The sequence below is a fragment of the Acomys russatus genome, chromosome X (genome assembly GCF_903995435.1).
Source record: "Acomys russatus chromosome X, mAcoRus1.1, whole genome shotgun sequence".
Lineage (NCBI taxonomy): Eukaryota > Metazoa > Chordata > Mammalia > Rodentia > Muridae > Acomys > Acomys russatus.
The window spans coordinates 61,506,789-61,650,967 of NC_067169.1; the positions used below are offsets into that span (position 1 = coordinate 61,506,789).

At 36.8% G+C, this 144,179-nt stretch overlaps 2 protein-coding genes and 1 pseudogene across 2 annotated transcripts; 1 reads left to right on the plus strand and 2 right to left on the minus strand.

Annotated features, from left to right (window-relative positions):
• Window positions 1–25,729: 25,729 nt before the first annotated feature.
• LOC127185860 (40S ribosomal protein S15a-like) lies at window positions 25,730–26,122 on the minus strand (annotated as a pseudogene).
• A 24,126-nt stretch (window positions 26,123–50,248) lies between these two features.
• Apool (apolipoprotein O like) lies at window positions 50,249–106,453 on the plus strand. Its single transcript, XM_051141292.1, has 9 exons — window positions 50,249–50,345; window positions 74,726–74,830; window positions 81,895–82,014; window positions 85,561–85,615; window positions 87,102–87,200; window positions 92,290–92,381; window positions 99,825–99,938; window positions 100,130–100,238; window positions 106,101–106,453. Exons 1-9 carry the CDS (start codon window positions 50,331–50,333, stop codon window positions 106,187–106,189), a joined length of 798 nt encoding a protein of 265 aa, XP_050997249.1. The 5' UTR covers window positions 50,249–50,330; the 3' UTR covers window positions 106,190–106,453.
• Window positions 106,454–115,491: 9,038 nt separating this feature from the next.
• On the minus strand, window positions 115,492–140,405 carry Satl1 (spermidine/spermine N1-acetyl transferase like 1). Its single transcript, XM_051141820.1, has 7 exons — window positions 139,583–140,405; window positions 139,203–139,528; window positions 134,445–134,496; window positions 118,221–118,301; window positions 117,614–117,715; window positions 116,421–116,461; window positions 115,492–115,662 (listed from the first exon to the last, which is right to left on the minus strand). The coding sequence occupies exons 1-7, from the start codon at window positions 140,403–140,405 to the stop codon at window positions 115,492–115,494; spliced, it is 1,596 nt and encodes a 531-aa protein (XP_050997777.1).
• Between the last annotated feature and the right edge of the window lie 3,774 nt (window positions 140,406–144,179).

Below are 144,179 nucleotides of genomic sequence, written 5' to 3' on the forward strand. Positions count from 1 at the left end.
AATTTTTTTTATCTTTCCCAACAATTTTACTGATTTGTAGAAGATGATTCAGCATAGAAGAGAGAAATTCTTGAAATACATTATGAGATGAATCAATATGATCCTCTTCCCTGAAAAATGAAGATACCATTCATTTGATTGGCCCAGTTAATTTGCCCAGCACTAAAATTACCCAACCCGACTTATCTATAAAATATGGCTTTCTGGAAACATTTATTTCACAAATTGTGTAAGACAGATAAAATATTACTAGAAGGTAATGAAGTATTAACTGATTAATTATCTAAGAAGGTAGTCTCATTACAGCAAAACCCTGCTATTGTATTTGTATTCATACCTAATATAAATTTTGTGCTGTGTTTTAGGGCACATGGGCCACTATTAAATTTGTACATTTAAATTTTCGACTTTCCTGAATAATGGTTGCTGTTGTTTTTACAAAACCAAGGGCAATGTAAATAATAGATTACCACCTAACCCCTAATTATGTGCCTTAACACATAGTGCAAGGGGTGGTAATCTTTGGCCTGAAGGCAAACTCATGCCTTTTTGGATTTATTTGGCCTTTGAGGAAGGAGGTAAAGAGGCTAGCTAGCCTCCCTCCATTCACTCCCCATGGTTCAGCATGTGCTTTATGAACCAGGGTTTTGGCCTCAGAAAATAAGGAAAGGTAGTGAGATTTTTTTCTCCTACTTCTTACCATCCCAGAAGATGGGATACCATTGCAGTCCTGAGTAACCCGAGTTTTACATAAAGTTGCAAACCCACAGACTTAATCGAAGGATACAGGCTACCGTACTTGAGTTACTGCCAATACTTGACTGAGAATAAAAAAACCAAACTGACAGATCACCTTGTTTAACGGATAGTCTATTCTATATGCTCTCTTGTCACATTGACTTTAGGAAATAGAACTATTGCATTCTAATTTTCAAAGGAAACCACCTTGTGAGTGAAAAAAAAAAAACCTACTAAGTCAATAGAAACTGAGAAATGACTTACCAATAACTAATATTTATCATAAACAAGCAGAAAGAAACACAGTAAACAAAATTTGGCTCAATTATATATGACACTAGTATATAATTGAAGACAGTCACAAAAACACCAACTTCATCATCAACAAAACCCTGCTATGTGAAGTGTTATTCCTCATGATCCATATGATTTTGGATATTGTGTTTAGTGGCTTAAAATTTAAATATAAAATATATGTAAAGTGGCCAGCTGCTTCTCCGTAAATTTCAAGAAATTAAATGAAACTGTCAAGTAAGAATCAAACATGAAGATGGTCTAAGAAGATGATTCTCAATCTTGTAACAGAAGTTCTTTATAGCCTTGTTTTTATTTTTCTAAACACTGTTAGTATTTCTTGAACTGAGCAATGCAAATGTTCAGTAACATCATTATTTATTTTCAAAGATTATCCCCTATCTTCTTAGGGTTCTCCATATCAAATTAGTTCTCTAAGTCACTCAATAATATCAGAATTCTACAAAAAAGAGTGAAGACTATACTTTTTCAATAAAAAACCTTCATAACGAAAATTTGTATAACTGTCAGGAAAGCTTTATTAACTACATACAATATTTCCATTTAACCATGTTTTAAGTATGTTTTAGAAGTAAAATTCCAAAATATAGCAAAGTGCTTTTAAGATGTCACAGGTTACAAAGTACATGTGCCTTTTTCAGTAAAGATTTTGAGAGCAGAGGGCCTCACTGATATGGAAGACAATTTTGTGGAAAATGAGAGGAAATCCAAGAAGAAAACATAAATTAGAATAAAACTCTAGCTTTAAAGTAAATGAAGTTCTGACTTATTATTTTAAAGAGAATATTTTCTATTTCTTGCTATTTTGAAACTCTTTATTTCATTAGTTAATGAGCAAATAACCACAAAGTTTATACTGTCCTCAGAGACACTAATCCAACTCCTCTACATCCTTTACCTTACTTATTCCCCAGCCCACTTCCCCATACCCTCCATAACTCACCCTCATTTTAGCCCTTTGCCCACTCCTACACTAGTTTGAGTATCTTCTTTCCTTTCTTCCTTTCCCAATCTTAATTCCACAATGGTAGACCCCATGTTCACTTTACCCTACTTATTGTCATTTCCCTCAGCCTATTCCCAAGATTCATTTCAACTCCTACTCTCCCTTGTCTCAAGTCTCCCCAACCTAGACCCTTAAACTCCACTCCAGGACTAATCATAAATTCTCCCCACATTTTGACTTTGAGGAATCAGAATGGAACAAATATGAAGGTACAGACCATGAATGGTGAGATTTTTCCATTTGATACCTTTGTTGATTTACAAAAATAAAAATCCAAAAGTTGTATATTTTCCTTATTATGTGACAATATCCCAAATTGCAACATCCATAGGATTAAAACAGCCAGGTGGGGATGATGATGTGAAAATGTAGGGGCCAGAATGCCATATACTCCCCAAACCCAAATTCTTTGATATTTAAAATAAACTGGCTTATACTAGCCTTTCATACATTATGAAAGCATATACAACATAGAATTTAAAGTGTTGTTTAGTTTGAAATTTTGTTTTGCATGACTTTTAAAGATTCCAATTTTTCCTTTTATTACATATTTTAAAACCATTCTTTTTTTAGGCTCTTTAAAAAAAATAAATGGACATATAATACCAATATCTTCATCTAAATTGTAAAATATGTTGATGAAAAACAATAAAATACGCACTTTGTGAATTTACCTAGAGCATATTTTTGCTATTAAAATAATATTTTAAGAGTTTATTTTTAAAATGACTCGCCTTTAGTAGATTTCCATTATCTTAAGCAACTAATATTCACCTACAAACCAACTTCTTTATTCTTATACATATATTAGAATAAGATAAAAGATCATCTTCAAAATAAAATTCACTATAAAATGCAGTGACATTTAACTTACAGTTAATTCTAAATTATGATAAAAATATCAACAGTTACTAATACCCAGATGCTCAATGTTTTTGAAGATCCTCATGATGATATTAACTAATATTCATAGTTTCTCCATAAATATACCTAGTCATTCAAAAATAAATACAAATATATTTGAGAGTTTTAAAGTTATAGAATAATAGTTTCAAAAGTTTCTTTCTTAAACCCTAACATTTCAGTACAACAAAATGCTAATACATGTGCAGTTCTGACTGAGATTCAAAAACAAGAAAAATTTCATAAAGTAGTAACAATTTGGAAACACCCACTATAATCAAACTTCAGTAAAAGAAAATCAAACCACCTCTACACATTATACCTCCCCAGCCTTTACACTCATTAGGCACTCAAAGTGTTTCAATTTGTTCTTAGTACACTCATTATGTTTCAAGTTAATGACTCCGTATTTCTCATTTTCTACACCTATCACCAGTGACTAGAGAACAAATCTGTCTAAAATCAGCAAAAGCTGGTATGATGCTTATGACTTTAATAAATATTGTGAATGTAAACTTCCACCTTTTGAAAGTGAAGGAAACAACTGGATTTTATTTTCAAAGAAAAGCAGGACAGTGAAGTGCACTAGTATGGTGAAACATTGTCCATTTTACACTGATGCTGTATTTGATTTTGTGAAAAGTGTACTGCCATTACTTGCTGGCCATTTTTGACTTCTCTCTTGTTTACTAAATATTTATTGTGATATGTTTAAACGAAGTACCATTCAAGGTGATATCGTAATATATATGTGATGTGTGTGAATTGGCCTGTATTGTATCTTTAAAAAAATGTGGTGTAGATAGATGTGATGTTTTTATTTATTCAGGGGTTGAATTATTACAGCACTAGAGTATAGAACTCCTGGTGCTCATTCTATAAGATTATGCTAACCTTGTAAAATTCACAACAGGTATTTTAATATCTTACTAATTTAAAATTCAAATAAAAAATATTACAAAGGGGTTGTATCGATTTAAAAACTAAATTGCCAAATCAATCTTATTTCTGTAGCAGAACTCAACAAACATTTATTAGGAGTATGTTCACAACTAAAAACAAAATTAATTCTGTATCTTTGAAGTAACTGATACTTTTGTCCAAATATAGTGACACGGTGTGGGCACTTTTTTATTTGTTTGTTTGTTTTGCTTATACTCCTCTGTATGTATTTGAAACCCAGAGAACATCTGGAAACAAATCTATACAGCAGCAGCAGCACTTTTATTTAATCATTGACAGTTTTTGCTACCACAGTGTATTTTTTTCCTTAGCTACACAGAGGATGATTTTACATCTTATTTCAATTTTAATACTACTTAATCTATACCTATCAAATAAACCAAATCTTGCCCAGATAGGTTGGTAAACACAAATAAGGAGATTTCAAGCAATGACTTTAATGTCTAAATTAGTTGTGAATAAAACAAAACAGGTAATCTTCTACTTTACACAGTGAAAACCTTAGTTTGTTTAAATATTTTGCCTGTTTCATTTATGTACAAAATCTCATCAAAATTCAGTTTGTCTTCATTCAAATACAAATTCTTCACAAATCTTATTAACTAGAATACCAGAACTGTTTGATGCTACAGAAATAAAAATATCAATCCTCCCCTTCTTACATATTGAAAACTAAATTTCAACTCTTGGATAATGGTGTTTTGCCTAAGTATTTTCAATTTTGTATTGTATCTTGTTGAGACTTGTACTCTAAATTATGTAATCTATAAGTGTCGGGTGTTTCTCTTTCTTCTCAAGTAAATTGTGATACTAATTGTGATTGATGTCATTTTCTTATACTATATTTCTGCCAGTTAACCTTGTTAATATTTTGTGTCTGGTAAAATTTATTGATGGTTAATGCCATTGTGTTGTCTTCACTATTTTCCAATACATAATAATGATGTGTAAGGTGCATTGCAAAAATGTTTAAATTTTCTCTTCTTTCTAGCACGTGAATCTGCTAGAAAAATAAATATTTGACACAATAGTGAAAGTAATATATTTCTTCCTGGATTGAAATTGTCTTTTGCTTTAACTACTTCATATGTAAATTTATATTCCAATAAATGGTGTCATCTGCATTCAAATAATGTTGTCTGGTTTTTTTCTTTTAAAATATTTCCTATAGAAGCATGCCTAAAACAGAAATTCAAAAGTAAATAAAGATGAAGCTGAGCATTGTGGTGTATGCTTTTAATCCCAACACTTGGGAGAGAGAAGCAGGAGGATCTCTGTGAATTTGAGGTCAGCTTGGTATACACTGAATCTCAGACCACCCAGGACTACATAGGAAGATCCTGTATCAATAGTATGTTATTAGAAACAAATAGAAAAATTAATAAAGAAAACTTGAGAAATTACTCCATACCCCACAAAACATAGAAAATAAAAGCAATGACAAGCATATTTGATGGAGTACTTTATATCTCAAGTAACCTATTACTCAACCTATTTATGTTTAAACTAAACCAGAGAAACTCAAACTTCTATCATATGCATGATTTTAGCTATAACTGTGCTACAGTTCTTTATTCCCTGCTCACCAACTTCAAAATAATCCTGTTGAAGTTCTTGTTTTAGGACACTTCGAGCACATCAGAGACGACACTATGTTTAACAATAACCCTAAAATCACACTGGTTACTTTAATATATGTTGAGAAAATATTTGTATGCTGACTTATGTATATGTGTCAAACAATTTTAAGTTTAAACTATATTATGATGATGAAGCATTGATGATAAATAAGGCAAAATCAAACTATCTTCTAATTTTAGTCTAACAGTATATTTTTGCAATTTATGAGACATTATTTATGTGGGATAAACTCAGTCTAACGAACCAACAAATGAGCATCAGTGTTCATTTAGTAATGTTTCATTGAGCAAAAAATGACTTCAGAAAACTTAAGTAGGGATGTCTGTGACATACATTAATTTTATTGAATATGCAGTTAAGCAATAATCATGTAGCATGCACTACACAAAATAGACACTGGATAATATAATGGTAAAAAAAAAAAAAAGAACAAATCTATCCATAAACTTGTGCACAGTGTTGTTGGAAAATGAAATAAGACAAGTAATAAAAAGCTACTATATCAGTAATTAGTGATCGTGATTTCTTCATTTTTAGAAAATGTCACTCTCAAAATTACCTATAAATAAAGTATTGACACAGAAAGACCCGTTAATACAAGAGATCCCGAAGAATATTTTCTTCCAGAAAAACAAAATTCCTTAGAATAAAATCCTTATATAAAATCAGAGAAGAAATCAAGTCACAGTTTTGTTTCTATTTAACCTTTTGAAAAGGCAGTCTTTTTTCTGGTACAGGGAATCTCGTATTTAATATGAATCTAAGTACAATTTTTAAATCAAGACCTATGTGACTTTTTATGGATTTTAGTGGAGTTATTTTTTTTCTACCTTGACATTTATATTATTTTAAAAGAAATAAAGGGAATAGGGTGAAAGTGGGAAGCAGGGAGAAATGGATGGATATAAGTGAGGGGAAAACAATTGAGATGTAATCTGAATAAATTAAATAATAAAAAATTTAAAAAGAAGTGCATACAGGCAAAATACTCATACAATAGAATAAAATAGACCCATATAAAATTTAAAAAAGAAAAGAGATAACCACAGGGCAGAAAAGCTGTGTATCTCAGCAGCTTCCCTGAGTCTGAGGATTAAGAAGTAAACGGAAAAAGCCATTTGACACACCACCATGGAGGTACATCATAAAGCACCAGAGAACCACATGGTGGGAAGAGTGAGCTTAAGAGAAAGAGTAAGGAATCCCAAAGCATAAAAAAGTAATTAAATTTAATTTTAAAAACTTGGTGAGTGTCCTAGTTAGGGTTACTATTACAGTGTTGAAACACTGTTGCTGTGATGTTTTTGTGGACTGAATACAGTTTCCCCTTGTTTATTCAAATGCTGACTTCTCTACCTCACTATCTGGTTTTAATCCAGACATTGCATTGTGATGTTTATTATGAGTATCTCCAATCTCAAGTTTATGTAAACATGCTCACCATTTGTTCTCTGTATTGCTAATAAAAAAGCCAACCAGCCAATGCTGAGCAATACAGAGAATAGGGTGGGAAGTCCAGGTTCAGTGAGGGGAGGAGAAAGAGAGAGGAAGTGAGATGGAGCCATGAGGAGAGGACCAGGAAGCACCAGAAGAAATGAACTGGACCGGACCTAGGATGTAATTAAAAGGCAAGTATAATGTGGGAAATCTGAATGGGAGGAAGCTATTCTAGCTTGGAGGTTTAGGATGGAGCAATTTTTTAAAAATATCTTGTGTATTACTTTAATTGAATCATTGACAGTTTATAATTGTTTAGTTGACTTCATTGAACTGTATTTTCTTTTTTAATTAGTTTATTCATATTACGTCTCAATTGTTATCCCATCCCTTGTATCCTCCCATTCCTCCCTCCCTCCCACTTTCAATTATTTATCAGTATTACTCTCTAGGTTAATTAAATAAATCCTAGTCTCTCTGTGGTTATTTGGGTATATAGCTAGTTAGGGAGTACCACTGCTTTACTAATAATATAAATCATTATTAACTATTAATAGTCATTCTACAAAACACTATGACCAAAGCAACTTGAGGAAGAAAGGGTATATTTGGCTTATGCTTTCATATCACTGTTCATCATTGGAAGAAATCAGGACAGGAATCCAAAAGGGCAGGAACCTGGAGGCAGGAGCTGATGCAGAGAACATTGTGGAGTGCTTCTCACTGCCTTGCTCTCTATAGTTTATTCAACTTTTTCTTTCTTTCTTTCTTTCTTTCTTTCTTTCTTTCTTTCTTTCTTTCTTCCTTCCTTTCTTTTTTAGGTTTTTCCAGACAGTTTCTCTGTGTATTCTTGGCTTTCCTGAAGTCACTTTGTAGACCAGGCTGGCCTTCAACTTGCTTTCTTACAAAACTCAAGACCAGGGATGGGTCCACAATGGGATGGGCTTTTCCTCATCAATTAGTAATTGAGAAAATACTCTACAGGCTTGCCTACACCTATAGTTTGTGTTAAGTTTACATAAAACCAGCCAGTACAATGCCCAATGTCACATGTTCAGTTTCTACTGAGATCTAATAGCAGGCCAAGAGCTACATCTCCAAGGAGGGTAGTTGTCTGCAGATGATGGTAGAGCCTCGGTTCAAGGTTCCAACGGTCTCCTCTATGATTCATCTATGGGGGTATGTGAAAGGCAACAAACAGCATCCCTATCTGCCACTGACACTTCAAGTACTATCAGGTGTATTGGATCATATGTTCCAAGTAGTAGAGCATCCTTCATAGTGGCTTGGACCTGTTGAAAAGTCCTCTATTCTAGGCCCCATTCAAAGTTAGCAGCTTTCCTAGTTGCTTGTTATATAGGCAAGAGTATAAAGAGCAATGTACTGTCTTCAGAATCCAAATAGCCCCAGAAAATGTTGTCCTTCTTTCTTAGTCATTAGAAGAGCCAAAGTCAATAACTCATCCTTTGCCTTAAATATTTCAGATGTCCCACACCACAAGACTTCTAAAAATTTCAGTGAAGTAGAAGGCCCTTAAATTTTGTTTGGTTTTATTTCCCATCCTCTAATACACACGTGTCAGCAACAAGTTCAAAGTGGTTGTTGCTACCTTCTGTTGATTTGTTCTAATCAGCATAATGTTGCTAATATAGTGGAACCGATGTGCTAACTCATCCTTGAAGTAAAAATCTAAAGGCAAGCTTCTGGCTTTGCCAACTGAAAACAAATTGCTTCTGGTGGCCCTCATGGATAGATACAAGGAACAGGACATTTAATAGATCAATAGTTTCATACCAGGTACCAGGAGATATGTTAATTTTTGCAAGAAAGGACACCACACCAGGTACAAAAGATGTTATCAGAGTCACTATATGATCAAGTTTTCAATAGTCTGTTGTTCTCCACAACCCATCTGTCTTCTGCTCTGGCCAGATAAGAGAGTAAAAGGGACATTTGGGAACTACCACCCCTGCATATCTCAAGTCCTTGATAATGGTACTAATTCTTGAAATTTCTCTAGGGATGTAATACTGTTTTTTGGTTCACTATTTTCTCTAGTAGAAGCAAGTCCAATGGCTTCCATTTGGCCTTTTCAACCTTCACTGTATGGGTAAAGGACATGTGTGTGTGTGTGTGTGTGTGTGTATATATATATAATCTCCCAATTAAACATTCTGGAACTGAGAAAATAACCACAAGATGAAACTGAAGACCCACTGGACCTACTGGGAGTTGGATTTCAGTCAAAACTCAATTAATCACCTGACCTCTCTAAGCCCCTACTTTAACTAGAGGACCACAGTATTTCTTGTGTGAATTCAGAACCAGTATCATTAGACCCCAGAAACTCTGATTGTTCCTTTCCTCCAGTGTACAGTTACCCTTGTAAAAGGCCATAGGTAACTCTGGGAAAGGACTGAAGAAAGCTAACAGTAAAACTCCTAAGTATTTATTTTATCAAAGTCCTTCCTCATGTGCCCCTCGCTTTTCCAGAATGGAGATTTCCAGGGAGGGGATTGGTGGGATTTCAGGTCCTGTTCTTGGAGAGAGCTCAGGAATTGGTGAGTTTTTGTGCTCTAAAGTGGTTTTCTCTTTTTACTCTGTAGGAAGGAGCAATGGGAGCTGGCCATTTTGGCTTTAGAGTGGGATGTGTGTGTGTGTGTGTGTGTGTGTGTGTGTGTGTGTGTGTGTGTGTGGCAATTGGAGGTCATCAGGGGTGGTGCCTAGCCACTCACATGCCTCAAGGGTCTTACATTCATGTCTTAAGCTTTATGTACATATGAGATTGAATTATCACCAGGAAACTTATCAACAAGTATTTGTTCTTGTATATGCCTAAACTAAACTACTCGGGGTTAGACTCCAAATGTTTGAACCAACAATGGTACAAAATCTTGTTGAAATAAATTACCTTCTTGCCTCCCATGAATTGTTACTCTGTTGGTCATGGTGTTCTCAGATATACCCTGCTTCTTCTCGAGCATGAAACCCTTGATCCATTCTATTGGCTAAGCTTCCTACAGAAATTTTTATTCAAGTTGTATTTTCCATTTGTAGTATTTCAGTCTAGTTTTCTTTCAGTGTTTTCATTTATTGACTTCCTTTTGCATATCTCATATTGACTCCTTTTCTCATTCTTGAATTCAGCAATTGATTTCTATGTTCTTTGATTCCTTTTTAAAATTAAAATAATTATTTTGAATTCTTTGTCTGGGGTTTAATCTCTTTTTCACTGGCAGCTATTACTGTGAGATTAGTAATTTTTGGAGGAGTTAGGTTGACTTGATTTTTTTAAAGCATGTTTCTTCTTTTTTTTTTTTTACATTATGAGAACAATACAGTGAGGATATTGACTGAAGTTATTTATCGTTACTCTTTCAGAAGGACAGTTTGCAATATTCAAGAAGGACCTGATTTAGATGTTGTTTTACTCTACTAGACTGGTGATGATGTTACCAAGATGAATAATGCTCCCCTGAAATTAGATTACTGTCTTAAAAATAATCATTATCAAAACATTGTCCTACTATGAAGGTACAATAATAGTCAAATTAAAACCAATCACCTCATAAGCACCAATTATTAAAAAAATACTACTAATACATTAACATATTTGTTAATGCATGAGTAGAAGAGAACAGAGACATAAATGGTAAAATAATTACAATAAACTAGGGTTGATAGATAAGGCAGTTTTACATAAAACTTGAATGAAAAGAAAGAAGTAAATGAATACAATTAGAGAATCATAACCATCCCAAGCCACAGGGCTGAGGTTTTATAAATGAGACTAGTCAAAGTTCTTTGGGAAAACATACATAATGGAGAACAGGGGGGAAAAGAGCCAAAAAGAAAAAAAGAGATAAAGAGAGGACAAGAACATAGAAGAACAGAGTTGGTCTGCTAAATTGACCCAGGCAGGGGGAGGGGGTTGGGGGGGGGGGAAAGGAAGGGATGTTAAAGAGAAATAAATATGATAAAAGAGAGAAATGGGAATAAAAGTATGAATATTGCTTGACCTGTTTCCAGGCTTCAGCTTGAGGTCATTTGGAGTTCCAACGCTAGTCACAATGTGGGCAGTGCTTTAGGATGGCAATGGTGAGTGCAGAGCCTGTCACAAGGCAATACTATGTAAGGTATGACCTATCTTCATGGATTGGGTTAAAAAATGTCTCCTTTCCAGTGGAATTCTTCCTGTAAGTCTGGCACACAATTGGAACATTTGATTTTTCCTGCTAATTATTGCATGATTCTGATTCAAATGGTCTTTCTTGGGGCCTAGCAGTATTCTGCTGGCCATGTTTGAATGTCTTCTATATTTTTAAAATGGTACTCTGCCGCTGCTTTTATGAATACTAAGAACAAAGGATTTTCCTGGCACCATTCCTTCCTTCTCTAGTGCTGCTTTTGCATGCTTTGAGTTGATTCCCTCTCTATGTTATGTAAAATCTCCAGAACTGAAAATACAATGAGGTTTTTCTGAGCATGTGTACCTCAATCCATAGCTTTCATTGGTCTGTATCAGCATACACTTTCTCTCTAAGTAAGAATGGAAAGCTCTCCAAATCCTCTGGGATTGATTAAGGACTTTCTATTTTGCTTTGTAAAATCTCATACATTATTTTTCTATTAAACCCAAAGATATTCAGGAATCAATCACCTTTTCTACTATTTCTTATCCAACTTTCTTCCATTTATTCCCTGGATGTTGTAGCAGATGATGCATATATGTCATCTGCCATCTTATTTCATATATGTGTGTGTGTGTGTGTGTGTGTGTGTGTGTGTGTGTGTGTGTGTGTGTGTGTGTGTATTCTGGTTCTGCACACTAAATGCCTGTAGATTAATTAAAAGATGGTGTATTAGTTGGAGACTTCTGAGGAGCATAGGCCAAAGTGTACTTAAATTTACAAGGATTTTTATTATGAGCAACATCTATGAGAGAAAATAGAAGGGGATTGGGAATACCTGAGTCATCAGACCTCAAATTGATGTAGAAGAAACTCAAAGGGATAAAAATTGATACTGTAAAATTTTAGATTTGATTAGAAGACATTAAGTCACAAATATAGACTTTAGTTTAGGGAGTACCACCTCCAAAAATAACCCAAATGTAAGTAGTTGCTAACCACACCAATCACATATAAGAGAAATTTAGGATGCTAGAATGTAAATGTTTGTTCACCAGGATTGACCAGCCATTAGGTCCATTTCCATAAAAAAGGAGACAACCCTGGCTTACCAACAGCCATTAGGGCTCATTTCTCTGTCAGAAAGTATGCATCTAACAGGCAACTCAAAGGGGGCAACACAGTGTGACAGTCATCCTAAAGTCTTCCCTGCCAGAAAGCTCTCAGGTTTCTTCTTAAGCAAAGCATAACTCTTCCAGGTGAGCAAGATGACCCTGGGTAACAACTATTGGAAATAGAACACTGATATACTTAAAATAATTCTGACAATATTAATTATCTTTGTGGTGTAAACCTCCCATCTGCCAAAGTGGCCAGACTTTTCTTCTTGACTCTATTTAAATTACTCAAAGTGTAACCTGGGTCAGAGACCTGAAATACACTTACTGATGATAGTGTTTTTGTTGAATGTGTAAACCTATGGTATACATAATGAAGGGACTCTGGCCAGCCTGTTAAGGCGAGATTACCTAGATCACGAGACCACCCCAAAAAGACCACCAGGACTCGATATACCAATGCAACAAACACAGGGTCCTGTATTAGGGGTTCAGAGCTTCTGATCACAATCCTTCGTGACAGAGCAGAATAGAGGAATGATACCAGAGCTTCAAGGGTAACGGCTTTATAAGAAAAAACTGTAATTAGAGGTTGGGGTTACAGGGAAGTAAGGAAAAACCTTAAGCGGGGTTCCTGAATCTCAGGAATGTAGACCTTCAGGCAGGATCGGTGGAGACTGGATCTCAAGGGAAAGCTGTGAGTCTCAGGAATGTTGGCCTTCAGGCAGGTTGAGTCCAGGAGGCTGAATCTCCAGGGAAGTCGTTTTATCTCAGAGGATCATTGGATGTTAATTGTATCTAATTGTTCTGGTGCAATTTCTGGAGAGTGCTGACAGAGTGCTGGCAGGCACAGTTTATGACAGTATGTGATCATTCCCAAACTGTAGGGAGGAATAAAGTCACCTGGAACACAGCTTCTCACAGACCATGGCATTAATTGTAGACTATACATTACATATAGGATATGGCATTAATTTTGCCCCTCCACTACCAAGAAGAAACTTGATACCCTAGCATCATATTCAAGGGGAGGAGTTCCCCATCAGTCACAGTCATAGGGAAGGGGAATGGGGTGAAAGTGGGAGGGAGGGAGGACTGGGAGGATGCACAGGATGGGATAGCAATTGAGATGTAATATGAATGATTTTATTTTTCAATAAAAAAAATTTGCCCCTCCAAGCCCTGCCTAGCAAGCATGCCTATGGCAGGCCTTATTCTTCTCCTCCATTCCCTCTGCTCTTCTAGAAACCATTAGATTACATTGCTAAAGTTAGTCACCAAGATCTATTCCTTATTTGGCCACTTACTACCTTCTCCTGAGGCTGATTACAAAGGTCCAGCTATCAAAGTATTAATGTCCATCCATCAAAAGGCCCCTTTGGTTCACCTAATTAAAGTACCCAATCAAAATAAACCACTGCATCCTAGCCCATTCTAACACCGTTCTCCTTCTTTTCTCTTCTTAAATATTACACCTGCCATGTCATTTGCTACTGTTTTTTTGTTTGTTTGTTTTTGTGTTTTTGTTTTGCTTTTTTTTTTTTTTTTTTTTTTTTGCCTGAGTCAGAAAACAACCACTTTAACTTGCCTCCCCAGCTTAGTAAAGGATCTCTCTATAAAAACAGGTGTTTGGGGTATGGTTTGAGCTTAGTCAGTGGTCTGGGAGGGAACACACACGCCTCCCACCCCACCACACCCCGGTGCTGTGTGGGTGTCTCCTTCATATAAGGTAAGTTAATAAAATCTTCTGTTTGAGTCTGGCTCCTCAAAGCATTAGCCAGAGGTGGACAGGTACTGTCAGTAAAGGGCTTTCCCCTTATGTTGTTGAGTATATGATTTCTCACTGATGGGGACCATATTTCTACTACAAAGTAAAAGAAGCAGGGAAGGAAGGATGATCTCTTAGCTCCCTTCTTGTTGCTGTGATAAAATACCCTGATAAAAGCAACTTTACAGAAAAAGGGTTTATTTTGAAAGGAAAATTACCCCCAAACAAAGGCCCAAAAATTTACATGAGGTTCAGGAAGTACACCATTTATAGAATTTCTGGAAGGCAGCTAACCTTTCCACAGGCCCTCAAACCCAGAAGTGGCAGAAACAGGCAGCTTAACTTATCCCCAGCCCATGGTTTCAAAAAGCAATTTAGCCAGAAAAACAGTTTCTAGGTCTGCCACAACCATACCACCCTCTCCCTACCAAAACAAAACACAACAAAGCAAAAACAACAACAAAAAACTCCTCTGTGTGAGGATTTCTTGGATACAGAAAATGGCAGAGAAGTCATGGTAGCAGAAAGCTAGCTGGTCCCTTTGTGTCTGTACTCAGGAAGCAGAGAGTAAACAGGAAGTGGGGCAAGGCTATTGTGGCAGTTTGAATGAGAATGTCTCCCATAGGATCCTGTTTGAATCCTTGGTACCCATTAAGTCAAACTGATGACTAGGAGGTTAAGCTGCCACCTTAGAATAGAGCCTGCCTTCTTTGCCTTGCATTGCATGAGCTTCTGTGTGCTGACCATGGGGAAACAATTCTGCAGGAAGTTGTTTTCCAGAAGTAGGAAAACTTTTCAGCATTCTGATTCTGGGTTCTCTCCTTTTATCAGATTTTGCATTTTTACAGGTTGCAGCATTTAATAGGAGAGGAGAGTCTTGCCCTGGGATACCTTCAGTATTGATCTATTGCTGAGCACTGTTTCTCTTTATTTAGAGCCTGTTTTTTCAGCCCAAACTTGGGCATCAATTTTGAATTTGTTGGGGCTCTTTACCTGAATAAACTGTACATTTTTAAAAAATATCCTTTTGCCCCAACATTACAGTAACCTTGTAAGCCATTGAGATTTTGAACTTCACCTTCTGGTTCCCTGATAACCCTTAAAAGATAAATATCACTAGTACCACTCTTTACAATTCTGAAGCCTACTAAGGCAACATTACTTCCTCCTGTTTAAAATAATACAATTTAAGTCCTACCTATTGGTCCTAGAGACCCAAAACATTATGTACTAATATCTTCTCATTTTAAGAGTTAATTCAAGGCAAGCAAATTATCACCAGGGCAAGCTCCCAGGCCCACCGTGTCACCAGGAAACCTGAATTATTGGAAGCCAGGCATTTCTCTTCAGCATTTCTCTTCAAGGTGAAACCTTTTCTGCAAGAAGGAAGTCAAGGCTAATGAGCCTCCTGAGGTAAACAAAAGGTCATAGGTCTGGGGAAAAAGAAACTTAGAAGAGTTTTGAGGGCTTCTAACCCAACAATATAAAACCCACTGAAAGGCTCAGTACTTGTTCAGTCCACTTTGAGTCCCGGGAATGCCCTGGACTACAGACTACTGCAGCTTTTTTCCTTCTCCCTTATCCCTCTCATCCACGGGGAATGGTGTCTTCCAGACCCTCTCAATTCCCATTGGGATGTTTTTTAGAAAAACTGCAGCCTCTCAACTTGGCACCCACCCTGAAGGACCCTAAACTTGTCTGACTCTGCAATCAAAGTTGCCATCAGTACCCCTTAGATAATCCAAATGGCCAGCAACCTAACAGCACTCTAAATCCCTGTATCATTCGGGGCCTTTACAAATATTGTAACCAAATGGAAAATGGAAAGATCTTCCCCATTCCATATATTCAAGTTTTCTCTTTTCTCTGCTCCAAGTCCTGTTTGTTTTCGTCGAGTCTGACCCTGCTTGTCAACACATACACACACATACTGTGTAAAAAAGTACTGTCTTTCAAGTTGCTGTTGATGTATCTCTATATTTGCTGCAAATTGGGAGCCAGATCCCCATCTAACAGGAGAGAAAGCAAAGGATTAAGGATTAGGTGCCTGGAGTATTCACCCCTTAACTCTCCAAACTCCCCCACTCTTACCCCTACACACACAGGCCTCCCTGGGTGGTGCATTTCTCAGGGCCCTCCAGCAGCATCCTCTGTCTACAACCAGGATTCAAAACTTTCCTGTTTCTAAGCCTTCTTTGTTCTCAGCTTACTGGATTCAGTTTGATGAATATTCAGGTATCTTTTAGGTGTGTTTTTAGGTATGAGTGGCATTTAACTGCTGTTTTATGTGTCCTTCTTCAAGTAAAAGCTGGCTCTGGATTTGGGGTATGACTCCTGAAGCATGTGTATTTAAAGGTTTCTTCCAAAATCTATGCCTCATATCAGGCAATCCACCTGGCTGTGTGACAGAGAAAGAACAAAATAAAGAGACAGACTATTTCCAATGGGGAGTACTGCTACTCATCTCATATTCTTTTGGTTTTGGTTTACCTCTCTAAAATTTGGTAATGTGTAAATATTTTTCTTTTCTTTCTTTTTTTTTTGTTTTTTGTTTTTTGTTTGTTTGTTTGTTTGTTTGTTTTTAGAGTTTCCTTGTGTTGCCTTGGCTATCCTGGATGTGCTTTGTAGTCCAGACTGGCCTGGAATTCACAGAGATCCACTCATCTTTGCCTCCCTGAGAGCTGGGATTAAAGGCATGCACCATCATATCCAGCTTAATGCATAAATTTTATCTCAAGATTTACAAGACTAATGGGTAAACTTTCTGTACCTCAATATTTGTAAGCATACTGAGTATGATTAAAAATCTGTAAAATCTTTAACTTAGATTTAATTTTTTTTTAATTTATTATAAATTCAGATTTCATCCTGAATGTTATCACCTTGCTTGTATCTTCAGGTTCCCACCCTCCCTCCCTTTTCTTCCCTATTCCCCTCCCCTAGACCTCTGACAGAAAAGGACTTCCTCTCCGAACATATGGCCACAGGATATCAGGTCTCATCTGGATAGCCTGCTTTCCCTTTCTCTGTATGCTGCCAGGCCTCCGCACCAAGAGGAAGTGATCAAATTGGGGGCACCAGAGTTCATGTCAGAGGCAGTCTCTGTTCTTCCCACAACCAAGGAGAATAAGCCAAGCTGTCCATCGGTCTGATCTAAATGGGGGTGGGGGCATGTAGCTTTATTGCATGCATTGTCCTTGGTTGGTGCAACAGTTTGTGCAGGCCTTCCTGTGTACAGGTCAGCCAGCCTTGATGGTCTCCCTGTGTGGCTCCTGAACCCTCTGGGTCCATCAATCCCCCCAATATTTCATACCACTCAGCACTCTACCCAGAGTCCAGCAGAGAGTCCTCATCTGTCCCATTCCCCCTCTGGGTGGAGTCTCTCAGAGGGTATCTATGTTGGGCTAATAGCGACTTATAGGTGAGTATATACCGTGTCTGTATTAGGTTAACTTAACTTAAAACTTGTAACACCAGTGTTGATAGTTAAAAATCTATATATAGGTAATCTTAAAGGAACGTTGTGGTTTGACACCATCTTAACTGCTATCCCACACTAGGATGGAGGTAGCCATATGGCTGACAGCCATCTTTGCTAGGTTGGAAAAGGTGGGCTTTGCCATGTGACCTCACTCCCATCTTGATTAAAAGTGACCACATGGCATAAGCCAAGTAAGGAAAAAGGAGCTCCTCCTAGCTGCTGCAAGGCCCAAACCAGGTGATTGCTCCACTATTTTCAATCATGCTAACAAGCCTCCTCCTTTCGGGTCTCAACCTTCGGTCCCTTCTTTCCCTCTCCAGCCTCTTTGGTGTACCTTTCTCCTGCCTCTGCAATAGGCTGTGCAAATCAACTCTCTTGTGTGGCCACTTTCAGCCTACTGGCATCCCTTAGTCCTCCCACTACTCCCACTTCGCCATGGGACCCCATTTACATTCCCCTACTCTGCCTAAACCAGCTTTTGTGAGAGGTTTCTGGGGTGGACAGCTTGGCCAGGGTATACATCCCCATATCATTAAGCAAACTTTCAAACTGAAAAGAGATTGTGGTCCTACATTATTATTTCTTCCATCTTTATTACAGAATTCCAGTATGTTATCCAATCTTACATCCTTACCTTTCATGATGTTTATATGATTTTCATCAACAATCTGCTCCCCAAGGAATCCAGGTGAGTCTGGGACCAGGCTAGAGCACAACCAGATGAAATCTACCAAATTAATGCTCCCCACCTAGCTGGGGCTGAGGCAGTCCCAGACCTGGACCCAGTACGGAATTACAATATCCTAGGTGGTGTCCTAGCTTAGATTCAATTTAGAACTTGCTTCTTGGCCGGTCTCTGCAAGGCCTCCCTTAAAGTGGTAATTTTGACAAAATTGAAGAGTTCATCTAGCACAAATACAAAAACTGCCTTACAAAGGTCCTCTTACAATATACCAATCTAGATCCTGAGACCCCAGATGGAAAACAGCTCCTTAAGATTCACTTCTCCCAGGTTCCCTGATATTAGGGCTAAACTTAAATGTCTAGAAAAAGGACCCCTGACTCCACAGGCAGGAGTCTTAGCCATAGTCTTCAAGGTATACCATGGAGGAAATGAAAAAGCCTGAAAAAAAATAACACCTAATGCTGGCTAAAGTCTTTTAGCTGCCCATAACAGCTGTCTAGGCTCCAAAGCTCAAGAACCTCGTGGTCCCTGCCTCAACTGACATCAGGAAGCTCACTGGGCCCAGGTCTATCCAAACCTTAGCAAACAATTCTGACCACACCTATGGTACTATCAAGAGGGACATTGGGCTGCTGACTGTCTTCATGTCCCTCATGGCATGGAGACTTTAAATACTGGTAACCTTTCAGCTGACCTCCTAGGTCTGGCCATGGACTACTAAGGGGGCCCAGGCTCCTTTAACTCAACCATTGCCATCTCCACCAGGGAGCACTGGGTACCCATCTCCTTCCTTCTGGACACTGAGGCCACCTACTGTGTCCTGGTAGAGTTTTGTAGACCCACGTCTCCTTCTTGTTCATCTATTGTTGGAAGAGGGGGACAGCCTTATGAGCCTCACCAAACCACACCACTTAGCTATATCTTTAGGGGTATTCCCTTACCCTCTCCTTCTAGTCTTACGGATCTGTCCCATCCCCTTGGTAGGATGGGACCTCCTAGCCAAAGTGAGATCCTCTATTATTTTGTTACCTTCATCTACTTGACCCCAGGCTCACCAAACATCCCCCTTCTCCTCCTCCAAACCACACAATCTGACATTCCTTTTCCCTTACCAGCTTCCTAGTTGTATCCCCAAGAGTATGGGACACCTCAAACTCCTCTATACCTAAACGTCACCTCTATCTCATCATTCAATTACAAAACCCCACCAAATATATAACTCAGGATCAATACCCACTCTCTGTCCAAAGTCCCAGAGGACTTAAGCCTCTTATCTCTGACCTTTAACAAAAAGTCTTCTATGACACACATCTTCCCACTTTAACACTCCCATATTCAAGTTTTAAAAACCCAATTGAACATACTGCTTGGTTCAGGATCTCTGACATCAACTCAGAAGTGATTCCCTTCACCTCATAGTACTAAATCCCTATATCATCCTCTCCATCATCCCATCAGAGACCTCTCATTTTTCACAAAATATCTTTGCCTTTACTAAGACCGACCAAGACACTCACCTTTCTACTCCAGCTCACTAGGACTGTGAGGTTCTGTGATAGTGGCAGCACTTACATTGAGGAACCTTTACTTCTAAGAGCTGTACCACTTCCCTTGGGGAAACTTTTCTGCTCAGAGCTGCAATACTTCTATTGGGAAAATTGATTAGAACCAACTTCTGGGTTCTAACTAAGGCTGAATGAAGACTAGAAGCTCTCTAGAAATTTTGCAGTGACAGATTGGGAGTGCAGAGACATCCAGCATGATGGACTAAGCAGCTACCAAACTCTTAGCCTCTCAAGTTTTAGGCAACTATACTAGTTACTTTAGTGTTGTTGTAACAGATCACCATTACCAAAGCAACTTGGGAAGAAAAGGGTTTATTTCATCTTACATCACAGGTCACACTCTGTCACTGAGAGAAGTCAGGGCAGGATTTCAAGGCAGGAATCTGGAATCGATAACTGGTGCAGAAATCACAGAGTAATGCCAGTTACTGGCTGACTCCCCTTGGTTTGCTGAGGCTGCTTTCTATTTTTTTAAATTATTTTTAATTTGTTCACTTTACATCCCAATTGTAGCCCCTCCCTTGTTGCCTCTGGGTTCCACCCTCTCTCCCTAATATCCTCTCCCTCCCCTAGTTCTCAGAAAGGGGGAGCCCTCCTCCCTCATCATCTGACCTCAGGCTATCAAGTCTCATCTCGACTGCCTGCATCCTATTCCTCTGTGGCCTGGCAAGGCTGCCCCACCAGGGGGAAGTGATCAACAAGTGGACAGCAGAGTCCATGTCAGAAGCAGTCCCTACTCCCCATATTATGGGACCCACAAGGATGCTGTGCTGCCTATCTACTACATCTGAGCAGAGGGTGTAGCTTCTCCTCATGCATGGTCCTTGGTTGGTACATCAGTTTCTATAGCATCCCCATCCTTCATCCAGATTTGTTGGCTCTGTTGGTCTCCTTGTGGAGCTCCTATCCCCTCCAGGTCCTTCTATTCCCCAACTCATTCATAAGACTTCCTGTATTCCACCCCAAAGTTTGGCTGAGAGTCTCAACATCTTCTTGGATACCCCGCGGGGTGAAGTCTTTCAGAGGACCTCTATGGTAAACTCCCTTCTTGTTCCTTCTCTTCAACCTCTTCCAGTGCCTATTCTATTTGCACTTCTGAATGGGAATTAAGCATCCTCCCTAAGATCCTTCTTGTTATTTATCTTTTTTAGGTCTGTGTATTGTAATGTGGTTATCCTGTATCATTTGGCTAATATCCGCTAATAAGTGAGTATATACTATGCTTTTGTTTCTGGGTCTGGGTTACCTCACTCAAGATGATCATTCATAGTTCTATCAATTTGCCTACAAATTTCAAGATTTCCTTGTTTTTAATAGCTTTATACCATCCAGGACTCTTTGCCCAGTGTTAGTACTGCCCACAATGAATTGGGCTCTCCCTCATCAATCATTATTAAAGAAAATGATTCAGACTTGCCTACATAATATCTTATGGAAATTTTTTCACAATTAAAATTCCATCCTCCGATACATATCTGGGCTCTGTGTCCAGCTGAGAAACAAAACAAAACAAAATGAAACAAAAACTAGTATACAGCAGCCACTGTTGGGTTATTCAGACTGCATCCTCTATGTCAAGCTAATAAACTGTGTGTGTGTGTGTGTGTGTGTGTGTGTGTTCATTCTATCAGTTCAATTCCTTTAGAGATCTCTGATTAATACAGACTGAATATTAATCTTACATGGATATTTCCTACAGCAAACACATGAGTTCTTTACCTTTAATTCAGCCTCACACACGTTTTCAGAGCATAGGCAGAATGCAGATCACCTGAATGGTCTTTAGTCTAGTTCCTATTAATCTCCTATTAAAAATTTATGGGATGAAGAGCCCCATGTATCTTTTCTTTGCCTTCTAGTCCTCCAAGTTCTCACGAGAGCAGCCTATTACATTCTGCCCATAGCATGCTAGGGCTTTTCTAGTCCCAAGTTACAAACTCGTTCATATTCATCCCAAATCCACTGCCAAAGAATTAAAGCCACACACACAGTCAAGTTTATCAGAGGAATAGACTCACTTCTCAGTATTATTTTTTGTCTTGGTTTCTTTTCCTATTGCATTGATAGAATATACTGCGACAGGGGGTTTCTTTCAACTTACAGCTCCAGAGGGATACAACTAATGGTGGTGAGGAACACATGGTTGCAGATGAAGCAGGTATGGTCACAGGTGCATGATGCTGGCCAATCACAAGAGACAGTCCAGTAAGTAGAGCAAGGCTGCTAGGCTTCAAGGCCCCCTCCAGTGATCTACTTTCCCCTGTGAGGTTTAACCCTCTAAATATTCCATAACCTTCTTAAACAGAGTATTGACCTGGGAAACATGTCTTTAAAGAGATGAGCTGATGATTACATCCTGTTCCCACCCACCGTCCTTCTTCTGCTCTATTCTCCTCTCCTAGACCTCTGATGGTGGAGGGCTCCTACACCACTGTCTGATCACAGCCAACCAAGTCTCATCTAGATAGCCTGCATCTCCTCTCTTTGTGTTCCCACAGGTCCTCTCCACCAAGGGGCAATGATCAAATCTCGGGTACCAGTTTATGTCAGAGGCATTCCTCCACTCTCCTCTCTCCTTCCCCACATGGATAATGAGCAGTCGATCAGCTACACCTGAACAAGAGGTCTAGGTTCTCTACTTGCAATGTCAGCTATAGTCATAGCAGCTTTATTCATAATAGCCAGAATCTGGAAACAACCTAGATGTCTTTCATCTGAAGAATGGATAAAGAAACTGTGGTATATTTACACAGTGGAATACTACTCAGCTATTAAAACAGGGAAATATTGAAATTTGCAGGCAAATGGAAGGAACTAGAAAAGATCATCCTGAGTCAGGCAACACAGACCCAGAAAGACATGCATGGCATATACTCACTTATAAGTCAATATTAGTCCAACATAGATGTCCTCTGAAAGACTCCATCCAGCAAGGGATAGAAACAGATACTGGGACTGGCACTCCAAACTCTGGGCAAAGCTCTGTATGAAAGAGTTGGGGGATGGAAAGGCCTGGGGGATGGGCTTGTCAGGAACTCCACAAGGAGACTATCAAGGCTGGTGGATCTGGACCCAGGGAGCCCTGTACAAACTGATGGACCAACCAAGGACATTGCAAGCAGGTACATCTTATATGCAAAACAGAATTGCCTTAGCTCAGGCTTTTATAGGCATTCAAGCACAACTGCCCTTGTAAAATTATGAGGGCCAGTGACTAGAGAATTTTGGACCTCCTCCTGGATTAGCTCAAAAATTTCCTCTTACTCTTATTCTCACATGAAGAAACTTATTTTTCCATTGTTCAGTAACTAAACAGAAAAATGTTTGTGTAAATTTCAAATTGATCCTCAAATGGAGAGACATTTTGTCATAATTTATCTTGTTCTTAGCGATAGGGAATTCAAGCTGCAGAAGTTTATTTTTCACATTTTATGGAAATGCCATACAGATCTTACCATAGTATCTGCTAGTGGAATAGCCTACTGAAAAAGCAAGTAAAAGTGTGTGCCAGGTGTATAAGGACAATTAACACACTTTATCTTTATATATGCCATACAAATTGTAGTGCACTGAGTGATGACTTGGATGATAATAAGATTGTCAGTGTTTTAACAGAGTAATCCAGTGTCTTGGAGAAATAATTTGTGTCTCAAAGCAAAATAATTGGTCTACTCCATGGGCAAAATAGAGAAGATGCACTATAAGCACTGTTAAGTGAAGATGAATTGCTTCCGAAGATAATGTAGTGGGTAAAGACAGGGAAAAATGAATTATCTAGATTAATAGCTGCATTTTAAATTCAAGACATCATATTAATCTTGTTCAGAAATAAAATCACATCCAAAATAGGAAATACAATCAGAACCACCCCTGGGGTATGTTCTTAACATTCGTTTTTTAATGCTTGAATTAGAAAACTGAATGGGAAACCTTACACAATGTGATAATGGATCGCCCTTAGAAAGACGCTATTACTAGCTTTGCCTTAGTAGTTTTAAAGTCATTTAAATTCAATTTATTTTAACATAAATAAAACAGACCTCAATGCCCCCTGTGTTTTCCATAAGGACTTTCTTTTCTCTTCAACCTTCTCCTCTCTCTTTATTCACTCTATTTCACATACAAATGTGATGAAAGATTTCCCATCTTAGGGGAAAATTTAAATTTACTTGAATTGACAAATTCATTTTAATGTTATCTTCTTTCTTTTTTAAAGTCCAACAACATGAAGAGGCAATCCATAGTCAATTTTTATCTTCTAGCTTCTTACTTGCTCTTAAAACCATCTATTTCTGTCCCTTCAATGTTAGATAAATATTGTCACCAATGGTCACTTATTAAGTGACCCAATGTTTATTGTCTGCTATTGACATACTCTTTATTTCTCTTGTCTATCAACTTGTCTTTTGTCACTTTTTAATTGCCCCGTATGCTTGAGAAATTTTAATGTAATTGTGAAAACACCACAGCATTCTCTTTTACTATTTCACAGTGCTCAGGTTTTCAGCCTGTTAAGATATCTTAGTAGAATATCCTTCCACAAATAGATAGCAAATTTTCAGTGAAGATGTTTTAAAAACAAAAATGCACCTCAGTTATAGATGGCATTTTACCTCATTTTTCTTTATCACAGTGAGGTTTACTTTTTTATTTCCACTTCATGGTTACCCAAATTAGTATATGCAAATCTCAGCTACAGAAGGAGTAGAATTGGTGGAGATATTCTGTGTTTCTTTGCCTTTTCTCCTATATATGAAATAATGCTGAATGTATATTGTAAAATACATAATTTCCATTCAATTATATCTTAGAGATCTTTTAAATTTGTATGTGCAGAAAAAGAGCATTATTATTAAATATTTTATGATGTGTCACAATAAAACCCAAACAAAATAGGGTAGCAAATCATCTACATTTATGTTGATTTTTCTTCTCTACCTTATCACAAAAAGATGCTATAAGAAGCATCTTCATGTATATCATCTTCTACATTGTGAAGAACATCTGTGAAAAAATAAACAAAACTCTAGTGTTGGCTAGCCTCAAATTTATTTTCAGCAAAAATAAATACCCCAAATTGGTGATGTGGTATACTAGCAAAATGCAGCATGAATAACAGGCTCATTATCAACACTTACTCTAATATTTTGACAAAAATTAAAAAAAAAACACTTCAAACAAATCAAAATAAGATTCAGAATACATTGATGTTATTAGATATAAAGCAATTAGATATTTCTACCCTATGGAATGAGAGTCTCTTAGTAAAGATGACTACAAATACTATGACTAGAAAAGACATTGGGAAAAGAATTGTTCTGCATTAACTAAAAAGCCAAAGAGGCAGGTACTAGGGTGCACACCTTTAAGCCCAGTACTTGAGAAACAGAGGCAGAATATTGCTGTGAGTTTAAGGCCAGCTTGTTTTATATAGTATGTTCCAGACTAGCCAGGACTACATAATTAGACTGTCTCAAAATAGAAATCAGAAAAAAAAAACCCTCCCAGCACACACACACAAAACAAAAATCAACAGTGAACAAACAACAGGAAAAAAAAAAGTCAAATGATCAGTGAGTGTGCTCTAAGAGGGAGTTAAAATAACCAATCTTCCATTTTATCCATTTCTGAGATATAATTTTCCATGGCATTTCTATGTCTTTGAAAGCCTTTTCATGTATGTATATATATATATATACACACACACACATGTATGTATATATGTATGTATATATATGTGTGATGTTTTCAATATTTATGCCAACCCTCACAGCTGAGTACCACTGGACACCAACCCAGATATAACAATCCTGGGCTGGACACAGCACACCAGACAAGTGATCATGTGGTCACAGGACTATCTTAGTATCTTCAAGAGAAGTATCACCAGTCAGCATAACCAGCTACTGTGCTGGGAAGGTTCAAAAGGACTGACCCTAAGCACAGTCCACAGAGGTTTTTTATTTATGTTTTACACCTCTAGAAAAAGAATCTCAGGATTTTCCCTCTTGTATGTTTTCATCTTGCTTCTTCATGGTCCATGACACCAGCTGAGGTTGTCAGTAAAATGAAGCCAAACTGATGGGATGGGAACAGATTGTTTCGCCAGTTTTCTAGGTTCTTAAGTTGCATATCAAATGTAAGGCTGGTCACCCCACACTTGTTCAGCCTGCCTGTGAGGTTCACAGAGATTTTCCCGGATCTATGGTCATCAATGATCTCAAATTCACCAATGTAGCCATGCTTCACCATCACAGGTGGGAATCAGATGATGACTTTGGAGCATAGCCTGATGAGGACCTGGTGTTTGCCTCTCTTCTCAGCATTGTTGATGCTCTTGAGAGCATCTGACAGGACATTCATGCACACCATGGTGATGGTGAGAAAAAATGGCTATACTCCATTCATGTCTAGAATTACTGTCCAACTTCCAGTAATCAAACACAGCAAATGTGATGTGATCTCACTCTGAAAGTCAGACATAATCCATCTTGTTTCTTGCTTCCCCCTTTGTCTTCCTCCTTCTCCTCTTCTTCATCTTCTTCCTCCTTCGTCTCTTCTCTGGCCTCTCTTCTCTCCCCACCTCTCAGCAGAGTTTTACTTTTTCTACCAACAATGAGTAACTGAGACCCTTGGGTAACAGTTCACAAGTAACTAACTTTGGCAGCAGCCATCTACACAATTTTAGAGGGGATCTCTTCCTTCAAGTCTTGATATGGCTATAGCCTTGGATAACAGTGTCATGAAAGCCTTATATGGGACATTAATACAGAAAACATGGCTATAGAAACAGTGTTACAGCATATGTTACTATTTTTATCTGCTTAAGCCATATGTTATAAAGCAATAAATAACTAACATGATTTTCTCAAGATTCTTGGAAGATTTCAGCATAGTCATCCAAATACTCTGTGCTGTTTTCTCTGTTAATGTTCATCTTATCTTCTTTTTAAAAAATGATTTTATTTTGTACATGTACATTTATATTATTACACATATATACAATAGATTACCTATGGCAAGAAGAACCATGACACAATCAGGAATTATATAAATGTTACATTCTTAGTGTTTTGGCTATTTGTATTTGACAGCCTTGAAGAAAACATCTTTCCTATCTTAGTGCATCTAAATTTCTGAATGTAAATCAATCTCTATCACATCTTGTCATTATCAACTTAGAACACCTATCTTGACTTAAAACCATCTTAACCCCTAAACAACTAAGCTTCATTGTAAAACTAAGCTACCTGGTCTTCAGCTCCCTCAGAGACTTAAGAAGGAGTAAACTTGATTACCTGAGTATGCCAGGAGTGCAGGTTAGTATCTTTCCAAATGAGAGTATGATAGAGACAGTTGCTACCTGAGTGTCGACCAAAACTCTCTATAACGTTGGAGCATCATCTTCAGCCTTCTGGCCCAATATATCTGACAGACATATCTGTGATAAAAGAACTATTGAGAACTGGCTTACCCTGTCTTGCCAAAGTTTGGCTAGTGACTTTGCCTGCATCCAAGCTTGCCCTTTTTTAGGCAGAATTCTCTCTGTGGTCGAGATGAGGACATTTTTCCCAGTGACTTGTTTGCCACATTTGAAGCCAATGCCAGAAAGAGGTTCTTTGATGATCATCATCTTCTTTGAGGTAGGCTGGGTTTCAACCAAAACTAATCCTATATTATGTTTACAGGGATAAATGTTTATAGCAAATATTCTTAGATATTATCATTTGTGGAAAATGAAAGCTATTTTTCTTTCTTGATGAGGCTACTAAAGATAATGACAACAACCATGAAAGATTTAACCAATTCTTTTTTTTGGGGGGGCCTCATTTTGTTTTGGTTGTTGGTTGGTTTGTATGTGGGGGGGTGTTGTTGTTGTTTTGTTTAAGACACATTCTCACTGTGTAACCCAGGCCGGTCAAGAAATCTCTTTGTAAACCAGGCTGGCCTTGAGTTCACAGAGATCCACCTACCTGCTGGAATTAAATGCATGCCACCATGCTAAACTGGTACATCATTTTAAGATTACAGGTCTCTTCAACCATGACACAGATCCACTAAGTGCATAATATCTACCTAGGTTTACCTCTGCATCTTAATGGGACCAGGGGACAATAAGAACTAGATGAGAACATGAACTTCAATCGCCTGCTGTAGCATGAGTAATACATTCTTTTTCCTCTGAAATAGGAATCTCATATTTTCTCCCAACATCTATGAAATTATAGCAAGCTCACTTATTAAGTGATAAGTATGGTGTAATTTCAGACTCTTCACTGCTCTTGAAAGTTTTAGCAGCAAGGATGCGTTGCTGACAAGGAAATGTCATACTGCTGTAGACAAGTATAAGAGCTCTCCAGTCATTTGTGAACTGAGATTGAAGATTAGACCTAACAGTATTCAGAACAGAATGATTTTTCTCAAATTGCAGCAGTGGCTATGAATTAAAACTCTCTGCTGGCCTTGTTTCTGTACTCACGAGGCTGTGAATAATGTGGTAGGGTGGAAACAAGAAACCTGAAAAATCCTTTTATTTGTTCTTCAATCTCTTCCTGTAGGAGCACCAAAAGCCAACAAACACCTAGAATCTATCTAGAGTGTGAAGCTGGTCAGAACATTTGAGATTAATAAGTGGAGAGTGTGAGCAGTTGTTAAACCATGTTAAAAATTTTGGGTGAGGCCATCTGGAACCAAGCAGATCAAATCACTCATGCTAAAAAAAACCATACAGATTCACAAACAAACCAGTGTTTTTCTGACAGGAGATTATGCTATACCTTTATAATAAAGAGGATCATAATATTCATAAACTCTTACAGAAGTAGCTTAAAGTACACTGACATTAATCAATCAGCTTTGTTCTGTTTGGCTTCTTTATAAAATCCACTGTTCTGCTCTTGCTCAGTGAAAATTTCATTCTATTTTGTATACTTGAGCTGGCCTACATCCACAAATTATAACTCAGAATCAAGTATATTTCTAAATTTATTCTAGTTTTGTATTTTGACAACTGCTAGAAATAGAATGTATGTGTGCCTTGATTACGTCTGCCAAAACACATTCTTTGCTCTCTCTGATCCATTGGCCCACCTTTGATATTCATCACATTCAGGGAAAAATGAGAATATTGGAGCATTGTAAGGAGGATTAGGGCTGTTTTTTTTTTTTATAGCTTTGTTCAATACAAACACAAAACTACTGTACTAGCAGATGTACTGATGGAAAAGTACACCTGAAATTCGGTTGCTAGGGTTTGATCAGGGTTCATAGTAGGTGGCAGAATCAAAGTAAACATATTCATGACCCTCTGGACTAATTCAATGTTATATTTTTGTGTCCTACATGAATGTATGGTATAGGTAGTGCTTTGATCCACTGAGCCATTGTCCCAGACACTAATCTAAAAAATAAATTGAGTTATGTTTTTCATTGTCCTATTCCTAATACCAAGAGAGATACTTTTGAAAGGTGTGTGTATGTGTGTGTGTTTGTGTAATTTGCTAATGGTTAATCTAGGTTTTTAGCATAGTAAACATCACTTTACCTATACCCCTTGTGCAGAAAAGGAATGCTCTGTATCAGGGGAGCCCTGTGCTTATCCAGCAAAAGCTCCTATTTGTCACCGGTGGGTAAGTATTCAGCATTATTTGCTCTACCCCATGAAGTTTAAGGATTTTAGGCCAGCCTTGAAAGCATTCCTGAAACATATTGGCATTTTTGTCTCTTTATTAAAGAAAGGTTCATAATTTTTTGGTTTTTCAAGACAGAGTGTCTCTGTGTAGCCTTGGCTGTCCTGTAACTCACTCTGTAGAGCAGGCTGGCCTCAAACTCACAGAGATCCACCTGCCTCTGTCTCTCTGCGTGCTGGGATTACAGGCATGCACCACTGCACCTGACTTGGGTTCACAATCTTGATAGACTGATTAGTTATTGAAACCAATCTCTGTGACTATTGATTATAAATATCAGAAACTCTGGCCAAGGAATGCAGCCTCCAGTAAGAAGCCACCTATAGTTTCAGGAGCCTTTTCTAACTCTATGGTCTAACAGTCTCAATTTTTAATAGTTCAACAACTAAAGGCCAGATGGGAAGGTTATAAAAAGGCTTGTTTATTAAATGAAAGTGATATATTTAAAATGCTAGCTTAGCTTTAGCAATATCTTGATCATAAATAAAAAGAGGACACCTACCCCTGTAGAGGAGAGGTTCTCAACCTGTGAGTTACAACTGACAAAAGCCCTCAGAAAGCACAGATATGTATATTACTTTTTTTTCCAAGACAGGGTATATCTATGTAGCCTTGGCTGTCCTAGACTCACTTTGTAGAGCAGGCTGGCCACCTGCCTCTGTCTCCCCAAGCACTGGAATTAAAGGAACGCACTACCATGCCCAGTTTATATTACAATTTATAACTATAGTGCAGTTGTAGTTATGAAGTAACAATGAAAATAACTTTATGGTTGGAGGTCACCACAATATGAATAACTGCATTAAAGGGTGGCAGAATTAGGGAGCTTAGAAGCCACTGCCCTAGAAAAGGCTTTATCACTCAGTCTGCTTGCTGGAGCAAAGCCACCAAATTCAATGTTTCTAAATGTATGTATTTGGTTTATAGACAATTTAACTGTACTGAAATCCAATATCTACATGGATTCTGTTGGGATCCACCCTCAACACTGGGCATGTAAAACCAAAACCAAATGCAGCTGTTCCACTCAATAGGCAAAATTTAGACTGTTGGCCTATTGCCAACAAACAGTTCAGGCGTTTCACTTTTCACTCCAGAAGCCAGTGTTAGATTTCAAGCACACCCCCTGTGGACTTTGAAGTGTGAGAATGAGTTGAGCTTCTAGTCAAACTGAGTTACTTCTGTAGATGTTCCCTGGAGCAGTCTATCATGTTTTGAGACTGAATCAAGCTGCGTATAAAGCATGCTTCTGTTTCGAATGGAGATTTGACCATTGCATGGTCTTTCTTTTAAGACCTAAGAGGATTGTCCATATCATCTCACCTGCTCCTGACAGACAGATTACATTACAGCAGTGATTCTCAATCCATAAGCCATGACAATATGGGGGGGGGGTCAAATTACCCTTTCCCAGGGTCACAAATCAGACATCATGCATATCAGATATTTATATTAAGATTTATAACAGTAAGAAAATTACAACCATGAAGTAGCAATGAAATAAATTTACTGTTTGGGGTCACCACAACACAAGGAGCTGTATTAGGGTAACAGAATTAGGAAGGTTGAGAACCACTGCATTAGATACTAGTTCATTTCTCAAGAACATCAGTAGTTCCTCTCACTGCTGTCACTTTTTGAAGTTCAGATCACTTGACTGCATCACAATACTGTGGTCCTTGAAATTCATACCTGCATTTATTTCAAGTCTCTACATCATTTCCAGTGTGAAAATTGTACCTTTTATTGAAAATACCACTTTCCTCAATTATGATCTGCTACTTTGACTCTACCTCTGGCAGCCTGTGATGTACTCACTCTAGAAAAAAATAGAGGAAGTTAACAGCACATCAAGAGTTTACTGAGGCATAACTCAAATTTTTGTATGATTCTCAAGAACTTTAAATACTTGTATAAATCTTCCAATCGTGTGGTCTTGGTCTTCTCTTATGCTTAAAAAAATGAGGTACACTTGAAAAGTGATTTCATGTACCTATTCAGCATTTTAGCTCAGATAGGTCTCCCAATGAGAAGTTAGAATTCTGACAGCAGATAATGTATTTAGTCTAAGGAGACAAAGCCATTATGTATAGCAGACTTCAGAGAATGAAAACAGGAAAAATATTTTCAAGCCAAAAACAGACAATTAAGAGGATTCCTGGGTCCCATTGACCATTTCAAATAGTGAGAAAACAAGTTTTTGAAACAACCAAACTTCTGTGGCCTAGCCACATTTTAAGTTACTAAATATATTCCCAGAAAACATAAACAAAGGCTGGGGCCAACCAGCCTTGTTGATTAGGTGATCTTCATATTCAGTGATAGACTCTGTCTTTAAAAATGAGGCAGAGGACTGGTAAGATGATTCAGCGAGTGAAGACACTTGCTGCCAAATGGATGACCTGAGTTCGATCCGCAGGACACATATACTGAAAGAACAGATTTGGTGCCTACAAGTCATCACTTGACCTCCACATGCATGTTGTGGCAATCATGTACACATGTGCACGAGAATACACATGCAGGAAAAAAAAAACCACACAAACCCGACAAACAATCATACTTTTAGCAACGTAAAATTATCCCTTTAAGGGCTTCTAGCTCTAGACAGTCTTAATTGCCACAAATCTTCATGCTTAATATATGAGATACATGCATATTAACATCTGAATTAACTTTATGGAATAATCAAAGATCTGGAGGGAAGGGCGAGGGACAATGAAAGCATATTACCACACATCTTGTACTTAATCTAGTTTCCTCTATAGGATATTAGCTAAAAGAGTAGTGGTATCTGCCAACATATTTTAGAGTACTCTTTAAATAAGAATGTCATCACTGATGTCCAATCTTTGTTGTACACACACACACACACACACACACACACACACATGCATGTATGCACACATGCACATGCATACACACACACACACATCAGTAAGCACCTTTACCACTTATAAAATTCTAGGTTTTCATCTTTTTCATGCTATCATGCTACATTTATCACAGTAACTTAATCGTGGTACTCCTCTAGAACCTGAAGACATTCATTACTATTTACACTCTATCTAGATTTACTAGATGCCTTCTTAGGAAATTAATTCTTTCTTGCCAATGAGGTATACCTTAAACCTGAAAGAGGAAAACATCACTCATGATATATATGCTAACTATCTCATGTTTTGTCTTGATTTTGATCCCTTGCTAATAAGAAAAGTTTCCTATGTGGCAGAACTCAGGCAGGTCAGTTTGTTAGCAAAAGTTAAAAGTATTAGCATATGTATTGATAGTAGATAGGTGTGGGAGTTGTTTTTCTTTTCGGAATACTTAAAAAAACAGGTTTTTTTTTTCCCTCAACCAAAGTTCTATTTAAAATTTTTGATGGCCAGCAGGATGGATGGCTCATTTGGTAGTGGTATAGAATGAGAGAACCAACTCCACAAAATTGTCCTCTGACCTCCACATGTGCACCATGATACAAGTACTCCTGCACACATTATTCACGTATATACCCAATGAGAAACCAAGTAATGAAAAAATAATTTTGAGAACTTCTGAGGAAATTGCTATTAAGAGCATAGGAGCAATTGTCCTGACTTGTCTTTCTACGAAATAGCCTATACTAAGCTCCTGGTCCTTAGAAAGCTAAGTCTTTGAAGAAGAACAAAGATACTATTCTAGAATCCCTTAAATCTTCAGAGTAAGAAAAAGAACAACACAGAGTTCTGCTGTTTTATTTTGTGGCAGGGTGAATATAAATAACAAAACAGTATTTTATGTTTTAAAAAATAGAAAGAATTAGAATTTAGGTTTTCACTGTAAAGAAATGATTGAGGTTTGAGTATAAAGGTCTATGATGGCATAGGGTTATTGAGTAATTCAAATGCTGATTTCTATACCCTTTCCCCATATGTGGTTGCAAGCTTTGTTCTGAGAATTTCCTGTCTAAATGTATAAACTCTGCTCCCCAATTGTTCCCTTGATATGTCAATAAAGCAGCTTATAGCCAATTGATGAGCAGAGGAGAAAATAGGGCTAGACTTCCTGCCAGCCAGAGGAGAAGTTAGAAGAGGAAGTTGGGGATTGAGCCAGGACTCAGCCACAGGAAGAGGTGCAGGAGAGATGATAAAAATTCATCTGGAGCAACAAAAGAACTAAAAAGCAACTAACTTGGGAATTGTGGCAAAGATGGAGTCAGGATAACATACAGGGTTAGGAACAGATTCAAATTGCTCACAATTATGTTGTGAAGCTTATTTTTAAACACATATAAAAGAGTCTGAATTACTTGTATGATAGCCATATAAAGAGAGAAACTAACAGAAACAATTTTATAAAAATAACTTCAAGAGGTTTACCCCAATTTAAGCATCATGCCATGCACAAAGCACTGAAATGTCATATGTTATCCAATTGCCGTGAACAATGAAAAAAATTGAGGGGTGGGTATCTCTATTGTTTAGCTCTGAATGTCCTACAAGTTGTTCCATAGCCCAGGCTGCCCTTGAACTCAAAAAGATCCACCTGCTTCTACCTCTCAAGTGCTGGGATTAAAGAAATGAGCCACCATGCCAACCTTACAAATAATGTTTTATAATGTGGTGGTTTGAGTGAGAATGACCCCATAGGCTCATAGATTTGAATACTTGGTCACCCCAGGGAGTGGCACTATTTAAAAAGATTAGGGTGGTCTTGTTAGAAGAAGTGCTTCACTAGGAACACACTTTGGTGTTTCAAAAAGCCCATTCCAAGCCAGAGTCTCTCTCTTCCTGATGTCTGCAGATTGGATATAGAACTCTCACCTACCTCCCCAGCACAAAGTCTGCCTGCATGCCACCATGCACCCCACCATGATGACAGTGGACTAAAGCTCTGAAACTTTAAGCTAGTCCCAATAAATGCTTTCCTTTATAAGAGTTGCACCAGCCAAGGACAATACAGGAGGTAAACTTTAAACCCCTTCCCAGATCTAGCCAATGGTCAGAATATTCTCCACAGTTGAGTGGAGAGTGTGATATGACTTTCTCACGTACTATGGTGCCTCACATTTGACCATGTCCCCTGGAGGTGGAGACCTGGTGGCACTCAGAGGAAGGACAGCAGGTAGCCAAGAAGAGACTTGATACCCTATGAGAATATGTAGGGAGAGGTAATCCCCCTCAGGAACAGTCATAGGGGAGGGGAATAATGGGAAAATGGGGGGGGGGGAGGAATGGGAGGATACAAGGGATGGGATAAACATTGAGATGTAACAAGAATAAATTAATAAAAAAAATGAAAAAAAAAAGAGTTGCCATGGCTGGTGTCTCTTCACAGCAATAGAACACTGAGTAAGACATATATGTACATTAAAATTAAAACTTGAATAAGAGTGGTTTGTGATATAGTTCAGTGGTAGTTATATTTGTCTAGCATGCATCAGGCCCTAGGTTCAGTGACAAGGACAACATAAATAAATAAATAAATAATATTAAATATTAAATAAGATTATCTTAGGTCACATTTAACCTTAAAGATTGGGGGTCTGCTCAAGCTTATTTGAGTGTATGTGTGTGTGTTTAACTCTTTAAAGTTAGTAGAAGGGCATATCCCACTCTCCTTCTCACATTTGACCATGTTCCCTGGAGGGGGAGACCTGGTGGCACTCAGAGGAAGGACAGCAGGTTGCCAAGAAGAGACTTGATGCCCTATGAGCATATACAGGTGGAGGTAATCCCCCTCAGGAACAGTCATAGGGGAGGGGAATAACGGGAAAATGGGAGGGAGGGAAGAATGGGAGGATACAAGGGATGGGATAAACATTGAGATGTAACAAGAATAAATTAATAAAAGAAATTCTAAAAATAAATAAATAAATAAAGTTAGTAGAAGGGTTCATGAGGAAGAAGATATTATGTAGAATGTCCAAACTGAAATGAGCAAAATGACTGTGAAAGAACTTCAAAAGCCAATTTTTCTTTCTATGATAACAGTACCATTTTCCCAATGTGTTGCTGCTCATAATGTAGACTTAAGTTCCTAGCTTCCCTTGCTGTTAATTATAGCCATGGACATAATATATGAATAATAAAATCTAAGCAGAAACAGTATGATTTATATATATCTAAGTTATGTTCTTGAGGTAAGAGGATGCCCTCTACTTTTCCTCCTTTTCTACTTGTTGTTAAGAAGCCATGTATAATGGCTGAAAGTGGAAAAGCTATTTTGAAGGAGAAAATAGAATTGTATTTTGGGATGCTTAAACAACAGGTTAAAATGGGCCTTGGTTCCTGAAAATAACGTAGCTTCATAACAGGCTTGAGCTGAGTGTGTTTGTATAAGACGGAAGTAAACTATTCATTATTATTGATATGAAATATTTTCTGTTATGAGAGAGGCTAAATATTTGAGTTTATTGCAAATAAAGTTTTTGAAGATGTATAACATGGAATTTATGCTACTTTGAAAATAAAATTAGATTGGTATTGCTAAGAGATAGTGAAAAAAAAAAGATACTTTGGTGCCCTTTAAATACACATAAAGTATTTTTACTCTTCAAAAGATAGAATATGATTTCCCTAACCTAGTGTAGGTGTTTTACTTAGTGACTCACTTCTAATAAATAAAAGAATGTCATTGAAGTGACAGAGAGTGACATCCAAGATTTAGACATAAAAAGCACTATAGCTTCCTCCGTGCTTTTCTCTTGTATCACTTATTCTGAGAGAAGCTAGTTGTCATGACATGAGAATACTCTACAGCTTGATGGAGAAATTGACATGGCAAGTAATTCACATCACCTCACCACCATCTGGTGACTCATCAGACTCTACAGCCTTCCTCAAAGCTTTTGATAACCACAGCTTTACCTAGTGCCTTGATCATGAGGCACCAGGAGGTAATATGAACCTGCTAAGTGATTTCAAGTTTCTGACACATGGAAAGTATAAGATAACAAAGTTTTCTTTTTCAAATTGCTCTATTTGTGATGAAATCTGTGCCTATAATTAACCAGTATAAATATTAAGGCCTAAAAATCTTGAGAGTCCAATGGAAGTATATGAATCCAAGCATTTAAAGAATAACTATTGATGTCACAGAACAGTATTATAATTTAAATTTTTAATAATGAGTTCTCCTAACCCTCATCTCTATTGACTCCTTACTCCAGGTTTACTTCAGCCATCCACAGCAAAAGTTATACCCTGAGCTGTTTTTTCTCTCTCTCTTCTAGTTTATTTTTCTTTTTATTAAATATTTTTACATACACATTTACATTATTATATATGTATACAATAAACTACTTACAGCAAGAAGAACCATGAAACAATCAAGAATTATATAAATGTTACATTCTTAGTGTTTTGGCTATTTGTATTTGGCAGCCTTGAAGAAAACATCTTTCCTATCTTGGTACGTCTAAAATTCTGAATGTAAATCAATCTCTATCATATCTCATATTTATCAAATTAAAACATGTATTTAGAACTAAAAACATCTTAACCCCTAAACAACTAAGCTTCATTGTAAAACTAAGCTACCTGGTCTTCAATCTGATCAGAGACTTCAGAAGAAATTAACTTGATTACCTGAGTATGCCAGGAGTACAGGTTAGTAGCTTTCCAAATGAGAAGATGACAGAGACCAATTTGATACCTGAATAGTCCCACAAAACTCTCCATAATGTTGGAGCATCTTCTTCAGCCTTCTGGCCCAGTATATCCGACAGACATATTTGTGAGGCAGGAAATATTGAGGACTTGCTTACACTGTCTTGGCAGAGTTTGGCTGTCCACTCTGCCTGCATCCAAGCTTGCTCATTTTCAGGCAGAATTCTGTCTGTGGTATAAAGGAGGACATTTTGCCCAGTGGTTGATTGCCCCATTTGAAGCCATCTCCATAAGGAGATTCTTTGATGCTCATCATCCTCTTGGAGGTAGGGTGGGTGTTACCAGGAGTTAACCTGTCTCATTGTCAGTGAATCTTTAAAATAACAAAAACATTTTAAATGCCATATTCTGCATGTCTCTGAGGTTTTTGAAGACTTTATCTAGCTAACATACCTTGTTTTTCTATAGAATATGTATATTATTGTGATAAAAGTAGACTAGTAATTGACATGATCATGATTTGATCAACTAACAATTAACTTGTATAACTTATTTATCCTAAACAGCCTACAATAGCACTTGCAATGTATTGGAAGTAAACATTGTATTATAATTGAGTTTTGTGGGTATAATACCTCATATTAGAGTAATGTGTGTGAAGAATAATCTTAAATTTGAATTCTATATCACCATATCTGAAATTAAACTTATTTTGCATCTATATATAAAAATCTGTACCAGTGAATTAAAAATAACCTTGTGTGTGACAATTGAGGCATTAAGTCAAGGAATAGATTCACTAATCTACTTTTTGTTCTTTCTTCCCTATATATTTCTATATTCCCTCTTCTTTCTTTTCAGCCCCATTTCCCCTGAGCTGATTTTTACACGATATTATAGTACTCCAGTTTTCTACAAAGCAAGTTCACTTGTGATAAAAAAAATGTAGATACTAGCAAACTGGCCCAACTAATACTTTTCTAATACAATCTGTTTTAATATGGACTTTATGTCATGCTAGGTCTACTTCAGGGAGAAAACTTCTATCACACATTTGTATACTCTCAGAAGCAGGATATTGTATTTTAGGAGGCATAGACAATAAATAGGGACATGATTCTGCCAGAGAGCCAGGAAGGCTGACAGCAATATCTTCACCTCTCCCTCAGTTCTTACAGATTCAGTCTCCTGATCTCATCCTCATTTTTGCAGCAAAACACCTGTGGGAGCCTCTTTCTATCCCATCTCCAATAGATCCACAAATCTTTCCCTCCTAATCACCCTCTCTCCACTAGATGCTTTATCCCATCAGCATCCAACTCCAACACGTATTCCTTGCTAACCCACAAGCCACTTCTGTCAAGGAAGCAGGTAGGCTGGCTGTCTTTTACCTCTCTACCTCCAGACTCTATTCCCCACCTTCATCCCCAGCTCTGCAACAGAAAACTTGCCACAGCCTTCCATGCCTTCCTGGCCCCATCACCTGTGGATCCCATCGATATTCTCCTTCTAACCTCCCTCCCCCAGCTCTTTGCTTTACCCCAGGTCCCAACCCCAGCAGGCACTCCCTGCTGACCCAAAGGCTACTGGAGCCTGGGGAGTAGGGAGGCTGGTGGCAGATCTTCATCTTCTGCTCCTTCATATCCACAGCCTATCCCCAATTGCATCCACAGAAAATTTACCACTAGACAAAAAACAGCATACACACAATCCTAAACTATAGAGAGGAAAAGGAAACCATGAAAAAAAACCTAACAAGCTAACAAACAAAAATACTACCCACCCAACAAAGACAAAACCAGATATTAGCACCTAGACTAATGATTATCCCAATCCCAAGTTCCTTAGACACCAGCATAAAAACACAATAAACAACATCCAGGAGAATATATCTCCACTAGACCTCAGCAACTCCAGTATAGAACGCTCTGCATATTCCAACAAAGCTAAAGCACAAGAAAAAGAACTTAAAACAGCATGCATGAAAATGATAGACATTATTAAAGAAGGAATGAATATGTCTCATAAAGAAATTCACAAAAGAACACTAACAAAGTAAGAATATGAACAGAATTTTTCAAGACCTGAAAATCTAACTAGAATCTGTAAAGAAAAATCAAACTGAGGGAATTCTGGCAATGAAAAATTAAGGAATTTAACAGGAACTACAGAGGCAAGCTTCACAAGAGATGGAAGACAGAATCTCAGATGTTGGAGATATGATAGAAGAAATGGGTACAATAGCCAAATAAAATGTTAAATCTAAAAATCTTCTGACACAAAACATTTGGGAAATCTGGGACACCATAAAAAGACCAATTACATTTTTAAAAAATTTTTATTAATTTATTCAGATTACCTCTCAATTGTTTTAAAAATATATTTTATTAATTTATTCATATTACATCTCAATTGTTATCCCATCCCTTGTATCCTCCAATTCCTCCCTCCATCCCACTTTCCTCCTACACCCCTCCCCTATGACTGTGACTGAGGAGGACCTCCTCCCCCTGTATATGCTCATAGGGTATCAAGCCTCTTCTTGGTAGGTAGCCTGCTATCCTTCCTCTGAGTGCCACCAGGTCTCCCCATCTAGAGGACGTGGTCCAATATGGGGCACCAGAGTTCGTGACTTTCATACCTCTCAATTGTTATCCCCTTACTTGTCTCCTCCTATTCCTCTCTCCCTCCCTCTTTCACTCCATTCCCATCCCCTAGGTCTGTGATAGAAGGGGACCTCCTCCCCCACCATATGGTCACAGCTTAACAACTCTTATCTTGGTAACCTTCCTATTCTTTTTCTGAGTGCTACCAGGCCTCCCCACCAAGGGGAAGTAGTCAAATATGGGGCACCAGAGTTCATGTCATAGTCAGTCTGCACTCTCCACACAACTGTGGATAATGTCTTGTCCCTTGGCTAGATCTGAGTAGGGGTTTAATATTCATTGTTTATATTGTCCTTGGTTGGTGCAGTAGTTTAAGCAGACCCCCCTGGGTCCAGATCTGCCAGCCTGAATGGTCTTCTTGTAGGTTTTTAGGACCCTCTGGATTCTTCTATTTCCCCATTCTCCAGTACTTCTCTCCCCCTAGAGTCCCATTAGGAGGTCCCCACATCTATCCCAATCTCCTGGTAAGTGAAACTTTACGGGACATCCCTGTTGGGCTAGTGTCCAATTATAAGTGAGTATATACCATGTGAATCTTTCTGAGTCTGGGTTAACTAATTCAGTATGATCATTTCTAATTCCTTCCACTTGCCCACACATTTTAGGATTATCTTGTTTTTAATAGCTGAGTAGTATTCCATAGTGTAAATGTACCACAGTTTCTTTATCCAGTCTTTGACTGTGGGACATTTAGGTTGTTTCCAGGTTCTGGCTATTATGAATAAGGCTGCTATGAACATGGTTGAGCATATGTCCTGTTGTGTGCTGGAGAAACTTCTGGGTATATTCCAAGGAGCAGGATAGCTGGGTCTTGAGGTAGCCCTATTCCTAGTATTCTGAGAAAGCGTCATATTGATTTCCAAAGTGGTTGTACAAGTTTCCACTCCCACCAGCAATGGAAGGACTGTTTCCCTTTCTCCACATCCTTGCTAACATGTGCTATCACTTGAATTTTTGATCTTGGCCATTCCGATGGGTATAAGATGGAATCTTATAGTTGTTTTGATTTGCATTTCTCTGATGACTAAAAAATGTTGAGCATTTCTTTAAGTGTTTCTCAGCCATTTGATATTCCTCTGTTGAGAATTATCTTTTTAATTCTGAGCTCCATTTCTTAATTGGGTTACGTGGTTTGTCAGATGTAGGGTTGGTGAAGATCTTTTTCCAGTCTGTAGGCTGTTGATTTGTTCTGTTGACAGTGTCTTCCGCCTTACAGAAGCTTCTCAGCCTCATGAGGTCCCATTTATTAATTGTTGACCTTAAGGTCTGGGCTGTTGGAGTTCTGCTCAGGAAGTTGTCTCCTGTGCCAACGAGTCCCAGGCTCTTCCCTACTTTTTCTTCTAACAGATTTAGTGTGTCTGGGTTTTCTGTTGAGGCCTTTAATCCACTTGGGCATGAGTTTTGTGCATGGTGATAAATGTGGGTCTTCTTGCATTTTTCTACATTTAGCCATCCAGTTAGACCAGCACCATTTGTTGAAGATGCTATCCTTTTCTAAGTGAGTAGATTTGGCTTATTTGTCAAAAATCAAGTGAGCAAATGTGTGTGGATTCATCTCTGGGTCTTCCATTCTATTCCATTGATCAACCAGCCTGTTGCTGTGCCAATACCATGCTGTTTTAATTACTGTTGCTCAGAGTATAGCTTGAGATCAGGTATGGAGATTCCTCTGGAGGATCTTTTGTTGCACAAGATTGTTTTAGCTATTCTGGGTTTTTTGTTTTTCCACATGAATTTGAGAATTGATCTTGCAATGTCTTTAAAGAATTGTATAGGTATTTTGATATGGATTGCATTGGTTCTGTAAATTGCTTTTGGTAAGATGCCCATTTTTACTATGCTAATTCTTGCCATCCACAAACAAAGGAGATCTTTCAATCTTCTAATGTCATCTTTAATCTCCTTCTTCAGAGATTTGAAGATTTTTTTCAAACAAGTCTTTCACTTGCTTCATTAGAGTTACTCCTAGATATTTTATATTGTTTGTGGCTATCGTGAAGGGTGTAGTTTCCCTAATTTCTTCTTCTGTACCATTGTCCTTTGTATATAAGAAGGCTACTGACTTTTCTGAGTTCATTTTGTATCCAGCCAATTTGCTGAAGGTGTTTATCAGTTGTAGAAGTTCTGTGGTGGAATTTTGGGGGTCACTTATGTACACTATCATATCATCTGCAAATAGTGATAATTTGACTTCCTCCTTTCCCATTTGGATTCTCTTGATCTCCTTTTGATGTCTTATTGCTCTAGCTAGAACTTAAAGAACTATATTGAAGAGATATGGAGAAAGTGGGCAGCCTTGCCTGGTCCCCAATTTTAGAGGAATTTCCTTGAGTATCTCTCCACTTAATTTGATGTTGGGTATTGGCTTGATGTATGTAATCTTTATTATGTTTAGGTATGTGCCTTGTATCCTTGATCTCTCCAAAACTTTAAACATAAATGGGTGTTGGATTTTGTCAAATGCTTTTTCTGCATCTAAGGAGATGATCGTATTTTTTTCTTTCAGTTTGTTTATATGGTGGATTACATTGATGGATTTTCATATATTAAACCTTTCCTGCTTACCTGTAATGAAGCCAACTTTGTCATGGTGAATATCTTTAATGTGTTCTTGTATTTGGTTTGTGAGTATTTTATTGAGTGTTTTTGAATCAATGTTCATAGGAGAAATTGGTCTGAAATGCTCTTTCTTTTTTGGGTCTTTTTGTGATTTAGGTATCAAAGTGACTGTGGCCTCATATAATGAGTTTGGTAATGTTCCATCCATTTCTATCTTTTGGAGTAGTTTGAAGAGTATCATTGTTATCGCTTCTTTGAAGGTCTGGTAGAATTCTGTGCTGAAACCATCTGGCCCTGGGCTTTTTTTTTTTTTGGTTGGGAGACAAATCTTAAAGAACAAACAAACAAACAAACAAACAGAAAAGAAAGAAAAAGAAAAAGAAATAGAGCAAAAAGAAGAAAATCAGCTCACAGGCCCAGAAAATATTTTCAACAAAATCATAGAAGAAAAAATTTCATAATGTAAAGGAGATGCCTCTAAAAGTACAAGAAGCACACAGAACACCAAATTGATTGGGCAAGAAAAGAATGTCAGCTCAGTACATAAAAATTAAAACACTAAACATACAGAATATCAAGTAACATATGAAGGCAGACCTATTATAATTAACCTAAGTTCTCAAGGGAGACTAAAAACCAGAAGGGCCTGGGCAGATGTGCTCCAGACTCTGAGAGACCAAAAATGCCAGCATAGACCACTATACCAAGAAAAATGTTCAATCACAATAGATGGGGAAAATATATTCCAAGACAAAGTCAAATTTAAATAGAATCTATCGACAAATTCATTCCTATAGAAGGTATTAAGAAAAAAAATGGAAGGTAGTTAACAACACATGTGAAAACATGGGGACTAAATAACTTCAAATCAGCAAAATCCAAAGAATGGAAGCACACACACACACATACACACACACACACACACACACACACACACACACACACACCACCACCACCACCACCATCACTACTGTCATCACCATCACTACTACCACCACCACCAAAATAACAGGAATAAGCAGGCATTGGTTATTGATATCTCTCAATATCAATGGTCTCAATTCCCCAGTTAAAAAAAAAATACAGTTACAGAATGGACATGAAAACAGAATCCGTCCTTCTGCCACATCCAAGAAATAGGCCTTGACATCAAGGATAGAAATCACCTGGATAAAGGGTTAGATATTCCAAGCAAACAGACTTAAGAGGCAAGCTGATGTAGCCATTTTAATACCTAACAAAATAGACTTCAAAACTAATCAAAAGAGATAGTGAAGGACTACATACTTATCAAAGGAAAATTCCACCAGGATGATACCTCGATTCTAAACATCTATACCCCAAACACAAGGGCACCCACATTTGGAAAAGAAACAACTACTATAGCTTAAATCATATAATGATCCTCACATACTCTTAGTGGGAGACATCAATACCCCGCTCTCATCAATGGATTGATCATCCAGACAAAATCTAAAGAGTTAGAAATGCTAGAGCTAACAGACAGTTTAAACCAAATGGAACTAACATATCTACAGAACATCTCACCCAAACACAAAAGAATATATCACAACTCACAGAACTTTCTCCAAAATTGACCACATACTGGGTCACAAAGCAGATCTCAATAGATAGAAGAATACTGAAAAACATGGCATCCTATCAGACCACCACTAATTAAAGCTGGGTATCATCAACAACAAAAACAGCAGAAAGCTTACAGACTCATGGAAACAGAACAATTCTCTACTGAATGAAAAATAAGTCAAGACATAAAATAAAAAATAAAGACTTTCTACAATTGAATGAAAATAAGTACACAATATACTTAAACTTATGAGACACAATGAAAGTGTTTCTAAGAGGCAACATTAGCATTGTGTCTACATAAAGAAACAAACAAAACTGGAGAGATCCTATCCAAACAACTTTACAATACACCTGAAAGTCCTAGAATAATAACAAAAATCACACCCAAAAGGAGTAGATGGCAAGAAATAATCAAACTCGGAGCTGAAATCAATAAAATAGAAAGAGAACAATGCAAAAAAAAAAACAAAAACAAAAAAAAAAAAAAACAAACAAAACAAAACAACAACAACAACAACAAAACAATGAAACAAACAGCTTTTTCTTGGAGCAAATCAATAAGATTGACAGATGCTTATACAAATTAATTAAAGGGCAGAAAGAATATTCAAATGAACAAAATCAAATATAAAAAGGGGGACAAAACAAATGCCAAGGCAATCAAGAGAATCACAAGGACATACTTTAAAATCCTATACTCTACCAAATGGGAAAATCTATAAAGGAGTGGATAAATTTCTCAGTAGGTACCAGTTACCAATCATAAGTCAAAATCATATAAGCAATTTAAATATACCTATAATCCATAGAAAAAATAAAAGCAGTTATTAAAAGTCTCCTCTGCCTAGAAAAAGCCCAGGGCCACATTGTTTGAGCACAGATTTCTACCAGACTTCCAAAGGAGAATTAATGCCAATACTATTCAAAGTATACCACAAAACAGAAACAGAAGGAACATTGCCTATATTGATTTTATGAGGGCTCAGTTACCCTGGTATTCAGACCACATAAAGACCTAACAAAGAAAAAAAAATACAGGACAATTACCCTTATGAATATTGATGCAAAAATACTGAACAAAATACTTGCAAACTGAATCCAAGAACACATCAAAAAGATCATATACCATGAGAAGTAGATTTCATTCCAGTGATGCAGAGATAGTTCCATATATGAAAATGAGTAAATGTGGTCCACCATATAAAAAAACCAAAGGAAATATACCATATGATCATCTCATTGGATGCAGAAAGGACACTTGACAAAATCCAACTCTCCTTCATGATAAAAGTCTTGGATAGATTATGGATCCAAAGAACATACCTAAGCATATAAAGGCAATTTGCAGCAAACCCATCGCCAGTATCAACATAAATGGAAAGAAACTTAAAGCAATTCTATTAAAATCAGAAGCAAGACAAAGCTGTTCACTCTCTCCATAACAAGTCAATATAGTATTTGAAATCTTAGCTGGACAACTGTAGGGGACCAAGTGTGTATAAAGGTTGGAAATGAAGAAGTCAAAGTATCTTGATTTGGAGATGATATAATAGTATACATAAATAATCATAAAATTCCACTGGGGAATTCCTACACCTTTTAAACACTTTTTAAAAAAAGTAGCTGTATACAAAACTAATTCACAAAAATCAGTACCTCTTTTATATACAAGTGTCAAGTGGACTGAGATTGAAATAAGAGAAACAACATGTTTTACAATAGCCTCAAATATAAAATATCTTGGCGGTAACTCTAACTATGCAATTGAAAACTTGCATGATTCAAAACTCAAGTCTTTGAAGAAAGAAATTGGAAAAGATATCAGAAGATGGAAAGATCTCCCATGCTCATGGATTATCAGAGTAAAAATGGCCATCTTACCAAAAGCAATCTACAAATTCAACACAAGTCCAACACAATTCTTCACTGATCTCAAAAGGATAGTTTTCAGCTTTAGATGGAAGCAGGCGCGCACGCACGCGCGAGCACACACACACACACACACACACACACACACACACACACACACACAAACACACACACACTCTCTGAAGAATAAAAGATCTTCTGGATCCCTCATTTGAAATTCTACTACAGAGCTATAGAAATAAAGCATGGAATTGGCATACAGATTCTTGATAAATGTTTTTAAATTGGAGGCCCAGACATAAATCCACATACCTATGGACACTTGCTTTTTGAAAAGCATAAGTACAAGAAATACAAAAATACAGAAGCCAGAAATCCAAGACAGCATGTTCAACAAAAGCTTCTGGTAAAACAGGATGGTTTCATGAAGAGGAATGTAACTGGATCTGTATTCATCACCCTGCACAAAACTCAACTCTAAATGGATCAAAGATCTCAATGTAAAGTGAGACACAACAAACCTAATGATGGGAACAGTGGGAAATACCTTTAAACTCATTGGAACAATAGAAGACTATCTGTACAGAAGAGCATTAGTACAGGCACTAAGATCAACAATTAATAAATGAGACTTCATGAACCTGAAAAGCTTCTATAAGGCAAAGGACACCATCATATGAGAGACAGAGAGAGTGAAAATGAAGAGTGGGGTATGACTTTCACACGAACTCTGGTGCCTCATATTTGACCATGTCCCCTGGAGGGGGAGACCTGGTGGCACTCAGAGGAAGGATAGCAGGCTACCAAGAAGAGACTTGATACCCTATGAGCATATACAGGGGGAGGAAGTCCCCCTCAGGAACATTCATAGGGGAGGGGAATAAGGGGAAAATGGGAGGGAGGGAAGAATGAGAGGATACAAGGGATGGGATAACCATTGAGATGTAACATGAATAAATTAATAAAAAATTTTTTAAAAGTGAAAAAAAAAGCGAGTGAGTGAGAGAACCCCTTCCCCAAGCTCAGGGAACACCTAAGAAGAGGTTACATAAGTCAGGGTAAGCAAGTCCTCAATAGTTCCTGCCCTGCGAACAAGTCTGGCAGAAATATTAGGCCAGAAAGCTGAAGATGAGGCTCCAACGTTATACAGTGTATTGGGGGACTGGTCAGGAGGTAAACTGTCTTAAGTCAATTTGTACATTTTGGAAACTGCTAACCCACACTGCTGGTTCACTCAGGAATTTGAGTTTTATTCCTTCTCAAGTCTCTTAGGGGCATTGAAGACAAGATAGTATAGTTTTACAACCAAGTTTAGTTGGTTAGGGGACAAGATCATTTTAGATCAAGATAAAGAAGTTAAGCTATTAGAGTTGAGATAAGATAGATATTGAATCGCATTCGGAGATCTAGACCCAACAAGACAGGAAAAACACTTACTTCAAAGGAGACGAATGCAGATGGCCAAGTCACTATGAATGTAACATGTATAGAACTTAGTACTCTCATGATTGTCACATGGTTCTCCCTGCTGTATGTAGTTTGTTTTACACATGTGTAATAAAATAAAAGTATGTATTTAAAAAATTGAAAAAAAAAAAAAAAAACAAAAAACAAAAAAGAGTGTAAGAGACAGAGGGGGTGGAGGACACCAGAATAAAAAATTCTTGTAAATCAGCCAAGCAAGTAAGGCATATATGAACTCACAGAGACTTAAGCAACAAGAACAGGACCTACAAGGGTCTGAATCATGTCCTCTCTATACATACATATATACACCAATATAAATACACGTATATATGTGTATATATAAATATATATATCATACCCTTCAGTTTAATATTTTTATGGTACTCCTGAATGTATGAGTTGTTGAGTCTCTGATTATTGTGCCTTCTCTTGGGGCTTTTTTCCTTTTGTTGGTTTGCTCTGTTCTACATGGTATGGTAGATTTGTTTTATCTTATTACATTTTATTTGGTAAGCTCAAAATCATTTATTACTATCCCCAAGGGATGCATCTTGTACATCTTTTAGACAAACATTTATAATTATTTAACATCCACAGTCTATGAAAAATGATGCTTATAAAAATAAAACAAATACGGGTAAGAGAGAAAACAAAAGCAGAATACAAAGTAACCCTTATAGGAAGCCAGCAACTACTAAAATATTTGTATTTTCCTACTTTATATGGGAAAATATTTCAATGTTACTGAGTGTGAAATTGTTAATGAGCTTTAGCACATGGAAAAATATATGGAAAAACCAAAGTCTGCCTTGAAATACTAAGCTGCAGATTGGTCTTTGAAGATTAAGTAATTTATGGAGAAATTCAATTACTTGTCAATAGCTATGTAAGGAAATGTGATTTTTAAAATCAAAATTGAAAGTGAAATCATAGCATAAACACAAAAAGATGATTACATAGCAGTGGTAGAAATAAAACAGGCAGTAATGGAGTGTCTAGGTGATTTCCACACAATATACCCTAGTGACTAGGCAATTAATCAAAGGATTCTAGTGTTTTGCTCAGACAATTGCCACTCATTTTTAAAGAAGAGAAAGTTCCAAAGTTGTAACCAATGTGATAAAAGTTTAAGATTAATTTTCTGGAGAAGTTTTTTTTTTTTGGCTGAAAATGATCAATTATGGAAAGTTTTAATACCTTACTAATCAATTTTGAAGAAACAGAGACATGGATAGTATCTTAATTCCTGAAATTTTGAGTAAATAAGATTTCTCTTATTCTATACGTGCCTATTATGTTTTTGTATTTGCATATTTACTAATTTTGAAAGAAATTTTATTAAAATTAATGACAAGTGCACCTCAATCAAAATGTACCCCAAATCACACATCAAATATTCAGAAATATTAGATTTTGATAATGTAATTAAAAATCTGGAAAGGTTAAACCTCAAAACCAGAAAATGAAATATTTGCTAGTTCGCATTGTGGCTAACTAAAATGTAGATAGTTTTATTCCCATCAGAAAAATAAATTCATTAAAAATTTAAATATTGTCTATTTTTCTTTTATAGTTTGTGAAATAACATTTACTTGATTTTGTATTTTGTTTTCATGTGGATATTTTATTATGTATGCTATATAAGCTTAAAAACATAGTTATTTTATTCATGACAATTGTTATTTGTTTCATTTAATCATTTAATAATATATTTTCATGCATACTCACTAAAAAGAATCTACTTCAAGTATCATATATTCTTAGCATAGCATTACTGCTTAGTATATAGTTTACAATTAAGCAATATTTGTTGAGTGAATGAGTAAATGCTGTTAACTAATATTGAAAAGTTAATGGGAACATTATGAACATTCTTTTTCTCAGAATTATTCATATAGGCCTCAGGGAGCCTGTGCTCTTATAGTATCCCTCCTCACAATATATTCTCCTGAGACCATTATAATCATTATTTTATAATGTATTTTAGATCAAGTCACACCATTGCTGAAGCCTCTCCAATTACTTTCCATTTTTCCTTTTACAGTTTCCCCCTCTCATCTTCTCCCAGATCCTCCCCACGCCCCTACTCCGTACCTTCTTTGTCTCTTACTTTAGAAAACAAACCAGCAAATTAAAAAAAACAGCATAAACAAAACAAAACAAACAATTGAAATTAATTGTAGTGATACACAAAGCCCATTTTGCACTGTTTTTTTCCACTGCTGTGGATCCTACTACTTTAAGCCTTTTTTTGATACTACTCTTACATGGAATACTTGCCTACATTTCTTATGACTTCTCAAATCACTTTATCAGTACCTTTAATCTTTACGAACTACTAAACTCCATTTCATCTTGACAGATACCTTGTATTTTTCAAGCTTCTAATACATTGTGCGTGCGTGCCTGCCTGCGTGCGTGCGTGTGTGTGTGTGTGTGTGTGTGCCTAATTCACGTCAAGTTTGGTAGCATGTACCTTTTACACATTGAACCTTCTTGCCAGTTCTTGTTCTATTTCCTTGAATAGCATTTAGGCCTTTCTAATATTTGTCACTTTTTTTTCTGGTGGTTTATGATATTCCCCTAGAGTTTGTAGTGTACTCTGAAATACAGCCTGACCGAATTGGCGCTCAGTGACAGTTTTAGAAGGAATGTAATTGCCTCAGGGTTAGCATAAGTGACCAGCTCTTGTAACTGTAAGGTTGTTGTTGGTTTTTTGTTTTGTTTTGTGTTTTTTTAAGGTAGTTGAACTTAGTTTTAGGTTCTCATTTTTGTTTTGTGTTTGTTTGTTAGTTTTTTTAAGGCAGTGGAACTTAGTTTTAGGTTCTTATGTAGGCAAATCACATAAACAGACAAAAAAGTCATTCACCCGAGAAAACAACTTCTAACTGGAGTGTGGAGAATGTTCTGAGAGATTGTATCTATCAAGGACTGGAGTGTCAATCACAACTATAAGCCCCTTTCTCTGAGGGACTGCTAACTAGTCTATTAACTTCAGCTGCTGACAAAGCAGCGGCAGGAGGGCGGGGAAAGAGTAAGAGCAGGCAGCAACCAACGTAAAGGGGAGGAGCTGTGATGACGCAAGTCAAATTGAACTATTTTGTCCCTCTGAGCGCTCCGTCGGAAAATTTGAGCGGAGAGGGTCATAGGTATGGCGTCCTTTAGGGTAAGTGAAAAGAAACTTAGTTTTCCACTCCCCACTTGCTCTGAGCCCACATTTCAGTAATTGTGGAGGGGACCATCCATCGTAGCTCATCCAGCGAGCCACTCAGCAAGTGGCGGCCTGGAGGTGCTACTGTGAGAATCGGAACCTTTATTATTTGTAGCCTCCTCCTTAATCCCCTGGAGTTAATTGATAGTACCACGGAGGGGGGCTTTAATCCAGTAAAGCGCTTGGTGACGAAAAGGCAGGGGCTACTAGCCGCTCTGACAAAGGAAAAAAAATCTTTGGCATCCGTTTTAGTGCTCAGGGCGGGGCCCCATGACCAGAACGTAGGACTTCCTTCAGAAATTATCTGCGAGCAAAACAGAGTAGAGACGTCCCGGAGTTTGTATTGTTGGTGGGGTTATATAGTGTTGTTATTCCCAGTCGAATAACCAGTTTCTTTGGAGTTTAATGGGAAAAGGTGCTATTGTGCAGGAATCTGGGTAGAGAAAGCAAGCCAGCTGACTCAGGTTTCAACATGAGTTTACAAATACTTATCCACGTAATTAAATAAAAAAAAAGGTATATAATGACTTTTAGGCTAGACTGTTAGAAGAGTGTGAGTACTTCAGTCAGCAGCCGTTTTTAAGCTAGCTTGGTGTTCTTTATTTTACATTCTTACTGCATTTCTGCAGTTTGGGACTTCATTCTTTTGAACCGTGACCCACTCTCCTAACTGTACTCTACTCCCTCCATTCCTCCGATGGAATCCATTTTCTCCTGTGCTGCCATAGTACTTACACCAAAATGAGAGTGCGTCCCTCTATTTTTAAGCCTTTATAGACATTCCATTATCAGCTCTCAGGGGTCAGGTTGCACTTGTAGATAACAAGACATAACTTCTACTCTCCAGCTTCCTCTCCTGTCACCTAAGAATCCTCGACTCAGTACTTAAAGTCTTACTTTAGTTCTCCAAGCCGCTTTTACCTGCTCTTTCTGCAATTACTAAAGTGCCCATACCCGTTCTTATTTAATTTCTAGCAGGCATGTCCAACCAACCTTTTGATAATGTGACCCCACATTGTGATCTACAAAGTTCGAACTGGAGAATCACAATCAAATTATAAAACAAAAACCAAAAAGTTACAATATTTAAATTGGTTTATGATTTTGTGCTGGGTAGGATATGGTCTATAGGCCACAGGTAGCACAGGCTTGCTCCCTTTGCTAAACACAGAATGCCTCTTCTAAGGGAGTGTCCTTAACAGCTGTAATGATCCCCATGAATAGTTATTGGCAACCATACTGATAAGTTAGCTAAAAGTTTTAAGTCCATTTCTGATGGACGAACCAAGAGTGGACTTGTGACCAAAAAGTTACTTGGTGCCCAAGTTCAGGGATGCAGAGTTTTTAAAGACACAAACCACAAAGATATATCAGAGTTAGATGAGGGTCAGAGTAACCTTGAAGCACTTATTCCTGGCAGATATAGTGATTATTTTACATACAACTTGCGAATTATTAATTGTCAAGATGGTTAATACATCTGAACCATGATCAAAGCCATAGCAGTTTCAAATGTGTTGCCAAGGCAGACATGACCATTGTGGGGAGGAGGTAAAGAGCTGAGAACTATCTAAGCAAACAGAAAATGGAGTCAGACAGGATGATGTTACCTTAGTCATTTCATTTCCCCATTCTTAAACATTATTATTATATTTTTGGTCTTGGCTAAGGGGTATATACTTATTTCTAAGGATTGATTTGTGCGTGTGCATATGTGTGTGTGTGCGTGTGTAATGAAGTTTAAAAGATAATTTATTATATAAGGCCCAGAGAAAGTCTTATAAAAAGGGGGAGTAAGGGACCAGTCTTATAAAAAGGGGGAATAAGAGACCAGCCAGGGCAGTGAAAAGTGTTGTGTGAGCTATGGATTTTATTCATTTTATGGTAACATGAGTTATTTCATTTATATTTTTGTTCTAAATTATTTTTATCTCTTTGTAAAGTTTTCTTTTTTATGATAATTTTTGATTTGCTAGCATAGAAGCAGCAAGTCTCTCCTAGTGTCACACAGTCTTCCCTGGAACATGAAAATTAAGTTGAAACCTCACTTGTTTTGGAGAACTGCTTCTGTCAGAGATATTTGGGTATGATGTGTATCAAAGATAACCGAAGGTGTATGAACATGTTTGATTAAGTATCTGTTGTAGGCTCTTCCCCGCCCACACCCGAGTAGAGCCTCAGAGTTCAAGGAAGCAGCTTTTTATCACCATTTCTGACATTATTGGAACAAGGAGTGGTTAGCCCACCTGTGGATGTTTTCTAGTAGTGCTCACAACCAAAGAGAGGACTTGAGACAGTGGATGCTCAAGTGCTATTAGCACTGTGGGAGTCATACATTGTCTAGGAGATTTCTCCAAATTTAAGTGTTTAGATTTCATAAGGAAATTGACCTAGGGGGAATAAGGGACCAGCCAGGGCAGTGAAAAGTGTTGTGTGAGCTATGGATTTTATTCACCCGTTCCAACCTGATGTGGCTTCCTTTGTGGTCTCAGGTCAGTTCTTAAAGGCCCTCTCACCCAGCATCTTAGAATTTGCTTATTGACCTCTGAAAGGTGTATTACCTTAATCTGCTGCTTGTTGTATGGCCTGGTCTCCGTGGTAGTTTTCCTCAGCTGTTTGAAGACTAAATATTTTGCGGTGTTAGTGCCAAATCCAGGCTATGAATGCTTCTGCAGTCACTTCTGCAAACATGGAACCGCCTCTGTGTTTGTGCCAAACAGCTCTGCCAGCACCAGCAGCAGTCAGGCCAGATATTGAAGATCCGTACCAACTAGGGTCCAATGTCTAAGTCACCAGAGGTCCAGAGTCATTCTGAGCTGAGGCTCAGCCACTAGACAAAAGAGGTCTGTCTCTTTTGGTTATCCCTGCATCCGCGGTGATCTGCGTTGGACCGCGGTGGACCATGGTGGTTTGGTGCCCCGCAGCGGTAGTCTGTGGTACTCTAGTAAGCCTGCTCTGGTATGCAGTAATTAGGTTATGTTCCAGAAAATTTTTATTTTCTGATATTCTGCTACTGTCCAGTAAAAGCTAATAGAAGACTTCTCTAGCAATGACATGAATCAGTTGCTTTTTTTCTTTTGCTAAGAAAAAATTTCTCTGAGGAAACCCCTTGTCAGCTTTATAGTCGTCAGCCCTCCTCTCTTATGCTGTCTTCTTTCATACATTATCCTTCAGGCAGGAAGCTAGAAATTTGAATACAGATGTTTTGACAGAGAATCTCTGTCAAGTATATAGTAGTTATCACAGATTTTAAAAAGCTGCCCCAGCCACACATGACTGTATACCTCTTTTATCCTAGCACTTGGGAGACAGAGACAGGTGGATCTCTGAGTTCTAGACCTGCCTAGTCTATAGAACGAGTTTCTCTATTTAGAGAGAAAGAAAAAAAGAAAAGAAAAGAAATTGTCTTTCCTCCCCTGCAGTGTATAAGGGTCCTTCCCCCTCATGTCCACACCAGCATTTACTGTCATTCCTGGATCATGGCCATTCTGACTAGTGTGATATAGAATTATGGAGTGGTTTAAATCTGCATTTCCCTGATGGCTAAAGGTGTGCAACATTTAAAAATGCTTTCTGGATATCTGTATTTCTTTTGAGAACTCTCTGTTCTAGGGGTCATCTTTTAAATGGATTAAATTGGTTTATTTGTACACTTCAGCCTCCCAGAAGTGCTTCAGTTGACAATTTACATGTACATTGGCCTGGTAGGTTGAATACACATAGCAAAAGTCATAACAAACACCCTGACTCCATCTGCCCAGGTCTTGTCTGGAAAACACATGCAGTATGAAAACTTACACCCCAGAGCTTATTCCCATGGTTTCTTCACAGGCATTTAGTTTTAGTTTCAACAAGTTGGCTATTTGAAGGGCTGATGAGCAAGGACCAAATTGTACAAATACATTTTGGATGTTTATTCTCGCATTTGCATTGTTTTGTTGTTGTTGTGTTCGGTTATCACAATTTTTTCTCAAGAGTTTTGCAAGAAAATGCAAGTGTGTGTGTGTGTGTGTGTGTGTGTTAAAGTTTCCTTTTTCAGTAAAGTACCTGTTTTTCATTTTCTACTACAATAAATGATACTATGGCTTAAAGACTTTATATTCTTAGTAGACTTAAGGACATTTTATTCTTTTAGAGATGATTCACTTACCCACTATTTCCAGAAGAAAATAAGCACACTGATATATACAGGGCCTCTGTCCGTGACTCACTGGTGATTACTGTAAAGCAGGGCACTCTTGTCTAAGACTTTTATGTTGCTGCCAAGAAATAGCTCCTAGGCTGTGTCTCTGAGATGAAGCAGTACTATCTTTTTTTTTTTTTTTTTCTTTTCAGTTTCAGCTAGAGAAAATACAAGTATATCTGTTAAAGTATAAGGTGAGTTTACTGGTACCTGTTATTATCACAGACTTTAATATCCTTGGAAAATAGTCTAGCATATATAGGGGTATAGTCCAGAATTCAGAAAAAGGAAGTAAGATGAACTTTCACAGATAGGAAAAATAGGCTGAGCTTCTTCTTTATGATTCAAAAGAGTACACATAGATCAGTGAAAATTATATGGTCATTAACTCAGCCCAATGAAGAACTTTCTCACAAAGACATCATAAAAAAAAGTTTTGTGGGAATGATGCTATATTGGCATTGTTTCATTTTACTGCAGATACAAATACACTGCGGTTTCTTAGGAATATGTTTTAAAAAGGATTTTAGCTATAGCAGTGGCTGAGCCAGAGGATGTATTGTGGAAGTCTTATATTTTGAGATATAAATTCTCATACTTAAAAAGATGATATATCCGTTATATGTACATTGCATGTAAGACTAATCTCTTATTATTTTACATTTTATCTAATAATTATTTGTTTCTTCTAGAGCAGTTCTTGATCTTTCAATTCAACTTCTGTTCCACCTCCTGCCTGTTATTTTGTCAGTCGTGTATGTATGCCTCTGTGTTTCCCTCTGGTATGTACATACTAGTGCTGTAGGGGAATTACCTAGAAAAAAACACCACTGCTGTATTTAGTCATAGTTCTCCCTTCACTACTGAAAAGATAAATATTGGGAAATAAAGAACTAGTAAATAGAGGTTTAAATACAACTTCCATTGTTTTCTACTCAGATCTAGTGATCCAGAGTTTACACATAGCTTTGTGGTGATATATTTTTCTCAAATAAATGGAAACATAAAAATGAGTCAAAGAGGTAGAGTCGATGGCTAAGACAGAGTAAACAAGTCCTTAATAGTTCCTGCCTCACAAATATGTCTGCCAGATATACTAGGCCAGAAAGCTGAAGAAGATGCTCTAACATTAGAGAGAGTCTTGTATGACTGCTCAGGTAACAAACTGTCTCTGTCATCTTCTCATTTGGAAAGCTACTAACCTGCACCCCCTGTAATAGTTTTATTCCTTCTTAAGTCTCTGATGGGATTGAAGACAAGATAGTTTAGCTATACAATTAAGCTTAGTTGATTAGGGGTTAAGATGTTTTTAGGTCTAGATAGATGTTTTAAGTTGATATCGACAATATGTGATGGAGATTGATTTACGTTCAGAATTTTAGACACACTAAGATAGGAAGTATATACAATAAACTACTTATAGCAAGAAAAGCCATGACATAATCAGGAATTAAATAAATGTTACATTCTTAGTATTTTGGCTATTTATATTTGACAGCCTAGAAGAAAACATCTTTCCTATCTTTTAATTTGTTCACTTTACATCCAGATTGTATCTGCCTTCCTTATCCCCTCTTCCTTCCTTCCCTTGCCCTCAGAAAGGTGAGCCCACCTCCCCTAACATCTGACCTCACCCTATCAAGTCTCATATACTACCTGTATCCTCTTCCTCTGTGGCCTAGTGAGGCTGCCCTGCCAGGGGGAAATGATTAACATCAGGGGGCAAAGTCCATGTCAGAAGTAGTCTCTACTTCTCATATTGTGGGGCCCATAGGAGACTGTTCTGCCTATCTACTATATCTAAACAGAGGATCTAGGCCCACATCATACATAGTCCTTGGTTGGTGCATCAGTCTCTGTATTATAGTGTGGTTATCCTGTATTATGTGGCTAATATCTGCTTATAAGTGAGTATATACTATACATGTCTTTCTGGACCTGGGTTACATCATTTAGGATGATCTTTTGTAGTTCCATCCATTTGCTTGCAAATTACAAGATTCCTTGTTTTTAATAGCTGAGTAGTATTCGATTGTGTATATGTACCACAGTTTCTTTATCCATTCTTTGGTTGAGGGACATCTAGGTTGTTTCCAGATTCTGGCTATTACGAATAAAGCTGCTATGAACATAGTTGAGCTAATGTGCTTGTTGTATGGTGGAACATCTTTCGCTGTTTTTGAGTGCCTGCTATTTGCCAGGTTAGCTGCAGGATTTGGGAGGTCATTCTAGTGGGGATGGAGAAGGGAGTCCAGGCACTGAGAAAAGGATATGCTTTACAGTACATGTTTGAGGCCTGGAAATATTCATATAGCTAGAGTCAAAGGGTATATCGGCAGAGATGAGTAAAGATGGTTGTTGCGATGGGAGAACAAAGCAGTAATTTAGAAAGACTATTTAGCAATCCTATATAGCTTATTTAATTTTTTTGAAATTTTGTAACATATAAATCCTAAACTGGAAACAACTTGAGTGCTTTCAGTGTTCCTTCTCTACATCTCTGCCAGCTATGCAGAACCTACATTTTTCATATGTGCATGAAACATGGCTTCAAGTCTTTAAAATAAAGTTGCTGTTTTTGACAGTATATATAGTATTTGTCTGACCTTTATAACCATAAACTGAATAAAATTGAGTTATGGCATTCCTGTGCCATTTCTAAAGAATTCTAATTGTATGGACTATGTATATTTTTATTTTTATTTTTCTATTGGATCTTTATGTATCTCAGATGTTTTCAACTGCCACTCAGTAATTACTGCACTACCATTTACAGTCATAAAAATGTTTAGAAATTCTAAAATAATTTAGTATTTTCATATAATTTTTAATTAGAATATTCAGTGTTTAAAATACATTATCATTCTGGTTCTATTATTGAATTATACAGCCACATTAGGCTGTGCTGTTTGTTCTGGTTATCTTATGTTCGGCCTTTTAAGTGCTAGAGCTTTAATTTTTATGCAAATTACATCTCACATGTACCATGCAATTCTCATCCATCTTAGACTAGGGAGTTAAACCCATTCTTCATCACTCACTCTCTTCTATTTTTCAGTTTTACTAATTGGCCTATGTTATAGATGTTATAATATTTAAATGAAGTAGACCTGAATGGATAATTGAGCTCAGAAAGAACCTCAGAAATTGCTATCTTTAAAAGTGTTTTTATAGTTGTTTGCTTTTTCCTCCATAAATGTGAAATGAATGTATATAACTTGTTGGCTTTATGTGCAGGCTGGGGGATGTGCTTAGAGAATAAAACACAGCCTTTTCACCAGTGTCTTTTCAGTCCTTAAAGGACCTTATAGAGTGCTTGTGTCTATTATACTTATCTGACCTTTTCAAAATATTATGTTTACTTTCTGCATTATTAACATATATTCTGATGCAGATTAGTCATTCAAAAATGTTAATTATCTACCACTTTCCATCACAGCATTATTATAGCACAATTACTATTTTGTAAGCACATTCATCTTAAGATGTGGCACATATCAGTACTTGCTGTTAGTGTCCCCTAGTATTTATATCTCAAGAAAATACCAGCTCCTGTGCACATTCTAAATGACATTTGAATGTGGGCAACAGAGCAGAGAGATAAAAGAATCTATGTGTGCTCTGTCTCTGTCTGTCTGTCTCTATCCCCCTGCCCCACCTCTGTAGTTGAAAGCAGAAAAAGGATTTATTTAATGTGGTCACATCAGGAAAAAGGACAAAGAAATTATCTTCAGAAATCCCCAAGGTCTGTCTTGGGGGCCTGAAGTAAGATATTAAAGTTTTAATAGAAGGCCAAGGATTTGCACAACTAAGAAATTCCATATAAGCTGTGGTCCTCCCCACCACTGACCATTCCTTGCCTGGGATTCAGTCTCATCATTTAAGGTATTTGTTACAAAGTTGTTACAACTGTGTGAAATCTCTTTCAAAGACACAACAAAGACACAAGTTCTCCCTGACTGTGGCCTCTTCCTTTTTGTAGCATGAGATTCCCAGGGAAATTCCTATCACTTTGGGGTTCATTGCTTCAGTTTTCTGAAAGTCAGATTGAGAAACACAAGGGTCTCTTAGACTGTCTCCATTTTCTGCCATGCCAGGTACAATTCTTCACTGTTTTAACACCTCAGTCTTGAGCTGGAATTATTTTTTGTTTTTTGTTTTTGTTTTTTTTTAACAAGTGTAATAAGTAGAATGCAAGTAAGGACCAAATATATTTAGTTAGTGCCAGGCAAGTAGCAGTGTATAAGAATTTTTTTAACCTTTTGGCTTTTAGTTACTTTTAAAAGACTGACAAAGCAACTTCATTTTCTTCATTAAAGATAGGGTGTCATCACATTTGACCATGTCCCCTGGAGGGGGAGACCTGGTGGCACTCAGAGGAAGTACAGCAGGTAGCCAAGAAGAGACTTGATACCATATGAGAATATATAGGGGGAGGTAATCCCCCTCAGGAACAGTCATAGGGGAGGGGAATAATGGGAGAATGGGGGGGGGAGGAATGGGAGGATACAAGGGATGGGATAAACATTGAGATGTAACAAGAATAAATTAATAAAAAAAAAGAAAAAATAAATAAAGAAAAAATCATAAAAAAAACCAAAAAAAAAAAAACAAAAACAAAACAACAACAACAACAACAAAAAGATAGGGTGTCATCATGAAGCTTAGGTCAACTTAAATTTAAGGTCCTCCTGTTTGTTTCCCAAATGGTGGGATTATGGGGAAATGCTACCATGACCAGTGTGACTTTATTTCACTTTTGGCAGCTTCCCCTTTGTCTCTGAACAATATTTTCTGAAGACATTGCTGACTGACCATCTGGTGGTTTGTTCTCCTTTGTCCTGTAAAGTCAGAGAAGATTTGTCCTGCTTTGTCTGAATTGATGGCATATCAGTTGTAAGTGACAGATGGCAAAGAATTAGTGCTAATAACCATTTAGGCTCAATTTTAAGTACCTGAAGTATAGAAGAAGGAGCTCCACTTCCTGGCATACCTGAAGCTCATTCTGCTTATTCAAAACTGTTGAGGATCATTTGTACGAGCTGTACTTCTGTAGTGTTGACAGTTTAGTTATAAGGCTTTTCAGAAACATCTATCAAGTCACCATCCCTAATTAGCTATAAGGTTTTACAAAAACATACCCATCAAGACTAAAAGTATTTTGAAAATTAATTGTAAACATATTTATAAATGCCCAGTACTTGTTAATCTTTACAAGATTACATAGTTTGAAGCATTTATACACATAAAACACCAAGCGATAATTAGTATAATTATACAGAGGTACTAAATGGAAGTGATTTCTAAAGCTAAATATAGACTCTTTGGATTAGTAGAATAAGACGATAGCACGGACAATCAAAATCTCTTACAAATTTGGGAAAGAGTGCTAGTTATTACAAATAGGTTATATACAAGTATATTTATACACACTACCAACATACTTATCAGAGTGTGTGTGTGTGTGTGTGTGTGTGTACAATCTCCAGGTTTTAATTAGCAAGTGTCTACAATGACTGTTTTAATGTCTTTTTAAGTTTGTAAGAAGTAAGAGGTCAGCATTACACCATACACAAAAGGAAAGCATTGTATCCAGAGAGTGAGTCTCTGAAGGCCCATCATTATCTGTTTTAAGGAAGTGCCAGTTGGTGTCAGGAGTCAGCAACTAAAGGGACAAAAAGTAAAAAGAAAATGTTACAAGGTCCAATATGGTATGAAAAGATTCTGTCATTTATATAAGGTTGTTACTTTATTTATTCATTTATTTATTTTTAATTATTTTATTTTGTACATATATATTTATATTATTATACATATATACAATAGATTACCTATGGCAAGAAGAACCGTGACACAATCAGGAATTATATAAATGTTACATTCTTAGTGTTTTGGCTATTTGTATTTGACAGCCTTGGAGAAGACATCTTTCCTATCTTGGTACATCTAAATTTCTGAATATAAATCAATCTTCATCACATATTATAATTACCAACTTAGAACATCTATCTAGACCTAAAAACATCTTAACCCCTAACCAATTAAGCTTCATTGTAAAACTAAGCTACCTGGTCTTCAACTCCCTCAGAGACTTCAGAAGGAGTAAACTTGGTTACCTGAGTATGCCGGGGGTACAGCTTAGTAGCTTTCCAAATGAAAAGATGACAGAGACAATTTGCTACCTGAACAGTCACCCAAAACTCTCTATAACGTTGGAGCATCTTCTTCAGCCTTCTGGCCCAGGATATCTGACAGACATATTTGTGAGGCAGGAACTATTGAGGACTTGCTTACCCTGTCTTGGCAGAGTTTGGCCATTGACTCTGCCTGAATCCAAGCTTGGCCTTTTTTAAGGCAGAATTCTGTCTGTGATAGAAATGAGGACCTTTTGCCCAGTGTCTAGTTTGCCATATTTGAAGCCATCTCCATAAGGACGTTCTTTGATGCTCATCATCTTCTTTGAGGTAGGCTGGGTATTGCCAGGAGTTAACTTGTCTCATTGGCAATAAATCTTTAATAAAAACATTTTAAAAGTGCCATATCCCACATGTGTCTGGGGTTTTTGAAGATCTTGTCTTTCTCTAAAGTCGTATCTATCTGCTGCAACTAAGATGTATATTCTTGTGATAAGAGTAGACTTGCAATTGGCATGACCATGATTTAATCTACTAACGTTTAATTTGAATAACTTATTTCTTCTAAGCAGCTTGATAGCACTCTCAAAGCATTGGAAGTAAACCTTGTATTATAATTGAGTTATATGGGTACAATAATTCCTATATGTGTGTGTGTGTGTGTGTGTGTGTGCGTGTGTGTGTGTATGTGTGTGTATGTATGTATGTGTATAAAGTGTGTGAAGAATAATCTTAAATTTGAATTTTATACCACTGTATCAAGAACTTATTTTGCATCAACATACAAAATTCTATATCAGTGAATTGAAAATACCTTGTAAATGACAACTAAGGCATTAAGTTGAGGAGTAGATTCACTAATCTACTTTTTGTTCTATCTTCCCTGTACATTTCCATGTTTCCCCTTCTTTCTTTTCAACCATTTTCTCCAAACAGGATGTCAATGTCCAGTATGCCGCGAGGAATACATCTTGTCAGATCTGATCCAATGTCAGTGTCTGGTTCTTTTGTTCTGAAAGCATATAATTTCTCAGGAGTATTATACAGTCCTAAAATTAAAAGTGTATAAAAGATGTGTGTGTGATACATAGAACAATTAAATCTAGATTTCTGCTCTTTGTGTGAGCAGGAAAAAAAAAATCTGTAAATCTTCATTCATGCCATATGAAGAATGCCGTCTAATAGTAATTCTTAGGGGTTCTGTAGTCAACAAGAAGCATTGTCTATGCCTGGATATGCACATTTCAGCCAGAGCTAGTCTCTTATGGTTGGATTAACAATATAAGTTACCTGCTTGTTCTGCAGTTTAAATTCTTCCCATCCTGATTGTAGCCCCCTCCCTCCCTCATCCCCTCTCCCTCCCTCCCTTAGTACTCAGACAGGGGAGCCCTCTTCCCCTAATATCTGACCTCAGCCTATCAAGTCTCATCTGTATTAGTTGTAACCTCTTCCTCTGTAGCCTGGCATGGCCGTCTTGTCAGGGGGAAGTGATCTAAGTTTGGTGGCCAGAGTGCATGCCTGAAGTAGTCCCTACTCTCCAGACATGGGATCCACAAGCAGACTGTGCTACTACATCCAAGCAGTGGGTCTAAGTCCACATCATACATGGCCCTTGGTTGATGTTTCTGACTGTTTTGTAGTGTAGTTATCCTGTATTATGTGGCTAATGTCTGGTTATGAGTGAGTATATACCATGTGTGTCTTTCTGGGTCTGAATAAATTATTTGATTGGTAGGTAATGGCTATTCCAAAAGCTAAAAAATTTTTTTTCTTCCCATCCACATAGCTTCACCCAACTTTGTTCTTTTAAAGTAACAACCTTCTTAGACTAGGACACTATAAAAAGGCCAAATCTAAGAAGGTTGTTACTTTAAAAGAACAAAGTTGGGTGAAGTTATGTGGACGGGAAGAAATTTTTTTTTTTTTTTTGGCTTTTGGAATAGCTATCACCTACCAATCAAATAATTTATTCATATTTATTAAATACATTATGCTTGTTGCTGCATGTACCAGGGGTCAAGACAAATATAAGCTTTATAAGTTAGTTATTGGAGAGAAAGGATGTTTCTCTGAGTTGAAAAATGCAGGGTGTATAGAGGACTTATTTTAGAGTTCTGTTGTTCAGTCAGGGGAGTTTTTGTGGATGAAAGAAAGCATTGAGAATATTTTTGCTTGTCCTCCATAAGCTCTATGAGTTGTCTCTCATTCTTATCCAGAATTATGTCTGGCCCATGGCCAAGGAAAAGCTGTGCATGTTCTGGCCTGCTAGGCCCATTGCTCAAACTGGCTCTGGCTGGCTGCAGCTGTTACTGTCTCTCCTTCCACACTTGGCTGCTTAGAAGGCACTGTGCTGAGCAATAACACTCATTGGTTATTTTGTTTGTATGAACCTTACATGCTTTGAGTTTGTAAACTTTATGTAATATAAAGCTTAGGTATATAATATATGCACTCCTATTCACAGATTAGGCATCAATTGTAGTGGGGTCAGTTTAAATTAGTTGCTTACAAAGTGTCATTTGCAACACAAAACTGGTTCTGAAATGAACTTTGACTTTCTTTTTTTTTTTTTTAACTTTTATTAAATGTCTATGATTTACATGTCATGTACCAAAATCCCTCTCCTCCCCCCAGTAAAATAAAACAAACGGAAAAACAGAAAATCTTGTTACAGAAGCTGTAGTGTATCACACAGTATAGCCTTTTGTCCACATATGTTTACTTTCAAATGTTCATTGCTACGAGTCATGAGTCTGGTTGGAGGCCTACACTGTCATTACCGGATCTTCACTGGGACTGCTGTCGTATATCTTATTGTTGCTGTGTGTCAAGGAGATTCTAAATCTTTGAGTCTATAGGTCTGGTCCCTTCATGTGTTCCAGCAGGTCTTAAATGGGGTAGATGTTGGAGTGAGGTCCACATAGAGCCCTGGATAAGGTCCCACTCCCTTGTCCTCAGAGCAGGGCCTGCTCTCTTGCTCCCCTGTCATCATTGGCAAGGCCAGCTCTCCTGCTTCCGTGTCCTCGGGACAGGGGAACTTTGACCTTCTTAAGACACTTTTCTAAGTAGGCACAAGTTTGAAACACAAACAGCGGAAAACAAAACATTTTTTAACAAAACATAAAACTTTTGCTGTAAGTTCATCACAAAGAGCAAAACAATGTAACAACGTTTTGTAGACTTAGACATAAGAATTAGGTTCTAGTTATACCTTTGTATTTTTACGTTAGAACATTAACAGTTTTGAAAGAGACAAATCTTACTGGTTTTCAAACTGGATTTTTATAATTGCAATGAAATATCATTTTTTGGTAGTTTTTTAGCTTTGTTATGAATCTGTATTGAAAACAGACTAGATTTTCAGAATAAATACAAATTTCTAACACTATCAAACAAGTTTTAAATTGTCAGGAATTATAAAAAATTATGTGTGTGTATGTGCCTTCTGTGTAGGTTGTCTGTGGAGACTAGAAGGCATCAGGTTCCTTGGAGCTAGAAGTGTAGGCCGTTTTGAGCTATCTGATATAGGAACATAACTCTGGAAGAGCAGGAGTTTAAACTACTGAGCCATTGTTCCAGCCCAAACATGGTTTTCTGCCTTACCAAGTAGACATCAAAAGCAGCTGCTACTGGCTGAACTGTAAAGATAGGAAACTGTCCCTAGAGTAAAATGACTCCAACCAACTGCTAGGAATACCTATATTTCCTCTCCACTCAGGGTCAGCTAACTGCAGTGGCAGACACCCCAAAATGTCTTCATTCTACTTGAATTGCCATTTTTTATTGAACTTGGGAAGTCACAGCCTTCCCCAGGTTCAGTTACCTGTCCTCAATAAGCTAGAAGAGTCAAATTAATAGTGGAAAGTAGAAAAGGGAGATTTATTCAGTGTGGCCACACTGGGGAGAGGGACAAAGAGATCCTGTGAACTCACCCAAGTCCATAACCTAAATCTGAGTTTTTGCTAAGACACTGAATCAATGATTTATAAATCTGACTATTTCTACACTCCCTGTTGTTGTTAAGTCAGTTTTAACTGTAGATTCCAAACCTTTTATCAACACCACCTGAAATGATACTGTGTTGGATTATCATGAAGATTTACAAACTCAATGTGTGTAAACTTCCTGGAACATGGCTAAGTGCTCCTCAAACACAGAACACAGTGTCTTTAGGGAACTTTTATGTGACTAGAGGCATCACAGTAAAGTATGGCAGAATACCATAGTTTTACCAGAGAGTAGAGCCATTCCATAGTTGATTGTACCACACTGCTATGTTTTCTTTCCTTACCATTGTGTGCCTCTACTACCATCATTTGCTCAGCATCCGTTCTTTCTTATTTCTTCTATTTCTTGTTATTTATTTCACTTCTTAACTAATACATTATTTAGTGTAGCTTTTTATAAAGACAGCTACTGGAATACCCTTGCCTCAGCCTTTTGACTCTTTCTTTTAGTTAGGTATTGGATGTTCAAGGAACAGTTTTTGGGCAGGATATTTTAAGTTATTTAGTCTTGTTTCTTTTCTGCTTCTCATGATTTTAGGACTTCCCTGATGCCTAGAAGTTCTAGATAGCTGCTATTTTCTGAATATTTTACTTTCACAGATGTGTCCTGTGTCACTACTTGCTGTTACTGTTACTTAATACTTTGCTTAAATGGAATTTGTAAAGAGGACATTTTCCAAGGTGTGTGAACAGGAAAATGACTCTCCTATGTAATTATACTATGTGGTTTTTATTTTTAAAAATCAAACAAATGTATTAGTCAAATTTTATATCAGTAAAGGAATTGTTTTTTCCTGAGACAGGATTTCTCTGTGTAGCCTTGGTTGTCCTAGACTCACTTTGTAGACCAGGCTGGCCTCAAACTCACACAGATCTGTCTGTCTCTGTTTCCCTGAGTGCTGGGATTACAGGCATGTATCACTACTGAAAATATTTTTTTCCTGAAGAATTGTTTTTCCCCCTTCCTTATTTCAGATGATTGGGTTTGTACTTGACTATGTGTCCCCATAGCATTGTTAGACTAGAAATACAAAATTGGTATTCATATGTCTTCTAAAAGTAGTTTGGAAAATGCCAGGTAATAGAAAACTACATTTATTATACAAATCAAAAGAATGTATAAAGATGATATAATTAATTTAAATTTTAAATGTTGGTTCTTGAGTTTATATAAAATATATTAATGATTTGCTATTATTAATTTATACTAAAACATGTGCCTGATATAAACCGAGGGATAAATTGTCAATAAAGCTTCTAAGCTTTATTTACTTCAATGTAAGAAGAAGATAATGAGGTTCAAAGTAGCAAGAGAAAACAAATCCAATTAAAGGGCTATGGAAAACATCACTGTGAGTCCTTATCTAGCAGTTATTGAGCCTGTTGATTGATTTATCTGGTAAAAGATCTTCTAGAGCTAGTCTGCTGACCCGAGTTTCATCCCAGATCCCACGTAGGTGGAAGAAGAGAACAGACTGCAGACTTGTCCCCTGACCACAGCATGTGCCCTGTGGCACCCGCACTACTCTTTTCCTCTTTCTCAAGTTAAAATAAAAACAAAGAATGATCTGTTCTCAAAAATGATATTTTGTGGGGCAATGATGCAGAGGTTAGTCAGAAGAACCCTGAAGGAAAGTACTGAAGGAGACACAAAGCTGGGAAAATAATAGATGGCATGTTTGCTCAGAGATGGAATGAGGGAGCAGGAAACAGTTCATTTTTTATGTTTATATCCACAAAACAGCATCCAAGTTTTTTTTAAGACTGAGAAAAGGTAAATATAATATATACTTGTCTTTTATGATCACCATTCTCTGAATTAATAATATAGGACATCTTTCTAGAAAACCCCTCCTGTATAAGGATAAAATTTCTCATTTTAAATATTTCCCTTTATCCTTTTTAAAAGACTAACACCATTGTATTTCTTTACAATGACCAGGACTAGCTTTTCTCCGTCTTTTCAAGGTGTGTGTGTGTGTGTGTGTGTGTGTGTGTGTGTGTGTGTGTGTGTGTGTGTGTGTGTATTCTGGATATAGAGTATTGATACGGAAGTAGTTTAATCTCTTTTTGAAAGAATCACAAGTTATTAAATGTTGCAGCTCCAAAACTGTATGGTTTAATAAAATTGTCTTCAATAACAGAAACTATCTAAACCTATGATGCCTAGTAGAATAGCACGAAGCACACATTTTAACCTATGGAGGCCTTAAAATGTGCTTAGTGGCATGGAGGAGCTGGTTTTTAAATTAGTTTTATTTTTAAGTGATTGTCATGTAATAGGACATGTGATCAGGGCCCTAAATATGTGCTCTAGATACTTCTTTTTAAAATAAGATATGACTAGTTTTTTTCATATTCGCTTAGGCGATCTGGTATTAAAATAGTCATGTTGTAAGTACTAGCTAGTGCTACTGTTAGATTTGAATGCTTCTAAACTTTTACATTGCTGATCAAATTATGATGAGTATTTCTACTCCATTGCTGATGTTTAATAATACTTTGTATTGCTTCTTTTCTTACCACACAAACTCTACTATCCTTATCAAAACAGAAAATAGAAGGTAAGGAAGGCAAGGTAGCTCATTGGCGTTAAGCACTTGCCCTTCATACCTGCAGATTTAAGTTTAAACCCTGGGCTCACATGGTAAGAGAGGACTGATTACCACAAGTTATCCTCTGACCTTCACATATATTCATGGCATGTCCCTATCCCCACAACACACAAAACAAATACATGTAATTTTAAAAGAAAGTAGGTCTTCAGAATGAAGTTTTCAAAATTCCAGGGAATAGTTCTTAATTCTGTGTATACTTAATTTAGTATTAGTGTTCTTTATTTTATATAAATGTATATTTTGCTTGTGTGTGTGTATGTGGTGCCCACAGAGGCCGGAAGAGAATGTGGAACTGGGTATACAAGTGGTTGTAAGCTATCATGTCTGTGCTGGGAATTCAACCCTGATCCTTGGGAAGAGCAGCTAATGCTTTCAACCCCTGAACTATCTTTTCAGCCCTTAATTTAAATTTTAAATTAGCATACAAGTATTAACTATCATAATGTTTTTTAAAAATAAAGTATGTTATAGTTGATTCCTCCCTCATTTCTCCATTCCCCTTTCCTTCCATGCTGTTCCTTTGTATTCTGAGTCTTCTGTTTTTCCTCCCCCTATTTCCAGGGCACCTTTTTAATAGTAACCTTTACTCCTAGATTATTAAAATTCCCCTGTAGTTTTTATAATCACAATATTTGATGTGAGTAAAACTTATGGTATACTTCGTGCAACATCGCTAAATATAATTAGTTTCCAGTGACTTCCTTTTTTTTTGAGGATACAGGTGGCAATATCTTATCTGCTGCAAAATTATATACTTGAAAATTATCACTATCATTTACCATCATACATTGTCATAATTAGAAGAAACTCTGGAGTTCTGTAGTGCAGCCTTCTTTCAAAAGTGAGGAATCTAAGGCACAAAAGGTCACATAGTGAATTAGCAGCTGGGTTGAGGCTAGAACACACTTTTTCTATTTCACAGCAGTGTATTCCTTCAATGATGCCATTTTTACCTTTGCCTTTTAGACCTTCACAAGTGAACCAGCCCCAGGGCACTGTAAAGTACAAAATTCTATTTAGCTGCTAATGGCTGTCCTGTATTTTGATGACTAATCTAACTTGTCACAGCTCATTAAATACTGGAAATAGACTCTCTAAATTCTTGAGCCAAATATTTAAAAGCATTTTATACCTGCAATATTGCAAGCACTATTGAATTTTACAAATCTAAATTTGAAGGTCCAGCTGGCTGTTTGCATGAGGAACTTGTTGCATAGCTTTATCGTAGGGTGCCAGCAGTTAGTGGGGCATGTTACTACAGGTGTCTAAAATATGATTTCTCTTTCTTTGTGCAAGGAGGAGAAAGCACAATCACTTTTCTGAATTATATTGTTCAAAAGGCTAAATATTGTGGTTGTAATTCTGTGAGACAGATTATAATGCAGGCCAGCTTCACTTTTCTCCAACAGTGAAACTATTCTAACCTGCCCACAGCATTTGCTGCTGCTATTAGATCTGACATTTTAAAATGTCATGGTGGATTTCATGAGCAAAATTCTCCAGAAGTGAAAGATACACTTGATTTTAGCCAAAAGGCCGAAAAGCATTCAAAAGTAAATGATAAACAATTAATCCACAGATTTCCTGGGCCCACATCTTTTCTACTCGAATTTCCATATCTATCTAGCTAAAGCTGTCGTCACTCTCTAAAGAGTTAATAGTCTTCTTGGGGAGTAAATGATTGCATCAGTGACACATGAAATAAAAGCTCAGGATAAGAGTTAGGGAGAAAGAAGAATACCTGTATAGATTGGAACTAGATTACAGAGAACATGAAAGGTAAAAAAAAAAAAAAATGGTTTTAAGCAGTATGTTAGGAAAGAGGAAGCCAATTTATTTTCTTGAAGCAGCATAGTGATCTGATTGACAATAAAATTATCTTGACTTGACAGAGGCAATTACACTTGGCTGGAGTTAGATGAGCTGATAGAGTCATGGCCATGGGCTATGAGACTAAGGATGACAGCAATGATGATGACGATGATGCTAATAGCTAATATATACTGAACCCTTTCTCTGTGTTAGTTTCTTTGTGATAGGTGACATTAGACATATGGACATTGACGCATGGATTCACTTTCTCAGAGCCACATCATGAATAAACAGTAGAGCCATAATTTACATTCAAATTTTACGCTAAAAATCTGTCCTCTTTGTATTACTTTACCAACTAGATGCTAAGGGCCTGGTCTACGTTGGTGGTTCCTATAGTCACTTGTGTATACCTATATTATAATGCTCATTTGACATAAGTTATATTATATATTGTCTCTCCTTTTATTAGACTGAGACTCTGAGAATGAGGATTATACCTTATAACGACAGTACATTTTCATTACAATGTCTAGTTGATGTTTGCCTCTTCCTCATCCTCTTTTTCTGCTTCCTCCTCCTCCTTGTATGTTAATTACCTTTATCCAAGCATGAGTTACAGTGTTGTTGGCCATGAGGTCAATGTTAATGAATCAATAAAATATATTAATAAAATGTCTTGAGTTACAAATGAATGTGAAACCAGGTTATATATTGATGAAAATGAAACTGGTGAATCATGGGAAGCTAACCCTGGATTTTCCCCTGGAACAGTGGTTCCCAGCTACTTTATAAAACAGAACAAACACAAATAACAGTAATCAATAATTTCCATTGTAAAAATGCTGGTAAGGAATGAATTATACCAGATTTAGGGAGTTATATACTATTTGTCCTTTTTGTTTTGGCTATATATAATCTTTAGGTTACAGAATGCTCTTCCTAAGACCTGTTATCTTTTAGGAGGAACCAGTTTTCATTCTCATTGGCTTTTAAAAAATCATTTATATGTCCTTGGCAAATTGTTATTTTTTCAGATACAGTTTTTAAATTTTTATTTATTTATTTATTCACTTTACATCTTTTTTATAGCCCCATTCCTCATCACCTCCCAGTCCCACTCTCCCTCCCTCTCCTAGTCCTCAGAAATGGGGAGCCCCACTTTCCATCCACCCCAACTCATCAAGTCATATCTGGACTGAGTGTGTCCTCTTCCGCTGTGGCCTTGGCAAGGCAGTCCCTCCAGGGGGAAGTGACTCAAAAGCACTTTTTAAAAATGTTTTTTTAATTGAAAAATAAAATCATTCATACTACATTTCAATTGTTATCCCATCCTGAGCATCCTCCCATTCCTCCCTCCCTCCTGCTTTTACCCCATTCCCCTTTCCTATGACTGTGACTGATGGGGACCTCCTCCTCTTGAATATGATGCTAGGGTATCAAGTTTCTTCTTGGTAGTCTGCTATCCTTCCTCCAAGTGCCATCGGGCCTCCCCATCAAGGTGACATGGCCAAATATGGGGCACCAGAGTTCGTGTGAAAGTCAGTCCACAGTCTCCACTTAACTGTGGAGAATGTTCTGTCCCTTGGCTAGATCTGGGTAGGGGTTTGATGATGACTGCACATATTGTCCTTGGTTGGTGCCATAGATCGAGCAGAACCCCTGGGTCCAGATATGCCCATCATAGTGTTCTTCTTGTAGGTTTCTAGGACCCTCTGGATCCATCTATTTCCCTATCTCCTATATTTCTCCCACCTTAGGATGTTTTCACCACTATCCCATTTTCCTCGTAAGTGAAGGCTTTCATGAGACATACCGCTTGGCCTAGTGTCCAGATATAAGTGAGTGTATACTATTTGAGTCTCTCTGCTTCTGGGTTAGCTCACTCATTATGATCATTTCTAGTTCACTCCATATGTCCACAAATTTTGGAAATTCCTTGTTTTTAATAGCTGAGTAGTATTCCATAGTGTAAATGTACCACAGTTTCTTTATCCATTCTTCTACTGAGGAACATTTAGGCTGTTTTCATGTTCTGGCTATTATGAGTAAGGCTGCTATGAACATGGTTGAACAAATGTCCCTGTTGTATGCTGGAGCATCTTCTGGGTATATTCCAAGGAGTGGAATAGCTGGGTCTTGAGGAAGCCCTATTAAGTGTTTCTCAGCCATTTGATATTCCTCTGTTGAGAATTCTCTGTTTAATTCTGAGCCCCATTTCTCAATTGGATTATCAAAAGCACTTTTTGCCACTCAAAGGTGGCAAAAAAAATCCAAGTCAGAGAGAGCCCCTGCTCCCCTTACTAGAGGATTCACATGAGTCCTGAGGTTCCCATCAGATGTAAATAGTTTTAACTCATTATTTTTTTAAATTCTTGTGAAAGCCAGAGCAACTCTTCCTAGTTTTAATGCTATTTGAATAATGACAGACTTATTTGATAAGATTTTATAATATTCTTAAATTCCTTTGGTACTTAAAAACTGTTTTTTTTTTAAATCAGGAATTGACAATGTTTGTGGTTACAGTAGTATTTCTGTTAATGGTTAGACAATACTTTTGGCTTTGTGAAATGTGTAAGGTCTCTAGTCATGTCTGCTTCTTTACTCTTCCCTTTATAAACCTTAAAGTATGCTTTACACTCATTTTTAGTTCAGAGCTCAGTACAGAATTGGCCCTGTATTGTAGGTTGCCAACCCTTACTCTAGTGTTTCAGTGTGCCACTCCTTTTTATAGAGTAACATCTATTTCCCTGTTTTCACTTGTTCTTGAAAGGGATTAATCTGGTTTTGTATTAGATCATAATTATTGACCAATTCGTGTGAATTTATTTTAAAGTCTAGATGACATTGTTGCATTGCATAAGTTAATGCAACTACTATAAGAACACTAGGTTGTAGAAAAGTGTTTGTGTAGTATAATGCTTTGAAAGTGTTTTTCTTTACACCCAGGGATTAGTATTTTAGGAAAAATGTGTATATTGGTAGGTATTTAAAAATATTTTTTAATATTAAATTTAAATACAATATAAAGTTGATCATGAAATGCATTGTTCATCTAGGAAAAACAGAAGCTCTTAGCAAGAGCAGACATGAGTCTGCAGGTTCTTGTTATATAACCAGACCTGATCTAGAACGTGGCTTCCCACCTTGGCTTCCCCAGTGCTGGGGTCATAACTGTTTGCTACCTTAGAAGTAGTGGCATTAAACTCACTCTCTCTCTCTCTCTCTCTCTCTCTCTCTCTCTCTCTCTCTCTCTCTCTCTCTCTCCCTCCCTCCCTCCTTCCTTCCTTCCTTTCTCTCTCCTCTCTCTTCTCTCTCTCTCTCTTCTCTCTTCTCTCTCTCTTCTCTCATCTCTTTTCTCTCTCCTCTCTCTCTCTCTCTCTCTCTCTCTCTCTCTCTCTCTCTCTCTCTCTTGTGTGTGTGTGTGTGGTATATGTGCCTGTGTATGCATGTTTATTTGTGTGAGAGTGCACATGTATGCGAGTGTACTTGTTGGTGTGTGTTTATGTATAGACCAGAGGTTGATATTAAGTATCTTCCTTGATCACTTTTCAAGTTTAATTCACTGAGGTAAAATCTCTTACTGAACCCAGAATCCAGAGCTCACTATTTTGGCTAATCTACTTAGGTAGCTTGTCTCTAGGAGTCCTGACTTTATCTCCTGAGTGCTCTCAGGCTCTTGCAGCTATTTGATGTGTCTGACAGGGATCTGAACATATACATATTCATATACATAATATGGAAACTGCTTTATACACTGCGCTATTTCCTAACCAGCCATTAAATCTTTACTAAAAATGTTTTATTATTTATAAAACCTATGCTAAAAACAGAAATCAAATTAATTACACTTGTTAATTTTCTTTCATATCAAAACAACTAATATTCTTTTTATTTTCTTTAAATTATACTTAATATATTAAAATATATATTATTTGCTGCTCTGTTTTGAAGTAAAAACTAGTTTTGCAGCCTCCCTGGAGTGAGTGAAATTTTGGTTCTTCAATTAAAATTTCAATTTCAGAAGGCAGGGCCGGGGTATGTGTACCAATGCAGGTCTTCAAGGCAGCATGAAGCATTGGATCCCATGGATCTGAATTTCAGGAAGTTGTGAGCTTCTTGCCGTGGATGCTGGGAACTGAACTCATATCTTTTGCAAGAGCAGTATGTACTCTTGACTGCTGAACCATCTTTCTACACCCAACATTTATGTTTTAAATTTTCTTTTAAATTACCATACAGGGTATTAGATTCCATGACACTTTTAAACAGCATGTTGTTTAGTAGATTTTCTGCTCCCTCCATCTTCTCCACTGCCCTCCCCTGCTTTCCAATCCTTTCCTGTATCCAGTTATGTTTTTCCAAATCACACATGTGCCTTTGCCCACCCTTGTCCTTCTTTGGTGTCTGTTTTTACCTTTCTTGATCTCTTTCTAGTTTTTTAGGCTTTGCTCACACTCATAGCCGTATGAAATTTACAAGAAAGTGGAAGATTCCGGAAAGCATAATATTAACAAGGTAGCCCAAAGTCTTCCATGTTTTTAAGTTATATTTTTATTTATTTATTTTGCATGCATCAGAGAATACTTGTGTCGCTGTGTTCATGTGGAAGTCAGAGGAAAAGCTGTACGAAGTTGTTCTTTTCTGTGTCCTGGGGATTGAATGCAGCTTGTCAGGCTTGGTGGAAGGCATGCTGAGCCATTTCATCTATACTTTTAGTTTTGATTTCATGTGTGCTTGTGTGATATGTGTGTGTTAGTGTAGGCATCTGTGTATCATGGCATGCGTGTGCCATGGTGTAATTGTGGAAGTCAGAGGAGGACAATTCTTGGACCTTGGTTTGCTCCTTTACCTTTTCCAGGTAGGGTTTCTCTTTTGTTTCTGAGACATGGCATACTGCAAGTTAACTGGTCCAAGAGCTTCTGGACAGCTTTCCTGTCACCACCTTCCATTTCCACATAGGCTGGATTTCAGGGTGTGCTGCTGCGTCTGGCTTTTTATGTGAGTAGCAGGAATTGAACTCAGGTCATCAGACTTGTACCTGTTTTTATCTGATGAGCCATCTCAATTGTGTTTTGTTTCTGTATTTCTGTGTTTGTGTGTTTGTGTGTGTGTGTGTGTGTGTGTGTGTGACAAAGAGAGACAGAAACAGAGTGTGAATGAGTTAGCTTCATGTTGCCCAGGCTAGCCTCAGACTTGTTATGTAGCCAGGGATCACCTTGAGCTCTGGATTTTTCTTCTCTACCTCCGGAGTACTAGTATTCAAGCATGTGCTACCTACCACATTAGGTTTATATAGTATAGAAATGGACTCCAGGGCTTTGTGCACACTAGCCAAGTTATGCTCACACTTCTTGGAGACTGTAGTAAAGATAGAATTTGTATGTTCATTTAAAATTAGACTTTGAAGAAGACAACAATATTTTTTTTTGCTTTGTACAATAGTTACAGCAGCACAAGGTACTTACGTGCTTTATGTATAAAGTAATTTGAAATAGTTCAATATTTAACATATTTCCCAAAATCTACCAGTATTTATCAGGAATTGTAATCAGAGCATCTTTTCACTTGTCTTTTTCAGATGAGAAAGTTGATAACCATGCCTGCAGGTCTGATATATGCATCTATAAATGTACATCTGGCCAAAGAAGAAGAACCCAAAAAGAAGCTACTGAGACCAGAACAGGTAATTGGCCTATAAAATTTATGAATTTTGCATGATATGAAGTTAATGGAAAAACTCTGTAGGTGCTTTTGCTTCATCTATCATAAATATTTTTGAGGTCATATATTTTATGTGTAAAGAAATAGTTATGAGATATCTAAAATACACAATATATTTAGTAGAAATACAAAATTGTTACTTCAAAAGCAGTGATTTTTAATGGCAAATCATTAAGTATGGGGGCTTAAAAATGGGAAGCATATCGGAAAATAGCATTTAAGTGTTGGAGCACCTTTTTTTCTAGTATCCTCCAAATTGGATATTACTGGTTATGTGTATTAGGGGTGGGTGAGGCACTTGAACTGGCACAATTTTTTTAAATAATTATTTTTGTACATATACATTTATATTATTACACACACACACACACACACACACACACACACACACACACACACACACTAAACTACCTATAGGAAGAAGAAACACAAAACAATCAGGAATTATATAAATTTTACATTCATAGTGTTTTGGCTATTTGCATTTGGCAGCCTTGAAGAAAACATCTTTCCTATCTTGGTGCATCTAAAATTCTGAATGTAAATCAATCTCCATCACATCTTGTCATTATCAATTTAAAACAACTATCTAGATCTAAAAACATCTTAACCCCTAAACAACTAAGCTTCACTGTAAAATTAAGCTACCTGGTCTTCAACCCCATCAGAGACTTAAAAAGGAATAAAACTGATTACCTGAGTATACAGGGAGTGCAGGTTAGTAGCTTTCCAAATGAGAAGGTGACAGAGACAGTTTTCTGCCTGAAGAGTCATCCAAATCTCTCTATAACATTGGAGCATCTTTTTCAGCCTTCTGGCCCAATATATCTGACAGACATATCTGTGAGGAAGGAACTATTGAGGACTTGCTTACCCTGTCTTGGTAGAGTTTGCCGTCCACTCTGCCTGTACCCAGGCTTACCCTTTTTTAGGCAGAATTCTGTCTGTGGCCAAAACGAGAGTGCTCTGCTGTCCACATTTACCTTTGCATTCTGCATGCTGTACAGGTTTTTCCCTGACCTCCCTACCCAGATTGTACCCTGTGTGGTGGCTCATTTTCTAGTTATGTGGTATCTCCCAGTTATATTGGGATAATGAGAAGCAAGCATACTACTGTGATTTGTACAGAGGGCCTGTTTTTGTTCATTCAAGTTCTTCTGAATATTAATTACTCTGATGGAAGGATGCAGGTCACTGCAGCATCAATTCTTGGTGTCTGTAGCAGAGCATGCTGGCTCCAGAGCTATCAAACTCCAGTGTTAGTCTCAGTTGATAAGCTATGTTTCCAGCAACTGGTGGTTGGTTTACCTCTATTGGTAAACCTGGCCTGAGTTTCCTGTCACCTATATTCTTCTGCTGGCTAGTGTCTGGTCTTACCCCTTTCTCTCTAAAAGTGCTTCCCAGGGCTACTTCTCATTCTTGGCCTATGGCAGATGGAAATTAAGCTTCTTAACTTAATGATTGTTTCTTTTTTTTTTTCAGGTCCTAAGGTCAATTTTAAATAATGAATTATTTATCATGAGATTTGCTGACATATGGGATTCTTCTCTAGCGCTGCATTGTCCAATGGAGGAATCACTTTCTCATCAACACCTATAACTGGTGTTAGAGACTTACGAGGGTTTTGGGATTATCCTAGAAGTATAGCATTCCTTTTCTTTCACCTGGACTTACTTTTTGGAGTCATCTTTTGCTTCCCATCCCCCAACAGTGAACCATGTACATGGAGCTGTATTCAAGTTGATTTCTTTTCCATGAGTCTTTTTCTCCATACTTTTCTTGTATCTTCTCACTCACTGGCCTATTTTGCTTTCCCTTTTGCTGTGATAAACACAATGACCAAAAGCCACTTGGGGAGGAAAGAGCTTATTTATCTTTACAACTTGCAGTCTATCATGAAGAAAAGTCAGAGCAGAAACCCAAGGCAGGAACTGAAACAAAGGCTATGGGGTAATAATGATACTGATCTGCTCCTCCTGGCTTGCTCAGCTTGCTTGCCTGCTTGCTTGCTTGCTCAGTGTACTTGCTTGCTTCCTTCCTCCCACCCTTCCTTCCTTCCCTCATGCATTGCATCCTGATTGCATTTTCTTCTCCCTCCACTCATCCTAGTGCACCCCCACACCTCACCTGTACCCCAGATTCATAGGTTCTTCGTTTCCCTTCAGAAAGAGCAGGCCTCCCATGAACATCAGTTGAACAAGGCATAACAAAATACAATAGGGCTAGGCACAAGCTCTTATATCAAAGGCTGGAAAAAGCAACTCAGGAGGACAAAAAGGGTCCCAAGAGCAGGCTGAAGTCAGAAACAGCTCCCACTCCCACAGTTGGGAGTTCCACAAGCCTACAGAACACCAAGCTGCACAACTGTAATATATGCAGAGGTCCTAGGTCAGTCCTATGCAGGCTCCCTGATTGTTGCATCAGTCTCTCTGATCCCCTGTGTGCCTCTGCTTAGTTGATTCTGTGAGCTGTGTTCTTGTGGCTTCTTTGACCTCTGTGGATCCTACAACCTTCATCCCCCTCTTGCTTGGGGTTCCCTGAGCTCTGCCTAATATTTGGCTGTGGGTCTCTGTATCATCTCCTATCAGTTGCTGGGTAAACCCTCTCTGATTATGATTATGGTAGGCTCTGGTCTACAAATATACCATAATATAATTAGGCATCATTTCATCGACTTTAATTTGTGGTCTGCACCTGAGCAGGAAATGTCTGCTCTGCCCGGGTTGAGGGCAGGGGCAAGTCAGTAGGGGTAGGCCTTTGGGCAGGGTCTTTGCCTTAAGACTAGGGAATGTCTTTGGCAATAGAACTCAGTGAGTAGGAGAGTTTGGTAGGAAGGCAGGCAACTGACTTGTCCTTCTGACTGGCATGTCCCACACCTGAGCTTAGCTTGCTTTCTTATACCACATAGGACCACATGCCCAGAGGTGGCATCAATCATAGTGGGCTGGACACTTCTCCATCAATCATTACTCAGATTTGTCTACAGTCCATTCCCATGAAGGCATTTTCTCAACTGCGGTTCTCTCCTCTCAGATGACTCTAGCATGTGTCAAGTTGAGAGAAAACTAATCAGCACATGGCTTTGAGAATTTCTGATGCTCTTCCTTCCTTTATTTGTTTGGAATTTTAATCTACCTTTTCTTATCTTCTATCCTTCTTCGGGTCATAGGGCAGCAGTTACCCGTCTGCCACCTTGTCCGGAAGTACTCACATTTTTTAATTTTGAAATTAACTTATTTTTCTTTTACGATGTTTTAGAGCTTACAGAATTCCCAAGTGCATTTTTATTAGAATTAATAATTTATTTCTTAAACAAGGCTGTTTGTTAGCTATATGCTAGGAAATATTTTTAAAACGCATCATCTAATTTTGAGGATTTTAAAATGTCAAAAGGATGAAAATGTGATGTCCATGCAGAATGTCAATGTACCTTTAGTGTGTAACACGAACAACACCTCTGTTTGAATCTCTACTAAATCAGAACACTGTGTGAATGAGGTGTTCCGGTCATTTTAATTTTTTGTTAAGTTTCTAGCTGAACAAAAACATGTCTGATTCAACTTTTGCTTAAGCATCTGTTTTAAAGATATTAATATGTTCTTGATTTATTAAATGCCATTTAGTGAACATAATTAAATCCTCCTTTAATAGAAAACTTTGCAGGGCCATAACATAAACTTATATAACCAAGAAATATATGGATCACTATAATGACTGCTCAACCCATAAATATCCCTGGATTTTTTTCTAAGTTCCTGAATATCATGAATTTGACTTAGTGTCATTTGCTTATTTTTTTTTAACAAAAAGTAACAAGGGAAAAAATACAGATTTGAGAGTTCTAGTTACTTCAGTTCAATTTTCAACTGGCTTTTAAGCTTAATTTAACCACAATTTCTAACTAAGTACAAACAGATTGAATATAGGAAGTAGTGTTTAAGTCCAAGGCCTCTAATACATAGTAAGAATATTCTCACCATAAGATGTACAGTGATAACCGATTTGCTGGCCTTTAAAATTTGTACAATAGAACTGTAATTGTTTTGTTATATTCTTTCAGTTATTCTTGAATATTTATGCCTAAAAAGGTAAATAATTTTTAACACTGGTTTATAAACCATTCTGACCCCCTTCCTACGAAAATGTGGACATAACATTTTGCATATAGTAGATTACAAAGGAAGAAAAATTTAAACTGTTAGTCTAATATATACTGGTATATAAAATTATAATAAAAAAATTTTAGTATTGATGGTGGATAGAACTCAAATATTTAATGAGATGACCTGGAAGTCAGAGACAGGAAGATCCTGAATTCTAAGCCATTCTGGCCCACATAATGAGACCCTGTCTTAAATAACTTCTGGGGATATTGTTCAGTGGTAGAACACATGTAGAAATGTAAGTTTCACCTCCTACACCACAAAACTAAAATCAGTGATTAATAAAATTGGAAATTCGGGAGTATAATGCGCAGATAGGCTGGTTAAGCCATAAATATCCCTGGATATTTCTTTTCTAAATTCCACAATGTTATAAATTTGACTTATTTCATTGTCATTTGTGGGCATTGGAACAGGAGTTAGAGTTAGTGTGGGTGCTGGGAATTGAACTTGGGTGCTCTGGAAGAACAGTTAGTACTCTTTAACTGCTGAACCATTTCTCCAGCTCCATCATTTACTTTGGGGAAACAAAAATTTTATGATGGGCAAACATTAAAATTAATAATTTTACTTATTACTTTACCACATCTAGGTTTCTTTTCTTGGGGTGGGCTTTCTATATCTGATATCTATATTTATACCTATATCTAATGTAGATCTACATCACCTTTCATATAAATTCTATCTTTCTGGCATTTCTGAAGACACAGGTGCTAATGCAATGAATTTAAATTCAAAGCTTTACTTTAAAAGGAGAAACAGAAGCTCCTTATTCCTAGTATGGGTAGCAAAGAGCTATTTAATTATAAAACAAGAATAATGTTTTAAGGCATATATACCTTGTACAAGGCAAAAATCTAGCTAGTTAACATATGGGTCATATTGCATAGGTATCTTTTATATCTACTGTCTAAGTATTATCTCATGCTTGTTCTTGGTAGATCATATCCAAAGCCATTAATCATCTAGACTTGATTCTCCTTAATTATATTATATCAACTCTATAAAGAAAAAATGCTACACCCTGAGTATGAAATCAATTTTTTTCTTTAAGTGAATAAGTTCTACCTGGTTATTTTCTTAATTTTTTATATTTCTATTTGTTTTATTAAATATTGGTTGGAGTGTATTTGATTTTTAAAAGATATAAATAACAATAACATAAAACCATAATGGAAAACCATGTGTCTGCTACTCAGTTTAGTGGAAAGGCAAAATCTCCTGTAGTTGTGAGCTACCATGTGGGTGATAGGAATTGAACTTGGGTCCTCTAGAAGAGCAGCCAATGTTCTTTACTGCCGAGCCATTTCTCTAGCTCCGTTTTTTTTTTTTTTTTTAAACAAAACTAAACAAAAAAATAACACCTTATAGTACCTTATCTGTCTGTAATTTATTTTTATTTTTTATTTTATTGAGGTAGTTCCACCTGGCCTGGAACTCACTGTATAAATTAGATTGGCCTTAGACTTGTAACAGATCTGCCTGCCTCTGCCTCCTGAGTAGTGAGACTAAAGGCATCCACTATTATTCCCATTTTCACTAATTTGTAATTTTCTGTTGCATGGATATAGCCTAGTTTAATTGTCTGCTTGTCCCTTGATGAATATTTGAATTGTTTCCAGATTTTTACAGTTAAAATTTTGCTAGAACTAAGGGCTGGTTAACATCAAGACTGGTAGATCTGAACCCAGGGGGTCCTGCACAAACTGATGCACCAATTGAGGACAACACATGCAGAGAATCTACACCCCCTGTTCATATGTAGCTGATGGACAGCTCATTCTCCACTTGGGGAAAGGGAGCCGGGGAGGGGGAGAGTAGCGACTGCCTCTCACATGAACTCTGGTGCCTGGAATTTGATCACATACCCTTGGTGAGGTAGCCTTGCTGGCACACAGAAGGGAATACAGGCTATTCTGATGAGACCTGATAGGCTGTGGTCAGATAGTGAAGGAGGAGGCCCCCCCATTAGAGTTCTAGGGGAGGGGAATGGGGCAGAATAAGAGGGAGGGTGGGAACAGGAAGATATGAGCAAGGGGATAACAATTGGGATGTAATGTGAATAAAATATAATAAAGAAATAAAGAAAAGGGCTGGTTTAAAGAGTTAGCAGGTAAGGGTCTGTGCTGGCTAGTTTTATATCAACTTGCCACAAGCTAGAGTTATCTGAAAAGGGAAAATCTTAATTTAAAAATGACTCCATAGGATCAGGTTGTAGGGCATTATCTTAATTAATGATTGATGGAGGTAGGCCCAGACCATTGTGAGTGGTGTCACTCCTGGGCTGGTGGTTATGGGTTCTATAAGAAAGCAGGTTGGGCAAACCATGTGGAGTAAGCCAGTAAACAGTACTGCTCCATGGCCTCTGCATCAGATTTTGCCTCCAGGATCCTGTCCTGTTTGAGTTCCTGTCCTGGTTTCCTTCAGTGATCAATGACAATGTGGAAGCTTAAGCCAAATAAACTCTTTCATCCCCCACTTGCTTTTGGCCATGGGGTTTCATTGCAGCAATAGAAATGCTAACTAAGCTAAGGTCCTTGCCACCAAGCCTAAATTAAACCCTTAGAATTCATATGGTGACTAGAGAGAACCAACTCCCACATGAGTAAAGCCTAGTAGTTTGGACTACATAGTGAATCCATGTCATATAAACAAAACAACCCACTGGGTCATACTATATGTGACATCACTTGATTTTTGTCCTAATAGTTTTTATGTTCAGTTTTTCATATCATATCTATAGTTTAGATTCTATAGACAATTGTAGCTGTATTTAGAAGGAAAGTCAATGATGATTCCTGTTTTGTCACAGTGGTGGAAAAGGCAACCCATATTTTGACATGAACTTTTCTTCTACCCTCAGCTTCCAATATATGCTGCACCACCTCTCAATTCTAAATATGTTGAAGAAAAGCCTGGTTATCTACAAATGGGTTTTGCATCCATCCGTACTACAACTGTTCATTATATTGGCTGGTGCAAGGTAAGTCTATTTTGATAGTAGTTAAACATTAGTGTTTCTGATTAATCATTTTAGGTATTCAAAGATATGTTTTTTAACTTTTATTATTCTCTCATACATTACATCCCAAATGTAGTTTCCCTTCCCTCTACTTCTCCCAGTCACTCTCCCTGCCTCTCCTCTCCCCCAGATGAACTCTTTCTCTGTTTCCCTTCAAAGAAAAAAAGAGAGGCCTCCCAGGGATAGTCACCAAACATAGCCTAATAAGATACAATAAGACGGGGCACCTCCTCGCATATTAAGGCTGGAGTAGGCAACAGGTAATGCAGTAGGAGGAAAAGGTTCACAAAAGCAGACAGAAGAGTCAGAGAGAGCCTCTGTACATTGTTAGTTGTCTGATAAGACCATCAAGGTACACAACCATCATATATGTGCAGAGGACCTAGCACAGACCCATACAGGCTTGATTGTTGGTTCAGTCCCTGTGAACCCTTATTAGTCCAGGCTAGTTGATTCTGTGGGCCATGTTGTTCTGATGTCTTTGACCCCTCAGCCTCCTACAGTACCTTGCTGTGGATCTTTGTGTATGCTCCCCTGGTTGATGCCCCTCTGATAACATTTGGGCTCAGCAGTGATTCATAGATACGTTTTTTTTTAAAGAGAAGAAACCACCTCAAAAAGTGGCTTCAAATACCAAGAATTGTATTATGGCTCATTATTTTGAGGATTAAGAATATGATGAGAATTCAAATGGGTGATTCTTCTATTCATGTGATATTGCCTGAGGCTACTCTGGCATTCATCAGGCAAATGGGCTGTTCCAGAGAGGCCAAAATAGCTTAATTTATATCTTGTCAAGGGTTGCTAGATGACTAGACTCAGCTGAAATTGTTGAGTGAGGTGGACACTGATAGCATACTGATGTTTTATTATTATCACCATATAAATTTAGTTGTTTGTAATCAACATCTCCACTATGAGGATCTCAGTAGCAGTGGTACCAGTATTTTTCTAACTCTATAGTTATAATTGCAGTTTTTACTTCACTAAAAAATATAGCCTGATTGTAAACCTTTGTGTGATTTTAACATTTATTCTATTAATTTTTTACTAATTTCATACATGAGCATCATATTTACATCACTACATCAGTGTTGGATTTACATAATTTTCATCCTAACATCTTCCGTTCTCCAATTCCTTCTGTGTTCCCACCATTCACTCTCAGTTTCAAACCCTTTATTATTGATACACACATACATACTTTCTGCTGAGTCCCTTTAGTGTTTTTCATATGTATATGTGTTTAGGGTCAACCACAGGGGCCTTGTTTCCAGAGAACACTGATTTCCCTTTTCTTAGAAGCCATTACTTAATTTCCTATGGTTTTTAATGTAGGACTGGGGCCTATTGAGATTTCCTGCATCCTAGTTGGAATATTAACCAGTGCTATCACTGTGAAGGTCTTGTTTGGGTGACCATCTTGTTAATATTTCTAGATGCAGATTTCCTATCATGTATAATTCTAATCTATTCTTTTTAAAAAGAAAATTCTGAGGCTGTTGAGATGGCTCAGTGGATAATGACACTTGCAACACAAGCCTGATGACCTAAGGTTGATCCCCAGAACCCATGAAAGGAGGAAAAAGAGAAGTGACTTCACAAAGTTGTCCTCTGCCTGACTTCACACACACACACACACACACACACACACACACACACACACACACACACACCATTATCATCCCAACAAACTTATAAAAAAATAGCACCCTTAAGTGAAATATCTAATCAGTGAACTCTGATCAGTCTGTTTGCTATTTCAAAAATGTGATACAAAGTTATTTTTGAAAGTTTGTGTTTGTCATATAATTCAGGGTACTGGTTGTGCTAGTCACCCTTAAGGGTGTGATCTCTGTGGGAAATATCTTAACTAATTATGGTCTGAGTCATGCCCCTCAGGCTGCATGCCAAAAGCTAGATGATTCAGATCTAGGTCTCTTGAGACCTAATTTTTAATAGTGTACTCAGATGTGTCTTCAGTGAGGTAATTGTTCCTGAGAGATCTTTAAATTGCTATTGTAACTATCACCCAATTTAAAACTGAAAGAACATTTTATTCTGTTAATATGCTGAAGCAAATAGGTTGATGAAGGGCACTTGCAAATGCATTTCATCTTCAATGTAAACAACTTTTCTTCTCTAATTTTCTCCTAAATATGCAATCTATTCCTCAAAAATGTCTGATTTAAATTACTTTTTTTGGTGAAAAATAGCACCTTGTAGTGCAAATTCAATACATGCTCCTAGCCCACGCTTTCCTGTAGTGTTTTGAAATTTAGGTAGCATTGCCCCCAAGTGGTAAAAATGAATTCCTAACCACAGCTAAGGGACATTTCCCCAAAGACTAGTTTTCTCCCTTAATGCTTAAATTGTTCAAAACAGATCAGTAAATATTTTAATGTTGCAGGTGTTCTTTTCTTGCGACGGTCTCTCAAGAGAAATGTATCAGTGGCACTTTATGTTTTATGCCAATTTGTATTGCATTAAGCCATGATGAGCATCTCTGCTGACTCTTAAACTGAGACAAAATTAGTCTACCAAGACATCTCAATAACTTCCATTCCCATCTAATAGAATCATTTCTGGTTTTCTGCATTGAAAATGTCTGTTACTCTCGGTTCCATCCAGTGCTTTCATACCTAAAGAGGCCATATGTTTAGATTGTATTTTCTTGTTTGTATGGTAGAATCTAGTATGGAATATAGCAAGATTTCTGAGTAAATCACTCATTTTTATTCAAATATAAGTGAGATAACACCCACCACTCAATGAATATAATAGTATCTTGGCATTAAAGTAAGTTAGAAACAAGCAAGCAGAAAAAAAAAAAAACCAACAAACCATTGCTTTAAAGTTTTAATCCCTTCAGTGGGTTAATATTATCTTGATTTATGGATAATTTATGTTCCTATTTAAAAACAAATGCCTCATTTGTTTTTCTATCATTCTAATTGCACACTAAGATAAAGGGATGAGATAAGGTGCTTTTCATTAGGCATTTCCTGTTTTGTTTTTTCTCTACAAAATCATTATGATGTTGCTATTGCATGCTTATTAGTCAGATTGTGTGTGTATGTGTGTGTGTGTGTGTGTGTGTGTGTGTGTGTGTGTGTGTGTGTGTGTGTGTGCTGAGATATATCTCCTTTCATGATTTATTTAAGATCCATTCCTTTTTCCAGGTTATTATAAAGTAAGATGATAAATCATAATAAAAATTTCAGTATCCTTTCTGTGAAATCACTCTGATTATTTTAAAGGCGTTACGTTACACATTTCTATGAGGAAAATAATGCCCTAGAATTACTATGTTAAGTAAAATGGAAAGTAAGAGCTGAAAGGATGATATAGTAAGCACATATACTCATAGGGAATAAACAGAACATCTGGGTTTATATTTGAGCATAATACTAAATCAACAGCTAAATGTAATCTCCAAATTTTATTGATGAACCACTTTAAGACTTCACATTTCTTTTGTCCCCCACCCTCCATTTTTTTGCTTAGGGTGTTTATGTCTTTATAAAGAATGGGATAATGGATACAGTACAATTTGGAAAAGGTAGGTGAGTAAACCATCTATAATTAGAAATACATTATGGTTTAAGTTGTCTTGTTTAAAATTTAAGAATATAAACAGTATATTACTTATTGCTATGATTATATTGATATATAAGATTGATTTTGTACTTTATTTTTAATAATCAAAAAGCAATATTATCTACCATTTATTTTAAAATTTATTATATGCTAAGGCCTTGTCACATTGCTGAGTATTGCTATTATAACCACAGATTTCTCTCATACAGATTAGGAAACTGAAGTTTAAAAAGTTTAACTAGGTTCCTTAGGTTACTAAGGGGCAATGTCCAGATTCAAGCTCAGGTCCTTTTAATTGAAAAGCCCACATTTTACAGTTATAAAATGTAAAGATTTATCCCCTCTTTTGCTAATTGGTTTAACCAAGTGTTAGTATCTGTTAAAATAGATTATACTTTTCAATCACTTGCTGGGAAATGGCATAGCAATCATTCATCTTGTACTGTTTCAGCTAATGTTGGAAAGTAATTTTATTTGACGCTTTGGCTTCTTAATGGTATTAGGAAGCAGACATAGCTTCCTGATAGTACTTGTCTAGAGCAGTTGGCAAAATAAACATGTATGGAAAACAGAAAGAAAAATCAGCTAAAATTTTAGTTATCTTCATAAACCTAATGAACTTTATTTGAAATAGTATTACTTAATGTGCATTAATGTTTAACATATTTATTACCAACATTTTTTTGTAGCTTAGGTAAACCTGGAATCTGGTTCTGTCTTTGTTTTCCTGATTTATCATCCCAAGTGCTAGGTTAATATATGCACCAATATGCCCAGCTTTTTCTCATCAATTTTGAGGACCATAATTATGTATGTGATTATTTTCAAATAACTATGAAATAAAATTATATTTTTAGCACTGGAGACAATTTGAATGTATAAAACACTGAAGCATCTGTATTTTTCATTATGTTTTTATGGGGCATGTGTGTGTTTGTGTGTGTGTGTGTGTGTGTGTGTGTATTTTCACTTCTCATCTTGATCTTTGGTGTTAACCAATGGGTAGTGTGAGGCTTCTGGGAGGTAGTAATAAGAAGTGTCTAATTTCAAAATGTCTTTATATCTTTAATTCTTGTTGGATTCTACCAGTGTTTAAACAGGTAACAGCAGAAGCCTGTTCATTGTAGAGATATAAAACATATACAATTAGAACTTTATCTTATGGCACTTCATATTTAAGCTGTACCTTCTAGCACCATAGCTCATTTAATGATAATAATAACTAATAATAATAATCTTTATCATAAGTAATAATTAAATGACCTTTGGAAAATCAATTTGACTTTGTAGTTAGCATTATAACAAAAATTTTAAGTTGCTGTCCACAGCAGTTTCTTGTATAACTTATTTGTAGATTATTTAAACTGTTCACTATCATTCTGTTCTGTACTACACTTATATAGAATTTCCAATTGTAATCCTTACTTATTTCTAACTGGTCTATTCAGATTCATATGTCTATCTGAAGAATCCTCCTCAAGATTTTCTGCCCAAAATTGGAATAATTACAGCTTCAGGACTGGCAGGTTTCATTTCAGCAAGAAAAGGTATGTTTTTAAGACATATTTTTTTCTTTCAATGCTATTATAGTATTTCTAAATTTTACTGTCCTATCATGACATTTATTGGATCATATCAGATTAGGTTAGTGTAAAAATATTTAGATTTCTAACCATTCAAAAGTGCTTTTCTTTTTATTAATTTATTCAGACTATATCTCAATTTTTATCCCCTTACTGTCTCCTCCCATTCCTTCCTCCCTCCCTCTTTCACTCTATTCCCATCCCCTAGGTCTGTGACAGAAGGGGACCTCCTTCCCCACCATGTGGTCACAGCCTATCAAGTCTCATCTTGGTAGCTTTCCTATTCTTTCTCTGAGTGCCACCAGGCCTCCCTATCAAGATGAAGTGGTCAGATATGGGGCACCAGAGTTCATGTCAGGGTCAGTCCCCACTCTCCACACACCTGTGGATAATGTCCTGTCCCTTGGCTAGATCTGAGCAGGGGTTCAATATTTACTGCATGTATTGTCCTTGGTTGGTGCTTTAGTTTGAGCAGACCTCCCTGGGTCCAGATCCACCTGTCATGATGTTCTTGTAAGTTTCTAGGACTCTCTGGATCCTTCTATTTCCCTATTCTCTTATATTTCTCTCACCGAGAGTCCCAATAGGAGGTCCCCACATCTATCCCAATCTCTTGGTAAGTGAAGAATTTCATTGGACATCCCTTTTGGGCTAGTGTTCAATTATAAGCGAGTATATACCATTTTAGTCTTTCTGTGTCTGAGTTAACTCACTCAATTAGATCATTTCTAGTTCCATCCACTTACCCGCAGATTTCAAAATTTTCTTGTTTTTAATAGCTGAGTAGTATTCCATAGTGTAAATGCACCACAGTTTCTTTATCCATTCTTCCATTCAGGGACATTTAGGTTGTTTCTAGGTTCTGGCTATTATGAATAAGGCTGCTATGAAATGCAAATCAAAAGGACTCTTAGATTTCCATCTTATAACCAGCACATGCTGGCGAGGATTTGGAGAAAGGGGAACACTTCTTCATTGATGGTGGGAGTGCAAACTTGTACAACCACTTTAGAAATCAATCTGGTACTATCTCAGAAAACTGGAAATAGGGCTAAATCAAGACCCAGCTATTCCACTCCTTGGGATGTACTCAGAAGATGCTCCACCAAAACTGCTTTTTATGCTACTTGCATACTGGAAGCTATGTTAAGGATTTGAGGAAGACATGATCAATTTCAGATAAAATCTCGTTTACTTTAGGTTTCAACCTGACCATAGTAGTTAAAATTAGCATAATCCAGATGGGGATGGAGTTAGTAAAGGTAGATAACTCAGTCTACCACTTTCAGTCACTATGAGACTTAATACTTTTGCTGTCTTTTTATACCTTTTTATACAGTGTATCTGTATTTATTTTGTTCTTTCTTCTGACTATAATTCTTATGTGAATGGCCAAATTCATAAGATCACAATCAGCGTTGGTGATTTGTTACAAAGATTCAAGGCTCGGTATATAGTTATGGTCATGGATAAGACTTATTGCAATGGCAGGAATAAAATAAATATCAAAATAATGGGGAAAGTGACATAGGACAACGTTTAGAAAAAAAAAACAGTTATAAACTCCTAGCAATCTTTTCTCAGGGACTAATACAACATATACTTAATTTCTCTAGTAACAAGTTAAGACAGTATGAATACAGTCAACAAGTGCTGATTGACAATTATAGGCAGAAGAGTGGCCTAGGTTTCATTGAGGGCTAGTCCTGTAAGTAGTATATACCTAACAAAATTCCAGACTTCCAAGAAGAACATTTCTCAGATGCTAGCAGGTTTGAATAGTATCAAATGGTGTACTGTGATAATTCTTTTATGCATGATATTTAACAACTATATTTCATACATATATGGTCAGATTTTAATTGTCTTTCATCTGATTATTATTTCTTTATATTGAGTGCTCTTGAGCTCTTTCATATTCATAAAATATATAATAAGTTAGTGTGAATCACAGTAACATCACTGTGCTATATAGACCATTAGAACTTATTATCTGTATTTAACTGTTTGGTATTCTTATTCCAACTCACTTCTATATCTCCTTCCTTGAATTTGGAAGGAAATTGTCTGTAATGTTTTACTTAGTTTCTTAATTAAAAAGTAGAAATGTTCCTTTGATTGTTTATCATGTTTCTGACTATAAGAGCTAGAAAATCTATAACCTAGCTTTTCAGATTGCTGCTCTCAAACTACTAGTGGATAGTGAAGTAAATATATTAGGTCTGAGGGCATATTTTATTAAAAATGATATAAGTTATGTGAGACTAGCAAATACAGTGTTTTGTACTTATTATTTGAGGAAATATCATTAAATTTTTGTTTCAGCGAAATGTACAATGTATGAAATGTCACAGATCATCATGTAAGCCTTATTTTTTTATGCAAGTCACAGTACAACAAAAATTAGAAAGGTGTTTCTTTAATATAACCCTGATAGAAAGAGATAGAAAGAAGATAGAAATATAAAAGAGAACCATTTGAACATTTCTATGTGCCCCATACATAGCTAATTTGTATCAGTGTCTGGTATTCTTCCTTAATTATAAATTAGTTATATAAAATATAAATAAATTTATTTAGAAAAAATAAGTTATAAAAGAACTTTGAACCTACATGAAATATACCATTTTGTACAAAGGTTTCTTGTATACAGTTAAGGAAAGGGTAAAAATTATTTAATAGTTCATCAGAGAAATACTGCCATATCACCATAATTCAGGTAAATTTTGATGAGATAAGAGATCCTAATCCCTATTGGGATTGTTAAATCAATAACTAGACAATGAACTGGGAGGGTGGCACAAGGCTTTAATCTCAGTATTTGGAAGGAAGAGGCAGGTGAATCTCTGAGTTTGAGGCCAGCCTGGTCTATAGAGCGACTTCCAGGACAGCCAGGACTAAACAGAAAAATCCTGTCTCAAAAATCCAAAAGAAGAACAAAGAGGAGGGTGGGGAGGAAGAGGAGGAGGAAGATAAAGCAGGAGCAGCAGAAGAATAACAAGAACAAGAACTAAACAAAAATAGTAAGGAGGAAGGAACAGAGTTGAGATCTAGTTTTGTATATGCTTTAATTAGCCTAGACTTTCTCTCCTCATACCACACAAAGCAGCCTTCTTACCCACCCTCTCCACATTCAGTCTATTGTAGACCTGACTTTAACAGGCTTCTTTAAAAAATAGTTAAACCAGGCAGAGAAATATACAATGTTTGTAACATTTCACAAACTGCAAAGTCACCAGCAAACATTGTCAGGTAGTTTGTTTGTTTGTTGGTTTTTAATTTTTTTATTTTTTATTAATTCATTCTTGTTACATCTCAATGTTTATCCCATCTCTTGTATCCTCCCATTCTTCCTTCCCTCCCATTTCCCCATTATTCCCCCTCCCCTATGACTGTTCCTGAGGGGGATTTCCTCCCCCTGTATATGCTCATAGGGTATCAAGTCTCTTCTTGGTAACCTGCTATCCTTCCTCTGAGTGCCACCAGGTCTCCCCCTCCAGGGAACATGGTCAAATGTGAGGCACCAGCGTACGTGAGAGTCATACCCCTCTCTCCACTCAACTGTGGAGAATGTTCTGACCATTGGCTAGATCTGGGTAGGGGTTTAAAGTTTACCACCTGTATTGTCCTTGGCTGGTGCCTTAGTTTGAGCGGGACCCTTGGGCCCAAATCTGCCTAAGAAACTGTGGTACATATACACTATGGAATACTACTCAGCTATTAAAAGCAAGGAATTCCTGAAATTTGTGGACAAATGGATTGAGCTAGAAATGATCATAATGAGTGAGCTAACCCAGAAGCAGAAAGACTTAAAGGATATATATTCTTTTATATCTGTATACTAGCCCAAGGGGCATGTCCCATGAAAGCCTTCACTTACCAGGAAACTGGGACAGAGGGGAGGACATCCTATTGGGACTCTAAATGACAGAAGCATGGGAGAATAGCAAAGTAGAAGGATCCAGAGGGTCCTAGAAACCTACAAGTTTTTTTTTTTGTTTTTGTTTTTGTTTTTATACCCTATCTTGCTATTTCCTTTATAAGTTAGGGGCCAAAAAGCTGTCTCAAAGAGTTAACAGTGCTTACTCCTCTTGACCAAACCAATATCTGATTTCTTAGTCTCAATCAGAGTTCAATGTATTCAGACAGACATTTATGATGCATATAATTTTGAATTGGTGGTCTTGTGGGTTTAAGCTTTAGCTGAGAATGCTGTATTTCCTACTGTTAGCTAGTATTGTTACTCTAGCTCTATGGAAGGGTTTAGGGGTAGTGAGTATGGGAATAAGATAAAAGCTGTATGACAGGGCTTGCTACAGAACTTCTTATACCCAGGTTAATCAGAGCAATTTCTCAAGTTGACAGGCTCCTAGTGAGAACCTACTGAGTTCCTAGTATGATTCTCTTTGGAATTTTTTAAAAGAGATTTTGCTGTCAAAAAATGATATGAAAATGACTCTTGAATGCTTAGTCAAGGCACTTTTGAAAATGCATTAATTATGTCAAGCTAATTGCAATTAGTATTACTTCAGTATTCTGAATCAGTGACATGAAGGAGTTATGTACCTTTTGAGGTCCTTAGCTGATTGGTTAGTTGGGTCCTTCACCTTTCTAAGTGTTAATCAGAAAGGGCATATAGAAGAGAGTCCATTTCACTTTAACCTGCTTTGATGAACACAGTAGCTGATTAATTCTCTGCTATCATGCTTTGTTAGATATTTGAAAAAATGTAATTATAATTTCAAGTTTCTTAGGATATGAAAATAATCTTTAAAAAAGAAGATAATTACTAATTCCTTTGTGTAGATAATTATCAGTATTAGATTCAGAACATTTTTTCTTAGATTGGACATGATGGCTAAGGGACATTAATTGAATTGAGAGCCTTAAGGGCATTTTAGGTACCATTTTGATTGATATTGCTAACTAAAGAGCAATTTAACGTAGAATGATAGCTTAAAGAGGAACAAAGAAAAACACCACAGTATATAATAAAAACATCAAATCTCTGGTGTTATCTATTTTGAGTAAATAATTTATTTGAATTTCATAGGTTCTAGGTTTAAGAAGATTGTTTATCCACTAGGACTGGCCACGTTAGGAGCAACAGTGTGCTACCCAACTCAGTCAATAATACTTGCAAAGGTAAGTTCTTTGTAAATGAGAGTAGTATTTCAGTGTTGGCTTAAACTGTCAGTGTGATGATCTTTAAATGTCACACAGTACCTTAAACATTGGATTTTTCAGAGGCATGTAGTTGCAATCAACTCTTAGGTCGGCAAAATTACGTTAGTACATTGACATGGAAAATACCATTCTTAATTTCATGATCATCACAAGGACCTAGGATGGGTTTGATTAGCTCTAGTTCAGCAGTATAAAAGCAGGTTGCTGTACCAAGTTCATAGACAAAGGTAGAATTGATGGGGAGAAATACTTATGCCAAGTTGAACTGTATAAAATTAGGGGCCTTTTTGGTTTTGTTTTTGTTATTTAATAACAGAAAATTATACCTGCTGGCAGCTGCTGAGTAACACAATGCAAGAAACATCAAATAACAGGTTACAGAGACTTCTGAGTTTAAAAAACACACATAAAGAAAGTGAGTTTTGAAACCATTGGAATCAAAAACACATCTTCCAGCTCATTGTAATTCCTGCAAATCTAAACATTCTCCTAATAATTTGAAGTTTTTTATTTATTTTTTTCATTTTGCAATGGGAATCCCAGAGCCCCAGATACAATGCTAGTCAAGCCATAAGCTATATACTCAAGCCTTGTATTTTTGTCATACATTCAGATTCCGAAGCAGAGATTTGAAGTATGTGAGTTTTTCTTCTTTTCTGTCCTTCGATATCAACATTTAATATTACCATTCATACTTAAAAAATGTTACCAGAAGGACTTTCTGTACTTGTGGTCTTACTACTACATCTCTTTAATTGTTGATGTAGATAAGATTGCTTTATTCAATATTTTGAGAATGTCAAGGATATTGTGACCTCTGCAGTTTGTAATATGATCAAGCTATAAAAGCTTATAACAGGAGAAGAACATTATTCATTGCATCTAGTTATACTTGAGAAAATTGCTGAATGAAGTGATGAATTTGTTTAAAAAGACTCCTTCCTATGAATTTACATGAGAATTAGCTACTTAAATTAATGTTGATGCTGAAAGAAAACTTGAGCTCATTTTACTTAACCTTTATATTATTCTCATTTGCTGATAAGGAAGCAGTAGCGCATTGAAGTTCCCAGCAACTGCCTTATCCAGAGTCATACTCGGCTTTAGGTGCCCTACGTTTCTGTTGCTATTCCTACTGGCTGGATACACTGATTCTACTCTTTTGCTTTTTGCAGTAATCTTTCTCCCTTTCTTTCTCTGTCTCTCTGTCTCTGTCTCTCCCTCCTTCCCTTCCTCCTTCCCTCCCTCCTTCCCCCCTATTTGTTTTCATAAAAAAGATGCCAATTCATCCTTAAATATAAGCATTACAAAAAAATTTAGGCTAGAAGAAATATAACCCCATTGAAATATGCTTCCATCTATAAAAATATCAGTGTAAAATCTATTGGAGTATTCTTCTAGTGATCTTTACATATAGAATTAGAAAAATAATATGAGTAAATATATAGATAAGGATAATGTCATGGTGTATATCACTTTAAATTAAAAAGTACTACATTTAATTTTACTTTAACAAAGGAAAAACAAAGAATTATTGAACTTTAATATTAAGTTCTAAAACTTACTCTATAATAAATCACTGAAGTTTCTTGCATTGAAACCCTTGCTTTTTTTGACTCTTAAGTATATTGTATATAATTTTTGTCAGATTAGAATATACATATATATACACATATAGATAGATAAATAGACAGAACATAGATTCTTTATTTGAGATACATGATAAGATTCAGAAAGTCTGACCCCCCACAAAATTGTATGAAAAATGTACATAAAAATAAATCCCTGCTTATTTGATATTTCCAAGACTGGTTGGTATATAGCAATTACCCTAAAAACTAAAAACAGTATATATCTAAAATTTTAGTTCAAATTGTAACTTTTTATCAGTTTCATTATTTAAAATGTATGTGTGTACATGTCCATGTGGTTACACATGTTTATGCAGCTCTGCATGTATTGTATATATGCACATATATAAACACATGTTTGTGGAGGCTGGAGGACAACTTTGAGTACCATCCTCAGGAACACTATCTACCTCTTTTGAGGTAGGGTCTCACATTGGCCTAAAGTTCACCAATTAGGCTAGATTGGCCAGTTCCAAAGATTTTCATGTTTCTGCTTCTTCAGAACAGGGATTATAAATAAACACCATCACAGTGGACATTTCTTAATTTTTTATAAAGATTTTATGTTGTTTTTTGGCATATATGTTTATATTATTACACATAAATAAAAAATTACATACAGCAAGAAGAACTATGAAACAACCAAGGATTATATGAATGTAACATGGTGTTTTGGTTAATTGTATTTGGCAATCTTGTAGAAAACATCTTTCCTATCTTGGTGATTCTAAAATTCTGAATGAGTCCTTCTCAAGTCTCTGATACAGATGAAGACTAGTTTAGTCTTACCATTAATCTTAGTCGTCTAGGGGTTAAGATGTTTTTAGGTCTAGAGAGATGTTTTAAGTTAATAGAGATAAGATATGATAGCTATTGATTTTCATTCAGAATTTCAGAATTACACTGGACATTTTTAGGTTGGTTCTGGGCATTGAATTAAGCACTTTATTAGCTATACCACTTCCTCTAGCTCCACCCTTTTCTCTATTTTAACGGAAGGTTTTTCAGTGAGTAGTACTTTTTTATTAAGATTTTTTGGCACGTTTCTTATAATTACATTTTCTATTTTATATTAATATTTATTTCAATTAAGGAAAACCCATTTCAAATCATTGAAAAACATGGTTGCAGATTCCACCTAGATTTTTTATTTATCTTTTTATGTCTCCCAGCTTTTAACTGCTAATCTCAAAGAAGATTTTAAACATTCAGTTTTAAATCTTATATAATGCACTTAACCCAATTTTCCTAGAAATAATTTTTAACCTTTTTTGTCATATTGTGTTGTACATAAATTGTTTAATTTCAAATGACACTGATGTAGAAACTTACAGGAAACCTCCCCCGCCAACTTAACCCTAAAAATCAACTTGCAGAAAAAGTCATCATATTAAGTGAAGTAAGCTAGACTCAGAAAGACAAATATTGGTCAGGCAGTGATGGCACACAGTTTTAATCCCAACATTTGGGAGGCAGAGGCAAATGGATCTCTGATTTCAAGGCCGCTCTGGTCTATAAGTTCCAGAACAGCCAGGAAGGACTACACAGAGAAACCCTGTTGCTAAACAAACAAAAAAAGAGACAAATGTTGAATGTTTTCTGGATCTTAATTTGTATATTGTTGCATAAAATCACGTATATAGTCAACTATATGACATGAAAATCAGCATATGCACTCACATATATGGCATGAAAGCATAAGGGAAGGGGGAATGGGAAGTTATTAGGAGTTAATATGATGACAGTACATGATATACTTAAAAGACATTGTCTTTATGAAACTTATCATTGAAGGAAATGGCACTGAGAGGAAGGGTAAGCAGGCTATATGGATGAAACCTGATAGGCTGTGATCATGTAGTGGGGGAGGCGGTCCCCTTCTGTCGCAGACCTAGGAGAGAGGAATAGGGTGAAAGAGGGTGGGATGGGGAACTGGAATATACAAGTGAGGTGATAACAATTAAGAAGTATTCTGAGTGAATTACTTAAATAAAAATAAATAAATAAATTTGTTTTCAAGTTTTAAAAAGAACTTTGAAAAGATGTATTTATATTTAAAAGTAACTACTATTAACTGGTATTTAAATTTCTATTTTTTTGGTATTCAAATTTCTATGAGTTTTTTTTTACCAAATTTATTTTTTAAAATCTTTCACTTGCACTGGAGAGATGGCTCAGTGGAACCAGATTCATTTCCGAGTATCTACAAGGCAACTCATAGCCATCAGTTACTCCAGTTGTAGGGGATCTGATGCCCTCTTCTGTGCAAGCATCAAGCATGCACACAATGCACATAAGTATATGCAGGCAAAACCTTTATACATATAAAATAATGCTAATTAAAAATAAGCAAGTAAATAAAAATAAAATAATATTTTTCTCTAATCAGGCAAGTACTTTAAAAGGATGTCAGAGAAGGGCTTTTTGTTATAAGTTTTGTTTGTTTGTTTGTTTGTTTGTTTGTTTTTTGAAACAGAGTCCTGGACTCATTTTGTAGACCAGGCTGGCCTTGAACTCATAGTGATCCACCTGCCTCTGCCTCCTGAGTGCTGGGATTAAAGGCGTGCGCCACCATGCCCGGCCTACAATTTTTTTTAAGAGGGAAAGGACTGACAGTTTTAAAAACAAATGATAATCTAGAACATAGTTTCCAGAATAAAAGCCTCACTCAATGCAAGAGTATTCTATTTAAAAGTAATTGTCCTTGTAGTGTTTCGTCATTAACACACACACACACATATGGTTTTATAAAGTTGAATGAGCTTTACTAACTTTATGATTAGCACAATCCAACTAGCACATCTATTAGTGCCCAGGCTGTACACTAGAGTCCCACAATTTGTTCATCTTACAATTGAATGTTCATTCTCTCTGACCAATATTTCCTTTATTTCTTCCAGCCCCTTAAAATTGCTTCTGTCCTCTCTTTTATTGTAGTTTATACTTAAAGGAAATAAAAGTAGTGCCTTCAAGAAATTTTTTCCTCTGTGTTCATTATAGCAGTATCATAATATCCCAGACTGGAAAAAAAAAAACCTCAGTGTATATCAATAAATGACTGGTTAAAGAAATGGTGGTTACATATATACAATAAAACATTATCCACCCATAAAGCAGAAGAAATTCTGCCATTTATTATAAGATAGATGAACCTAGAGGACACTGAGATAAGTGAAATCAGCTTGGTGCAGAGACAAACTAGTACATAATATCAGTTATGTGCAAGTGGACTTTGTAAAAGCCTTGAATGTGTTTATAGAGATAACCTGTTTTTAAATGAAAAGATTATTGACATAGAAGGCATTCTAAAATCTAGAATTTTAATTCAGTTTTTCCAGAAGTCTTAGGTTTTAGTAGAATGTGAAATTCATTCAACATACATTTTTCATCCATCTTCTATGTATTGATCACTATACTAAATTGTAGTATAGATGGTAAAATAGGTCAAAAGGTAAAAGAAAATTCCCTAAAATTATCTTAAATATATTATTATATACATGGGGTAATGATTGCTATGTGGTAATGGTGGTGCTTTACATTAGTATGCAAGGGAAGGATATGCTGCTTAAGATTGTATTGGGATTCTAAAGAACTTTACCAGGTACTAAGTATCAATAAATTTTAGATGGAATAGAGATCTCCTCATGGAATGAAATACTATTTAAAACATAAGAGGAAAAAGAGATGTACACATTAATTATTTTGAAATAAATTAGAACTCATGTAAACCATAATCTTGAAAGCTAACAGAGGAAAGATGATATGTTTGACTATATAAAAATAATGACAGTATGCATATGCAAAGGTTAATAGGTAAATAAAAATGGAAGAAACTATTTGTAATATATACAACAAAAGCTAGTATCTTCAATGTATTGTGAACTCATAAATAAATAATAAAGCGGTGAATACTTGTCTGAAATGTAGAAAAGGTATACAGATAGGTACTGCACAGAATAATATGTATAAATGGCCTAACAAAAGCTACTATATTTTTATTAGTAATTACATAAATGTCAACTTAATAGACCATTTTGGAGACAGTGCTAGGGATAAACCTCAATGCCTCATGGAACTTAGGCAAGCACTTCTACAACTGAACATATATATCTAGAGATGCTTGCGTTTGTCTTTTAGCTACATAAAGCCTTAAAGGGATCCTAATTCTTCTTTTGGTAAAAAGGGTAGGATAACAGCAGTATTTTTTTGGTGGAAGTGTAGGTTGTTAAAGAATATTGCTACCTTTTTGAAGGGCAATGTGATAGTATTTTTAAATGAAAATTAATATGATTCTTAATCCAGAAATGTTACTTCTAGGAATTTATTCTGAGAAAACACTGCAACTGAGATTGATCCCAGTTATATGTATAATGAATAGGATGCTAATTTTATCATTGTTTGTACCTGATTGTGTGCTGTACTATTTATTTTTCTGTACTGGGCAGTGAGTGTAGGGCCTCATATTGCATAATTTTTCGAGTATATGTATATACTTAGTTAAAACAATAAAAGTATATAATTAGTTAAAATAAACTTAAAGAGCAAAACTGCTTAAGCAAACAAGTTTGTCAAAGTGTAATCATATAAAGTTATCTTTTAAACCTTGATAGTTGTATACTGAAACCATGGGGTTCTGGAAAATATAAGAAGGAACTAGAATATATTCAAAGGGAAAGTGCTGTTAGTGGAAGGTAACCCACAATAATGTGGAACTCAGGATCTTCTAGGCGAGATGTCACAGACATATGCCATTACTCCTAACAATATCTTTATACCAGAATCATATGTTATTTTCTTGAGAAATTAATTGATATCTTTGTTTCTCAGTGAATGGAGAATGATCCATAAAGTTTGAAGCAAACAAACAAACAAACAAACAAAACTCATTTTTCTCAGTGATCTGTTTACTTTCTCTAAATATTTCTTCCTAAACTTCTGTGGATGCAAATTTCACTTAGTATGAAGCCCTCTAATATAAGCTACATGAACAGACTGATAATGGCTGAACACAGAATGAAAAATCTTGAGTAATGTCACTCATGTGGAGAGAGGTTAAAACCCAGAGAAGCAAATTGTACAATAGTGATTGATGGGGGCTGACAATGGAAGGAAATAGGGAGGGGAGATGTTCGTATACACAGAAAGTTATAAGACAAAATGTTAGGAGACCAAAAACAGTTTATGAGGTCTATCTATAGCAAGGCAATTATGGCAAATATTTTGAATACTTGAAATTTGAAGAAGGACTTGATCCTAAGTGTTTTCATCCCAGACACGTGAAAGGTAACTACATGAGCTGATACCAGTGTTGGTAAGCTTGACTTCAGAAATTAATACAAAAAGTGGACTTCTACCAAAGTATTGTGTTGTTACCTTAAATAGATATAATTTTTATTAGGCATCCCTCTATAAGGCTGAAAAATAATTTAAAAATTATAAACTAGGGGTTGTATTATGGCTTCTGGTAGAGTGCTAGCTTCATCTCCTGGAATTCAATCCCTAACACTATAAAATTATGTTAAAATACTTAGGCATAATTTTAAATGTATGTTATATTATATAAAGTTATATATTTATTAGCCATTTATGTGTAGCTGGTCATTTTTCTTATAAGATTTTGAAACTGCTACTTTATTTTATGTGAGCTAGATATTTATATTTTTATTGTTAATTCCTTCTTAGGTGTTCATATAAAATACTTTATCTGAATTTTAAAGTTTTTATTTTACCTTTTACGTATATATTATTTGACTCACTTTTTCTTTGTTAGATAACTGGGAAAAATGCATATGCTACAAGCCAACAAATTTACCAAGCCATTAAGTCACTGTGGACAAAAAAAAGTAAAGAAGAATCACTCCCTGAACCAAAAGGCGAAACTAAGGTAGAGTTCAAATAAACCAAAAGTCATTGAATTTTTCTTTGAGTAAGCATTGGTTCATAATGATACTATGGGGAGGTCACAGATGAAATGGAAACAAATGAAAGACTCACAATAAGTTGGTATAGTATAATTTTATATTGTTTTAGTAAAATAATTTACTTCTGAAGAAAATGTCTGTTTTTTAAAAACAGGTAGGAAGTCCTGGTGAAATACATGCCAAAACACCTGACCTGAAACATTCAGTGTCTTTGCCAAAGGGACTTGCTTCTGTGACAAAGATTAACTCAGAACCCACTCCAGGTTTGTTTGGAATTTTTAATTTTGTTTTCATTTTTATTAATTTTAGAGCATTATAGTTCATACTTTGAACTTGTATGTTTTCCTAAATGTTTCCTCTCTCTCAAATGTGTGCATTGAATTTCATTTTTGGTTATGAGATTTTTCTTTCTAAATCACCACATAGCTATAGTACATATCTTCTTCACCTGTGCGGGTAGAGTAGCACTGTCATTATGATTGAGTAAAGCATTTAATATCACTTTATAAATGTGAGCTGTTTTATCATGAGGAGGAAAGTGTACCTTTCAGGATTCTTTCAAATGACAAGTATGAGTCACACCTATATAAAGCATATCAGTTTCCATTTCTCATGCTATTTACCTGTCAGTCTCCTGTCAGTCTTAGTTTCCACTCTCTGTGGCTTTATTAAATTCCAGTACCAAGAGAGATTGCAGCATTAAGTAGTACATGTAGCACTATTACAGTTTTGCTAGTACTCAGTATTGGCAATCAATACTTTCTGGGACCAACAAATGATAGTTATGCTTTCTAAAGAAATCCTACCATGAACAACAACAACAAAAAAAATGTAGCCATGTATTTGAAAATACTTTAATAGTCTAGCCACGTAAAAACCCTTCTGTCTCAGATTTGCATAGCTGCCTCATCTCCAAGGAAATATGCCAGATTCATATGTGCAAAGGTGGAAATAGTACAGTTATCTACCGTATATAAAGCATGTACTGTGATATAGAGTGCTTATGAGACTTGTTACTCAACCGGCAATGCAAAGCAAAACAAGATCCCATCTCTGTTGTATTGGTAATTATTCCCATTACATAAAGAAAAGCTCCTGGAGCTTAAACAGCTTTTTTAAAAAAGTAAATCATACAACTTGTCAGTAGCAGAGCTGTATTTCTAGCTCATCTTCCTGATGCCACAGTCCAGCCACTTTCCATTCTTTTAATTTAAAGGCAGAATTTTGTCTCTAGTTTCCTATTCCTCCTACTCCCCTCTCAGTCTCCATCTGGTGGTAGAGCAGAGTAGTCACACCTGTAGTCCAAGCAGTTGGGAAGCTGAAACAGAAGGCTTGGGGCCTGGAAGTCAGTGTGGGCTATTACTTATTTAGTGAGTTCCTAGATTAGCCTCAAGAGCAAGATACTAATAGCAATAATATCAGACTAAGAAAAGCTGTCACCAAATATCAAAGCCTATTTGAATGATTTTCCATCTTTTCTTCTTAATCAAGATAAGATACACAACTTTTAGACTCTCTGAGCTAATTTCAGTTCAGCTTATTTATGAAAAGTATAGTATATGTAGTCATTTTTCTAAATGTCTGTCACTTCCCAACTATCTTCGTGAAGGTGAAACAAAATACAGCTTAAGAAAAAAAAATACAGCTTAAAGTGGGATCTAAATCATTCCTGGTTAATATTTTTCCTTATCTACCTGTGATCTGAAACACTATTCCTATCTTGGATAATGTAATACATGAAGAACATTCTAAGGAGACTTGCAGTGGGAAAGGCATGATAGTGATATTTATGAATATGATGTGTTTGAATTTATTTGCTAAGATGAACTACTATGAAAAAAGAATACTATAGACTGCATTGCTTTCATTCAAGAGAAGAAAAGGTCAAGACCAAGGTGCCAGCATGGCCAGGTTCTTACGAAGGTACTCTTCTGCTCCTAGGCATTTGATGTCTTGTATCTTCACATGGTAAAGAGAACCAAACATATTGTCCAGACACTTCATAGGGCACAAATTCCATTCATAAAGACTCTACCTTCATCACCTCTTCTAGTCCTGATTACCTCCCTCAACTCCTAATGCGTCATATTGGTGCTTAGGGTTTTAGTGTAACAATGTATCTTTGAGGGTCAATTACCTCACTCTAGTTGGGAGTGGTAGTACACGCCTTTAATTCAAGTATTTGGGAGGCAGAGACAGGCAGATCTCTGTAAGTTCGAGGCCAGCCTGATCTACAAAGTCTACCTTGAGTCCAGGACAGTGAAGACTACACAGAGAAACCCTGTCTCGAAAAATAAAAATTCACCTTTAGAACTTAGCATTTCCCCATTTCACGTGTAATCACAAAGTTCCATGTAGTGATTATGATCACAGATTTTAGGTAAGACCCGAAGCTGAATACCAAATAGTTCTATTACCTGGGCAAGATACTCATCACCAATTAAGGTCAATTTCCCCATCCTTATCCACAGCTCAGTTTCCTCACCCACAATAAAAATAATTCTCACATGTTTCCTGTTAGGGTTAAACTTCAATATCTCAATCTGTTTCTCCCCCACTCCTCTCTCGCACTCACGCTCTCTCTGTCTCCTCTATCTCTCCTCCATCTCTCTTCTTTATCTCCTCTCTCTCCTTTCTTCTCTCTCATTTCACATGCATGATGCACAAACCCTGACACAGGGTCTTACTATATATCACAGACTAGCCTTGCACTGCTGCCAGTCCTCATGTCTTACCCTCAAACCAGATAGATTATAGGGAAAGTTCCTTAGAAAATCCTGTGTAGTCAACATAACACAACAAGAATGTAAATTAAGGGAGTAAGTAGAGGTGTTACAGGACTTAGGAAATGTATGTACACTGTTAAGTAAATCTGAAAGCAAAAGACACATAAAATTATTGGTCACATTCCTACTAATAGCTCTGCTTAATACACTTTTCTTACAGGGATGGGCTGTGGCAGGTTGTTCATGCTCCAGTGGATAACCCCACAGCCATACACATACAAGCAGCATTAATTGGATTTAGTGGATTACCTAATAGGCAGGACTAGGACTCAAAGTGGAAGGGCATTATATCAGAGGGAGGGGTTAGGAGATGAAGGGAGGGAATGGGGTCTGGATATGATTAAGTCACATTATATACATCTATGAAGCCCACTGATGATGGATAGATGTTTTTTTATGTTCCAGTAGATGGCCTCAGACTCATGCACATATGGGCAGCACTAACAGGACTTAGTGAAATAAATAAATAAGGGCTGGAGAAATGGGTCAGCAGTTAAGAGCACGGGCTACTCTCCCAGTGTACTCAGATTTCATTCGCAGCACACACACATGTCAGCTCATAACTGTCTATGCCCCATTTCCATAGGATCTTATCTTTCTTCTGGCTTTTGTGAATATCAGCCATGCATGTGATGTACAGATATACATGCAGTCAAACCATAATTTATAACAACAACAATAACAATCTTGAATTGGGAAAAGGACATAATTTGAGAAGATATGGAGGGGGAAATGGGAGGCAGATATGATCACATATCATTGTGCATGAATTTCTCCCCATCCCTATATGGAGAGTAACAGCTAGTCAGTAGCTACTGAGAGAGGGAAAAATCTGTTTTATTCACGGACATGTGTACATGTGAGCAATAATGTGTGTGTGTGTCTGAACTTTAATAAGATAAATTGCCTTCTTAAAGTCTCTTTACATTTCTTGTGTATATCTAAATCAGAACTTATATATCCACAATTTTCAATCAAAGAAGACAAAAAAAATATGTATTATATACATATGTAACATATAATTAAAGAAGATGTCATAAAGCTGAGAGCAGGGTTTACATGGGAAGAGTTAGAGGGAGAAAGAGTGGAAATGATATAAATACAGTACTCATATATGAAATTCTCAAAAAATAAAATTTTTAGTGATCAAAATTCTCAAAAATAAAGACAAATTTAAAGAAAATTTAAAAGAAATTTTAAAAGTTAAAAAAAAAAAAACCTTTTAGGTTATTGAACAAGGGCTACCACCAGGTGGCAGTAAAGATACATTTGAGAAAAGTTGATAAGCATAAAACCACTACCATTTCTTTATCCCCTCCCCCTTTTCAGAAGGGTTTCAAATTAAAAACTAAATATATAATAGTAATATATTGTTTTATTTAAATATGTTAAAATATTATCTATCAATATATTTAATACCTACTATAATTTTCATGTAGTGCCAGTTGAAAATATCCTAAGATAATCTATAAGGTGATATGAAAACATCTGTGATTTCTGTTGGCAGTACAAAAGGAACTGTAATACTCTTGTCACCTACATTTATGACTGAATAAAAATACTCAATTTTGAAGGTTAGTAATAGTGTAGACATTTTTCTTAATCTTACTTTATAGACCATGAGTCCTATCATAGACCTCTGAAGGCACCTCCAATTAAAAAATCCCTGTAAGCTATTACTTACTCTTGGTTATTCTTGTTACTATCTCTGTTATAGTCTCTTAATCTTAACCTGGAAAGTTTATAGTATCACAAAGAGTTCCTCCTTGTACTTCTCTGTCGGTAGATAACGTTACCTAGCTGTGTGGCTTTAAATGTTATATAGGCTGGAACTGTTATAAGTTAAGTTATAAGTTATAAGAGTTAAGGCCTCCTGTGGACTGTACTGACACAGTACTAGCTGACTACCCAACATTTCTACTCATATATTGAGCAAATAACTGAGATTCAGTGATTCCAAAATTTAACATTTTATTTGTGTTTCCCTAAATCTACTTGCATTACATTTTTTCCTGCCTCAATGAATATCAACTACATTCTTATAGTTTCTCATGTTAAACAGTCCATCCCTTTAGTATTGTTCATTTTTCCTTCAAAATGATTTAGAGTATAGTCCTTTCTCAAATCCTCACAGCTGTCACCATGAAGCACTCAGCACTTCAGGGAGTAATGCAATGGCTTCATATTTGATCTCCCTGATCGATCTTTGTTACTCTATAGTCTCTTTCACTCAGGCAAAAACACTCTTATTAAATACAGCTATGCCACTCAAATACTTAAAATTGGGCATAAACTTAAACTAAAAGGCTAGATCGCCTCTCCTGTCATTCATTGACACCTGTTTGTCAGCCCGTTTGTCAACTGAATTCCAGCATTGGATTGGGTCCTCACACTTGCTGTTACAGATATCTACAGAACACATTCTTGCATTTCCCTTGATGCTTGGCTCAAATATTACCTTTCTAGAAACCTTTTCTAAGGTACCTTATTTAAAATTGGAAATTAGCCAAACACATCATTTGCCCCTCCATCAATTCTTATTCTGTGCAACACTTAACCATCAAAGGGTATGCTGTGTTTACCTACCTTGCTGTCTGTTTCACCCATGTTAGGCTCATGTTGAAATATGGTTTGTTCACTGCTATACTCCCAATACCAAATACAAATGTTGTCTTTTTTTTTATTAATTTATTCTTGTTACATCTCAATGTTTATCCCATCCCTTGTATCCTCCCATTCCTCCCCCCGCCCCATTTTCCCATTATTCCCCTCCCCTATGACTGTTCCTGGGGGGGGATTACCTCCCCCTGTATATTCTCATAGGGTATCAAGTCTCTTCTTGGCTACCTGCTGTCCTTCCTCTGAGTGCCACCAGGTCTCCCCCTCCAGGGGACATGATCAAATGTGAGGCACCATAGTATGTGAGAAAGTCATATCACACTCTCCACTCAACTGTGGAGAATATTCTGACCATTGGCTAGATCTGGGAAGGGGTTTAAAGTTTACCTCCTGTATTGTCCTTGGCTGGTGCCTTAGTTTGAGCGGGACCCCTGGGCCCAAATCTGCCTATCATAATGTTCTACTTGTAGATTTCTAGGACCCTCTGTATCCTTTTATTTTGCTATTCTCCCATGCGTCTCTCATTTAGAGTCCCAATAGGATGCCTTCCCCTCTGTCCCAGTTTCCTGGTAAGTGAAGGCTTTTGTGGGACATGTCCCTTGGGCTAGTATGCAGATATAAGTGAGTATATGCCATTTGATTCTTTCTGCTTCTGGGTTAACTCACTCATTATGATCATTTCTAGCTCAATGTTGTCTTTTTTAATTTAATATCTTACAGGTACTACACAGTTTATGCCTGACCCCAAGCTCATGGACCATGGGCAGTCTCATCCAGAGGATAAAGATATGTACAGCACTAGAAGCTGAAGTAGATTACAGCGGGAGGGAGCCTGCATAGAGAGCTGCAAGATGTACTAAATTGCAAACAATGATGAAAAAGTATGCAACAAATGGGTCACTTAAAGAGCATGACTTGAATTTTTCCATGACATTTTCAAATAAACAGTTTGGACAATGATGAAAATGGTTAAGCCATAAATTATTGAATGCAACACAATATTAAGTGATTGGTGAGGGAAACGAGATATAGAAATACTAGGAATACATTTCATGACTTGTAAGAGAATTTACTAGCAAAAAAATAGCAAAATAAGATATAAATGTCAATAAAACTAAAATCTGAAAATATGCATATATAAGTATACATATACATACTTATACATATATATCTGCTTCAGTTTTCCCAGTTATTACTAGTTAACTTAGAATGGTGGGTAGAAGGATGTGTTTTTCTCTCTACTTTTTTTTTCCAGGGCTGGAATAAAATATCCATATTTTATGGCACAAGAGCTTGGATTATGTCTTTATATTGACTACATTTAAATGCCTGAAAACATCTGCTTAAGAGGACCATATACTATGTGATCCTAGTAGTGCTTAGCACTTTTGCTACTGTTTCCTGGATGTTGTGTTTTTCTGTTTCATTCCTCTGAGGCCTCTTAGACACATCAAAGTTGCCTGTTCCCTATTTCATAGAGCAAAAATGTACAATTCTTAGATATGACTTTTCCCAACCAGCAATCTAATATCCAGGGATACTCCTTGCCATCAATCTTTGCATTTTTTCCTAAGACTAGTATTTCTTCTCAGGTGCCTGATCACCCATCTTTTCAGGACTTTTCATCCTGTTTAACCTTCAATCTTTGGTTTCTCTTTTCACTCAGCTCTATTCCTCAACTGGTAGATAGATTTACCTTTTGCAAAATTTTATTTATTTATTTACTTACTTGGCATCCCAGTTCCATACTCCCTCTGTCTTTCTCCTACCCCCTCCCGTATTCCTCAGAGGAGAGGAACCCTCCCACCACCTACCCACCCTAGCTCATCAAGTCACATTAAGACTGAGCACATTCTTTTTTCCTGTGGCCAGGCAAGACAGCCCCACCAGTGGGGAGCTATCAAAAAGCAGGCAACAGATTCCATGTAAGATACAGTCCCCCTCCCTTTCCTAGGGGTCCTACCTGAAGCCTGAGCTGCCCATCTGCTACGGAAGAGTAGGAAGCCTAGGTCCAGTTTATGCTTGATCCTTAGTTGTTACTTCAGTCTCCATAAACCACTCTGGCCCCTAGTTAGTTGGTTCTGTTGGTCTTTTTGTGGAGCTCCTGTCACCTCCAGGTCCTTCTAGCCATCCCCCCACTTTTCCACAGGACTCCTTACTTGCCCAAGATTTGGCTGTGAGACTGCATCTGTTTCACTCCTTTGATGGATGGAGCCTCTCAGAGGACAGCTGTGCTATGCTCACAGACAGGAGCACAGTAGAGTATCGTTAATAGTGTCAAGGGTTGCCTCTCTCCCCATGGGGTGTATTAAAGGTTGGGCTGGGCAGTGGCTGGATGTTTCCTCAATCCCTGCACATCTTGTAGGAAGGGTAAATTTTGCGTGGAAGTTTTGGTAGGCTGGTGTTATCTCCCTTTACTCAGAATACTGTCTAGTTGGAGGGTGTCCTCATTACTCTCCATGACCCCTGCTACTAGGAGTTTCAGCTAGAATCGCCCCCATATCCTTCCAGAAGTCTATCCTGTCCTAGGTTACTTTTTCAAAAAAATCAAAAAGCATTGTAAAAGACAAAGCATCATAACCCAGCCTCTTCCTCAAGTTGCCCTTTCTCTTGAGCTTCTTCCTAAGACTTCTATACATCTTTAAAAGACCATTAATGTGTAAGTGAAATGAAGCACAATGACTACCAATAATATTTTAATGACTATTACAACCGATTGATGTCATTTATTTAGGAGACAGGTAAGTATTTGATTATTAAGGGTGCTTCAAACCAGAGTCATACCTAATACACTGCCTGAAATATTTTACAATGACCCCTCCATTCCTTACTGCATTAGCATCTGACATGTTGGGCACAGGACTTATTTTCTACTTCACTGTCAATTAAACTTCATAACCAAACAAGAAGCTGGAGAGATGGCCCAACAAGTAAAAGTGTTGTTCCCTAAATCCTGATGACACAAGTTAGAGCCCTCAGACTCACATGGTGCAATGAGAGAACTGAATATTGCAGGTTATTCTGTGACCTGCACACAAACTCATGTGCGTACATGATAATTTTTTAAAGTAAACCTAGTCCCTTATTATTTTTTAATTCCACCAGGGCTTCTATAATACCTCAAAAGGAAACAATACAAATAGAAAAATTTCAAATGAAGGAAGATTGTTCAATGAAAAATAGATCACTTGTTGTTGCAAATAGTAAAGAATTCTGCATAATTTGTAGGGAAACTTTGAAAAGTCTGTAAATTAAACTTTTACTCTCATGATATCTCCTGTTGAGTCAGAGCCTACTGCCTCCATCTTTTAACCTAGTCCTAGTCCTGGAAGCTTTTAGCCTCTGTACAATATAATCTAGGCCTAGAATGTTTTCCGCCACTGAGACTTACTGCTGAATAAACTCACCATTTCTTGTTCTTTATAAACTCTGGTTGACAGATTCAATTCAGCTGTTCTTGCTCAGACTCCTCCACAATGACTGAATCAAAACTGGCTTTGACTTAACTGCTCTACTTGACCTTATATTAACTTTGGCAATATGTTCTAATCTTATGGCTTCTTATTCTCTGGCTTATTGTATCTTCACCTGTGTCTAGCTTGTTCTCCCTGCCTGCAACCTGTCTGTGTAAAATTCTCCCACTAAACCTACTTACTCCATTTCTCCCTGTACGCTGTTATCCTGAGTCTTATTTTTCTTGTCTTTTCTTGTGAGAGTGGGACTCTCCTGTTGCAGACTCATTCTGTCAAGTCTTTGACTTGTCACTTTGTCTGCCCTTCAATTTGACATCACTTTCAAACATTGGTGCTTCCTTCTACAAACTAACTTTACTTTCATTGTTTGGCATTAAAGATGTCTACTAAGGGCATGTCTGCATTGCAGCCAGTGGGATTAAAGCTGTGTCATTCCAGATGACCACAGAGATCTAGAATGTCTTTGGATGTGATTAAAGCATTCATGTTGCTGGCTTCAAATTCCTCTAAAAAAGGCCTTATGTGCAAAACCATGATGAAAAATTGGGTGCATATCAAGAACTATATAGTAAGGGCAAAACAGCAGAACTAAAAATGTCTGTCTTTTCAACAAAGTTAGGTTTTAAGTTATAACTCATAAGAATTATATTGTTATATTACAATACCCAGTTCTGTGACATCTTATTTAATAGAAAAATTAAAACCATTTACTTATAGTGAGCTTTGTATACAATATGTAGAGATTATGACAAATGTAATAACACCTTTTGAAGGGCAGATAATTCTAAAACAAGTGTGTCTCATGAGAGTACAGTCAAGCATATCTGAAAATGATAAATTCAACTGAAAGAAGTTTGGATGTAGATCCACTGATTTTAAAGTTTATGCTTTGGGGATGGATGACAGCACAGATAGTACAAATAGGGTTGAATTTGACATTTTAGTGGTGGTATTTATGACAAATATAATGTCACTAAAGAAATTACTTCTTTAGTGAGAATAAAGGGTGAAGCTAAATCAAGAGATTTATATGAAGCAGCAATGCAATACATGTTAGAACAGTTTTCCTTATCTAATGTCCACATATCTAATTTATTAGTGACATTGTCTCAACAGTGGTAGATAAAAGACAGGAATTTATAAAATTAATAAAGACAATGAAATTTCTCCCCCAAGACACTACTAATGAAGTGTCTTTGCATAGCACACCAAGATATTTTATGTTCAGAACCATTAAAAATGGAGTTGAGAGATAGATGGTCTAGTGAATCTTGGCTTGTCATGAACACATTAGAAACTGAGTATAAATTCCCAGAAACCAAGTAATATAAAGTGTATCAGTGTACCTCTGTACTCTCAATGTTCTACATCTTACAGGATGATGGGGTATAGAGATAGGACCCCCAGAAATTTGTGGGAATGCTAGTCTGATGTATGCGAGAATGAGGACAAGAAATGTGTCTCACATAAGTTTTGATCACTAAACATATACTTGTAGCATGCGTGTGTCCCCATACATATTATTATACAAACATTCATACATTTACATTAAGATACATCATACACTCAACAAAGGTTTTTAAGTATTAAAAATGGATAGTGTCATGTGTAAGAGCAAGCTAGTCAACGTTCCAGCCTAGATAGGGGACTTCCTACCAATCTCTGCTGAGGTCCTACCACCATCCAAGGATCTATGGTCCATTGGTTGATTGCTGTTGACAAAAGAGAAGTCACTTTCTCTTAGGTATGTGGCCTCTGATAGGTGGTTCATGCTCCACTGGATGGCCTACACCCATGTGCATATAAACAGCATTAAGTAGACTCAGTGTTACTAATAACAAAATAAAAAATTGTATGACACGAAGTTAGGAAGATCAAGAAGAAAGCACAAAGGAGAGTTGGAAGAAGTAGTGGTGTATCAAAGTGGTTAGAATACATTGTAGAGATATATGGAATAAGGACTACAATAGACATGTCAAATATGGATGGTAAAGCCCAAGAAGCATAGACAATGAAGGAATGCTGAGAGCTGAAGAAATAATCTTCCTTGGGGAAGAGCACACCAATTGGCAATCCAATACCAAATGGTCAACCCTGAAAACATATATACAAGTAACATTATGCAGACTGAGCAGGTTGTACTTAGGAATATGTACTTTAGGAATATATATGTATATGTATATATAACAATAATGAAAAAGAGGCTATAAATTTGAAAAATAGCAAGGATGGGTATATGTCATAGAGAAGAAGAGTGGGGAGGTAGGGGGAAGAGAGTCACAGGGTGGGACTGGGAGGAGAGGAGGGAGGGGGCTACGATCAGGATGTAAAGCCAATATATAAATTAAATGTAAATTTTAAAGAGGATGGGTATATGGAAGAATTTTGAGGGAGGAAATAAAAGGGGGACTGATGTAATTATAATCTCAAAAAAGTTAAAAATGTTAAGCTTGGTGTAGTGCTGCACACTTATAATCCTAGCACTCTGGAAGGTAGAGGCAGGTAGATCTCTGTGAGTTCAAGGCTAGCTTAGTCTAGAAAATGAGTCTAGGACAGCCAAGGCTACATAGAGAAGTCCTGTTTGAAAAGCTAAAAATAAATAAAAATAAAAGCAGAAAAACAAAATCTAAAAAGGTAATATATATTATTTTTTAAAAATCTTGAAATTGTAATTATATAATTTCCCCCTCCCTTTCCTCCCTACAAATCCTCCCATACTCCTCTCCTTGCTCTCTTTCAGAGTCAAGGCACCTTTGTTCATTAATTGTTGTTATGCATGTACATGTGAGTGAGTGAGTGTGTGTGTGTGTGTGTGTGTGTGCTCATGCATTTGTGGTTGTGTGTTCCTGAATACAAAAATATAACCTGCTCAGTTTGTACATTTTTTATTTCTTAATTTATTTTATTTTATTTTTTGGTTTTTTGAGACAGAGTTTCTTTGTGTAGCTTTGGCTGTCCTCGACTCCCCTTGTAGATCAGGCTGGCCTCAAACTCACAGAGATCTGCTTGCCTCTGGCCTCCTGAGTACTGGGATTAAAGGTGTGTGCCGACATGCTTGGCTATATATCATTTTTTTAAACTCTGGATTTCATTAGATCCAAAGGATTAAATTATCACAATAGCAAGAATTCATTTAACATGTTGATTTTGACCTGGGGTGGTATTATTCACTTTGAAGCCAAATGTTGAAAAACTGATTTGTGAAATAATATTAAGTCCTTTATAGTATCTCATAAAATATTTGTGCCAGAACTTAGTGATGAAAACTGGTTTACGGACTGATCTTTTTCAGGTATTTATCTTCTCATTTAAGTGAGCTAAATGTGCATGTTCAAGGTAAAAAATCTATGGTGCAACTTGTCAAATCATAACAGTGTTACAAACAAAACTGAAATTATGACATGTTGGCAAAACAGTCTCTTGAGCTCCAAAAATTATGTAGCCTTGCTTTTTCTATTTGACACAAGAATTTGAAAAGAGATTTTAAGATTTCTTAATTTTTTTGTATATTTACTACTCCATTTTCAGCCAACCTAATTAGTTTCCTGACAGTTTTCAAGTGGAAAGCATGGAGCTAAAATTTGATGCTGAACTTAAAGGGGGAAAGGGTAATTTCTGTTGTAAACTTCTGTGTCCTGCTTTCCTAGACTCAAATATTCTTTACTTCAAAATAACACCATCCACTTACATGTTTCAACTATTTCTTTTTTTTTGTTTGTTTGTTGTTTTTGTTTTTGTTTTTTTTAAAGTAAAGTCAAGTGTATTTTAAAGGAAAAAAAATGTTTTTAACCACCGCTGCTGGGCAATCTGTCATCACTCATTGAATATGATTTTTGTTAAGCCAGCATATAATTGAAGTTTTAATGCCAATGACAATCATAGTTGACAATGATCAAGCAAATATGCTAAGAATTCTCCATAATTCTCATATGTGACCCTCATAACAGCCTCTGAGAACTATTTCTAGCACCCCCAAGATGAGTAAATTGAGCTTCAGCAGATCGCATTACCTGCCACGTGGCAGATAAAAGGGGAGCCAGGACTAGAACGCTGCCCTTTGGACTGCACAGCCAAGCTTTCCACCTCCACTCTGTACTCTATGCTGCTGTGCCCACAGCACACAGGGCTCAACAGCTCACACTTTGTGGGAGGTTGTGGTTTTATCACACATCCTCTGGCTCTTTACCCAGGGCTGGACGGCAGACCATAGCTGCCTAAGCACTTCTTATGTGCATACTTTTCTCTAGTTCTCATAACCATTGTCCAATAGGAATTATCCTCTCCATTTCACAAATTAATTAACTTGGACTTACAGAAACCAAGAATGAAGCATACTAAAAGTAAAATTAGAACCAAGATACTTTATGAGCATCTGAGGACTTATTGAGAATTAGAGATACTTTTGTGCATTAGGTTTTCAGACAGAATGCCAAATACCCAACTGGTTTTATTCTGTCATTTTAATTTTACTTCTAGAATTACAATTTTAGGTTTTAAAATTTAAAAAAAGGTAGCCAATTCCCTGTGTAGCTTCCTCTCTTCTAACTTTTCTTAAGCTTGGAACATCCTGGCATCTATACCTACTATCTCCACCACTCCCTCCTAGAAAGTCCCTCCTCGCTTTGCTTTGTTACTCTCACAGTTCTTGTTGCTCTTTATGCTTCTGCTGCTCTATATCTCTTAAAGGGTGAGATCTCTCAACTCCCATTCTTTGTGATCTTTTCTCATTCTCTATATACTTTTGTTTTTAATTAACCAGTTTATGGCTTAAGCAACCATTTATATGTTATTATTCATACTATAGCCTTGATCTTTCTCTAGTGTTTTAGACCAACTTACACTTCTAATGAATACTTTTATATTGCTTTAGCATCTCAAAGGTATTTCAATGTCATTGTGTCTAAAACTAAATATCCACCTCCCTCATTTCTTCTTTCTCAAATCTATTATTTTCCCTTCTCTAATCCTATCATCTTAGTATATCTTCATCATCACTTTGCTGGGATTAAAGCAACTTCCTGTCTAATCTTCACACCGTCATTCTTCCCTTGCCCCCTCTTACTTCAGAATGTGTTTTGCTTCCAGGTGAACCAGGTAAATAACTTCAACAAATAAGAATATATTTAAAGGTGTCAGAGGGTTATTACAATGTTTCATTGGTGACACCAAGACCTAGACTTTCCACACTGACCCCTTCAGCTCATTTCAGTGTCACAAGATGATCTTTGTATCTCCAGGAAGCATGTAATACATTCAGAGTAGAAGGGCATAGAGACAGGTATATGGTATGCAAAACCCTAGTCTGTGTCATCAGAAGAGTATTTGCTTTCTTAGAGCCTCATCAGAATATTTCTGTGTATATTTAAACTAGAACTATATAAATACAATCTTTACTCAAAGAAGATAGAAAATTATGTTTTTCTTGTGGTGAGGAAGACAAAATATCAAAGATTAGAAAGATGTTGAGTTTGATTTAACTGTTTGCTATATGATCCCTATAGTTCATCTTTCATTTCATGACAGTCACCTTTTTGACAAATGTTAAGTAGGTGTCTTAATGAAAATGTCAGGAACTTGCCATTGTCTATAGAATCAATGCCTATCTTATATCTGTTACTCTAATCTTCCTTCTTATACACCTTCCTTCAGATGTACATTTATGATACTCCACTTGATTAATGAACGTGTTTGCGTTTGCTCTTTCTGTCCCTTCACTGCCTGTGCTGTTTCCTTTCAGCATGCCCCTTTTTCTTGCTTCACTCCACGTTCTTGTATCCTACCCAACCTTCGAATATAATTTGAGTGTCACCTTTTCCCAATTCTCCAAATTAGGGTTTATGAATCATTACATCTCCTTGTCCTTAGTATGCATAAATATTATAACTCACACAATTTAATTTGATAAGTATTTTTTTCACAGAAATATATCCTTGGTGGGTACAGCTAGTGTATATCCAGAACTCACCTGTTTGTGATGGTTCTCGATGGTTAAATATTATAAAATAATTGGAATTCTATAAAGAGACCAAGAAGTATGGAAACATACACAAGTACTGAATGTGGCATTTTCTCTAAGTATAACCAAAGAGCTCTATGTGTTCAGGGGTAGAATATAGTTATGGAGCAGTAGCAAAGAGGCAATGTGACTGAATATGCAAGATAAGAATAACTAGTTTTTCACAAGTAAGGTCATCAGAACTTAGTATCACTAAGGAAATGAATTTTAAACCTCATACCTATACATTTCTATTTAAATATACCCATACTTCATCATATATGAAACATAAATAATTTGTTTAAGCATTGTGTGTATCTTAATTTCAGCTATGTTAAAGTGTGAAAATATTATCATTGTACATTTGATGAAATAGTTACTAAAAACTCCAATCCAAGTGTAAATGGGTTTTGAATTATGTAATCAAGTAGACTGTTAGGACTTTTACTAGCCATTAGTGTTTAGTTTTGATAATGAAAAATTGATTATATCTGAAAAAATCTGTTTCAAAGTAAAATAACTACAAGAATATTGTGCTCACTTACTTTATTTCACAACATTTGATGTCAAAGTGGTGTTTCTCAGATGACATTCAAATGTTGAGCCTATGTATGAATGAGGTGTTACTAGTTTTATTTAATTTTCATTCTTCCTCTGCAAGCTCCTGGAGATCTTCCATGTTAAATCTGAACAAATGCCAGCCATCCTCACAGGAGAGGTCTAAAGCTCCTAGACGAGTGTAGTACTCAACGGACTCCTGATTCCAAATGATGACAAGAAACTGCATGGCAATACATTGGGTATTGATGGCTATCTGTTTTAAAACAAACAAGCAGATATTGCTCTAATTTGACAGCATAGTCATTCATATTTTACTGAGGATCTGTTATATATTATACTATATATATGATAATTTTGAAATGCTACAGGTATTTTAGTAAAAAAATAAAATAAAAAGAATCTTTTATATTATTGCAAGTCATACTGTGGGTCTATTTTATAAGTAAAGTTGCCTTCTACTCTCCCTCATGCTTATTTATCCTTGATGGTAAAAACATAGTGTGTTTGTACATTATATAGAAATAAAATTTAATTAGATATAACTTACAGAATCTGCTCTCAACTTGAAAATCCACTTTAATAAATATTTGAAGTACATCTTGCAAAAATGTTTTGTGTATGCAAATGAACATGTTCATATGGGTGTGAGATGCATGTGTGAATGCATGGTGGTCAGAGGACAACTTTGGATGTTATCCCTCAGGTCCACTTTTTATTTGAAATAAAATCTCTCACTAGCCTGAGATTCCACCAAGTATATTAGGGTGTCAGCCAGTGAATACAAGAGATTCAATAGTCTGTATCTCTAACCTTGCCATTGCTAATATAAAAATGTGTGCCACTGTTCTGGCCTTTTATGTAGGTTCTAGGAATTATATTTATCTCTTCATGTTTGCAAGGTATATTTAACTAGTAAGATTAATCACCTAATATATGCCTTATTAAATAATTCTTGATGAAGAAAAATATAATATCTAGATTACCAATACTACCTATAACTATGGCACATACCTGACTTAGCTTCTTCAGCATTTCAGCCCCAATACCTATACCTATTAAATAGACATTGTCAGATACAGGCAGGAAGTTGAAAATTTTCACTTAACAAGTTATTTACTTTGGGTTTAAAGCACTTAGAAAAATCAAACTCGAATTATGGTTGCCATAAATTCTAAATAACATGTATTGAAACTCATTCATGAATGATTTAAATTATCTTTTGTCTTACTGAAGCATAGCATCAATGGTAATAAAAAATTAGTTATATCTTTTAAAATCCATGCTGAATCAATGAGTCTCTGTCACTGCATCCGTTTGTTTTCTTGAGAAAGGGTCTCACCATCCTTTGTTAGATGGCTTGGAACTTGAACTCAGAGATCCTCCTGCCTCTGCATCCGAAATACTGGAATTAAAGGTGTGTGTCACCATGCTGTCCTTCACAGTTTTCTTAGAACAGGGCAGATTTCTTATATATATCTACTAAAAACAAACTGCATAACTTACTTGAGTGTTTTGACAAATACTGTTGAAATAATTTCTAACTTGTAGTTAGTTGAGTCTTTGCTGCACTAGGATCCTGATCAGGCTCAACAAATAGAAATTAGTTATCTGAATAACTTAAAAATCACAAATATGTCTGTCAGATATATTGGGCCAGACGGATGAAGATGATGCTCTCATGTGATAGAGAGTTTTGGGTGACTATTCAGGTAGCAAACTGTCTCTGTCATCTTCTCATTTTTGAAGCTGCTAACCTGCACTTCCTGTTTACTCAGATAATTAATTTTATTCCTTCTCAAGTCTCTGATGAGGTCAAAGACCAGATCATTTAGTCTGACAATTAAGCTTAGTTGGTTAGGGGTTAAGATGTTTTTAGGTTTAGATGTTTTAAGTTGATAGAAATCAGATGTGATAGATATTGATTTACATTCAGAATTGTAGACTCACCAAGATAGATATTTTCTTCATGTTTGCCAAATACAAAAAGCCAAAACACTAAATGTAACATTTATATAATTCTTGATTCTTCTTGCTATATGTAGTTTATTTTAATTATGTGTAATAATATATGTATGCAAAAGGAAATATAAAAATTGCAAAAAATCATAACTATAGTAAAGGCTTATATTAAAGTATATCTTATATTAAAATGTAACTTAGGCATTTTTAAATGTCTACAAGAAGTATTATAATTGTAGTTTTACCTTGGTAATCTTCAGTGACATAAAAATCCTCTAGGTGAAGCAGTTTGCCAACCCATGGATCATATGTGAAGTAGTACATGGCAAATCCAACACTTTTTACTCCTGAGAAGAGAGAGGAGACAAAGAGGCCAATGCTTTAAACCATAAAAGCAGAAAACCATAAAAGTGTCCAAATAGAACAAAAAATGGTATTTTGTTTGCTGCTTTAACTATTAAAACAAAAAATGGTTGTTGGACAAATTATCAGCACATAAATATATAAGGTTTAAAGTTTTTAAAATATTTCTTATTATGATTCTTTTTAACATGTACATTTATACTATTATTAACATGTACATTTATACTATTACACATTAGTAAAATAAACAACATAAAGTTTACTTTCCTTATAATATAGCCTTTAAAAGAAAACATAGTTTCATACATGTTCTTATAACTTTTAATATTTTTATAATCATAGGGAAATAACAGTATTATTTAAGAGGACACCATGTTTGTATATTGTACTCCTCTGCTTAATACTATTTACACAAGGTATATTTATTGTTAACTCTGTCTTCAGATATAGAAAATGTTAGATTAAACTGGAGACAATGATTTACTCTACCTGACTCTGTTTGTTGACTGGGCACTTCAGCAATCAAGCAGTAGAAAAGTGGTCTGTCCCCAAAACCATCCCTGAGTAAATCTGGAATATCAATTCACATACAATATGTCAAAATTTACATGTCCGTAAAGATGGTAAAATAGGAAACAGCAGGAACACATATTCCTACCTGCACAGCATCTATGCTAGTAGGAACTGTCTAAAGTGAATATTTCAACAGTTACAACTTTCATGAGAGTTTGGCTGGTGTCTGCTGTTAATTTTGGACAAATGTAGCCATGCATGTGATGGCAGCTACCTACCTATCTCCATTTGAGTTTTCTAGCAGGTATCTGTAGGAATGATACCTTGTATTTCTAGAGTAGTTTGTTGAAGCCTGAGTGATCAGTAATTATCTTGTCCTTACACACACACACTCTACACCTGATTTGTGTTTCTATGAGAATACACACTCTCTCTCTCTCTCTCTCTCTCTCTCTCTCTCATTTGTGTTTTTATTGGAATACACACATGAGGGTGCAATAATAATAATAAATGTTCAAATAAAATAATTGAAGGGCAAAAGAAGGTATTAATGGGAGAAGTATAGGAAAGGCCTTACAAAATGACAGAAGTGACTCTTTGTTAATTAAATATAAACAGATTACTCCATTAAATATGATGATCATAATGGTATTCTTTTTGGCATTTTTACCATGTGTGCATGTGTGTGTGTGTGGGGGGGGTAGTCACAGGACAACTTTCAAGAGTCATTTCTTTCCTTCCACCACATGGGGTCTAAGAATAAAACCCAAGTTATCAGGTCTTTATTCACAGAGCCACCTTTCTGACCCCAGTACATTTCAAAATAAAGATTTAACTACATATTTTCAACAAGAAACACACTCTGGATTCAAAGAAACAAGGGTTGAAAATGGAATGATGGAAAAAGCATAGTATGCAAATGTAGGTTAAAGAGAACATGGGTAGCTATACTATAATGTGATCAGATTATTGGAAGAGAATGGCATTGTATAATTATAAAAATATCAAGTCACTAAAAGGATAGAGCATTTGTAAACATGTATATTACAACTCTGAAATACAAGACACAAACACTGATATAACTGAAGGGAGAAGTGCATAGCGCTATAATAGTAGTATGAGACTTTAATATTCTACTGTCAATAATGTGTATAACAACAAGATAGAAAATAAATGTCAGATTACTGAACAATTTTAGAGGCCAATTGGACTTAACTTGTGTATTACTTTTCTATCGCTGTATTAAAACAACACAAAAATGTCTTATAAAGGAAAGCATTTAATTCATCTTAAAGTATCAGAGGGTTAGAGTCAGTGATGACAGAACAAAGGCATGGTGAAAGGAACACCTTGATCCATAAGCAGTAGTCAGAGACAATACACTAGGATGGCATGAATATTTTGAAACACAAAGCTTGTACATAGAGGCACAGCTCTTCCAACAACGCCAAACTTCCTAATCCTTCTCAAACAGTTCTACCAACTGGGGTGATGAATTCAAACAGATGAGCCTATGAGATCATTCACATTCAAACCACCACACACATGTATAAAACAATGCATAAAGACAAACATTCTTCTCAAGTGTGCAAGGAACTTTTTCCAGGATAGGACATATGTCAGTATGCATATCAAATCTTGATAAAAGTTAAAAGACTAAAGTAATGCACACTATGTTTTCCAATCACAAAAGCATAAAACTAGGAATCAATAGGTTAAAAAAACCCAAAACACTACACATTCAGAAATATGTGAAAATTAAACACACCTTTAAACAATGAGTGAAAAAAGAAACAAAGGGCTTGGGATGTGATTCAATGATGGAGCACTTTCCTGGCATTTGAGAGAGCGTAGGTTCTGTTATTAGCATGTTAATCAATAAAAAACAAATATTGCTGCTGCAAATAATTGTAAAATAGTAAAGATACAATTTTGTTGAAACTATTGATATGGTATAGTATGCCTGTAGGGAGAAGAACTAAATTATAAGAAAGACATGCTAAAAATAATTAGATATGATTAAAAATGAAAATACCACAAACAAACTTATCGAATGCAGTGATAGTAGGACTCACAGAAATTAATAATTGTAAATTCCTATATTGTAAAAAAAAAAAAAAAGAAATCTCAGAAAAGAACTTAAAATATGCCTTAAGGAAATATAAAACAAATCAAAGTAAGCCTTGGTGTTTCTGATGGAAGACAATATATTTTAGTAGACACAAATGAGACTAGAAAAATGTAGAAAACTTAAGGACCCCCAAATCTGGTTATTTGAGCCAACAAAAGTGATGGCTAGATTAAAAAAGAACAAGAAAGGATATAAATAGTAAGATCAGAAATGAGGATAGGCTTTTCATATAGTAATATGAAAGTCACACTATATCCATACTGTATGTGATATTGGCCTACTAGTCAGTTATGATTTTTTATTACACATTTTTAGTATGCCTAAATTTTTTTTTCTTTCCCAGAGGATTTTTTTTATTAATTTATTCTTGTTACATCTCAATGTTTATCCCATCGCTTGTATCCTCCCATTCCTCCCCCGCCCCATTTTCCCATTATTCCCCTCCCCTATGACTGTTCCTGAGGGGGATTACCTCCCCCTATATATTCTCATAGGGTATCAAGTCTCTTCTTGGCTACTTGCTGTCCTTCCTCTGAGTGCCACCAGGTCTCCCCCTCCAGGGGACATGGTCAAATGTGAGGCACCAGAGTATGTGAGAAAGTCATATCACACTCTCCACTCAACTGTGGAGAATATTCTGACCATTGGCTAGATCTGGGAAGGGGTTTAAAGTTTACCTCCTGTATTGTCCTTGGCTGGTGCCTTAGTTTGAGCGGGACCCCTGGGCCCAAATTTGCCTATCATATTGTTCTGCTTGTAGATTTCTAGGACCCTCTGGATCCTTTTATTTTGCTGTTCTCCCATGCGTCTCCCCTGGGCCCAAATCTGCCTATCATATTGTTCTGCTTGTAGATTTCTAGGACCCTCTGGATCCTTTTATTTTGCTGTTCTCCCATGCGTCTCTCATTTAGAGTCCCAATAGGATGCCTTCCCCTCTGTCCCAGTTTCCTGGTAAGTGAAGGCTTTCGTGGGACATGCCCCTTGGGCTAGTATGCAGATATAAGTGAGTATATACCATTTGATTCTTTCTGCTTCTGGGTTAACTCACTCATTATGATCATTTCTAGCTCAATCCATTTGCCTAATTTTTAATTAAATTTTTTCATAAGTATACTGTTTTTATAATGTTCTTGTGGGCTGTGTATAGTTTACCCTTGTTTATTCAAATGCTGATTTCTCTACCCCACTATCTAGTTTCAATCTGGACATTGCATTGTGATGTTTATCTAAGTATCACCTGTCTCAAGTTTGTGTAAACATGTCACATTTGTTCTCTGTATTGTCAATAAAACCTAACTAGCCAATACTGAGCAATAACAGAATATGATGGGACATCCGGGTTCAGTGAGGGGAGGAGTAAGAACAGGAAGGATAGGAGAGATACATGTGGAGAAAATAGGGAAACATCAGGAAAAATGAACCAGACTTAAGAGTGATTTAAAACCAAGTATAATGTGGGAAATTTGAATGGGAGGAAGTTGTACTAGCTTGGAGGTTTAGGATGGAGTAATTATTGCTCAGTATTGTGCACTAGGCTAATTAAATATATCCTAGTCTCTCTGTGCGGATATTTGAGTATATAGGCTGCTTAAGGAGTAACTGCTTATTTATTAAAATTAATAATAGTAAGTAGAATAATCTTTCAACAGTATACCTAGGGAAATATATAGTATCCTTGTACATTTTGGTACTATCTACCTATCAGGCAATCATAGTTCTTGGAATCAATCACTGTAGATGAGGGGCAATATTATCTATTCAGTACACACACACACACACACACACACACACACACACACACACACACATGATTTTTTTGAGATTTAAGTGAGTTGAAGGACTGTTAGGTTAATGAGTAGTAAGATTTAACATTGTTATACTGTTGATATTAACAATCTATCTACATATTCAATATAGTCCATTAAGTCTACTGTTTTAGTTACTGTTCTATTACTGTGAAGAATCATCATGATCAAGGTAATTCTTATAAAAGAAAGCATGTAACTGCAGGGCTGCTTACAGTTTCAGAGCATTAGTTCATTATCATCCTGGCATTCAGGCAGGTATGGAGCTAAGAGCTTACATCCTAGTCCATAGGTAAGAAACCAGAGAGAGACTGGGACTGGTATGAACTTTTGAAGCCTCCTCAAAAAGGCCACACCTCCTAATCCTTCTAATCCTTTAAAATAGTGCTATATGGCCTAATCTTTCTCAAACAGTTCTACTAACTGGGGACCAAACATTCAAACATATGAGCCTATAGGGACCACTCTGATTCAAACTGCCAGTTTCCACTCTTTGGTCCCTATAAGCCATATTATAACAGAAAATGAAATTAGTCTGACTTCAAAAGTTCCCATTGTTCTTTGGTTAAGGCTTTTTTTTTTCAGTGAAAATTTACATTTATTTAATTTTTAAAATATATTTTTAAAATTTTTACATACATATTTACATTATTACACATATATACAATAAACTACCCTACAGCAAAAAGAACTATGAAACAATCAGGAATTATATAAATGTTACATTCTTAGTGTTTGGGTTATTTGTATTTGGCAGCCTTGAAGAAAACATCTTTCCTATCTTGGTCTGTCTAAAATTCTAAATGTAAATCAATAACTATCGTATCTCATCATTATCAACTTAAAACATTTATCTACACCTAAAAACATCCCCTAAACAACTAAGCTTAATTGTAAAACTAAACTATCAGAGGCTTGAGAAGGAATAAAATTAATTACCTGAGTATACAGGGGGTGCAGGTTAGCAACTTCTCAAATGAGAAGATGGCAGAGACAGTTTGCTACCTGAGCAGTCACCCAAAACTCTGTACAACGTTGGAGCATCATCTTCAGTTTTAACTCCCAATTGGTCCAGAATTTCAGACTGTCCCACACAGGACTCTAGTTAAGCATGGAATTTCTCAACACTTAGAAACTGGAACAAAAATGCTATTCCTAGCTTGTTTAACCATTTCCCCAATTTTATTTGGGCCCCTACAAAGGGATTATTCATCCCAAATCAGCCAGAAGAAAACTTAAAAGAATGATACCCTATTTCCTTTAAGGGGGGTCATGTAGGTTTTTGGTTGCTTTCTTAGGCTATAGAGAGTTATTTTCAATGGAATTGAGTTATAAATTATTATTGCTCTTATTTAGAGAGAAAACAAAGTTAGACTCAGGGTGTCTCTCTTTACCTTTATTTTCCATTCTTATGTTTGGAGACTGGGGTTAAAAAGAAAGAAGGGGGAATATAGAAATATATAGGGAAGAAAGAACAAAAAGTAGATTAGTGAAACTGCTTCTTAATGCCTCAATTGTCACTCACAAGGTTATTTTTAATCTTTGGTATAAAATTTTGTATACAGATGCAAAATTAGTTCTTGATATAGTGGTATAGAATTCAAATGTAAGATTATTCTTCAGTTAAGGCTGTTTAAAAGTCCAATGTCCCCATAACCTGTCACAGTACTAGCACTTTCTTAAACTCCAAAGTTCGAAGACTCTTCTGAAAGTCAAAACAGTAACCTCCTATTTAAAAAAAAAACAGATTACATACTTCCAACATATAATGGCACAGGATATACATTACCATTCCAAGAGGGAAGGAAATGGAGAATAGTGAGAAATACTGAGCCAAAGGAAGACTAAAAATCATCTGGGCAAACCCCAAATTCTGTATTTCTATGTCTGATGTCAAAGTGCTCTTCAGATCACCAACTTATTACAGATTTGTTGACTGCAATTATTTTTCTTACTGCAGCTCTTCTTAACATGTATCTCATGGATTTCCAACATCCTGTGGTCTCCTACAAATTGCAGGCTTACATTCACAGCTTCATGCAGTGGACTCCAAGCCTTTATGTAGGGACCACTCTGCCACATGCCTCCCCTTGGCAGCTTTTCATAGTCACAGAAGGGCATTCCACTATCCTTTTCCTTTATACATGTTTTTTTAAGACAGAGTCTCCTATGTGATCCAGGCTAGCCTTGCACTCACAGAGAAACCCATGTATCTACCTCCCAAATTGTTGGATTAAAGGCATGTGCCACCACACCCAGTATTCCTATATTTTTGACTCTAAATTCTGAACCATGGGGCCAAGGCTGCCAATTTCTGCTTGCTACATTGCAAACTGCCCCCCTCTTATTCAATTACATTTTCACAAGCTTTCTGTTATTGATGGATTATTTTTCTGCTTAAACTTAAGCTTTCCTTTCATTCTTTTCACAAGTTTGAAGCTTAGGTCTCACCCTGAGGATACTACTCCCTTTTTTCATTTCTTTCTTTTTTTTTTTTTTTCTTATTTATTCATTTATTTATTTAATACTTTTATTTTATTACACATGTATAAGACAAACAACATACAGTAGGGAGAACCATGTGACAATCATGAGAATAATGAATTCTGTACATATTACCTTCATAGTGACTTAGCCATCTGCATTTGTCCCATTTGAAGTAAGTATCTTTCCTGTCTTGTTGGGTCTAAATTTCCAAATGAGATTCAATATCTATCCTATCTCAACTCTAATAACTTAACTTCTTTATCTTAATCTAAGATGATCTTGTCCCATAATCAACTAGCCTTCGTTGTAAAAATATACTATCTTGTCTTCAATGCCCCTCATTTCAAGTCAGGTCTTTCTCTAAATTTCTTTTCTTTTCTTTCTTTCTTTTTTTTTTTCATTAATTTATTCTTGTTACATCTCAATGTTTATCCCATCCCTGTATCCACCCATTCCTCCCCCCCCCCATTTTCCCATTATTCCCCTCCCCTATGACTGTTCCTGAGGGGGATTACCTCCCCCTATATATTCTCATAGGGTATCAAGTCTCTTCTTGGCTACCTGCTGTCCTTCCTCTGAGTGCCACCAGGTCTCCCCCTCCAGGGGACATGATCAAATGTGAGGCACCATAGTATGTGAGAAAGTCATATCACACTCTCCACTCAACTGTGGAGAGTATTCTGACCATTGGCTAGATCTGGGAAGGGGTTTAAAGTTTACCTCCTGTATTGTCCTTGGCTGGTGCCTTAGTTTGAGCGGGACCCCTGGGCCCAAATCTGCCTATCATAATGTTCTACTTGTAGATTTCTAGGACCCTCTGGATCCTTCTACTTTGCTATTCTCCCATGCTTCTCTCATTTAGAGTCCCAATAGGATGCCTTCCCCTCTGTCCCAGTTCCCTGGTAAGTGAAGGCTTTCGTGGGACATGCCCCTTGGGCTAGTATGCAGATACAAGTGAGTATATACCATTTGAGTCTTTCTGCTTCTGGGTTAACTCACTCATTATGGTCATTTCTAGCTCAATCCATTTATCCACAAATTTCAGGAATTCCTTGTTTTTAATAGCTGAGTAGTATTCCATAGTGTATATGTACCACAGTTTCTTTATCCACTCTTCTACTGAGGGACACTTAGGCTGTTTCCATGTTCTGGCTATTATGAATAAGGCTGCTATGAACATGGTTGAGCAAATGTTCTTGTTGTGTGCTGGAGCATCTTCTGGTTATATTCCAAGGAGTGGAATAGCTGGGTCTTGAGGAAGCCCTATTCCCATTTTTCTGAGATAGCACCAGATAGATTTCCAAAGTGGCTGTACTAGTTTGCATTCCCACCAGCAATGAAGGAGTGTTCCTCTCTCCCCACATCCTCGCCAGCATGTGGTGTCATTTGAGTTTTTGATCTTAGCCATTCTGATGGGTGTAAGATGGAATCTCAGAGTTGTTTTGATTTGCATTTCCCTGATGACTAAGGAGGTTGAGCATTTCTTTAAGTGTTTCTCAGCCATTTGATACTCCTCTGTTGAGAATTCTCTGTTTAGTTCCAAGCCCCATTTCTCAATTGGGTTATTCGGTTTGGTGGTGTTTAATTTCTTGAGTTCTTTATATATTTTGGATATTAAACCGTTATCAGATGTAGGGTTGGTGAAGACTTTTTCCCAGTCTGTAGGCTGTCACTTTGTTCTCTTGACAGTGTCTCCTGCCTTACAGAAGCTTCTCAGCCTCATGAGGTCCCATTTATTAATGGTTGACATTAAGGCCTGGGCCGTTGGTGTTCTGTTCAGGAAGTTGTCTCCTGTGCCAATATGTTCCAGGCTCTTTCCCACTTTTTCCTCTAAGTGGCTTAGTGTCTCTGGTTTTATGTTGAGGTCTTTAATCCACTTGGATTTGAGTTTTGTGCAAGGTGACAAATATGGGTCCATTTCATTTTTTTACACATAGACCTCCAGTTAGACCAGCACCAATTGTTGAAGATGCTATCCTTTTTCCATTGAATGGATTTGGCTTCTTTGTCAAAAATCAAGTGACCATATGTGTGTGTATTCATATCTGGGTCTTTGATTCGATTCCACTGATCAACCAGCCTGTTGCTGTGCCAGTACCATGCTGTTTTAATTACTATTGCTTTATAGTACAGTTTGAAATCAGGTACGGAGATTCCTCCGGAGCACCTTTTATTGTACAAGATTGTTTTAGCTATTCTGGCTTTTTGTTTTTCCATATGAAGTTCAGAATTGAACTTTCAATGTCTTTAAAAAATTGTGTAGGTATTTTGATAGGGATTGCATTGAATCTGTAGATTGCTTTTGGTAGGATGGCCATTTTTACTATGTTAATTCTCCCGATCCATTAGCAAGGAAGATCATGCCATCTTCTCAGGTCATCTTCAATCTCTTTCTTCAGAGTTTTGAAATTTTTTTCATACAAGTCCTTCACTTGCTTAGTTAGGGTAACTCCTAGATATTTTATATTGCTTGTGGCTAATGTGAAGGGTGTGGTTTTCCTAATTTCTTCCTCTGCAAGTTTGTCATTTCTGTATAGGAAGGCTACAGACTTTTTTGAGTTAATTTTGTATCCAGCCAATTTGCTGAAGGTGTTTATCAGCTTTAGGAGTTCTCTGGTGGAATTTTGAGGGTCACTTATGTACACTATCATATCATCTGCAAATAGGGATAATTTGACTTCCTCCTTTCCCATTTGGATACTCTTGATCTCCTTTTGTTGTCTAATTGCTCTGGCTAGAACTTCGAGTACTATATTGAAGAGATATGGAGAGAGTGGGCAGCCTTGCCTTGTTCCCGATTTTAGAGGAATTTCCTTGAGTCTCTCACCATTTACTTATATTTGGCTATTGGCTTGCTGTATATAGCCTTTATTATGTTGAGGAAAGTGCCTTGTATCCCCGATCTCTCTAAAACTTGAAACATGAGTGGGTGTTGAATTTTATCAAATGCTTTCTCTGCATCCAAGGAGATGATCATGTGCTTTTTTATTTTCAGTTTGTTTATATGGTGGATTACACTGATGGATTTCCGTATATTAAACCATCCCTGCATGCCTAGAATGAAGCCTACTTGGTCATGATGAATGATATCTTTGATGTGTTCCTGTATTCGTTTTGCAAGTATTTTATTTAGTATTTTTGCATCTATGTTCATAAGAGAAATTGGTCTGAAATTTTCTTTCTTTGTTGAGTCTTTGTGAGGTTTAGGTATCAATGAGACTATGGCCTCATAGAATGAATTTGGTAATTTTCCATCCATTTCTATCTTTTGGATTAGCTGGAAGAGTATCGGTATTAGCTCGCCCTTGAAGGTCTGGTAGAATTCTGCACTGAAACCATCTGGCCCTGGGCTTTTTTTGGTTGGGAGACCATCGATGATTGCTTCTATTTCTGTAGGGGAAATGGGACTATTTAGCTTGTTTATCTGTTCTTCATTCAACTTTGGCAAGTGAAATTGATCAAGAAAATCGTCCATTTCCCTTAGACTTTCAAATTTTGTTCCATATATGCCTTCAAAGTAGGATCTTATGATTCTTTGAATTTCTTCAGTGTCTGTTGTTATGTCTCCCTTTTCATTTCTGATTTTGTTGATTTCAATACTGTCTCTCTGCCTTTTAGTTAGTTTGGCTAATGGTCTGTCTATCTTGTTGATTTTCTCAAAGAACCAGCTTTTGGTTTTGTTGATTCTTTGCACTGTTTTCTTAGTTTCTAATTTGTTAATTTCAGCCCTGAGTTTGATTATTTCCAGGCGTCTACTCCTCTTGGGTGTTTCTGATTCTTTTTTTTCTAGGGCTTCCAGTTGTGTTGTTAAGATGCTTATGCGCGATGTTTCCAATTTCTTTTTAAAGGCACTTAGTGCTATGAATTTTCCTCTTAGCACTGCTTTCAATGTATCCCACAAATTTGGGTATGTTTTTTCTTCATTTTCATTGAATTTCAGAAACTCCTTGATTTCTTTCTTTATTTCTTCCCTGACCCAGGTGTCATTTAGCAAAGAGTTGTTTAGTTTCCACGTACGTGTAGGCTTTTTGTTATTTCTGTTGTTGTTGAATTGCAGCCTAAGAGCATGGTGATCTGATAGGATACAAGGTATTATTTCAATCCTCTTGTATCTATTGAGGCTTGCTTTGTGACCTACGATGTGATGAATTTTGGAGAAGGTTCCATGGGGTGCAGAGAAGAAGGTGTATTCTTTCTTGTTTGGGTGAAAGGTTCTATAGATATCTGTTAGATCCATTTGACCCATGGCATTGGTTAATGATGTTATTTCTCGGCTTAGTTTCTGTTTCAATGACTTATCCTTCAGTGAGAGTGGGGTGTTGAAGTCTCCCACTATTATTATGTGGGGATCGATGTGTGGTTTAAGCTTTTTTAGGAGATCTTTTACAAATGTGGGTGCCCTTGTATTGGGAGCATAGATGTTCAGAATTGTGATGTCATCTTGGTTGACTTTACCTTTGATGAGTATGAAGTGTCCTTCCTCATCCCTTTTGATTAATTTAGGTTGAAAGTCTATTTTGTTCGATACTAAAATGGCTACGCCTGCTTGCTTCTTGTGACCATTTGCTTGGAATATTTTTTCCAACCTTTTACCCTGAGGTAATGCCTTTCATTATGGGTGAGATGTGTTTCTTGAATGCAGAAGAATGTTGGATCTTATTTATGTACCCATTCAGTTAGTATGTGTCTTTTTCTTGGAGAATTGAGGCCATTGATGTTGAGAGATACTAATGACCAGTGACTGTTAAGAGTCTTAATTTTGATGTTGTTTCCAGTCGAGCGTTTGTGTAGTTGTGTTTTTGCCATGGGATACTTATCTATTTCCTGGGTAGTTTTGGTTGTAGCTTGACCCTTTGGGATGGAGTTTTCCTTCTAGTACCTTCTGTAAAGCTGGATTTGTGGATAGGTACTGTTTGAATTTGTTTTTGTCATGGAATATTTTGTTTTCTCCATCAATGGTTATTGATAATTTTGCTGGGTAAAGTAGTCTGGCCTGGCATCTGTGGTCTCTTAGGGTTTGCAGGATCTCTGTCCAGGCCCTTCTGGCTTTTATGGTCTCTGCTGAGAAGTCGGGTGTAATTCTGATAGGTTTACCATTAAATGTTATTTGTCCCTTTTCCCTTGCATCTTTTAATATTTTTTCTTTGTTCTGCATGTTTTGTGTTTTGATTATTATGTGGCAGGCAGTTTTTCTTTTCTGGTCAATTCTATTTGGTGTTCTGTAGGCCTCTTGTATGTTTATAGGCATTTCTTTCTTTAGATTGGGGAAATTTTCTTCTATGATTTTGTTGAGAATAGTTTCTGGGCCCTGGAGTCTGATGTCTTCTCTTTCTTCAATGCCTATTATCCGCAAATTTCTTCTTTTCATGGTGTCCTTAATTTCTCGGATGTTTTGTGTCAGGAGTTTTCCAGATTTGGCATTTTCTTTAATGGTTGATTCAATATCTGTGATTGTATCTCCTAGCCCTGAGATTCGTTCTTCCATCTCTTGGATTCTGTTAGAAAAGCTCACCTCTGTGTTGCTTGCCTTCTTCTCTGAGGTTTCCCATTCTCGTTTTTCTTCTGTCTGTGTGTTTATCATTGAATCCATTTTCATTTTCAGATCTTGAACTGATTTTTTGATTTCTTTCATCTGATTTTTTGTATATTCCTGAGTTTCTTCCATTGCCTCTTTGTAGGTCTTCAGAGCTTGAACCGTTTTATTTATTTCTTTCATCTGGTTGTTTGCATTTTCCTGCAATTTTTCCAGTTCCACTCTATGTGCTTCTTTTATGACTCTCACCTGTTTGGCTGCATCTTCCTGCATTTGATTACGAATTTTATTTGTTTCCTCCATTATCATCCTCATTACTAAGGATTTGAGGTCATTTTCTTGTATTTCCGTTGTATTTGAGTTTTCTGGGTTGTTTTCTTTGGGATAGCTGGAAACTGGAGACGCCATGTTGTTTTGGGTTTTTTTGCGTATGCTTTTTCATTGTCCTTTAGACATCTTGCCGTCTTTGTTTTTGTTGAGTAGCTTCCAGAGTTGGATGGAGGGTGTCTGATGATAGATTCACTTGTTTTCTCACGATTTCCCTAGGCTGCGAGCTCAAAGCTTCACTGGTGTGGATGTTAGGAGGTTAGCCCTGTTGTTCTGGTCTCTCACAGCCAGTGATCTTCAGCCCCCCTGTGCTGTGGATCCTGCAATTGTTCTGGGTCTCTGAATGAGCGTTGGGTCAGGCCAAGGTATCCACAGCCTTCTGTGTTCCCTGCCAAGTCCAGCCAGGAGCACTGGGCCCGAACCACGGGCTGAACTCAGCTAGATTCTCAGGGCTTGAACCGTCTGCCAAGCTCAGCTAGGGATTCTGGGCCCAAAATGCACACAGGGTCCAGCCAGATTTTTGGCTGGGACTACGCACCAAGCTCCGCTAGGGCCTTTTGGCCCAAAGTGCGTGCTGTGGTCAGTTATTGACTCAGGGCCCGAACTGACCACCAATCTCAGCCAGGAATTCTGGATTCAAACTGCACACTGTGTCCAACCAGAGTCTTAGAGCTGGTGGAACCGAGTGCTCTGTCCAGCCTGCGCCACAGCAGGAGAACTGCGGCTGCTCCGAGTTAGCACCAGTGGTGGAACCAAGTGCTCTGCCCAGACTGTGTCACCGCAGGGGAGCTGCCGCTGAGCTGAGGTGGTGCCTAGGATGGAACTGAGCACACCACCAAGCCTGCACCACAGCAGGAGAACTGCGGCTGCTCTGAGTTAGTGCCAATGGTGGAACCAAGTGCTACGCCCAGACTGTGTCACCGCAGGGGAGCTGCCACTGAGCTAAGGTGGCACCTAGGGTGGAACTGAGTGCTTGGCCAAGCCTGCGCCACAGCAGGAGAACTGCTGCTGCTCTGAGTTAGCGCCTGTGGTGGAACCAAGTGCTCCGCCCAGACTGTGTCACCACAGGGGAGCTGCCGCTGAGCTGAGGTGCTGCCTAGTGTGGAGCTGTGCGCTCAACTAAGCCTGTGCCATAGCAGGGGAGCTGTGGCCACGCTGAGTTAGTGCCTCGGGCAGAATTGCTTGCTGGGCCGGGCCAGTACCCGGGACTCTGGGGCCGAACTGTCCGCCGAGTCCAGTCTGGGTCCGAAGGCTCCACCGCTACCCAAATCCTGCTGGTGTCCTCTCTCCCGCTGCAACTCCCACCAGCCACCACACCAATCGCCTCCACCGAAAGGCTATGAGCTGCAAACCTCAGCCGCCGCTGCTGGTGCTGCTGGTGCTGCTGCCTCTGCCGCTCCGATCAGAGAAAATCCACTCTCCTCCTGTGTGCAGGGGCACGCAGGTCCTCCGCACCCTGGTTCCTCCGAACCATGGAGCACACCCGCTGCCGTGATGTTCGGACCTCGGTGTTCCTGGCTCAGAAATCCGTGCAATTCCCTGAATTGTTCACTGGAGCCTCCAAACGCGGTCCACACTGTTCGCTGCCATCTTGGATCCTGCCTTTCTCTAAATTTCACATCTCTTTGATCACAAGACCCAGCTCCAGCATTATATTTCCTGGTGCAACTTTTTTCCTCAAACTGCACATTTTGTATTTCTGTTTGCCCTATTTAACTCTTCTAATTGTAGGTCTGCATAAGTGTGATCACTAATAGCTATGTGACACAGTCAATACTAGACTGTTTTGAAATTTCTGCCAATGCCATTAATCCAAAGCTCTTCAATTTAGCCTTAGGCAGATACTTAGAACAAAGGCAAATAACAACCATATTCTTTGCCAATATATCCCAAGAATGGTTTCTAGGTCACTTACTAATATTCTTTCCCTCTGAATCCTCTTGATGTTGGCTTGCATAGTCCAAGTTGCCCTCAGCACTAATGTCTTCCTACCAGAATAGACTATTAGGCCCCTCTCATAGTCACAGCTTTATTGCTATGAAGAGAAAGCATGACCAAAGCAACTCTTACAAAAGAAAAAATATTTGGAGCTTATTTACATTTTCAGAAGCTTAGTCCATTATCATCATGGTAGAGAGCATGTTGTATGGCATGAATGGCACTGGAGCAATAGGTGAGGGCTATATCGCGATTCTCCTGTAGAAAGGAGAGAGAGAGGGGCAGGGGAGACTGGGCTTGGCCTGGGCTTTTGAATCCTTAAAGCCCACCCTTAGTGACACACTTCCTCCAGCAAGGCCACACCTCATAACCCTTCTAATCATTTAAAATAGTGCTACTTCCTGGTAATTAAACACTTAAATATATGAGCCTATGGGTGCCAATCTTTCTCAAACTACAACCCCACTTAAAACATTCAACTGGATTTATGGTTCAAAGTCCCAGAGTGTTCTATATTCCTCTAAGCAACAGCATGGTCAGGCCTGTCCCTGCAATACTCCAGTCCCTGGTATCAACTTCTGTTTTAATTGTTCTTTTATTGATGTGAAGAAACAGCATGACTAGGGCAATTTTTATAATAATAAGTATTTAATTGGGGGCTTTCTGAGCAGTTTTAGAGGATTAGTCCATGATCATCATGGCAGAAAGCAGGCAGGCATGGCACTGGAGCAGTAGCTGAGAGTTTACATTTGATCCACTACCATGATGAAGAGGGAGAAGCAGTGAGAAGGTTAGTTGGAAATGGCATGGGCTTTTGAAACATCAAAGCCCACACCCAGTGACACACCTCCTCCAACAAGACCTTTCAATTCTTTCTAAACAGTCCACAAGCTTGGGGCCATTCTCATTCAAACCACCACATCCACCATCGAAACAATTTTAAAAAAAAAAAAAGAAAGAAAGATGCAGGATATACATTGATTTAATTTTGAGATTTAGTATTAGTTACAGTGATCAAAACTGATACCGAATTAAAAATTGATACTGGAAAGAGGCCTGATATATAGTCCAACCTAACAGAAATGGCTGTAAAACTTCTATGGCCAACTGAGTTAGTATTAGGGTATCAAAACCATTAACACTGACTTTTCAATAATTTCTCTTAGAAAAACTGTATTTCTGTATGCAAAATAACAAAGTTGGACCATTACTTTCTTACCAAATTCAAAATATAGCTTGAAATAAATCAAAGACTTCAATGTAGATGTTAAAAGTAAAAAATATTTAAGAAAATGTAGGAAATCTTCAAGACATTAAATATAGCAATTGTTTCTTAGGTATAGCTGAAAACAAAAGCACGGGTAGTAAAAGAAAAAATAGAAAAACTAAACTTCAACAAAATTGCACAGTATAGAAAAATAGGAAGTCTCTACAGAGACTTATGCAAGGTTAGTTGATTACATACATTCTTAAGTATTCAACTTTGAATGATTATCCTTCACTGGATTCATCTAAATTTTAATTAAAAACCCTCTTTATTTAGTTTTTACCAGTTATGATTTTTCATATTAGTGTGTAAAATTTTAATATTCATAACATTTGCTATACAAGCTATTAATATTTTAGGGTATCAAATGTAGTAAAAATAATAACTTTTTTTCAAATTCCCACCAACATATTATATGTAAGGAATACTTTTGACCTGTCATACCTATTATTCTCTATTTTAAAATGCATTTGCAGTCTACTGCATCTTTAAAGGCATGAGCCATTATGTATCTGTTTCATGCTAAAAAGAGGGAAAATGAAAAATAGTGTAACATTGAAAAGGCTATGAAATTCATGTCTTGTTTATGTCAATATTAATATAGGATTATTTTTGTAATAAGGACATCTGCTACTGCATATCTAAGTATTCATTCTGAATGCATGCATTAACATTGTTTTATCTGCTCCAAAATTACCACACAACATCTTACCCTGTTCTGTTAATGCCACTCTTTCTTGTGTGCCTTCATAGGAAGCCAATTCCTGTCAAAGAAAAAAAAACATTCAGCTGTTGATTTGGTAAATTGAAGTATTTATTGAGTATTTATACACACAGGTATCCTGGGATGTGCTAAAAAGAAGTCAGATTTGATCCCAGTTATCTATAACTTAAAATCTGAAATAACAATGCAACCTATACAAAAATCGGTAAATGCACAAAATAGACAAATAAGTAGTTGGTACCTAGGTGATAGGTATGAATATTTCAGGGGGGTAACATATAGATGCAATACTCCAGTTATGTGAAGGTTAACTTCCTGGGTTACTAGCTTTGAATCCAGCAGGAACCTGGAATATAAAGTAAAACTTGTTTCTTTGCTGTCACAATGTTTATTATGATTTTACAGAAAAAAGATGTGAAACAATTTTGCTTGGGATTTTGCTAGTATAACTTTAGATTTTTTTAAAAAAGCGGTAAACTTTAAACCCCTTCCCAGATCTAGCCAATGGTCAGAATAATCTCCACAGTTGAGTGGAGAGTGTGATATGACTTTCTCATGTACTCTGGTGCCTCACATTTGACCATGTCCCCTGGAGGGGGAGACCTGGTGGCACTCAGAGGAAGGACAGCAGGTTACCAAGAAGAGACTTGATACCCTATGAGCATATACAGGGGGAGGAAATCCCCCTCAGGAACAGTCATAGGGGAGGGGAGTAAGGGGAAAATGGGAGGGAAGGAGGAAAGGGAGGATACAAGGGATGGGATAAACATTGAGATGTAACAAGAATAAATTAATAAAAAAAGAAAAATTAAAAAAATATATTTATTTATTATTAATACAGCATTCTGCCTGCAGTGTGCCTGCCAGCCACAAGTAGGTACTGGATCTCATTACAGTTGGCCGTGAGCCACCATGTGTTTGCCGGGAATTGAACTCAGGACCTTTGGAAGAGCAGATGGTGCTCTTAACCTCTGAGCCATCTCTCCAGCCCATAACTTTTGAATTTTAAAATCGTGGCCCATATTATGTTCTTTGCAATCCAAATTTATTATTTTGTGATGCTTATCTCATGCTTGGAAAGTTATAAAATATTTACTTTTATTTTCCTTCTGTTTATTTTTTGAGGATATTGATTGTACAAAAGGCTGAGTTTTATCCTCTTACATTCTTAATATTTGCTTTGTCTGTGATTTTTTTCCTTGTGTGTAAATACTGATGTAGAGCATCCAGTGCCATTAATGGAATGATCTCTCTTTTATTCAGTGATTTGAAACATCCCTTAAATCAAACATGACACTCTCACATGTGCTTTAGAGAGCTTCTGGGCTCTTCATTGGGTTTCATTGTGCTAGCTCTTCAGATTTTATGAAAACTTGTTTTTAACTTACTTTTGAGAACAAAATACAATTATACCATCTCTCCCTCCAATGCAATGTCAGAAGTTACACTCATAAAATCTCACCAAAATGACTGCCTAAACATAAGTTGAACAAGGACAAGAATAGAATCTTAATTTCTGTCAATCAGTTTTCTATCTGATACGCCAAATACAATCATGACATTCACATGAAAATACATATTTTTTATACATTAAGTACTTTAAAAACTTTTCTTCTATTATTATTATTTTGCTGTGTTCTTGTATTCAAGTGTTTTACTTTTTTTTTTTTCAGGAAAGCCAGGGTTAAATTTTATTTCACATTGACAGAAACTGAAAACATTTTATTTTCCCACATTACAGCACAAATATTCAATTGAATATTTCTTACCCCTAAATGAGACCTTACTGATGTATATGACCTTAATATATTTAAATTCTTCAAAATAAGCAATTTCTTGGTTAATTTTTTGTCAATTAGACACAGATTAGAAGTGAGGTATGGTGGTGCACACCTTTAATCCCAGCACTAGGGAGGCAGAAGCAAGCAGATCACTGTGAGATCAAGGCCAGCCCGGTCTACAAAGTGAGTCTAGGACAGCCCAAGGCTACACAGAGAAATCCTGGTTGAAAAAAACAAAAACAAAAACAAAAACAAGACTCAGATTAGAATTAATTGAGTGGACAAATGCTCAATTGAGACAATGCATTCATAAGGTCAGGGTGTAGGCAAGCCTGTTGGGCATTTTCTTAATTAGTGATTGAAGTAGGGCAGAGCAGACAATTGTGGGTGGTACCACCCTTGCATTGTGTGTCCTGGGCTCTATAAGAAAGCAGGCTGAGCAAGCCAGGAGGAGCAAGCTACACCCTTCTATGGCCTCTGCATGCCTCCAGTTCTTGCCTTTTTTGAGTTTCTGCCTTGACTTTCTTCATTGTATTATAACTTGGGATATGTATACAAAGTTAACCCATGGTGTTTCATCAGAGCAATAGTAATCCTAAGTAAAAAAAAATGACTTAAAAAATTGAGACATAAGCATATGGCTTCATTATTAACTTCGTATCCAATCCATACTATAATTTCCATATCAGTTAACACTTAGTTATGAAGGTGTGTTCTTTGTATGGTATTGGTCAGTTGGAATTCAGCAAGAAAAGCAACAGTTTAGATATAACCATACTTGTGCAACATGTTCAACTATGTCGCAACTATACTATATATCTAAGAGTTGTAATCAAACTATACTATACATATAAGAGTTCTAATCAACATATATTACCCATAATTTTTTTGAGACAGGATTTCTCTATGTTGCCTTGGCTGTCCTTTGTAGACCAGGCTGGCTTGAACTCACAGCAATCATTAACCTGTACCACCATGCCCAGCTATTACTCATATATTTATGTTAATATTTTACTAGTATTTTGAATATTTTGACAATCTTAAATCAAATGATTGCTATTTTAATGTCTATGAATGAGACTAATTTCTAAAATCTCATTCAACATAATCTCAAATTAGTTTGCTATCAGTTAAAAATAAACTATTCTTACATTGCTTATTTTGTACAGTAGTTAGCTTCAAGCAAACACATATACAGAGAATGTAAACTTAAACTCTGCTGTAAGGTCTACTTTACAAATTATATTTTAACACCAGGTATAGGGATACACACTTTTAATCTCAACACTTGGGAGGTAGAGGCAGGTGGGTCTCGATGAGTTCTACATTATGTCTACATAGTGAGTTCTAGGACAACTAGGGCTACATAGAGATACACAAACAGACAAAGAACCCACCAAAAAGATTTTAAAACCAGGCTTAAGCATTTCTAAACAGGCCAAAATTGTATTTAACTTTTCAGTGTTTTACAGAAAAATAAAACCACAGAATTATGACTAGGATTGAAGATTCTAATAACTATACATTTTAAATTTAGATTTTATATAGGTTATATATCTATAGTTATATCAATAGTTAGTTGAAGTATGTAAACTTAAGTAATATTTGGTTTCTTTTGAAATTACTTAGATATAAAATACCATAGGTCTGTGATTCACAATGTCAAATTACAATATACATGACAGGTTTTTAAGGTACAGAGGCAATATTTGTTTTGCTATAGAAAATCAAGAAAGAGCCTACATTTGTTTCTTGAGGAGAAAAGTTAGAAGTCTTAAAGGAAAGAAAAGAAAAGCCTGGTACCATAATAAAAGGCCCAGTAGTTGAAGAGAGCAATGTTATTCTTTTGACACTTTATAACAGGAATGATTTAATATAATCAAATTTGTATGTATTACAATGGTCAAGTATATATGAAAACACATATAATAATACAGACACTATTTTGGAGTAAACTCATAGTCTAACTCACAACATTAACAAGTCACTTATATCTTACCTGTTTCCTTAGAGCTGAATTGAACAAAATTTCAGCCAGTATACAGGTAATTTTCAAATTATGTAATAAAATTCTGGTAGTAACATTTTATTTTTCTGAATTACCTTTGTGAAATTAGCTGCTTTGCTTCACCCAGTTTAATACTAGTATATTCTGAATTTATAATATAAACATATGTATACAAACTTTAAAAGATGATACATTTCCCACAAGGGGGATATCATTTAGTTTGGTATGTATCTGCAAAATATTTTAACAGTGAAAACATTAGAATTTTTAAGATCATGGATAGGAAAATGTTTATACTCTGCTACAATGATGCTGGTGTACAGCTACAACGTGCCTCATTGTGATGTCTTGTAGCTAAGGAGTTTTGATGAGGAACTAATAAATTATGTTGTAACATGTGTTCTTATAAACTTGGAAATGATCATGTGTTTGGAAAAATGAAAATATATTATAAAACATAAGGCCCAAACTGAACCATTGTAAAACATGATTTTGTGTATCAAATGAATGACTGTCATTGGCACATCAACATTTCATCATGGTAACTATCATTATTACACTATGACCTTTACTGTGCTGGTATGATTTTCTAGGAAAGGCATTAAAATAACTGTGCATACAAAAATGTTCACTCAGTTCCTTAGACTTATGGGATGTACCTGTGAACAGACTTCTGCATAAGTTTTCCCAACTGAGCTATTTACATAGTAAACACCTCATACATTTTTTAAAGTTTATATTCTGCATATAAAAGAAAACACTACAGGAATCTTTTGGTGTAGCAATTACTATAATCTTGATTTATATTGAAAATGATTATTAAAGGGGTTTAGTGAATTCCACAACATTGTGTACATGGGTAATAATGATCAGAGCTAGATTTAAACCTAGACTATGCTTTCCTTTGTTCTTTCAGCCCTGTACTAGCTTCCAAGTAATAAGGAGATACAGGCTTACTTTAATCAGTTGCAGGATAGCTGGACAATCTTGAGCCTCAGCAGGTCTTATGTGAAAAGGAACAGTCCTTTTTTTTCTCATTATTCCATGTTGACTTGTAGCTAAATCACTCATGCCTGATTCAGTTGGGTCTAATTGACTTGCACCTGGTTGTCCTATGCCTACTTGACTTGAGTCTGATTGGCTAGTGCCTGATGGATTGGCTTTCTTCCCTGGTTGGCTTGGACTTTCTTCCGATATATCTGACTGTGTCATTCTTCTTTGGCTTGATCCGGTGGCATCTGGTTGGTTTGTATCTAATTGGTTTATGCCTGATTGAATGGCACCTGAGTGGCTTGTCTCTGATTGTCTCATGCCTTCTTGGAACATATTCAGTTGGCTGGATTGCCTTGACAGTGGTTCCCAAGTATCTGATTGTTTCATGTCTGGGTTGCTAGGACTGGGTTGCCATTTTTCTGATTGTCTTGTGTCTGAGCAACTGGGGGTTGGCTGCCATGTGTATAATTGTCTTACACCAGGGAGGCTGTGACTTTGCTGCCACGTATCCAATTGTCCTGTGCCTGACTGGCTGGGGCTTGGTTGCCATAAATATGAATGTGTTGTACCCGAGTAGTTTGAGCCCAGTTGGCTAGTGCCTGATTGCCATATGTCCAACTCCTTCATGCCTGACTGGTCGTGGCCTGGTTGCCATGTGCTGGGTTGTCCCATACCTGCTTGACCTGTGTTAGATTGATTCATAACTGGTTCTATGAGATCTTCTTGTCTGAAGTCTACATGTCTGATGGCTGGTTGACTTCGGTGTGATTGCCATAAATCTGAATCTTTTTTGCTTAAGTGGCTTGGCTCCCAATGCCATGATTCTCTTTGTTTCATTCCTGGACAACTTGGGTCCTGTTTCCATGAATCTGGTTGTCTTTGTCCTGCATATCTTGGGTCTCGTTGCACTATATCTGATTGCCTCATTCCCTGATTACTTTCGTTCATTTGCCATATGTCTTGTGATCCCCTGCATGGATACCCTGGGCCCGATTGCCACGAGTTCATTTGTTTCACATTGGGAGAAGGTTGGACTGGCTGCCATGTGCCTGTTTGGCTCATGATTGCTCGATTCATACCTGCTTGACTTGTGCCTGGTTGTTGCATATCCAGTTGTCTTAGGTCTGGAGGCCTCATACCTTGTTGGCTCAGATCTGGTTGGTTCATGCTTGTCTTTGGTTGACCAACTGATGAGCTTGTAAGGGTCTTGATAGAACAAGATCTTTTGACTACAGTAGTGTAATGAAAAGTTGTTGCCTGTTTCCTGTTTGTCTCACTTGTACTTGGAGTTAGTCCTCTATCATGCTGGAAAATAAGAAATAAAAATGTCTACCTGAGGAAGGTGACTAAAGCCCCTGATTCACTGGAGTTGGCTTCACCAGAGACCTCAGCTACAAGCCAGGTTGAATTTTAGCCAGCCATCTGGCCTTTCCCTGCCAACAGGCCAGAAGAGGAAGAACAAAATGATTCTGAGCGAGTGTTACCACATACCCCTCCCCCACCCCATACAGAACTGCATCATAATGATGAAGTCACAATGCCAGCATCTCTGTGCCTATCTGCTCTTCCCAGTGGTGAGGTAGGATCAGGGCAGGGATTATTTGAGTATAGCTTCATGTGCTCTTTCTGAAGATCAAGTGGCTGGCTCTCCAGTCTCACCCAACACTGATGCAGTATGCTTGCAAAGGCCCTCCCCCACTTTACCCCCATTATTTGTGGAATTTGCTAAACCTAGTTGTGGACCTGGTTTTCCTCCTTCCTGCCAATCCTCTTAGGCTCCTTTTTACACCATTTCCATTCCTTTGTGTTTACCAAGGATACCTAGAAACATACTTTACCTGGGACCTCTAGTGACCACACCAGCAATTTTCACTCTGCTTCATTTCCATTATGATCTTTCCAGCCCCAGTCTGTTTGCGGGTACAATGCTTCCTACCTCAACTCCATCTACTGAAGATTCTAAGTCTGAATACAAATCCAGGATCTCCCAAACCTTTAATCTCTGTCTTTACTTATTATTCTTTGCCTTACTCTCACCTATTTAAAGAAGTGACTCCTACCACACCTCAAATTCCCTAGGGACCTTGACTCATGTTATAAACAAAAGACCATTAGTTCTTTCCTCCAGGCCCTCTCAGCTTTTTCTTCAAGCCCATTTTTATTACTCTTTGTCACCTACCAACCTGCAGAAGCACTCTTTACCAGGCAATACACAGCCACCACACTTTGCAAAGAACAAGAGAAGGCAAAAGAAACCAAGTAATGGAAAACTTAACAAAGACAATACCAACCACTTGCAAAGGAAAAATTAGTTTTCTCCAATGGAGTCTTACTGGCTATGTAAACCACACTTAAGGATAGGCTCCAGGCCAAGAAGTAGATGATCAACAGAGAATGAACTCAGTAGTGTGTTTGTAGGTTTTTATTATATGATGTTGATGTTTGGGCATTTTTAAATCTTAATGGCTCCTTGCTTGTAAATTATGGTTTCTAAGTCTGTGTTTTGTTTCTTTTGCTTTAAAAATAATAATAGCTTCAGGTAATGTCTTAGTCACTTTTCTATTGTTATGAAGAGACACCATAATCTAGGCAACACAAGAAAGTATTTCATTGGGGCCTTGAAGGCTTCGAACTTTTCCAAACCTAATTTATTTGGTTTTTTTTTTTTTTTTTTTTTTTTTAATGTTTAGACCTCCATTCCAACCCACCTACCCTAGATAGGAGAGAAAAGAGGTTTATGGGAACAGGAGAAGTAGACCTTTTTTGTACTCAGTTCCTTGGAGCGATTCCCCTGGCATAGTCAGCAGGATGTCAGCAGACCAGCAATTCTGCCGAAGTTGCTATTGGAACCTGGAACAGCAGCCAGAGGAACCCAGAACAGCAGCTGAAGCCTAGAGCCTCAAAGCCTTCACTGGAGTGGTTCTCTCTAGGAGCATCTTGAAGTGAAGCAATAAACAGCCAAAAATACCAAAATCTAAAGAGCCCCACCTCCTGTTTTGGGGACTCCTTTCAGAGTCTGTACTATAAGATGTGTTTCAGCTGACGAAAACCAAGCCCCTGTGCAGACTAGTTTGTCCTCTAGTGGATAAACATCACCTGTTCTCTCACAAATCTGTTCCCATGCCACACTTGGGATCAAACAAAAACAAGTTTACATCCATTACATATACCACACTTGGGATAGAAACAAAAACATGAGTACATTCACTACAGGCACTCATTTACAGTTTCTTCTGCTTTCAGGCACAGCTTCACTATATTCTCAAAATCCAATGTTTAGGCAATATTAGTATCTGCATTGCAAGGCAAAGAAATAAAAATTTCAAAAGATTAAATAACTTGACACATGTCAAACAGCTAAAAGTGCAAGGAAAATTTGAAACATCCAGTTAGCTTAGTTATTCTTTCTTAAAATTCCAGGAAAGAGATAACGGGTTTTGTTGTTTTACAAAATGAAAAAATTTATGCAACTTATTTTGTACATGGATGACATACATTTTGCTTATTAAAGAAGTTATTTAATTTTCTAGTTGATACCTTTAGGGGTAAGATTAGAAAATGCAGTTTGATGATATAAAAATAGTTACAGAGTTTGTTGAATTTTGGATCATGAGCATTTAATTTGAAGATATTTTAGTTTTCACCACTCCCCATCTTTCTTTGTTGGAAAAGTATTATATTTGAATACTGTGCAAATGAATGTATTTGAAAGGGACACAGATATATGTTCTCACAAAAAGTTACTTAGTGCAATTTATTCCACCTTAGAAATACTGAATGCTATTCTAGCTGTCAATCATTCAAAAATCCACCATTACTGATACACCAAGTGAATAGCTTTTAAGAGTTATTAAACGAAAGCCTCCATAGCCAGGCTTGGCCACAAGGTGACAGTATTGTATTCTTTAAGAACCAAAAGTGTAGAGTTAAATGCAGTATGTTTCTATCTCACACAAAGTTTGAGCTTTTGTCTTATAGACTCTGAAAAATCTCAAAATGTCTAATTGTAATCCTTCTTTATTTTTTTAGCAAATATATTAGTATAATAAACATGAAGTACACATAAATTATGTTTAGCACAATGTGTCTCATTACTTTATAGTTTCTTTAAAATTTTTAATTTTAAAAAGATAGTATTTATTATAAGTCTCAGCTAAGGTCACTCTCCTAAACTCCTGGGAGTCTCCTCTGTACCAGAGATGCTTCCCCTCACACCTATTTCTGTTCTCTCTCCAAGTCTTCCTCCCTCCTCCCATGCCCGCTCTCCCCATACCTGATCCCCATGTGTGTTGTCCTCCCTACTTCATCTCCCACACATCTCTCTCCCTCCATCTACTTCAGATGACTATTTTATTTCCTTTTCTGAGTGAGATTCAAACATATTCTCTTGGGCCTTCCTTGGCCTCTTTGGGTCTGTGGCATGTAACATGGCTACCCTGTACTTTACTGATAATATTCACTTATAAGTAAGTATATACCATGCACGTCTTTTTGGTCTGGGTTACCGCAACTCTGGGTGATCTTTTCTAATTCTGTCCATTTGCCTGAAAATTTCAAGATTTCCTTGGTTTTAATAGCTGAATTGTATTCCATTGTGTAAATGTACCACATTTTCTTTATCCATTCTTCAGTTGAGGGACATCTCCGTTATTTCCAGATTCTGGCTATTACAGATAGAGCTGGTACGAACATAGTTGAGCAAATGTCCTTGTTGTATGGTGGAGCATTATTTGAGTATGTGCCCAAGAGTGGTATAGCTTTATCTTGAGGTAGATCTATTCCCAATTTTCTGAGAAACTTACAGATTGATTTCCACAGCAGTTGCACAACTTTGCACTCCAATCACCAATAGAGGAGTGTAAACCTTGCTCCACATCCTTGCCAGCATGAGCTTTCACTTTAGTTTTTTATCTTCGCCATTCTGAAGGGTGTAAGACGGAA

What these genes read in the sequence shown, in the direction of transcription:
- Apool (XM_051141292.1), top strand. An exon ending in AACCAAAAGGCGAAACTAAG is followed by an intron (nt 99,939 to 100,129) that starts GTAGAGTTCAAA and finishes TTTTAAAAACAG; the next exon opens with GTAGGAAGTCCTGGTGAAAT. An exon ending in TAACTCAGAACCCACTCCAG is followed by an intron (nt 100,239 to 106,100) that starts GTTTGTTTGGAA and finishes AATATCTTACAG; the next exon opens with GTACTACACAGTTTATGCCT.
- Satl1 (XM_051141820.1), bottom strand. Translation starts at nt 140,405, where the DNA reads ATGAACCAACCAGATCTGAGCCAACAAGGTATGAGGCCTCCAGACCTA. An exon ending in ACCACTGTCAAGGCAATCCA is followed by an intron (nt 139,529 to 139,582) that starts GCCAACTGAATA and finishes CAAGCCACTCAG; the next exon opens with GTGCCATTCAATCAGGCATA. An exon ending in CAGTCAACAAACAGAGTCAG is followed by an intron (nt 117,716 to 118,220) that starts GTAGAGTAAATC and finishes CTCTCTTCTCAG; the next exon opens with GAGTAAAAAGTGTTGGATTT.